Below are 144,179 nucleotides of genomic sequence, written 5' to 3' on the forward strand. Positions count from 1 at the left end.
ACTATTCCCAGTGAATCCTGTATTAGTTACTTTTCTATTGTGATAAATCACTATGACCAACAGCAACTTGGGAAAGAAAGGGTTTATTTCAGTTTACGCATCAGGCAACAGTTCCTCACTAAGGGAAGTCAGGACAGGAGCTCAAGTAGGGCAGGAGCCTGGAGGCAGAAACTGATGCAGAGGCTATGGAGGGGTGTTGCTTACTACTGGCTTGCTCCTCTGGCTTACTTAGCCTGCTTTTTCATCTCAGGACCATCTGCCCATGGATGACATCACCCTACAAAGTCTGGGCTTTCTCCCACCGATCAGTAATTAAGGAAATGCACTACAAATTTTCCTAGAGACATATCTTATAAAGTCATTTGTCAATTGAGGGTCTCTCGTCTCAAAATGGCTGGTCAAGTTGTCATAAAAATAGCTGGCATAACTACTGTTCTTGAAACCATTTCTTCTTCCTACCATCCCTCCTCAAAGATTGTCAGTTTTAATATCAGAGTTTTGTCTTTAAAATTCTGGCTCTTTTAACAACTATATTAAGTCAGTTAAGTTTTGTTTTGTTTTATTGTGTTTGTGAGTAACGGGGTCTTAATGTAGCTGAGGCTGACCTAGAACTCACTGTGTCACACAAGCTAGCCTTGAATTTAAGCAATCCTCCTGCCTCAGCTTTTCAAGCAGTGGGATTACAGGCACGAGTCCCTCACTAGTGTAGGCTCAGGTTATTCCCTCTCATTTCACACATGCAGTGTGAGCATCCTTACAGGACTGTCCTCAGAGAAGTGAGCATCCTTATACTTCTCTACTTCAGAGAAGTGAGCATCCTTACAGGACTGTACTGAAAGGTAATCTGAGAATGATAGAGGCAAAGTTCTTTGAGCAATGCTGTGCACAAAACAATGTCCAATGAAATAACATGTTTTTGTGTACTGCTGTTAGAGCAATGCTGTACACAAATCCAACGAAACAGCATGTGTTTTCATGCAATGCTGTTAGGGGCGATTAGATTGTCTTTTTTTTCTCCATTGTTTGTTTTTTGTTAGCAGCTAAAAATTCTCAACTAGAGTTAATTTACTTGCAGTCACTTACTTCAAAAAGTAGTGCACAGTGTGACTACCAGTACTTGCTATTTACAGGTACATGGTGGTGCACCAAGTGTTTGTTCTTTTTGGGGGGTGTTAATTATATTATTAAAATTTGTTCAATACTTTTGTTAAAATGTATTTTTAAGTAGGGGGATACTGTCCAATTTATTATTTTTTCTCTTACAACTTTATTTTTTTTTTAAAAAAGAGAGAGAATTGTACAGATTTTTAAAGGCATTTTGGCATAGCACTATACGAATATATTTTATCAGTACTTAATTCTTTTAGAGGTTTGACAGTATGTATTGAAATCTTACTAGTTACTATAATCATAAAGTACATGTAGAACAGAACGTAACATGGAAACAGTTTTCTTGGTGTGTATAGATTAAACAATGATTTTTGAATACCAAAAATTGCCACAAGGCTATATTCTTAACTCTTGGATTATTAATGATTTAAGGTCCAGGTGTAGCACACTCTGAGAGGGTGCTGTACACTTATTTTTTTCTAAGAAGGGCTGAGGCTTTCACTTTTTGGCCTTTGTTTTTCTTGAGCTTCATATGGCCTGTGAGTTGTTTCTGGGGTATTCAGAACATTCTGGGGCTAGTGTCCAATTATCAGTGACTGCATATTTTGTATGTTCTTTTGTGACTGGGTTACCTCACTTAGGATGATATTCTCTAGATGCATTCATTTTCCTAGGAATTTTATAAAGTCATTGTTTCTAAGCTGAGTAGTACTCCATTGTGCAAATATATTATAATTTTTGTATCCATTCATCTACTGAAGGACATCTGAGTTCTTTCCACCTTCTGGCTATTATAAATAGGGCTGCTATGAACATTGTAGTGCATGTGTCCTTATTGTATGTTGGAGCATCTCTGGGGTATATGCCCAGAAGTGGAATAACTGGGTCTTCAGGTAGGACTATGCCCAATTTTCTGGGGAACCGCCAGACTCATTTCCAGAGTGGATGTACCAGCTTACAACCCCACCAACAGTGGAGGAGTGTTTCTCTTTCTCCACATCCTCGCCAATATCTGCTGTCATCTGAGTTTTTGATTTTAGCCATTCTGACTGGTGGGAGGTGGAATGCATTTCCCTGATGACTAGGGATGTCGAGCACTTCCTTAGATGCTTATCAACCATTCAGTATTCCTCAATTGAGAATTTTTTGTTTAGCTCTGTACCCCATTTTAAAATAGGATTGTTTGATTCTCTGGCGTTTAAATTCTTGAGTTCTTTGTATATATTGGATATTAGACCTCTATCAGATGTGGGGTTGGTAAAGATCTTTTCCCAATCTATTGTCTGCCGTTTTGTTTTCTTGACAGTGTCCTTAGCCTTACAGAAACTTTGCAATCTCATTAAGTCCCATTTCTCAATCCTTGGTCTTAGAGCACAAGCCATTGGTGTTCTGTTCAGGAAAATTTCCCCTGTGCCTATGTGTTCTAAGGTTTTCCCTACTTTCTCTTCTAATAGTTTCAGTGTATCTGACTCTATTTTGTGGAATAGTTTGGAGAGTATTGGTATTAGGTTGTCAATAAATGTATGATAGAATTCTGCACTGAACCCATCTGGTCCTGGGCTTTTTTTGGTTGGGAGGCTTTTGATGACTGCTTCTGTTTCTTTAGGGGTTATGGGATTATTTAGGTGGTTTACCTGGTCCTGGTTTAACTTTAGTATCTGGTATCTGTCTAGGAATTCATCCATTTTCTCCAGATTTTCCAGTTTTGTTGAGTATAGGCTTTTGTAGTAGGATTTGATGATTTCTTGAATTTCCTCAGTTTCAGTTGTTAAGTCTCCACTTTCATTTCTGATTGTGTTAATTTGGATACTCTCTCTTTGCCCTCTAGTTAGTCTGGTTAAGGGCTTATCAATCTTGTTAATTTTCTCAAAGAACCAGCTCTTGGTTTTGTTGATTCTTTGAATGGTTCTTTTTGTTTCTATTTGGTCAATTTCTGCTCTGAGTTTGATTATTTCTTGCCCTCTACTCCCCTAGCGTGTATCTGCTTCCTTTTGTTTAGAGCTTTCAATTGTGCTGTCAAGTTGCTAGTGTATGCTCTCTCCAGTTTATTTTTGGAGGCACTCAGAGCTATGAGTTTTTCTCTTAGTACTGCTTTCATTGCATCCTATAGGTTTGGGTATGTTGTGCTTTTATTTTTATTATATTCTAGAAAGTCCTTAATTTCTTTCTTTATTTCTTCTTTGACCATGCTATCGTTTAATAGCACATTGTCCAGCTTCCATGTGTATATGGGCTTTTTGTTGTCTTTGTTGTTAGTAAGACCAGCCTTAGTCCAAGGTGATCTGATAGGATGCATGGGAGTATTTCAATCTTCTTATATCTATTGAGGCCTGTTTTGTGACTGACTATATGGTCAGTTTTGGAGAAGGTGCTTTGAGGTGTTGAGAAGAAGGTGTATTCTTTTGTTTTAGGGTAAATTGTTCTGTAGATGTCTATTAATTCCAATTGGTTCATAACCTCTGCTAGTTTCACTGTGTCCTTATTCAGTTTCTGCTTCCATAATCTGTCCATTGATGAAAGTGAGGTGTTCAAGTCTCCCACTATTATTGTGTATGGTGCAATGTATTTTTTAAGCTTTATTAGGGTTTCTTTTATGATTATGGGTGCTCTTGTATTTGGAGCATATGTGTTAAGGATTGAGAGTTCCTCCTGATAAATTTTCCCTGTAATGAGTAAAAAGTGTCCTTCCTTATCTTTTTAAATAACTTTTGGTTGAAAATGTACTTTATTCGCTATTAGAATGGCTACTCCAGCTTGTTTCTTGGGGCCGTTTGCTCGGAAGGTTTTTTTCCCAAACTTTTACTCTGAGATAGTGTCTGTCTTTGTCTCTGAGATGAGTTTCCTGTATGCAGCAAAATTCTGTTTAGGTATCCAGTCTGATAGCCTATGTCTCTTTATTGGGGAATTGAGTCCATTTATGTTAACAGATATTAAGGAATAGTGGTTGCTGTTTGCTGCTCTTTTAGCTTTTAGAGGTAGAATTATGTCTGTGTGTCTTTCTTCTTTTGGTTTTCTTGCTTAGTTATTTTCTTGTTTTTTCTAGGATATAGTTTCCCTCCTTGTGTTTGGTTTTCCATCTATTATTCTTTGTAGGTCTGGATTTGTAGTCAGATATTGTATAAATTTAGTTTTGTCCTTGAATATCTTGGTCTCTCCATCTATGGTGATTGAGAGTTTTGCTGGGTGTAGTAGCCTGGGCTGACAATTGTGTTCTCTTAGGGTCTGTATGATGTCTGTCTAGGATCTAGCTTTTATAGTCTCTGTTGAAAAGTCGGGTATAATCCTAATTGGTCTGCCTTTATATGTTACATGACCTTTTTCCCTTACTGCTTTTAGCATTCTTTCTTTGCTTTGGGCACTTGGCGTTTTGACTATTATGTGTCAGGAACAATTTCTTTTCTGGTCCACTCTATTTGGAGTTCTGTAGGCTTCTTTTATGCTCATGGTCATCTCATTCTTAAGGGTAGGGAAGTTTTCTTCTATAATTTTGTTGAAGATATTTACTGTGCCTGTTAGTTGATTTTCTTCGCCCTCTTCTATTCCTATTATCCTTAGGTTTGGTCTTCTCATTGTGTCCTGGATCTCCTGGACATTTTGAGTTAGGAGCTTTTTGGTTTTTGCATCTTCCTTGAATGTTTTGTCGATGTTTTCAATGTTGTCTTCAGCCCCTGAGATTCTCTCTTCCATTGGAGATGCTTGCATCCGTGACTCCTGATTTCTTTTTTAGGTTTTCCATCTCCAGGGTTGTCTCTTTTTGTGTTTTCTTTATTGTTTCTATTTTCATTTTCAATTCCTTCATCTTTTTGGTTGTGTTTTCCTGTAGTTCTTTGAGTGACTTTTGTGTTTTCTCTTTAAAAGCTTCTATTTGTTTATGGTGATCCTCCCATACTTCTTTAAGGGAGATATTCATGCTTTTCTCGCAGATCTCCATCATCATCTTGAGGTATGATTTCAGGTCTGAGTCTTCTTTATCTGGAGTGTTTGGCAATCCACTGCTTGCCGTGGTGGGAGAGCTGGGTTCTGATGTTGCCAGATTGTCTTGGTTTCCATTGCTTAAGTTCTTTAATTTTCCTCTTGCCATCTTGTTGTCTGTGGTTATATGTGGTCTTGTTGTCAGTGACTGGCACCTGTCTCTCCTGTGGATCTGAGGGCCAGTGGACTCAGGAAGAAAACTGCTTCTGAGTGATTGGCTTTTTGTGGGTGAGCAGTGAGTTCTGGTGGTAGGTATTCAGTTGTCTTTGTGGGCTCAGATGGGAGAGCTCTTGTGAGACTGCTCTGGAAGCCAGGCCCTTTGCCTACTGCTCCTGAATACTAGTGGTGGGGATATGGCTCTCTCTCCAGGCCAAAATGGACCCTTTTCCAGTGGGTACAGCACTCTCTGCTCCCTGAGAACTCACGGTGTGCCCTCCCTGGGCCTTTGTGTCAGGTTCACCTCTGGTTCAGGTCTAAAAGTGCCCGTGGAGCTGATATTCCACATCAAGATTCTCTCTGACACAGTCCCAGGCACCGCCTTCAAGCACTCTCTGTGCTCTGGGTACTCACTGCACAACGTCACTAGGTCTATACCCCAGGTTACCTGCTGGCCTAGGTGGAAGAGCTCCTTGGAGTCAGGTCTGGTAGCAAAGCCTTTCTGGATTGGTGGTTCTGGATCCTCCCTTACTGTGGGCCAGAAAGGAACTTTTGCCACAAAGCACCGCCTCCAAGCACTGTCTGTGTTCTGGGTGCTCAAGCCACAGCCTCCCCCAGGTTATCTGCTGGCCCAAGTTGCAGGGTGCCTGGGTGTCTGGTCCGGGAGCACAGCCTTTCCCAGCAGATCTGGGTACTCCCTTACTGTGGGCCTGAAAGGAACCTTTGCCACAAGCACCACCACCAAGCACTCCCTGTGTTCTGGGTACTCAGCGCACAGTGTTCTAGTACTCACTAGGTCTGTGCCCCAGGTTACCTGCTGGTCTGGTGGCAGAGCACCTGTAAAATGTATTTTTAATTATTTGAGAATATCACATCATATACTCCAGTTGTGCTTACCTCCCAGTCTTCCCATGCCTGCCCTCTCTCCTTTGACTCCTGCTCCCCCTCACCCAGGAAGGAAAAACAAGTCTATTTGTGTTGTCCATATACTCAATCGTCAGATTCCTAGTGGCCAGCTATAGGAATGAGTCTTTCTCAGTCTACTCCAGAAACCAAAAACCGAGAACTTTGTGGTGATCTGGGAGGGGCGGGGCCATCTCTCCCACATCCACCAACATTAATATGGCTTCAGGCAGCAGCCATCTTCGTGGGCTTTGCTAGTAACGTGGGATTGAGATGTCAACAATGGCTCCTAGCTGTATCAGACCCACTGACCTACAGGCCAAAGGCCTCAACATTGCCTTCAGTGGGTAAACTCGCCACTCACATCAGGATGTGAAAGGTCTCCCTGAAAACGTGACCAAGTCACCAGAGAGTGGCAGCAGTGGTCCTTTGAGGAGGCCCAGTCCAGAAAGTGAAGCTTTCCTCATCCCTGGTTCCTTTGTTGCCCAGAGCCCAGGGGACTGGGTGGCTAGGCAGCAGGTTGGGGGACTGTGTCTGCACAAGCTCCAGGCTGATGCACACTGCACGACTGCACTTGGTAGTGACAGCATATGCACCAGCCCTCTTGCCTGTCACTGCCATCAAGGCTCCAGGGCTGTGTCCTTGCTCATGCACAGCTCTTCTTCTATCATTCCCACCTCTCTGTTGCTTGTTTGTGTATGACGCCAGCCCGCCCTAGCCTCAGGGTGGCACTGGGGCGTCCTCTTGTCCTGGTGGTTTGAGTGTTTTATTGGTACTAACTCTTTGGGTCTTTATAACTTGGTGTGAAGTATTGTTAGCTTTATTGCAGAAGTTGAGGCACAGGATGAGGAATCAACTTGCATGTAAATGGCACTGTGCTAAATGTTTTTATTAGTTTTAGCAGAATAAGTGTATGGAATTTTGTTACATGAATGAAAAAGACATACTGCCGGATATTTGATGGAGATTTTGGGCCTTCCTACCGAGTGCTCACAGCAGCCTTATTTATAATAGCTCCACATGCTCATGTGTACATAGATGAAGGAATAAACTGGTAACTGTGAACTCTCATGGGTGAGACGGCAGAAGAGCATGAACAGAGGGAGAGCAGCAGGGCTGTTTAGAGCAGCACTTACCAGACTCCCTTCCTAACGCCATGGCCCCTTCACATAGTTCCTCATGCTGTGGTGACCCCATCATAAATTTTGTTGTCACTTCATAACTGTAACTTTGCTACTGTTATGAATTGTAAATACCTGTTTTCTAATGTGAAGGGGTAGTTTGACCTCCAGTTGAGAACCTCTGCAAGTCGAAGAACCTAGGCTAAGTATAAGAAGTCAGACATTTGGGGGTGACTGAGCACCCTAGGCTAAGTATAAGAAACCAGACATTTGGGGGTGACTGAGCGCGTTCACTGTTTTCATGGTAGAGGTGGGGGGTTGTCATGTATATTACCTGTGTGTAATGTCTCAAAATCTATCCTTTCTTCCTGTGGGTTTTTGAGACCTGTGCAAAAGACCCTTTGTAGCCACCCAGCCCTGGATCTCACTATGTGATCAGCATAGTCTTGAACTCACAGCAGTCCCGCCATAGCCTCAGGAATATTGGGATTACAGGCATGAACCGTCATCATTCCTGCAAATATAGCGAGTTTTTAAAAAGTTTAAGAAATGATACAATAAAGCTACCTCTGTGACTGTGAGATGGTATACAATGGATAAAATTATTGTACCTTTCATGTAATTATTTTAAATATATACAGAGTAGGAAAACTTGAAATTGTGTTCTTAGAAGAAAGAGTCTGGTGTGAAGGTGCACATTCGTACTGGTGCTACCAGCTCTCAGGTGGCTGAGGTGAAGGAAGCAGAAGTTCGAAGCCTGCCTCTGTGTAAACCCTGTTTGCTGTTGGAGTCCTCTGTCTCCTGGAGACATTTGGCTTTTATAGTTATCATTGGCATCTAGTGGAGAGAGGCATTATGTACTGCCAAACAGCCTACACTGCACAGCAGAGTTCTCAGCAAAGAATTAACCAGTTCTACTTGCTAGAGCTGCGAGGTGAGAAACCCCGAGGAGGTCAGCTGGCTGCTGCTCATCTGACTCCTGCCCTTCCTAATTCCTGTGCAAAATGTGTTAATTGGCAGAACAAGTCATAAAGCAAAGCCTTTGAGAGATTGTGTCTTAGGTCTGTGGGGGTGGGGTGGGGAGGTGTATAAATCATGTATTTCTGAAACTTGGATTCATAAAATGACCAATGTCAGGTAGCTCTTCTGTGTTGCTGTGTTTCCCTATCCTGTGAGAAGTCACCCCTCATGGATATAGTTCCGCAACCTTGTCCAACAGAGGCCTGTCAGTACAGCCTCATTTTAGACTATGGCTGAGGTGTAATTCTTGTTTTTGAGATAATTAGTGACTGTTTAAAGCATGAAATTTGCATTTAAGACTGAAGAGTCAAAAAGGCCTCTTTGGTCAGGTCTTTGCTTGTAATTTCATAACTAGGCTGAGACCTGGGCTCTCATAGAAGACACTTCATTAATTTTACACGGTAATACTTGAAGCTTAGTTTTTCCTTTTTCATTTGAAAGCTACAACATTTACTTTTAGCTGATCTTTAAAAACAGAAACTTTTGCCTGTTTGTTGAGGTATCCTGGTATTTCAGTAATGTACACATTGTGTAAATCTAGTTATATCTGTCATTTCTTTATGGTAAAAATACCCAAACTCCTTTGCTCTAGCTGTTTGAAATAATATACAGCACACTATCATCTTTTATCAATTGAAAAGAGTAAGGTAAATGTGAGAGAAAGATTAGGCTTGTTTGAGGTTGAGGCTCTGAGTCCCAAGGCTTTGCTTATGGGGATGGTCACTCCCAGGAGTTTGTGAATTCAGTTTGATTGGAATCTTGAGTGGAGCTTGCTGCTCCCGCAGACTCACCTGCAGACACCTGCTCCAGGAGCTTTCGGTTGCTTGGTGTACGTGTAGAATAGTGTTTGGCTTGCCTGTTCTTTCCTTCCGTCACAGCCGTGCTTATTCCTAGACCTTTTTAGACCACGAGTGGCAGACTGTGGAAAGGTGCAGTGCTGTGTGGACCTCCAAGACTACTCAGTGGCCTGCGGAGTGACAGCACAAAGGGCCACATGGGGACTGTTCCACTGAGGCTTCCATGCAAAACTTGGACCAACTTAGACCTGTCAGTGCTGGTATTTGGGGCTGGTTCCCCTGAGGTAGATGATTGCAAATGGAAGAAAATAGTTTCTTTCACTGTGCTCATTCTTATTGATGGTGATGTGGACGTGACACAGTAGATGATAAAACATTTCACACGGCCTACATGCAGATAGTAAATCTGGCGTGTTTACCTTTGAAAACAGCCTTGGGATTAGGCTTTCCCTTCCACATTTGGATCAAGGCAGTGAGCTGTCTGCTTTCTCTGCTTTTAAGGTTTCTTCTCTTAAATCATCAGCCATAGATGTTGCTTCTAAAATAAAATTATTCGTAACTGATTTTTATTAACTTACTCCCTTTAGAAAATCTTCTATAGCTGTGTCTCCTTGAACATAAAGATTTTAGAGTATGTATTCCGCACACTGTTTTTACATATTGGCTCATCTGCTGGCCTGGGGCTTCCCTCCTGATCTTTCAGTTCGGACTTCTCATAGCAGGAGTCTCGCAGCAGTCTAAGGTCTGCTGAGTGTATTTTATGTACATATATGCATCCTTCTTTTCCTCTCTCCAAATAATTATATATGCCATTTTATCCATTCTTAAGGCTTTGTAAAAGTATTTCCACTGGTGGGTGATGAAAAAGGAAAAGGAGGCCATTACCTACACTCCTAGGTCTGGTGGAGGAGAAAGTTTGTTGTAGATGGTGAGGGAGAGCTCAGCCAGAGGCAGGGACATCTGAGTCCTGAGTTAGCGTGACCCTGAGCTGAGCCATGAGGAGAGGAGAGTCAGGAGACCAAGAGACTGGAAGGGAAAGTGTTATCTAAGGAAGTGGAGCTGGGAAGGGCATCCCAGCCCCAGGCTGGATTAGTTTAGGGTAGGGGGCAGGGAATGCCAGCCTGAGGACCCTGTCACAGGAGGTGACTGAGGGATACTAGGAGAACCTGGCAGCCAGTGTCTGCTTTGATATGCTAATAGGCACTTAAGTTAGCCTTCTGTGCCAGGTTTGAGACCTAACCCTGGGGTGGCCCTTAAGCATGAATTTATATTCTGCATGTCTCTGCATGGACTTGCTAAAACTCATCTAAGATTCAAGATCTTTCTGTGAAACCCTGACATTTTCTCTTTGGCAGACAAATCTGAAGGAGTTCTAGCAAATGAAATGTGACAGAAAAGCCTTCCGTTGGTGGGAGGTGAAGAAGATAAGAAGAGGGAACTTTCTAGAGACTGTTGAGAAATCCCCCCCCCATCCCTGCAACCCCACTTTACCATTTGTATGTTAGTATTTACCTTAGGGGGCCATTAGAACCAATAGAAGATAGTATTCCAGTGTCCAAAACACCTCTTTGTTTTTGCAGTAAACTATCTTTTCTTGTTCATGACATGACCAGGAGTTGTTCAGCGAGCTGGTTCTCAGTTCTCAATAAAGACAGTCTAGCAGGAAGCAGACTACAACGTCATCTCAAAAATCATAGCCATCTTATGTGTTTATACTAGTATTAATTGAGGTTTAATTTACATTTTCCTAATGACTAACTGATACACACTTCAAGTGTGTGTGTTTGTGTGTGTGTGTGTGTGTGTGTGTGTGTGTGTGTGTGTGTGTGTGTGTGTGTGTAGTGCAGTGTGTGTGGAGGCCAGGTGTTTTCCTCAATTTCCTGCCAGGTTTTTAAAGACAGGATCTCTCACTGACCTGGGGACTCATTGACTGGCTGATGAACTCCAGAAATCTGCCTGTGTCTGCCCTTCCAGTGCTTGTGTTAGGAGCATGCCTGAAGGCTTTTGTATGGATGTCAGAGATCAGAACTTATGTCCTCATACTTGTCTGACAAGCACTTTACCCAATAAGCCAAGTGCTAAGCTCTAGGAGGAACCCCTCAGCTGAGATTAATTTGTATGTGTGTGTGTGTGTGTGTGTGTGTGTGTGTTCGTGTGCGTGCGTGTGTGCACTCTCGATATAAATTATATAAACAATTCCTTCCTTTAGTATTATTAGTTACCAAAATCCACAGATCTTCAGGTACCCTCTTTTAAATGGTGCAGTAGCTGGATATGATGGTGTAGGCAGGACTATAATCTCAGGTTATACATGAGAAGATTTAAATTCAGGGTCAGGGAAAGGCTATCAGAAATAAAATAAAATGTTAACAGTATTTTTATATAGCCTGTGCACAGCTTCCTAAGCCTTAGATTATTTACCCTCTCTGCTATAGTGACAATGCTTTATTTTAGGGAATGATAAAACATACATGTCCTGTGCAGTTTTCCTCATATTTTATAGCTGGTTGAATCTGAACCATAGAAGTCACATTTATTTTGCAAAACAGTCTCTTCTCTCCTTCCCTTCTTTTTAGAGACAGGGTTTCATACAGATTTATTATACAGCCAAGACTAGCTCTGTCTCCTGCCCTGTCTCTCACATACTCGGATTAACTCGGATTATAGGCGTGTGCCAGCACACCCAGTTTGATAATTTCAAATTAGTGGAAGGCTTTAGCTGTGGCTCAGTGGTGGAGTCCTTGCCTTGCATCCCCGATGCTACAGGTTCACTTCTCATACTACCAAGAAACACACACCCACCCTTAGGTAATGGGGTATTTAACCCTGGAGAGTGTAGTGTTCATTTGGCTAGTTAGATGCTGGTGGGGTAGACATCTAGCTTTCACACATTATGGCTGTGGCTTTCCCCATTCTCTGAATGACTGGGAGAGTTTAGCACGTGATCATTTATACTTAGTGATGAGCAGAGACTTAAACCCAGTCTATCACCCTGTAAGGCACATTCCAGTATAACTTATTAATATATTATGCTGTGTACTACTAACCTTTGTTGGGGATAATTGATAGTGGCTGGAAAGAAATCTAGAAGTAAATATGTATCATTTCAGACTTCTAGAACCATTAACCTTTGGTAAAATTAAATTAATTATATCTTAATGTTATGTGTGCCATTATAGTATTTTCAAAGGTGGGGATCTGTCAGGGTGTTTGGGACAGATCCCTCATAGTGTCGAGGGTTTATTGTACGTGAAGTCAGCATAAAGGGATCCATTTGTTGGAAGGACTGACTGTCCTCTGTCTCTTTATCTGTGTATTTTAACTTTCTAAGTTAAGTTTTTGAGCTTGTCAGTTAGTAGTGTATTTATAAGAACTCATCCTTACTGGGGGGCAGGATAAAGTCCCCTCCTCTGTGACAAGCCGTGATCACCTTCTATACCGATTTTTCCACATTCTCCTCATACTTGAAATTTTTCTTAAATTTTGTTCTCTGTTACACTCAAACTGTTGTCAGTCTTTACTAGAAAGAGGATTTTGTTTCTCTTAGCCTTTGCGTACACTGTTAACTGTATTGTTTGTTCCTGTAATGAACTGCCATCAAAAGAGTGAGCGAGAGACAAGACAGACAGACAGACTAGTCTGCCATTTTCACAGCAGTTAAGCATATTAGAAAGGATTGGTAAGGAAAGATGGTCTGGCTCTGCAGAGGTGCCAAGGATTAGCAAACAGATGTACCATAAAGTCCGTCTCTGTTGTTAACCGGTTAGATTGGTGCACATGATCTCTCACAAAATCTGAGAAACGGAATGAAGCAGTGGGTTAGGAAATACAGTTTACTCTTTTAATGGTTTTCTCTTCCTTTCATTCTGACACATTTGAAGGCTATGATATTCTTTTCATCATGTTACAGCGAGTTTCTGTAGCTGTGATTCTCCATAGGGAACAGAAGGGTTGGGGAGCCTGCCTAGGAATGAGGTGGTATCAAAATATGAAAAGATCTGGAATTTGAAATACATCCAGAGTTGAGATCTTTAAAATACATCTATATTTTTAGTAATATTCATCTTTGCTAGTCTTTCTTTTAGCATCAGGTAAGAATACTTGTATATATGTAGCTCAGTCCAAAAAAGCCATTCATGAGCACATTCTGGCTGGCTGTTCATGTTCCTGAACAAGTGATCTCTATTGCCATCTGTTGGTAAGAGCTGTGCTTTTTGTTAGACATGTAGCTTGCTTAGATAACTGAAAATTTCAAGGTGAAGAGTTCTGTGATTCAGGAGAATTTAATTTCTTTTCATATTATGTATTTGGAAATAGTGTAAAACTAGATGTGAAATTATAAGAATAGCATACCAGGATTCTCCACAGAAACAACCATGAAGATAGATACATATATACATACATGCACATATGTGTATATATGTATATATATCTTTAAAATTATCAGGTATATATTTTAATAAAGACTTCTTATAGATATGAAAAGCTATTTTAATACATTTTACACATATATGCACAACATGTATACATGGGCACACATTAAAGAATTACCTGTAGTCAGAGAGACTCAGAAATCTTAGACACATTGAGAGTGAGCAAGCTGGAGACCTAGGAGAACTGGTGACAGTTCAGCTTTCCTCTCACGCCATTATTTTCTCATATTCCACAGCTGCACACTTTTGCCAGACATCTACATCTACTTAGGATTCAGTGGGTTGTTTTCATGCGTGGATTGCTACTATTACATAAGCATGCTTAAAAAACACTCACATACATCATATTCTGAGTTAAGTGGACTTCTAAGAGCCATTCTTGAGTACAGAAACTGACCAGAATGTATAAACTCCCAGCAAAACTACATAGTAAAACAATGTATAGAGCATTTATTTATAGTTAGCCTATGTGCATGTTTTGGTATAGTAGAGGTAAGAGTAAGAGAACTTTTTAAAAATTTATTTATTTTTCTTATTTGAGATTATAATATAATTGTATTATTTTCCCTTCCCTCCCTCCTATATAACCCTTCTTATTCTTTCATATTTATGGCCTCTTTTTCTACTAATAGCTGATATTACATATAAATTATATAATTACATGATATTACATATAAATTATATAAACACACAAATGCAAACTGCTCAGTCTGTACTTTTAAAATAATTCTTTTGTTATCTTAAATTACAAGTGTGTAGGGGGTATTTATGGTCATGTGCTGGTGGTGGACCAGTGTTCTAGTGCTTTACCTTTAATACCATGTGCTTTACTTCAGCTCAGGTACTGTATGACTACAGGGTAAAAAAAAAAAGCACTTTGCTGCTGTCTTTATTTCCTTCCTTCTAATTTAATGTGCTGACTTAGTTTTGAAAACCTCCTTTCTCACTCTTCTTAAGTGTATGCTTTAAGCATTTAGAAACAAATATAAGGTATAAATAGACATTTTAGCTTAATCATTTAGTGAGTGAGTGAAACTTTCTGGGAAGTGGTTTATTTAGTTGTTTCAATATGATACTGTAAACGTGAAGTAGATTGACTCACTTAGCATTATCAGTATTTCCCCTTTGGCTTCTTGGGTGGTGTGTAACCCTGTCATTATGGTTGGCTTCAAGCAATGGGAATCTGTCCAGAACTCACTTTCTCACACTTCCAAGGTGTGTTTATACACATGTAAACTATTACCATTGTTTGAAATTCTTGCTACTCTTAGACTTAAGTACAGTTTATATTTTTACGTTTCATACCAAGAATAAGTGAACTGAGGATACATTTTATATATTTGAATACACAGATAACATGATTAGTTTATAGACTAAAGTATCTTTAAGAAATTTGAAACACTTCACAGTAGGAAACTATTAAAGTTATTCAACTGGTATCATCTGTATCAGTATTCCAAAATTTGAAAAACTCTGAAGTTTGAACCATTTCTAGTCCTCAAGTGTTAGAACTCAGGAGGTTCAGCTGGTTCTTAGAAGTCATTGTCAACATTAGAGGTTAGCACTCTTAAGGCAGCGTCACCAAAGCCAGCAGTTTAGAATTGCGTAGATATACTACATACTGAAGACTTAGTGTTCTTATTAAATATGTAAGTTCATCTCCTTTTGCCCTAAGGAAATAAATTGCCCAGTAAAACATACTTGGTTAGATCTATAGTTGAGGCTCCATTTCCCCTGTTTTTACACTGTACCATTTTATTTGACCCTTAAGCAAGGAGGGCAGTATGAATTATTCATGGATTCAGGTAAATTACATTTTTAAAAAAATTTTTGATATCTGTTAGAGACTGTTTTTTTGTGTGACCAAGAATTCTGAGTTAGGTGATAGTGTATGAGGAAGACTGAAGTTAAAAGACTAGAGTGTGAACATGCATGGTGAAGTGTAAACATGCATGGTGGAGTGTGAACATGCATGCATGGTGGAGTGTGAACATGCATGCATGGTGGAGTGTGAACATGCATGCATGGTGGAGTGTGAACATGCATGCATGGTGGAGTGTGAACATGCATGCATGGTGGAGTGTGAACATGCATGCATGGTGGAGTGTGAACATGCATGGTGGAGTGTGAACATGCATGGTGGAGTGTGAACATGCATGGATGGTAGAAAAAGCTTCTAAAGGAGGGTCCTGAAGAGAAGGGATTGCAGAACATTGATGGGAAAGGACTGCATGTCAGTTTTGTCTTAAAGACAGTAATAGTTTCCTAAAATCGCTTCCTTAGAGACACTGCTAATGATCCCCAGTACCTGTCCCTGCCAGTCCACGTTCCTCTGCTTGACTGTTGACACTTGTACAGTCCTGCTGCTTTGGCTCTGCCCAGAGCTCATCAGTTTCCTCCTGTGTGGCAGGCCAGTGTTCTGTGTCACATCCCTTCTTCATAATGCCTTTCTTTTAAATTTGTGTGTTTGTATTGTTTCTACTTTTTCAGCATGGTTTTGATTTCCTCTTACTCTTCAGCTTGCCTTCCTTCGTTTTATAGAAACATCTGATTCTTGAGACTGAATCATAACACAGCAATTTCTGGAACTTTGATTTTCTTGCTCTTTTCATAGCCATATTTTAAGTTTGATCAGAGTAGGAACAGCCTTTTAGGTTCCCTTCATCTGCCCCTTTTTCTCCCTCTCCAGGCTGCCCATCTCAACACTGTAAACTTGTTAGCCCTCTGTAAAATGGTACTGGGGAACCATTTGGTGTATTCTTGCCTGGGGAAGCCAGTTTTTCCCTCCTTCTTATTCCTTAGTTGCCTTTGGCAGTTTGTGTAGAGCTGAGGCCTCATGTGTTTCCCCTCTCCCCTTCACGTCAGCATGTCTATTGTGTCCTTGTTTGTATTGGTGAGACTTGGAGTGTAGCTTCTGACATTTCCTAGGAGACACCGTCTCAGGCAAACTCCCTGATCCTCTGGGTCTTTCTGCCCCATCTTCCACAGTTCTTTGAGCCTGAGGTGCTGGAGTTGTGTTGTAGATGTATCCAATGGGACTGGGTTACAAAGCTCTGCATTTTGATTGGTTGTCATATTCTGTAATGGTCTCCATTTGTTGCAAAGAGAAGTTTACTTGATGCAAGGTGAGGACTAAACTTCTGTGTAGGTATAGGGACAAATTGGCTATCCAATACCAAGTGCTTAGCCCAGGAAACATACATGCAAGCTATATTAAACAGATGGAACAGGTTGTATTTATGTATTTATGTATTTATATCTATGTAGTAAAAATAATGAAGAACGGCCGTAAATTTGAATGCGAGTAAGGCATGTGGAGGGTTTGAGGAGAGGAAAGGGGAGTGTGCATTTATACTCTCACAATAATTAAAAAATAGACTACCTTGGAGGTTGATTGAGTATATTAAGGATAAGATACTTAGTGCATGGTCTCCTGGTAGGAAGTAAATAAATGTTAGCCTCATTATTGTACATTATATTGTTGTATCCAATGTAGGAACAACAGCAAAATCCTGAAGATTTTGTATGCATGTATGTATGTATGTATGTATGACCAGACTGTATGAAAACAGTTGCTTAGTTCTTCTTTATACAAGCAGAATGTTTATGGAAAGGCTAGTATTATGAGATAATTGTGAATTTCTAAAACTCTTCGGCAAAGCTCCAAAAATATTAGTAGTCTTAATCATGGTTAAAATAGTTATTTCTATTCCAAAGTTTTCTCTCAGTTGGTGTGAACTAAAACAGGAAATAGTTTTTCATGTTTTCTTACTATCCGAACGTTTTTGTGATACACTAATCTTTTGAAAATGTTTTTGTCATTCCCCCACCTCTACCACTGCCTCAGCTGAGAACCAAACTCAAGGCCTTGGCTTGGTAGGCAAGAGCTCTACCACTGATCCCCAACCCTTGTTCTCCCTCTCTTAAAAATTTTTGTTTGTAGTTGTGCCTGTGCATGTGTGTGCAGTGGGGAGCGTGTGTGGGTGTGCATGTGCGTGCAGATAACTGATGTTGGAGGCTGCTGTAAGTGGAGGTGTGGGCACCGTTGATGGAGGGTGCTGGGCACCAGTCCTCTGCAAGAGCAGCATGGACCCCTGACGGCTGAGCCAGCTCCTTAGCTGGACTAGGTTTCTAAGTTGATGGCTGTTTTCTCTGAGCACTTAGAAGCCCTTACTTTCTTACTGGTGGTGATGTGAAATCTTCAGGGTTTTGTTGTTGTTCCTACACAAGTAATTTGCCTTTTAATTCACTTGCTTTTAAAAGAATTACTTGACAGTTTAAAGTAGTACATGAAGAATATTGTTCTTTGTGTTTGTCCTGCTTAAGGGTGTTCCTGAGTAAGAGTCCCATCTTCTGAGTTCTGGAAATTCTTCAGCCTTGCCTTCTTTCATCATCTCCTTTGCATCTGCTCTCGGGGCGCTTAGGGTTTACTGTGTCCCGTCTGGGCAGTGCTTGTGTGCTACTTTCCTGTTTATTTACCTTGTGAACCCCCTCTTGAGTAGAGTTTGGTATGATGCTTCTGTGGTGAACATTAATTTTGTTGGAAACTCTTACTTCTCTTTATGCCTTCCCTCTTTGAAGGCCAGTGATTTCAGTCCTTTGTTTGACTGTTACAGATTACATGTTCTTTGCTCAGACTTTGTTTCTACTGTCTGTCTGTGTTGAAGAATTACAACTGTTGTAAACCTTATTTTTAAGGCAGGGTCTTACTATGTAGTCTTGCTGGCCTAGAGCTCTCTATGTAGGCCTGGGTGACCTCAAGGTCATGTCTGGCCATGTGAACATATTTCTATGTGGATTTCTTATGTTAAAGATCTTGGGCCATGGTGGTAATGTAAATTCAGATTCTGTGTCTGTGCGATATGGTACCTGGAAAGAGGAAAGTAGGGGGTAGATACTGCCTTCTGATCTCAGTATTAAACCCAGGCCAATACAGATTAGTTTATACATCTTCCTAGACACATTTTTCTCCAGAGCAACTTGCCACTGATGGGCCTGGCTTTCACTTCTCTGGCTCTGCTTCAAATGGAGATATGTAGGGATGAGTTTGGAAGGAGAGAGTATATGTTTCAGTTCTATTTTTATTTTTTAGTGGCCTTGTCTTTTCTCTTCAACTGGGAATTAGAATTCAGACTCTTACTCTAAATTTCTCATGAAGCACGTGTATATTTAGATTATTTTGTCAATTATGTTGCTAGAAATGCTTATCATCCATTATAATGAAACGACTAAATCTTACCTGTTTTCTTGTGAGCTTGTATGTAAAATTTGAATACTATTTCCAGTACCTTTACTGCTTGTCTGGCTTGTATATAATCTTACCCTATGCGTGGTTGCTTTGTTCAGACATTCAGTCATTCTTTCAACAGATATGTAGTAAGTAGATGTTTAGGTGACATATATTATATGTACATGAATGCAAAGTTTAAGGACAAGTTTTTTAATTTTCTTTTTTAAAACATCATTTTCTAATATCAAGAAACTAAAAGATGGTTAAGGAAAGATAAAATAAACTGTGTGAAAATGTCACTTTGTGAGATGTTAGTCAGGGAACTTTTTAATAACACAGATCTTTATCAGAACCCATTCTTTTGAAATTTCTTTCATGATAAATTGAACCTTGTGACCCATAAAAGGCAAAGATGATGATGTTGTGTACTGTACCAGAAATGGCTACAGCTGCATTTCTTACTAAACTTCTGTCCTGAGCAGTTCAGTGTCAGTTACACTCAGCATTTTCATGACAAATTATAAAGACAAAGCATTAGAATCCGGCTCGCTTCTGTATGTGCACAGCCTGTGCACACCTTTGGGATGCCCATGAGTGGCAGAAAGTGTAGCTTTACTTGTTATTTAAAATAAATATCAAAGGAAAACAAGCTGTCTGTCATAACTTAAACACAGAAGAGTGCTATCCTGTGTTTGCTTTCTCTTGCTGACCTGACTTCACTGATGTTTTGTGGCCTTTTGTTATTAGTGTGTGCCACAGTGTGTGTGGAGGCTAAAGAATGATTTTGAGGGGTTGGTTGGTTCCTGGGCTTGAACTTCTCTCTCCAGGTTTGAGTGACTAGTGCCTTTCCATGCTGAGCTATCTCACCTGCGTCAGGTTTTGTATTTCTTACTTGTAATAATCCATTTGAATATTTACAATGTAAGGTTTCTTTTTTCTAAAGTAAACACAGTATTTTTGAATTGTGGGATATCATGTTGAACCAATTCCATTGAGTCAACCTAGAAATCATGGGGTTTGCAGACGTTCATGAAGATACGCAAGTGCTCCTGCTGCAGAGCAGTCACCGTGATGGCAGCTCATTCTGTGAAAAGAGCCACCCAGATTTTGATCTGATTCATAGATACTCGACATTTCAGTTGCTTACTGAGTAGTATACATTTATTATCCTATACGTGAAGCAGGGCTGAGGGTGACAGTTAATGGTGTTAAAGAATGAAAACCAACAGTACAAACGGAACATTTTCTGTCTAAACTTCAACCAGAATAGACTGTATAGCTGCAGCTGGTGTAGAGATGGAAGGTAGCGGAAACCTTGCTGTTAGAGTCAAGTCTAGAGGCTTCCCTAGTCAGTGAGTAAGTAACGGCATAGTGGGTCTGGCACGCACGCAGCAGTGACAGCTGACCCTGGCAGGAAGTCTCTGTATGTCCTGTTCTCTAGTGGAAGTATTACAGCATAGTGTATACGTAGACACAGGTGCTGAAGAAAATAGTTTTGTTACATGCAACGACCATAAGAGCGTAAGAGGTAGCTGTGCACTCCGATCAATTGATAGGGAATTTTTTTCGTAACTTTTATCCCTGTTTGCTTATTAAGGGTAAAAAGAAAAACACTTTGTTTGGTATTGGAAGAACCCTCGGAAAGATGGTCACTTTGGTGGCTAAATGGTTGATTGTGTGCAGTTTGACGACCTAGTTTGTGAACTGAAGCAAGATAAGACTACATGTTTCAAGGTTTTCTGTCTAAGGGCTAATATTGTTTGTTTGAAAGAAACCAGAAGGCAGCCAAAATAAATGTCTTCAGAAGTAGAAAAAAGAGTAAGTTGAAATCAGTGACCTTAACTAAGAAAATAGTTATTGTGATATTTGTAGTCATAAATGAGAGCGCTGCTTTATATTCCTAGGAAAATTAACTAAACTACATTTATTTGTCTCATTTGATTTGTTTTGTGTTTTTTTTAGTTTCCCACATAATATATTTTAATATAACTCATTCTCATGAAATATCTTAATGACAAAACTGGCAAAACCAGGCATGAGGCAAGAGGATTACCAGAGAGAGAGAGAGAGAGAGAGATATTGAAAGCAAGCAAAGAAAACCTGATTTAAGTGTACTGATGCTCATTCTTAGTGTATTAATCACATTTATTGGGTAAATAGCAATAAAATTTATATATTTAACATATAGGTTAAAGATTTTTACAATTTAATCAAAATCTTTTTCTTAACACTAGGTGGCTCTCTAGATTTATGGATTCTTGTTATATGTCACACAGAATAGGAAATCATTTGAAAATATTTCATTACAAAGTGAGTGTTATTGCCAGAAAATATGAGAGATCAGCTTGGGCTCTATAGTGAGTTCTAGACCCGTCTGGTTTGCAGAGTAAGGTGCAGTTTCAAAACTACTCCCTCTACTCTAGGAGTAAAATTGAAAACAGGCCAAGAAACCCTGATTGAATTATATTAATATATAATTCATTATAAAGCTGGATTTAAAATACTTGTTTAAGAGTGGGTCTCACTCTGTAGCCCAGGCTGGCCTGGGACTATGTAGCTCAGGCTGTCTTGGGCTTGCCTCCCAGGGTCAGGGTTACAGGCATGGCTCATTGTACCCAGCACAAACAGTTGTTTTAGATAGCAGGGCAAGTGCCAGCCTCATTCTAGACGTGGTTTGTGAGGATTCCGAAGCCTGGGTGGTGAGATCGTGAGCTAGAAGGAAGTTTCACGCTCTTCACTTCCTTACTGAGTCTGCAAATGGATCCTGTTAATTCAAATGCATTTATTTCATTCACTTATTTATTCCTCAGAAGTACTAAAGTTAATTTGAAGAAATGAAGAGAATTAAACATGTGCTTGAAAGCTGCTGTCTGCAGTTATAATTTTGAAGCTTTTTAAACTCCGGGAGCATGTTTTGGTCTATCTGAGGGAACATTCTTATTCCTTCTGTGTTAGGATTTTCATGGTACTCACCAGATATACTCTGATTGCCAGCAGTGCATTTAAACAGTTTTTGTCTTTTTTTCTTTATTTAGAAGACTATTACATTTAAACTTTATATGATTAAGTAGATAATGAAAAAATTGGCATCCTAATCGAATTGTTAGAGGAACTTATTTACCATATGTAAGTGTGTCTTAGCCCAGTTTTCTTCACCACAGCACTGTGAAGTACACACTCATTGTTGCCCGTTTTATACATGAGGAAACAGTACAGAAAAGTTGACTTGTTATGTTCGTAGACCATAAGCTGTCTTGTCTCAGAGCTCATGATTTCTTTGGGAGTTGGGGAGGGTGTCTGTACTAGGAATTGAACCTAGATCCTTAGACCTACACATTCTATTACCGAGCTGAGCTGTATCCCAGCCTCCTCCTCCCCTCTGCCCTTTAGTTTATGGCCCTGCCTCAGACTGCTGCTGAGCTGGGGTTGCAGGCTTGCCTCCCTAGTCCAGCAGAACCTGAGCTTTGTAGGGAAGGGCATGACAGACTGGAGAATGTCTTGGGCTTCAGACACAGTTTGTATGGTGAATAGTGTAGAATACCCAACTTACAGTTTCTTTTATGAAAAAATAGGTATTTAAATTCGGAAGTGGACTTAAAGTCTGTTTACCCTGTTATTTTACAGAAAAGAAATTGTGCTGTTACTTAGGAAAGACAGTAAAATCGCAAGTGCACACTCTGACTTCAGTAAGGTGGGAAGAAGTTTGGTGGTAATGGAAAGAATGGCTGGCTGACATTTAGATGTCTTGAGTCATGGTCCTCCATCCTCACCTGCCTGCTATTGTCCCACAGGCTGTCATCTTGCTCTAGGGGATAGTGAAGGCATTTTCTTAACCCGTGTTTTCAGTGAGATAACGGATTGAGGGTACTCAACAAACCTCAGTCCCTCACACAAATGAACATATCATGTATTGTTCTTTTGTGGTATTTTTAAATGTTAGTGGTATCTCAGTAGAGGGATGATGACAAGTCTGTTCTCTATTGTTAATTCAGAGGTTGCATCTAAATTTTGGAAACTGAACTGGGGGATGTGTTACTTTGCCACGTTTTAAATATGTGTTATTTAGTTTAAGCTAAAAGCACTGTGTGGTCTGATTCTTTTCCCTCATGGTATCACTCAGTGAGTGAGGTGATGATTTTATTTCACGTATGCAGACTATGATAGTAGTGAGCACAGTGGCTTGGTTAAAATAACAACCTGAGCAGAGTCGCAGCCTTTCCACACTGCCTCAGTGGCATGGATGCTTCTTGAATTTAGAGAAAGACACACATTTTAATTTCTTCTTTTTTTATTCCTAACAGGAATGATGTATTTGTGGCCTTGGACATGAAGTAATCAGACCTCTGTTGCTGTAAACACAGGCTCAGGGGCTGATGAGGAAAGCATGGACCTAATGAACGGGCAGGCAAGCAGTGTTAATGTCGGGGCTACTGTTTCTGAGGTGAGACTTAGCACCCTCCTTATAAAGTCTCTTACCCTGTTCTCTAAACTTTTAAACGAAGGGCTACTACACTACTACAGCTGGTCTTCAAGTACTCTTAGTCATCAGACAGAATAACAGATTTTACTGTTACGTCTTTGCACCTTGGTCATAATTATTTCCCTTACTCTTCTCCTGCTTGCTAAGTTTCCTTCCCCTCACAAATAGTATTCTTCAGCTTCGAACACACACACACACACACACACACACACACACACACACACACACACAACATACACACACACACACACACACACACACACACACACACCCTAGGTTTTCTGTATATGAGAAAGACATGCAATGGGTTGTCTTTCTCCCTCCCATTACCCCTTCCTTTTGTTGAGGCAGGGTTCTCTGTGTAGCCCTTGGCTGTCCTGGAACTTGATCTAAAGACCACGTTGGTCTTAAATTCCAAGATCTGCCTGCCTCTGCCTCCTAAGCTGCGATTAAAGGTGTACACACCACTGTCCAGGCCCCCTCCCTTCTCTATAGATGACTTAGTCTCAGTTCATAGTCCCCATTCTCTGTTTATGTTGTGTATACATACATTGTATTTATATTCCAATATAGATTCTTCATAATCCAAGAATATAGTATCTGTTTCTCTGAGAACTATTATTTGTCTTTGTGTGTGGGGTATGCATATGAGTGTACAAGCTCACATGCCTGAGTGTGTGCATGTGGAGTCTGGAGCGGGACATTGGATTTCTTTTCTACCACCTTTTGCCTTACTGCCATGAGACAATGGTAGTCCCTGGGCAGTTTAACTCAGGACCTCATTCTTAGAGAGCATGCTCTCTTACCCACAGAGCCATTTCTGTGGGTTTGTGTTTGTTTATTAATTTGTTTTCAAACAGAGAGAGTCTCACTCTGTATAACCTTGGCTGGCCTAGAAGTCACTTTGTAGACTGGGCTGACCTCAAACTCACAGCAACCTCCCAAGTGTTAAGACTAAAAGGACATGAGCTGGCTTCCCTTTTTTAAAAAAATTAAATTTTGTCATTCAAATGTTAATTGCATCATACAAGTATTTTATCTACTTAAGATACCTGAAAATAATAATTAATGATTGCTTAAAATTCTTGGTTGGGATTAGTATTAAAAGAAACTTTCTGGGGATAATCTGCTATACAGGTACTTTCGAGATCTTGACTTTAAAATTTCAGAACAGAACTACTTACTTTGCTTTTGTAATTTAGAGTTGAAATGGATGTTAAGACCCAAGTAGGAAGTTAGTAACTGTGCTCATGTGTTGCGGTTTTATTTTTCCTCATCATTTTCTTTTATTGCTTTGCATATAGACCTCAAGTACTTTCCTTAAAAATTTTAGTATTTCCTACTGTTTTAATTTTTCTTACAGTGGTAGAAGAGAATGCTGTTTAATTTCTCAATCCCCTGACTGTATTGATCTTTAGTAGCTTTAACCAACAATCCCGATAACCCCTTTTCTTATGTCTGAATAGCAGGACAGTTTCATAGCTTCCTGTGTAAAGGTAGATTTTTTGCTGCTTTGTCTACTTGAGTGGCTTTGGGCACCACACTCTTTTGTCACAACAGAGTCTCAGCAAGTTCAGAGTGATAATCTGTGTGCTATAATCACAGAAGCCATACTCTCCCTTTTTGCATATTCTCTTCATTAGAAGCAAGTCACATATCTTGCCCACACTGAAGGGGTGAAATTTATTCAGGAATGTTTTCTTTTACTTAAAAACAACACATTTTATGGAGCCCAGCCTCACTTCAAGCCCAATATATAGTCAAGGATCTTCCTGCCTCTTCCAGATGCTTAGATTATGGCCATGTGCTGTCATGCCTGCCTTGAGTTTTCTGTTTGTTTTTTCCTGATTCGTTTAACTAACATTTAATAGTAATTAGTATTCTTTCATTTTAGGAGCTATTATGTAGCGCGTGCATGCATGTGTATATTCCATATGAATGCAGATACCCTTGGAGGAAAGAGGGTGTCGGGTCATCTGGAGCTGGGGTTGCAGGTGATGGGATCTGAACTCTGTTCACCTGAAGAACAAGAAGCATTTTTAATTACTTATGAATCTCTATAGCCCCTAATTAATATTCTTTAAAATACAGCTTTTAATTTTTCCATGAATTTTTGGTGGTTCTTTGTTGTCTATTATATTAGTTGGGGTTCTCTAGAGTCACAGAATGTATAGAAGGTCTATATTAAGGGACATTTTTGAATGACTCAGTGTCTGAAGTCCAGCTAACCCAACAGTGAGCAGCTCTGAATGGGAAATCTAAGAATCTAGCTGCTTGGTCCCAGGAGGCTAGGTGTTTCAACTGGTCTTCTCTGTAAGCTAGAATCCTGAAGAAGTAGGTTTCAACAGTTGTGCTGACAAAAGTAAGTGCAAGTAGGTGAAGGACAAGCCCTTTGTTCTTCCTTTGTTCATGTGTAAGCCTGAGGAGAAGGTATGGCCCAGATTAAAGGTGTATCCCACCATGCCTGGACTTCCACTTGTCTTTACTGGGAACTTGTTCTGTACCAGGCTGACCTTGAACTCAGAACTGCTTGCCTCTGTCTCCTAGGATTAAAGGCCTGGGCCTAACCTTTTCATGGTTTCTATGCCTCAAGATCTGAGTCAGAAGTGTGTGTCATCCCATGCCAAAATCCAGGTCAAAAGCCTGTGTCTTCCAGCCTCAGGATGTGGATCACAGGTGTGCCCTCCATTTCTGGTTTGTAGTTCATTCCAGATATAGTCAAGTTGACAGTCAGGAATAACCATTATCCCTACTAATTAACTTTAGATGCTTCCACAGCCGGTCTTTTATCCAGGACTAGCCTCAGTCCCCTCCTTGGCACATTGTTAACCTTTGTGTGTGCACTGGTATTCTTGTGTGTAGGCCAGAGGCAGTGGTTGCTGTTAACCTCTGTCATTCTCTGCTTGTTTATATTTTCAAGTAGCCTGTCCTAGTTTGTTTTCTTTTGCTATGATAAACTACTTACTGAGACTGACTTGGATGAAAAGAGTATGTTTGCTATACAGTCCATCACTAAGAGAAGAAAAGATAGGAACTTGAAGCAGAAACTATGAACAAATGCTGCTTACTGCCTTGCTTCCCTTGGCCTTGCTCAGTTTGCTTTTCTAGACAGCCCAGACCCACATGTCTAGGGATGGTGCCAATCTCAGTGTGCTGGGCCCTCTCTCCATAAATCATCAGTCAAGACAATTCTTCACTGACAGGACCACATCCAGTATTGCACTTCCTTAATCCCACTTCGTAGATGATTCTCATTTTTGTCAAGTGGACAGTAAAAGCTGACCAGTATAGGGTCTTCACTGAATCCTGAGATGACCACCATTTGCCTTGGGTCCTAGGTCCTCATGCTAGTACGCTTACTTTAACCTACTGAGCATCTTCCCAGCACTCTAGATTTTCTTTCTAGTGGATTTAATTCCTGTTAGTACTGTTTGAAATGTAATATTCTGTTCGGAGAATATCACTTCTGTAGTGTTTCATAAGCAGCTGGTGTTTCCCCTTCCTTACAACTTGCCTGAGTCAGGGGGTTTTCTTTCTTCTAGTGCTGCCTTTTCTTCCAAATAGGAAAAAAAATTCTGTCTTTTAAGATATATTTTAAATACTGTATTTTTAACAAATCCTTTTCCTATAAACAGATGGGAGTTATTTTTGATATTGTAACTTAAAAAAACAACTTGCATTTTCTTGTATAAATTTGTTCATAGTTTTTTTTTCTTTAGACAGATTGTGTGTTTACTTGTTATATTATAACCATATTTCTTAAATATCTCGTGTGTCTTTGGTTAGCGTATTTGTAACTATCCAGAGACACCTGCTGTAATTCACTGAAAGCAGTGTACAAATATTTATCAGATAAAACAGATCCTTTCACTTGCATAAAAAACTGTTTCTTCTAAAAGTAAGTGAATTATGTTAGGTTTCAGGCTCATATAATTTCTCTATGACAAGTGAGGTCAACAAAGTCTATGCTTTAAATAGTTCTACTGTGGCAAGACAAGACTATGAGAGACATGTTTTCTCTGGCTAAGATAAAAAACTCAGGTGACAGCAGATGCTAGTGAGGATGTGGAGAAAGAGGAAGACTCCTCCATTATTAGTGGGATTGTAAGCTGGTACAACCACTCTGGAAATCATTCTGGTGGCTCCTCAGAAAATTTGACATAGTACTACCTGAGGACTCAGCTATACCACTCCTGGGCATATATTCATATAAGCTCCAACATATAACAAGGACAGATGTTCCACTATGTTCATAGCAGCCTTATTTATAAAGCTGGAAAGAACCCAGATGTCCTTCAACAGAGGAATGGATACAGAAATTGTGGTACATACACAGTGGAGTACTACTCAGCTATTAAAAACAATGACTTCATGAAACCCCTAGGCAAATGGATAGAACTAGAAACTATCATCCTGAGTGAGGTAACCCAGTCACAAAACAACACTCATGGTATGCACTCACTGATAAGCAGACACTAACCCAAAAAGCTCTTTGGAATACCCATGAAACAATTCACAGACCTTACGGGAGGAACTAAGGAACAGATAGAGCCACAGGGATTGAAGAAGAGAACATCCAGAGACTCCTCACCTGGGGATCCATCCCATATGCAGCCACCAAACCCAGTCACTATTGCTGGTGCCAAGAAGTGCTTATTGGCAGGAGCCTGATATGGATGCCTCAGAGGCTCTGCCAGAGCCATACTGATACAGAAGAGGATGCTTGCAGCTAACCAGTGGACTGAACATGAATCTCAATGAAGGAGCTAGAGAAAGGACTGAAGGAGCCGAAAGAGTTTGCAACCCCATGGGAAGAACAGCATTATTAACCAGCCAAGCCTTCCATAGCTTCTAGGGAGCAACCAGTGAGCACACATGGAGAGGCCCATGACTCCAGCTGCATATGTAGCAGAGGACAGCATTGTCTGGCATCAGTGGGAGGAGAGGCCTTTGGTCCAGTGAAGTCTCTTTTTCCCAGTGTAGAGGAATGCTAAGGCACTGGGGTAGGAGAGGGTGCTTGGGAGAGGGAGCACCTTTATTGAGGCAATGGGGGGAGGGATAGGATTTCGGGAAAGGGATAACATCTGAAATGTAAATACAGAGAATTTCCAATAAATTTTTTTTTTACAGTAGAAAAAAAGATGTTCTTATGTTACTGAGTTTTGTGTTAGTGTTGCATTTGAGTTCACCTGATATTCTAGAGCTTTAAACAAAACAAACAAAAATCCATGTATTCTCTACTTCATTTCAAGTTTTAGATTTGTTAGCATATCAATGCAGATTTCCTTAAAAGTGCCACATTTTTGGATAAAATACTTAACCTGAACCAATTGACTTCTTTCTTAATGCCATCTGTGGCTTTTGGGCCACTGATTGTCAAACAAATCCATTTTCTTTAAGTTGAGCTTAAGTTGTCAGGACAGACAGAATGCAGTCATACTCATTGCCCAATGCCCTGCATCCCCCGTGGCTGGTGTCCAGTGAGCCCGTGGTCTGAGCCTCCACTCGCTTTGCTCCTCTCAGAGTTCTTCTCTAATTAGCATCCTCTAGAACAGCCCACTTAGTTCTGGTGAACAGTTAGAAAGTCCCAAAAACCACAGTCAACTTATCACAGCATCAAACCCACTCTGGTCCTGTTTTCTCTCTTAACCTCATTTCCGGTTGCTGTGACAGAATACCTGTATAGAAGCTATTTTAAGGAGAAAGGACTCATTTGGCTCCCAATTCCAGATTACAGTCTGTCACCGTGGGGAAGTCAAGGCTGTAGAAACTTGAGCAGCCTGTCTCACTAGATCCTTAGTCAGGAGCGGAGAGCAATGAGTCCCTACACCCAATTGTGGGATTCCCTCTCCAGTGGTCTTTTGGACTCACTTTAGAGGCTTCAGCCCTTCTCTTTGTGCCAAGTTCTCTCCCAGACCCTTTGGTCCTGGTAACTGAGGCTGTACCTTTCCTAATGGCTACTCCTGGACTCTGCAGGAACAACACCCTATCTTGTGGTGCAAAGCTTCAGCTACTCTCCATAACCTCTCCCTTCCACCTCAGGACCTGTGGGGCACTCCTACACATTGTCCCACGTCTAGCTTGAGATTCAGCCTTACCCTGCTGTGTGATGGCCTTAAGGAAATATTCCCCCAGAAGATTTTGCTTCAGTGATGGACTCATAGTAACCCCAGCTTCTTCTTCAGCACAGGTTTATCCTGTAGGTCCTTAATCCAGAATATTACATGAACAGCCCTGATAGTCTATGCTTTGTTCAAACTTCACAAGCCAGACTGCCATTGTTTGCATTTTTAAAATAGAACAGCCCTTTAAGTTCTGAGCATTCCGTGGCTTTTCTAGCTCAAAGATTCAGAATTCTTCCATAAATCAACTCAGTCAGGTCTGTCACAGCAACAGCCCTACTCTAATGATACCAGTTTTGTGGCAGTTGCTTTCTGTTGGGGGCAATACATAAATACTGTGACCAAATGCAGCTTGTGGAGGAAAAAGTTTATTTCCGTTTACAGGCTGAGTGAAGTTGGTCAGGAACTCGAGGAAACCTGGAGGCAGGAACTGAAGTAGATGCCTTGGAGGAAAGCTGCTTATTGGCTTGTTCTCAGGCAGTCTACCAGCTTTCTTGTACAGCCAGATCCATCTGCCAAGGGCCTCCCTCAGTGACTGGGCCCTCCCATATCAACTAGCAGTCAAGAAAATGCTTCCCTGACATGGCCACAGGCCAGTCTGAAGTAGGCAGTTCTTCAACTGTTCACTATATTAAATTGATAACCAGGACCAACCATTAACATAGATTAACAAATACAATGGCTTATGCCATTATTTAATAAATGGCATGCTCTATGTTCTGATATAAGAGTATTTTCTATTTCTCCTTGTTTTAAAAGTTACAGAGTCATGCTAGCATGATGACATTTTGGTCAAAGCAACTCCGTGTATAATGATGGTGCCGTGATCATGTTTTAGCCATTGTAGATTATGTGCATAAACTGTGATGCTGATAATTGACAAGATTATTTAACAATACTTTGACATTATCTGAATTGCTAATGTCAACTACTAATGTACACTGTTTTCTTTACCTCATGTTAGAATTACATAAAATCAGACTGTTTGAAGAGACATGCAAAAAGAGTGGCTTACATAGAAATCCCAAAAATACAAACTCAACATTGGCTTTTCAAATATCTGGCTTTATATAGCATTTCTCCAACTAAGCAGCATGTTCTACTAAGCTTTTCTACATATTTTATTACTTAGTGTTCTTAGTTCCTCGTGTGTGTGTGTGTGTGTGTGTGTGTGTGTGTGTGTTTACGTACACAAGTATGCAAGTGTGTACATGTGCATATGTGTATTCATGCATGTTCAGATGGTGTGCCCATGTGCATGTGGACACCAGCAGTTGATACAGATGTGTCTTTATTCACTTTCCAGCTTATTTTTGAGAGATCCAACCACTGAACCTGGGGTCGATTAAAATTTAGCTGCTCGGATTGGCCAGCAAACTCCATGGATCCTCTTATCTCTGTGTGCTACCAGCCCTGGGGTTGAAGGAGTGTAGATTTTACATGGATGTTGAGACTCCAAGTTAGATCTGCATGCTTCTGTAGTGGACTTTTTACCAGTCCACTGTCCTTGCAGCCCCAGAGCCTCTCAGTTTTTAAAGGCTATCTGCTTTCTGTGGCATGGGCTGTGAGACAGTATTTAACGTCTGTGTTTCCTTCTGTCTTGTCAGAAAAGTAGCAGCTCTGAGTCATTGAGTGAGAAGGGCTCAGAACTGAAGAAAAGCTTCGATGCTGTGGTCTTTGACGTTCTCAAGGTTACGCCCGAAGAATATGCGGTAAGCTTCCTGTCTCTTGATTTTCAGTTTTACATGTAATTTACATACATCATCATCATTAGTATTGAATTAGAGTTTGTGGCTTTACAGATCTTGGAGGAGGAGATGGGTTTTTTAAAACTGGATCTAGGAATTGCTGGAGAATTGCACAAGAATGGAGCAAGAGGGCTGAGAGGCAACAACAGGTTGCTCTCTGAAGGACAGCTGCTTGTTACCCCTCGTTGTGGAACAGAGAGATAAGGACTTGATCGCTGCTGTGCTGACTCACCAGGCAACTGTTAACACCTTCACAGTATTTTTTTTTTTTACTGATTTGAAATTTAAAAATTGAGAACTGTGATTCCTCAACCATTGAAATATGAGTACTAGATAATAAGAATTATCTAGAAAATCTTTTTAACTGACATAAGTGTTCATTTATTTAGGTTTTTTGATCTCTTATTAACTGAATACATTGTCTTTTGGTCTTGAACCACTCTTACATTCTAAGAGTAAAGTATTCTTGTTTGGAGCCTGTGTTTCCTTCCCCTGATTTCTCCTACTAATACTTTTTCATGCATTAGTTTGTTTGTGTGGAAAGGGGGTTCATACACCATGGTGCATAGGTACAGGCCAGAGGGCAACGTTAGAGTTGGTTCTGTGCCTCTGCCATGTGGAGACCAGAGATTAAATTCAGGTTGTCGAGTCTTTTGCTGAGAGACCCGTTGAGCCATCTCATGGATAACAGTGCCAAAGTATTTCCCCCTTTCTGCCTTACCTTCCTAGGAGTTACATTTAATGGCACAAGGACTACATTTTCTATTTTCTTAAGTCCTTAAAGGCTATGGATTCAGTAATTTATTATGAAGTAGAAATTTTATTTTATTTCATTTTGAATAAATTCTGTTTCTTTGTATTTATTGGTCTATTGCTATTCAACCAAACCAAACCAACTCCCTTTGTCTTTCAGGGTCAGATAACACTAATGGATGTTCCAGTGTTTAAAGCTATTCAGCCAGATGTAAGTAGTTTTAAGAATATTCCTTGAATATAAAAAGCAATAAACCATAGAATCTTAAGATGTTGAAGAAATTCAAATCATATTTTGCATTAATTATTAAATGTCTATAAAGTGTGTAATGTCATTCACCTCTTCAGTTTTTAGAGACTCAGATGCCATCTGTCACAGTGCACCCTCCAGTCATAAGCAGGGTGTTTGAATCTGGGGTTACTGGGAGGAAGTAAAAGTTACGGAAGTGTTTATATATGCTGATGAGACTTTTGAATGGGAAGGTGAAAAGTAGATACAATAGTAATCTACCTTGATTTTGTAACATGGCTGTTATTTTAGCTTATTTAACTTCTGAAAATTATTGTGGGTGCTCCTGTGTTGTAAGTGGTGTGCATGCATGTGTAGAGGCTGGAGAACAACTTGTATGAGGTCAGTTCTCTCCATCTTCATGGGTCACTTGAACTCAGGGCTAGGCTAGGTGGTCCCTCTGTTGGCACTTTGGAGGAGGACCACAGAACACATTTTTCTCCCAATAAAAATAAAGAGACTTAATATTACATATCTACCTACTTGCTGTAAGTACATGTGTGTGTTTAGTTTATCATTTTTAAGGTCTGTATATAATAATAATTTTGCTTTATTAGTGAGGGAATAGTGACAGTTATCCTTTATACACAGCTGCCTTAGTGTATTGTGTATTGCTATAACAAAATGCCTGATGCTGGGTACCTTATATAGAGGAGGATTATTTAGATAATAGTTTTCTGAGGCTGAAAGTTCAGAACCAGGGGCAATTATTTGTTGGGCCTTGAGTGAAGGCCTCTGACTGCCTCACAGTGTGACAGAAAAGTAGAAAGAGAAACTGTGCAGCAGAGCCAAGCATGGTGTCTTTATGACACCCACTCCTAGAGAGCCACCTCACGCCTACAGCTCCCCTGTGCTATAAGATTTTCTATGAGACTCAGAAAGCCTCCCCCATCTTCCTATATTGGAGACTCAGCACAGCACATGTACCTTCAGAGATACATTCAGGTCATGTCTAAACTATAACAATAGCTCAGTATTGACAGGCTTAGATTCAGAAAAGACAGTTTTTGTTCTTAGTGAGTAAGAATATAAACTTGATTTTTGTCTCCCAAACAAAGCCATTTGATAATTCATGATTGGTTCTTTGGGAATAGTGTGCAGTATTTGATGTGTTATATGCAGTCTGTAGTGACCCTGAACAATGTAATAGTGTGAAAGTTATGCTTGTGATTTTTTCCCCCCCATGTAGGCTGCTGTCTATCAAGTGAAGGGAGAGCTGGCTGCAGGACCTCTGGGCCCTGCCATTTCTAGAAGTCCATGTTGATCTTCTCTAACAATGCAGAGAGGTTAAAAATAGAGTTACTGGATTAGTAGGAGACAGAGAAGAACTGTGTACTCTATAAATTAGGGTAGACAGAGAATGATTGTTGTATTTAAATGATCAAAACAAAAAACAATGGAGTATTCGTTTCTGTTTTTCTTGAGAAGCCCTCATCCACCCCAACCCCCTGCCATCCTTTTTTTTAACATTTTTATAAAAATAATTTTTTCTTTTGAATAAAATATATTTATTACTGCTCTTTCACCTGACTCATGGTAACCAATGGAAATCTGGTGTCATTTCTTTAACTGCATATTATGTAGTAGCCATATTATACAGTAAAAAAGAACAGGTGGAATGAATTGGTCATTTATTTAACCTCCAGCAGCCAAAATATTTCAGCTTGTAGTTAGGATAACATTTTTATTGAGATATTTTATACTTTTCCTCCATTCTAAGTTTTGTGAATTTCAGGTTTCCCATTAGATGACTGTATTCTTTTACCTGGAGTAGCTCTCTTTCAGGTGCTCTGAAATGTATGGTGGGGAGCTTGGACACTGGATATCACATTGTTATTTTGAAGACATAGACTTCCATTTTAAGAGGATTTTTAAAAAATTTCCCTTGGAACATTGAATAATGCTTTGAACCTTCAAGTTGATTCCTGCTCCCCCCCCCCCGCCCTTTTGAGACAGCCATAGTGCAGAGAAAGGAACATGCTGGCACTTAGCCCACGGCATGGTGTTCCCCACACTCATGGTGGATCTTCCTTTTAGTTAATTGTCTTTGGAAAACCTTCACAGACACACCTGGACACATGTATTCATTCCCTTTGACAATGCCAGTAAACCATTACAGGGAACTTCTGCTTTGACCCCTGAGGTCTGTTTTGTTGTAGCAACATTGAAATGTGCTCATGTCGCCTCATTCAAACCACCTCTGTGGTTTCACTTGCTTTGAAGATAAACAGGATTTGAATCTCTTCATTGTTTTACCCTCTTCTTGCTTCTAAGCACATTTTCTGCACTTTGGTCTAGCAGAAAGACCTCCTTTCAGTCCTTTGTCACCGAGCCGGTGCCTGTCATGCTTAAGTCCCTCTCCTCCTTGAGTTATCTGGTGACGTTAGACTTCTTTGCTCTTCTACAGACTCCTGACAGAACTCTTTGTGTTGTGATGCAGTCAGTATATCAAGTATGTATTGTGTATTAGGCACTGCTTTAGTTGCTGGAGACACAGGAGTTAAACATGCACTGAAATTTGCTCCCCAGGTTGCATGTTCCAGTGAAGTGAGTTCAACAATGTTATGTGAGAAATAGAGAGAGAGTACAGGAGGTGTAGTGGGTTTCAGTGTTAGACGGGATCATCAAGAAGACTTTATTAAGAAGCAGTCTGCAAGGAGGTGAGGCTGTGCACTGTTAGTGTGTTTGGGGAAATGTGTTCTGGTGAGCAAAGGCTAGTGGATTACAACCCTGTAAACTGGAGTGAGGACTGGGTGAGTGCGTTTCCCTGGAGACCATTTCTCTGATGAAGGTGGTAAACCTTCCCGGCCATTGTTGGTTTTCAATGATGTGTATGTTTGATCATGTACCCTCTTGCACTAACAGGTCCTCTGCATCCACAGTTGCTGTTTTGTTTCTCTTCTTCCTTAACACTTTGCACTGTCAATTGCTGTGTGCTTTGCTGCTGCCTTAAGATCTGTGTCTAGCACACAGCTCTAAATAAATTCTCTCATTTGCTTATCTTTATGTTTAAAATAGTGCCGGGGAACAAACTCAGGCACACACTGAGGTACTTCATCTTCATGCTAAGTACGTTCCCTCTCCTCTCCCTCCCTGCCCCTTCTCCCATTCTCTGCCCCCCCCCCCCCATCCTATGTTTTAAAGTAAAGGGGTTTGGGTTGTTGTTGTTGTTGTTGTGTTCAGTTTCTAGGCATTTAGTGCATCATGGCAGGGGAGGCATGGCAAAGTGGAGACATTTTGTCAGAGTTGTCCAGAAAGTAGAGGAAGGGACGTGCCAGAGCCATGTGGGTTTCTCTCATTTAATTTTTTTAAAGATTTATTTATTTTTATTTTATGTGTGTTTTGCCTGCATATGTGTATCTGCAGCATGTGATATGCAGTGCCCATGGAGACCAGAGGATAATGCTGGGTCTCCTGGTGCTGTGGACCATGTGGGTGTTGGTATCCCAGCCATGGCCTCTGCAAGAGCAGTAATGCTCTTAACCACTTGCCCGGCTCTCCAGCCCATCTCAGTGTTTGAGCTTTCATTTCACATACACTTAAGAATGACGAGTCAGAAGAGTTGCAAGTTTTTTTTGTTTTCAGTTTTGCTGTTCATGAATTGTGCCACTAATGTATTATTCAAAAGTAGCTTAACCTGGTTGGGGGTTGGGGGTGGTGATGGTGGTGGTTACTTGGAACTGCCAAGTCTTTGAGTAAATCTCAGAAGTGGATGGTTTCAGAACCAAAGCTCCAGTTATGTGTAGACACAGCAGTTAGGACAGCTGGCAAAGCTACAGCCATCTTCAGAAGAGGGCCTATTACAAGTCATGTGCTTATGGATTATAGCTCTGTCACCCATACAATGGCAGGAAACTTTATCTGGCTTAGTGGCAAGAAACTTTGTTTCACTTAGTGGTGAATTGAAATAGTAACTATTAATCATTTCCAGCTTCTTAAAACATTTGTAGCTATTTTAACAGTCTATTCTTAGTGTTATGTGATTTCTAAAAGTGACATTCTTTCTGTGAACAGAGGCTTTTGTTTTGTTTCCTTCTACTAATGTAGAATATTTTCAGGTTTCTTCTCTAACTCTAAATCTTCCAATACTAAGGATAAAAAGTTAGCTGGGAGGCTTTATACGGTCATTAATCTCTAATACGTCTGGCACTAAGGTCTTATGTTTTCCTCATACATAGATCTAGTAGGTCTGACTTCTCTTTGGATCATGAAGGAAACTCTTACACACTCATAGGGCCTCTCTCTCCGTGCATTATTTCATGCTAAAGCCTTGGCTATATTCTAAAATAATTCATTGGATTAATTACTTTTCTGTTTCTGTGATAATATTTCATGACTGAGGCAATTTACAGAAGGAGTTTGTCTGGAACGTATGGTTGCAGAGGGCTCAGAGCGTCACAGAGAGGAGAGCGTGGTAGCAGGCAAGGTGTGTCTGTTGGAGTGAGAAACTGGGGTCTCCTTATCTTGAACTGCAGGCACAAAGCAGAGAGAACAGACTAGCTTTTACTCTCAGAGTGCCCTATACTCTACTCCAGCAAAACCATACTACCTAATCACCCCCCAAAACAATTCCACCAACTAGGAACCAAGTATTCAAGTGCCCGAGGCTGTGGAAGACATTTATTACTGAAACTACCATATTCATCCTACTATATTCATAGGATTGGGGTAGTTTTGTCTGTTGTGAATTCTTTGATGTTTGTTCTGCAAAGCCTGTATCCTTCTGAAGTCGTTGCTTCATTTATTGTAATAGTGGAGTTTGTCTTCAGGGTGAGTTTTGTGTTACTCAGTATAGAATAAGTTATGCTAGAAAGCTGGCTTAGAATGCAGTAATGACTGTCTAGTATTTCCATAAGCCTTAATTAAGGGTTGAATTGTATTTGAAATATGTATTATAGTCATTACTCTGCCTCTAACAAAGTTTCTGTTGCTGAAGATAGCAGTGTCTGACATCAATGTGAGAAGAGGCTTTTGGCCCAGGGAGGGCATGTTTTTCCAATGAAGGGGAATACCAAGGCAATGGGGTGGAGAGGAGGGAGTGCACCTTTGTGAAGGCAAATGGAGCGGGAGGGGAGATGGGAGAGGGTGGGGAAAAGGGATAACATCTCAAATGTAAATACAGAGTATCTAATAAAAAAAAAAAAAATGGAAAACTCCAAATGGAAAACACTTCTTGCCTAAGCCTTTCATATAAGTCATATAATTAACCTATATAAACCTATAATTAACCTATATAAAATAAGACCTGAGCCATTGGAGACACTTCATTGTAAGTGCCTGTGTAAATTTATTTAAACCTTTTATAGTAGATTTAATAATATTTTATCATCCAAAGTACTTGATTACAAAACAGTTGTGTATAAACCTGCAGGCGCATTGTGTTAAGTGTTACATGTAAGCTAAGGTGTGATAAAGTACAATGAATGCAGGGCTGGAGGGATGGTAAAGTGGATAAGTTCAATTCTCAACAACCACATGGTGGCTCACAACCTTCTATAATGTGATCTGATGCCCTCTTTTATCATGCAAGCATACGTGCAAATAGAGTACTCGTACAAAAAATAAATCTTTATAGTGGAGGACATGCATAGGTCATATACAAATTAATCATTTTTATGATTTTTTAATTATCTGGAGGTCCTAGAACTAGTCTTCTGTTAGATACTCAACTGTCTCAGTTTTATTATTTACTAGGAATGAGAAAGGCTCATCTGTGTGATTGAGACACTTTAGAGGTTTCAGGGAAATGCTAGCTAAATTAGGGAAATCTTATTAGTTAAGAATCTTATTAAAATATTTCTGAAAAATTTGTCCTTTGAGACATTTCTTGTAGGATGTGTAAAGCCTTTCTCTGCAAATATTTTTATATCTGCCAAATGACTATAATGATAGCAACATACAAAATTTTAACAAATACTCTGTTTTAGTAAAAATCATTGCATTAAAATGTAAGCAGGTCATGGACTTAGTGAGAAAGTGGGGGCTGGGAGTCTTGTTGGAGTAACAAGGAGCTCTGAGCTCAAGGCAGCTGTCGTGCAGTCAGTGTGTGGTCAGTGTACGTCTGCTGTTCTCCCCTTGAGCTTCTTAGGATATAGTATGGTCAGGTTTCCATCAGGACCAGGAAGGCAAAGGAGAAAGTTGTTTTCAGAAACTAGCCTCTGTCTTTATCCTAATCTCATTAGAGGGGCAGCACAGACATCCTGGGAAGAGGGCTAAGAGGGCGGGAAGGCCTGAGTTTGTTAGAAAAGAGGGCCTGACCTATTCGGGGTCTCCTTTTTGTTTTTATTAAAGCTGCAAACGTGATGAGTGGAGACTTCTGCATAGCCATATAACTGGATACAAGTGGGTGTCCTGTCTCTTTAAAGCTTTCCCTCTGAGAGCAGAGCTACCTCAGCAGCAGCTAACCTTCTCATGAACACCCTCTGCCTGGTCACTTCCCACCCCCCAGTCTTTGGGATCCCACTGTTTTCTTTCCTCCTTTGAGCTCTGTCTACATGCTGGTCTATATTGGCCTTTTCTCTTCTTCTGTCTATAGGTAACCCTACATCATCACCCTTAGAACAGTCCTTTTAAGAGTGTTGGAACCTACAGGACGTAAGAGAAGCCGTGACCCCTGTGCATTGAGTCATTCTCTCATAGGGTAGGTGGTCATCAGCTGTGGGGCTTTGCCCTCCATATGCTTCTGAAATAAATGCAACTAAAAATTGATCTTGATAGGTAATGATTCACAGTGAGTCCATGCCTGTTCTAAAATTCATTTTAGCAATTATTACGATTGTTATGTATATTTGAAGATTCTCTTTCCTGACTATGCTTAAAATGGCAAGTGGAGCACATTAAAGCAAATATTAATGTTTCCGGGCGGATGGGGGTGCAGGGATACTTACATAACACACCCACACAAGTCTGCCTGTTCTTACACTAGACCCTTACAAAGTGTTGTTTGAGTTGCTGACTAACTTCAGTTTTGGGGTGTTCATGGGAGATGTGTTAGTACAGAGCAAAGTGCATTTCTTGTTTGATACTATAGTGTTATTTGTAGGAAGATCCTAGAGTCTGAAATAAAAAGAGTAAAGAGTCCATAAAGAAGTTTTAAATTTTCTGTTTGTAAAATGAAATGACAGTATCTAGATTAAACAAGAACAGCCCAGTGAACTGTTGCATGCAGAGTAACCAACCCTTGCTTTTCTGACTGAGCTTCCCTCAACCACCAAGGAGCCCTTGGAACATTTCAGGTTGTTTATTCAGAGTAACTGCAGCTGTATGAGTCATGAGAATGGTTCTGAAAGGTGTTCTTTTGGAAGGAAGGGAGAAAAGAAAGAAAACATTTGCAGGTTATTATGGTGCCTATAATCCTAGCACTTGGAAAGCTGAAGCAGGGGGATTGCAGTGAGTTTAAGGTCAGCCTGGGCTATATATATATATATAGTAAGCCTTCATCTCACAAACATTTTTCTTTTTAAATTGATCTGCATTAATGTAGTAAGTTAGGAGATGCTGTTGGAGGCTCCCTATCTGGAATCCCAGTACTGCTTCTGTGTGTGTGTGTGTGTGTGTGTGTGTGTGTGAGAGAGAGAGAGAGAGAGAGAGAGAGAGAGAGAGAGAGAGAGAGAGAGAGAGGAGAGAGAGAGAGAGAGAAAGGGGGGGAGAGGGAGAGAGTGTGTGTGTGTGTGTGAGAGAGAGGGAGAGAGTGTGTGAGAGAGAAAGAGTGTGAGTGTGTGTGAGAGAGAGTGTGTGTGTGTGAGAGAGAGGGAGAGAGAGTGTGTGTGTGAGAGAGGGAGAGAGTGTGTATGTGTGTGAGAGAGGGAGAGAGTGTGTGTATGTGTGTGAGAGAGAGTGTGTGTGTGTGTGAGAGAGAGAGTGTATGTGTGTGTGTGTGAGAGAGAGAGAGTGTGTGTGTGTGTGAGGGAGAGGGAGTGTGTGTGTGTGTGTGAGAGAGAGAGAGTGTGTGTGTGTGAGAGTGTGTGAGAGAGAGTGTGTGTGGGGGGGAGTGTGTGTGTGTGTGTGTGTGTGTGTGTGTGTGCCAGTGGTAGATGCCCTTCTCTTGGTTCTGCACTTTGTGTTTTTAATGTGTATGGGTCTTTTGTATGTGCACCATGTACGTGCAATGCCTATAAAGGCCAGAAGAGGGTGTCCCTGGAACTGTAGTTTCCGAAGGTTGTTACACAGGATGTGGGTGCTGGAAACTGAATTCGGGTCCTCTGCAAGATCAACGAGTACTATTTTCTGCTGAGCCATCTCTAGCCCCTGCACTTTATTATTATTTTTTAAGTAGGTGCCTCCTGTAGTGCCTGCCCGGGAACTGGGCATTGGACTTGGGTCCTCAGGATGGCATGGCAAGTAGTTTACACTGGCCGTCCCCAGTCAGGTGCCCATTAGTATGTTCCTCAGACAAGGGAGGTAAGGTAGACAGGGCAAAACCCACCTTTCAGTCTAGGCAACTGTGAATGCAGGTCAGCCCTTAAGAAGAAAGCGGTGAGTCCTGATACAATTCTAGCTTTGTAATCCACCTTTTAAATACAGTGTTTTTTAACTACAGTAACTACACAACATAGGAAGTTGTAGAAAATAGTACAAATATTAAAGATTTGTAGAAAATTGCAAAACAGAAATCTTTTATCCCTTTACCTGGTTTTTCCTGCAGTTGCACTGTGACTGTAGAGAAGTGGTATTGGTGCCATGCGTGTCCGTGTGATGCTTTAATGTGCAGGTCTGTACTGCCTTATATACAGGAAACAACTCTTCCTTGGGGCTTCCCCCTGCTACTCCCTTTTAAGTCACAACTATCTCCCTACCTCCCCCCCCACCCCGCCATCCCGACTTTCTTGACCCCTTTCTCCCTCCTCCAAGAATTTCTGACTTCTTCTCTTGACTCTTCCTAAGATCCCAGGATTACTTTTTACTTTTAATCAGTGGTTTCCAATTACGATTTTCCCCTATGGCAGTTTGCTCAGTTTGAAGATTTTATATCTTCTGTTTTTCTTTATTGGTTTTGAGAAATGAACCCAGGGCTTCACTCATTGGGCATACGCTCGGCCACCAAGCTACATCCCCCAGCTGTTCTCTTCCTCTTTGTGTGTGTGTGTGTGTGTTTGTTGCACACCCACACACATGTAGGAGTGTGAATGCTATGTGTACTTGTGGAGGTCAGAGAACAGCTTTTAGGCTCTTTGACCTGTGAGACTGAATTCGGGTCAGGCAGCAGCAGATTTACTCAGGGAGCCACCCCCTCCCTCCGTAGGTTGCCAGTCTGTTTTGAGCTCGTATCTGCCACTCTCTTGAGAGTGAGCACACTCATGGCAACGTCTCTGAGGATCTGTCCTGCCTGGGAAGGATCTCCAGTCTTCCTTACTGCGGTTTTATTGTGCTGATTGTACAGGCCTAGACCTTTGAAGGTGTTGCTTTCAGTTGCCTAATAGCATCCTCTGAAGATAATTTGTACTTTAAAAAAACGGACATGAGATTTTTGTTGTTGTTTTTAATCTCTTTGTCTTCAGGGTCCTGCTTTTTTTAATTTTAAAAAATTTTTGAGGCTATGCTTTGGCTCTCCTTCCTCATAATTCATCTGTGTACTAAGCCATAGGAAAGCCAGTCGTTACCTTTACACTCTTGGCCATTTTTTTCCATCTCAGGGTTCTTGTTATTTAGATGTTAACACATAAATTCTTTCTTGGCATTAAGTTAGTCGCTTGGTGGGTTTTGTCAAGTGGGTGTTGTGTTAGTCAGGATTCTAGAGGAACAAAACTGATAGAAAGCATCTGTCTGTCTATCCATCCATCAATCCATCTATATAGAAAAGACATTTGTCAGAATGACTTACAAGCAGTGGTCCAGCTAGCCCAACACTGGTTGTCTACCAACAGAAATTCCAAGAATCCAGTAGTTGTTCAGCCCATAAGGCTGGATGTCTCAGCTGCTCTTCAGTACACACTAGAATCCTCAAGAGGTCGACTCTAATGCCAGCGAGAGTGAGAGCAAGCAGGCACAGAGCAGAAGCTTCCTCTCCGAGTCCTTTCTAGAGGCTGCCACCAGGTGTGGCCTAGGTTAAAGGTGGATCTACCATAACAAATGATTTAATTGGGAAAATGCCTCCTGGGTATACTTAGTTCCTTAGGTTTTAGTTGATTCCAGATGTTATCGAGTTGACAACCAAGAATATACATCATAGATCCTCCTCTTGTCTGTTTGACTCACCATCTTATTTTGTGCTTAATTTTCAAATAAAAATAATAACCATGTAATAATTATGCCTAACACAATATAACTATCCTACCTACAACTGCAAATTCTTCATAAATTTTAGAAATAGGTGGTAATGTCTTTTAAGGGACATTCTTTTAGTATCTCAAAAATTAATACACTAACCACCGATACTTTCCTAATGTTTACACTACATGATAAATCAAAGAAAATACACAGTTACCTGCACAAACACATTTTGAACAAAAATGACATGTATAATAAATTTTCTCATTTATTAAAATATGATGGCATGTTTTTCTTTCTTATTTCTTTTGTTGCCTACCCAGAGGGTTTTTTTTTTTTTTTTTTTTTTTTGTTGTTGTTGTTGTTGTTGTTATGGGCCCTTTCTCTGATGGTTTTTGCTATATTATAGAACCTTTCTGATAGACCTAAAATTTATAGACAGAAACTCTCCTTTAAAAATCAAATGCATTCAGTTCTACATGCATCAGAACAGTTTGAATGCAGTGTATGCTAATCACATGCATGTGCTTCTGCATGCAGTATGATATGGAGTTAGTCATAATTTTGAAGCAGCAAGGCAGAAGTGACAGTTTTGGACTCTGTACCATTTGTAAGTGTAATTTCTGTTGTATCAAAAAAAGTATATACATTGTACTGTACTCTGCAGCCTACATTTATAGTTATAAAAGATTCCATTTTTTTTTTTTAATGTGGATGGGTGTTTTGCCTGAAACCTGTGTAACATTTGAGTGTGTGGTGCCCACAGAAGCCATAGGAGGGCATTGGATCCCATGGAATTGAATTTTCAGACAGCTGTGATCCACCATGAGGTGTGGTTAATCAAACCCTGGCCTTCTGTAAGATCAGCAAATGTTCTTAACTGCTGAGCCATCTCTCCAGCCCAGAGTGGTTCATTTCAAGTAAAGGGGATTAGTGTACACTCTTTAAAACCATTTGAATTCTATTCATAAACCATTGGGTGATCAAGAACTTCTTTATTAAACAGGTTGCTTCAAATATCTGAAATCAACAACTGTCAGGCCAAAGAATGAGATGTTTTAAAACAATTAATTGTGGGGCTAAGAGTTGGCTCAGTGGGACCAGACTTTGAATCCCTAGCACTCATGTGAAAGACCAGACGAGAATGTCTGTAAACCTGAGCACTCGGTGGAGGATAGGTAAAGGAGCAGGTGGAGCCTGGGGTGGCTGGGGATGGGTGGCTATGGCCAAGCCAGACTAGCTGAAATGGGAGCTCCAGGTTCAGTGAGAGACCTTCTCAAAAACCAAGGTGAAGAATGACGGAGAAAAGCACCCGATGTTGGCCTCCACCCTATCCACCCACATATCCATGGAGGCCCCAAGCACATGCACACATTAAGTCACACCACACACCTATACAGAGGAAGAAAAAACAAGCTGCTTGGGATGGCCCGAGTGATGGAATAGGTGTGACGGACAACAGTGCTTATTATGTGCTTTGGGATATTCAACCAGAGGACACTGCATCATACTCTGTGAAATACAAATTTGTCTATATTCTTTTAGATAATAATTTTATGCATATAATCTAATAAATTTGTTTTAGCTTTTACAGAATAATTAGTACTAGGTATTCCTATTGGCTGTTCCAGAAAAGAATATATACAATCTTTACTGTTTAAATTCCCTAATGTTAGAAAACTGAGGTGTTCCTTACATTTAATTTATACTTAATTTTTGTTTTAATCTTCTAGGAACTTTCAAGTTGTGGATGGAATAAAAAAGAAAAATACAGTTCTGCACCAAATGCAGTTGCTTTCACAAGAAGATTTAATCACGTGAGTTGTGCTGATTGGTGAGGGTGGGCGTGACTGCCCTTGGTTGTGTGTGCACATGTGGAAGCCAGAGAGTATGGTCTAGTGTCTCCTTGTATTCTCTTCATCACCACCACCCCATCTTTTAAGTCGGAGCATATGGATTGACTACACTTGCTGATTAATAAGTGCCCAGAATTCTGTCTCTGCAGACTTTCCCACCCCAATCCCAACATTGTCTTCCCAGATTTTTACAAACATGTTTGTGCACTGTACACAGAGTCATCTTCCTGCCCCTTTCCTTTTTCATCAAGGCAGGACCTTGTGTTGTCTCACCCTGAACACGCTCTGTCACTGAAGAAGACCTTGAACTCCTGCTCCTCCTCTTCCTCCTGCTCCTCCTGTTTCTCCTCTTCCTCCTGCTGCTCCTCCTCTTCCTCTTCTTCCTCCTCCTGCTCCTCCTCTTCCTCTTCTTCCTCCTGCTGCTCCTCCTCTTCCTCCTGCTCCTCCTGTTTCTCCTCTTCCCCCTGCTGCTCCTCCTCTTCCTCCTGCTGCTCCTCCTCTTCCTCTTCTTCCTCCTCTTCCTCCTCCTGTTCCTCCTGCTCCTCCTCTTCCTCCTCCTGCTGCTTCTCCTGCTCCTCCTCTTTCTCCTCTTCCTCCTCCTGTTCCTCCTGCTCCTCCTCTTTCTCCTCTTTCTTCTCTTCCTCCTCCTGTTCCTCCTGCTCCTCCTCTTTCGCCTCTTCCTCCTCTTCTTCCTGCTGCTCCTACTTACATATGAATGAACCCAAACATATTGACTGTTAGGTATAAACTAGCAGCTGGTTTCAAAGGTTTGGTCAGTTTTGGTCCCCTGCGGACAATTATAGGCTGTGTTCTGTTGCGTTCATCCATCAGGAGGCTCTTAGTGTCTGGTTGTCTTTTTATGTTAGAAGTTGTTTGTTAGTGTGTCTGAGGTTATCGGAGGGTGTGCTGTCATTTCATTCTTTGGAATGCTTGGTGTGGTGCTTTGAGTGAGGGTGGCCCTCAGGTTTGTGTTTGAATGTTTGGTCCCTCTCTAAAGGGTCAGTTTGGGAAGGATTCGGAACTGTGGCTGGCTAATAACCACGGTAGAAGTCAGAACCAGCTGTGCTAATAACCTTTTCATGAAAGCAAGCCACGTGCTGTCCAGACTCATCAAGGGGTTGATAGACCTCACATCTTTTGATGAAAATAACAAAAGATTTGGAATTTTAAAATTATATTTATCTTAAGTGTGACTAACATGAAATTTAATTAAGGCATTGATTATGCAGTTTAAATTTGAATTAATTGCTTATATTTGCTAAAATTCCTACTTAAATATTTGTAGTATAACTTTTGCTAGTTCATAAAATCTTGTTAGAACCAGGGAGCATTATTGGCAGCATTAGTATAACAGGTATTATAATGACTTTGTAAAATGCATAATTTTATATTAACATAAATTCACAGAATACATGTAATTACACACATGGCTCTTTACAGTTAAAAATTCCAAGAAAAATCTAAAATATTTCTCCTTTTGAAGTGAAGAAATACAGGTTATGACATCTTTTTCTAAAACTCAATTGAGTCCTTTTTAGATTTAAATTTAAACCAACTTAACATCATGTTTATAACATGCTTAGATCCTGTCTTTGCAGAACATGAATTAATATATACGATATACACATATCATTTGATAAGCACCTACTTTGACCAAATTTAATAATGCTATAGACCTAATGTGCCTTCAGTGCACATGCGCGCACACACACTCAAACAGACATGTTCATTCATATATAGTTGCACACATGCAGTCAAGCATACCTGGAGGTCAGAGGACATCTTAGAAGTCGATTCTCCACTTCCACCATAACTTTTAGGGATCAAACTCAAGTTGCTAGCCTTGAAGCTTTGCTGGCTTTTTTACCTGGTCATTTACCTGCTGAGCCATCTTGTCAGCCAGCCTATGATAAATAGTTTTAAGTTTGTTTTGTTTTGTTTGTTTACATTAGAGCTTCTTTGAATTCAGAAACATCAGAAAACTTTTTACAGTTTATGTATTTATGTATATAACTGTTTGTCTACATGTATGTCAGCTCCCATTACAGATGGTTGTGAGCCACCAGGTGGTTGCTGGGAATTGAACTCAGGATCTCTGGAAGAGCAGCCAGTGCTCTTAACCTCTGAGCCATCTCTCCAACCCATCACAAAACTTTTAAAATGAAGTTTTTATTTTGTATTTCATGATATTTTCTTTCAGTTGTAAGGAAACTAAGTTTCAAAAATAACTTTAGCAAATATATCAAGAAAAATGTAATGTTAATTTTAGTTTTGGAATTTCTTGCCCTTTGGTTATTTTTTAATTTTTATTTTCAGGTAAGCTTTTGGGTTGTAAGAGAGATTCTCCATGCTCAGACACTGAAAATAAGAGCAGAAGTTTTGAGCCACTACATTAAAACTGCTAAGGTAAGTATGACTTGTCCTTTAGTTACCCATTCAGAAATGTGTGAAGTGACTCTGTTGATTGGTCTTGGGAAATAAGACCCAATGAGTACATTGAAATGTGCACTTACTTTCTCTGCCTTATTCTTGTTTTTGGTCATCCCCCTTTCCCCATTTATGTAGGCAGGGGTTAGATTATGATACATTTCAGTAACTGTCAAATATTAGACTTTGTTGATTGAGGGGTCATGTAGTATTCACTTGGAGAATACATAATGCTTTTTGTTACTGGGTTGTTAGTGGTCTGTTGTTATTTACTTACTTACTTAAATTGTGCAATAAACCACACAGCTATTTAGAAAATAGGGCTTTGCAGGCCAGAGAGATGGCTTGGTGCTGCCGAGTACTTACTGCTCTTGCAGAGGACCCAGGTTCACTTCCCAGCACTGTGACATGATGCCTCCTTCCGACTTGCACAGGCTCCAGGCGCCCAAGTGGCACATGGGCGCATATGTACATAAAATAAAACACATAAATCTTAAGAAAATACTCTAAGACCTTGAACTTGTGTTCCCTCAACCCTGACTCCCCACCAGGCCCTCCTAGCCTCTAGTTTAAAAGAAAAGTACATCCGATGCTAACAGGTGCACTGAGGAGGTGTTAGAGGCTAGATGATAAATAGAGTTGGAGAAGCAGCGAGAGGAACAGAACATACCACAGGAAGGCACTAAGATCAACTTGTAATGACTCAGAATTCATGAGTGTCGATGGGTCCAGTCTCCATCATCATTGTGTAGCTTGGCAGAGTCAGATTACCTCACCTGCGAAGTGAAAGGTTGTGGGGTAAAGCAGAGATGTTGGAGTTTATTTTTTCTGTGGCACTAGGTGGCAGGACTAGCCTTCTTCATGTGTAAGATTTTACAGAAATGTTAGAGGAATTTTTAAAAGCATTCTTTGTGAGAAGTTAGGTAAGTATTAATTTTTAACTAAAGGAAGTAATGGTTTTCCCCGTAGATTCTGAGGTTTATTTTTTCATTTATTTGTATGTTTTTGTCTATACAGCCTACAAATTTTCTTACCAAATAATTTCTCTCTAGACTCGTTGACTTATATTTGACAGCTTTTGCCTTTATTGCCAACCACAATGCCCTTATTACTATTAAATCATATTCTGACACTCTTGTCTTTTGAGTTCAGCTTGTAATAAAAGCTCATATAGGTCTTTCCCTTTAATATCTATTTTAGTCAGTGTTCTCCAGTGAGACAGAACAAGCAGCACTCTATACAAACTTGTACAGTGAGTCAAATACAAAATGCAGGACAAGATTGATTTAGGAAACTGGCCCACATTATTGGGGGCTGGAAAGTCTGAAAACATTAGGGCATGTCAGCAAGCTGCAGCCTCAGGCAGGAACATGGGCAAAGTGTCAAGGTGTGATTCCTTTTCCCACTAGGTCTTGCACGTTTAGGCATCCATCAAGTCTAATGTGAAACTTAGATTCCAGGAAGTGTTTAATGTACATTCTTTTAGTGAGTAGTTCCTCAGCTAGATTATGGAATCTTCTATGAAGGTTTATATCGTGTTTTAGATACCACTTCGAGGGTACACGTATTAAGTGGTATGACAAAAAATTTGAGAAACTAATAGCAAATGTAAAGGGGTTTCTTGGGAAATAGTAGAACTTCCTGTTGGATGTTTGCATGTGTAAGAACAACATCACGTAATGTCAAGGGTCTTGAGCATGAGGAGGCAGGAAGTGGGGGGGGCACTAAAGACAGCAAGTTGGAGCTCTAGTCCTGGGATATTAGGACTGGGCAAGAAAACAACCTGAGTAGACCCACAAAGTAGATGGCCAGTCATATTTCATTGCAAGGGATGCTCACCAGAACCAAGTGCATGGCTGTTAGTCATGCCGGTTAACCTTGGCACTAAGCCATAGCGTTAGCTTTGAAAATATATTATCCATTTAGAGTTGGGCTTATTCCCAGAACTTGGGTGAAAATGTCAAAGTAGAACATGGACATTATATTATAGGCCAAAAATAATTTACTGGGTACCCTAGAAGACAGGGCTCAACAGTGACAGTCACAATAATAAATAGTTAGACTATTCACTGCCTAAATTGTGTTGATCTGTGCATTCGTTTTCTTAAAAAACAATCTCTCTCCCCCTTTCATTTAAATCTTCAGAAACTATATGAACTTAACAACCTTCATGCTCTCATGGCTGTGGTTTCTGGCTTACAGAGTGCACCAATTTTCAGGCTGACTAAGACATGGGCGGTGAGTAAGCTGCGTGGTTTAATGAAACAGACGTCTGCGTGAAGTAAAGATTCTGTTTGTTTGTTTTGTAAGTCTCAGTAAGATGAATATAACAGAAGAATTCTTACATTGTCTTGCACTTTGTTCTTGAGGTAATCTGAGGGAATATTGAGGCCGATGCTTATTTTGCACTTTAAAGAATCATTTTGAATACCTTGCTGATGACATCACATGTAATATTTGCATGACACTTAGCATTTAATTGTGGACAGATTATACTTTTGGTAAATTTGAAAATCTAAGTTATAACCTTTAAATATCTTTTATTAATTTTGACTCACCACAAATCCTGAGTATAGAATAATCTCACGGTAGACATAGAATTATATGACATGCTACTTTCTGTTACAGCAGCCAACATATTAAGTTCTATTACTTTGACAAAAGCAAAGTATGATTTTTGGCACTTTTCAGTGTTTCTATCTCCGAGTGGTGTGATTCCATACTCAGTCTCTCTAGATTGTCTCCTTTTTGTCCTTATTTTGGAACCAAGGCCTCATTTAAGGTGTCTTGCTAAGTCACACAAAGTTGCCTTGAAGTTGAGGACTTCCTTTCCTTTCTTGGCCTGTCAAGTAGCTGGAGTTATAAACCTAATATATCAGCCTGTGTGAAGGGGTGTGTACACACGCACACACACACAGAGTCTTCTTTATAGCCCAAGTTAGCTTTAAAGTCATCATTCTGCCTCAGCATCATAAGTACTAGGATTACAGGTAGGCTATATAGCATGCTGAAATATATTACTATATCTATATTTTTAATTAATGTCTTTTTGTTGTTGTTGTTGTTTCAAGACAGGGTGTCCTCGAACTCAAAAATTCATTTGTCTCTGCCTCCTGAATGTTAGGATTAAAGTTGTGCACCAACTTGCCAGGCAGATTAATAGGTCTTAATGGTCTTGTGCTAAATACACTATTTAATCTACAAAATCAATTATTCATTTTTGCTTTCACAATAGTGTCTTCCTATATAGCCCAGACTGGCCTTGAATGTGTGATCCGCTGTCTTAGCTCTTTTGAGCACTAGGATTCTAGGCAAATATTACTACATCCAGAAAAAAAAAATTTGTACTATCATTGTATGTGTGCATATACGGGTTTTGTACATGTTTATGTGTTAATGTGTGTGCCTTAGAAACAGGACAACCTCTGAGTGTCATTCAGAAGCTGTCTACCTTCTTTTTCTGAGACAGGAATGCCCATTGGCCTGAAACTCACCAGTTAATCTATGTAGGCTGGCCCTTGAGCTCTGTGAGCACTTTTGTTTTCACCCCTACCTCCCCAACTCCCTACCTCCCCACCTTCCCACCTCCCCACCTTCCTACCTCCCCACCTTCCCACCTCCCCACCTCCCCACCTCCCCATCTTCCCACCTCCCCACCTCCCCACCTTCCCACCTCCCCACCTCCTCACCTTCCCATCTCCCCATCTCCCCACCTCCCCACCTCCCTACCTCCCCATCTCCCCATCTCCCCACCTTCCCACCTCCCCACCTTCTCATCTCCCCACCTTCCCACCTCCCCACCTCCCCACCTTCCCACCTCCCCACCTCTCCACCTTCTCATCTCCCCACCTTCCCACCTCCCCACCTCCCCACCTTCTCATCTCCCCACCTTCCCACCTCCCCACCTCCCCACCTTCCCACCTCCCCACCTCCCCACCTTCTCATCTCCCCACCTTCCCACCTCCCCACCTCCCCATCTCCCCACCTCCCACCTCCCCACCTTCCCATCTCTCCATCTCCCCACCTCCCCACCTCCCCACCTCCCTACCTCCCCATCTCCCCACCTCCCCACCTCCCCACCTTCCCACCTCCCCACCTTCTCATCTCCCCACCTCCCCACCTCCCCACCTTCCCATCTCCCCACCTCCCCACCTTCCCACCTCCCCATCTCCCCACCTCCCCACCTCCCCACCTCCTACCTCCCCATCTTTCCATCTTTCCACCTTCCCAACTCCCCACCTTCCCACCTCCCCACCTTCTCATCTCCCCACCTCCCTACCTTCCCATCTTTCTACCTTCCCACCTCCCCACCTTCCCATCTTCCCACCTCCCCACCTTCCCATCTCCCCATCTTCCCACCTCCCCACCTTTCCATCTTCCCACCTCCCCACCTCCCCACCTTCCCATCTTCCCACCTCCCCACCTCCCCATCTCCCCATCTTCCCACCTCCTACCTCCCCACCTCCCAGGACTGGGATTACTCAACTCAGGGCCTTGTGCATTCTGTGCAAGTACTTTACTTGGTGTCTAAAGGTAGGTTTTATATAAAAGATAGCTGGAGAGAAATAGAAAACTAAAGGTTTCTGCACAGTGGTTTTTGATTTTGGAGATGGGATCCATGACCTTCAAGTTTTGTGCTGGTCCAAGTACTGAAGTGGAGTTGGGGAGATGGTGAAGTAAAGATGATTAACTTCAGGTGTAGCCTAGTTAGATGGCCAGGAAGTAGTCCAGCACTGCAGTGTTTCAGGAGTATTTTTCCACGCTAAGTGGCAGCAAGGGGGCGTGTCTGTACTGATGCAGGCGAATTGGTGGGTTGGGTGCTAGAAGTCTATAGAAGTTCCTCTGGCTACTTTGATTCTTTGGAACCAAAGTCTTAAGTTGAAAGAAAGCTTTTGGAAGTTTGAAGAAAGGAGGAAGGCCATGCCACCCACCAGGGTACGAAAGCACTGTGTTAAGGGAGGTATGGAAGACTGCTGGGCTTTATAAAGATTTTGGGTCATGAATTTAAAGTCAAAACTGTGAGGTGCTTTTTAGATTCAGGCTCACTGTAAGTGTGGTATATTAGTGAGAATTGTATTTAACTAAACTTGAGGTTTTTAAGTCGTGTTTGGAAGATCTACAGATGTGAAGGAGAATATCAGAGTTGGCTTACTGAAAGAGTAGGAAACTAAGCCAAACAAAAAAGCAGAAAATGATAAACTGGGGGAAGGAAGTGAAGCATGACAGGGACCACAGAAGTCCCAAAAAAGCTTATGCTGTGTCTTAGATGACAGGGTGGCACAGGAAAATGGCAGAAGGTGGGATAATGGGAAGAGAAGTAAAGAGTTATCACACATGAAGAATATGATCAGTAAGACAATGATAAAAGAAGATGGTCCCTACCCCCCACACCCGTTTCCCTCAGCTTCTAAGTTTCTGAAGACCTAAGGGAAAGTTACTTGTAAGTCTTAAATAACAGTAACATAAAGTATTACTTCTCAGTGTTCTTTTGTCTAACATAGTAGCCATGGGTGGCTATTAATTTTAAATCATTAAAACTAACTTCTCTTCCTCAGCAATGCTAACCACATTGCAAGTGCTCAGGAATATTGGCTAGCAGCCATTGTATGGACACACACATACACACATACACAGACACACACCTACTGGACAGTGAATCGGTGCTAGAATGTCAGAGGTGCTGAGGACGTAGGAAGGATGATGCGCTTGGAGAGATGTGAAGCTCAAGAAAGCAGAGCTCTATCCACGCCTGTCTTGGGCTTGGATCGAAAGATTTATAAGAACGGAAAGGATACTTGCTCACGTGGATTGGGGAGGCTTGGGAAGGATAGATGGATGGCAGGTTTGGGTAGAGTAGGCTATTCCATCTGAAGTTAGAGACATAATGTAAGATGGTGATGTTTTATATCCATTTAGATTACACATGTTAATGAAAGAAATCTTGAGTGGTTTTGTCTGTTAGGAGTTTTTTAATTGATTAAAGGAACATGTCAAAAAGCTAATAATATCCTATTACTAAGTAAAATATTCATAGCATTGTCTCTGAGTTAATATTAAATTAATATTAAAGAAAAGGATGCCCATTTTCACTGCTCTTGTTTAACATGGGGCACTTAGCTGCCATAAGGCAATAAGAAAAAGATAAACATTTTTTAAGGAATAGAAGAGGATAATTATTTAGGTTAATTTGCCTGTCTGTATAGGAAGCTTTAAATTATTTATTTAAAAAAGAAGTTATTAAAAACAATGAAAACTCCCCTAAAAAATTAACAAAATTTTCATGCAATCCAGTACTGCTTCTAGGCATATGCTCAGAAGAATTGAAAGCAAACACATAGACATATTTCTTTGACAAATGTTTGCAGCAGCCATGTGTATGTAGATGAGTGGTAGGAAAATGGTGCACAGAGCACAGTCTCATCACCCCTCGGATGGACACTGCACATGTGGTAGCACGGATGAGCCTTACAGATGCAGGACAAGTAGGACTCCATTCATTTGAGCTACCTGGAGTGGTCAGATTCTTAGAGATATTAGAACAGTGGTGGCTAGAACCTGGGACAGATGAGGGGGGAGTTACTTGGTAGTGGTATAGTTGTCACATGTAATAGTTACCTTTTCCTGTTCCTCTGATAATACCTAATTTTGAAGTAGCTCACAGTCACAGATGGGGAGTATCTATGGTACAGAATAGTTCCCTGATTGCAGAAGTACACAGCTGAAACTCCTGTATCAAGGCTCCCCTATGCAGTGGAAGCCAAGTCAGTACCAGAAGCATGAATAACTTTTAAGACTTCCTCCCAGCAGCTCATTTCTTCTGGCCAAGACATATGTTCCAAAGAGTCCACTGCCTCTCCACATAGTACCACTAGCTGGAGACCAGGTGTTCAAACGAATTAGCCCATGAAAGGGACATCTCAGGTTTAACTTAAAACATTAAATGTCTCCTAAAGGATCATGCCATCCTCAAGGGTCACATGGTAAAGTCTTTTAGGAAGTAGTGGCACCTTCTAGTAGAAGGAAGTTACCATCATTGAAGGAAGTCTCGTGTATATACGTTTCTAGGTTACCATGAGGTAAGCAGCTTGTCTCTTCTATGTGGTCTCTGTCATAATGTTCTACCTCCTCACAACCCAGAGCAGTGGGCCATAGGTAATTATTTTCTCCTCGTGAGCAGGTTTACCTCACGTGTTTGCCACAGGTACAGAGAACTGATCCCTAAGAGTCCCGTCTCGAGTCAGGACTGTCGCTGTGACGGTCTGTGCCCGCTGGTGTGGAGCGTAGAAACAATCCAGAGGAAAGTTTTAAATCCTGACAGTGGAGCTTAATGAGGCAGTTCTGAGATGAGCTTATGAGGTCAGAGGCTGCTCACTTTACACTAAAGAGCAGGCTGTGTTATGTTCATGCCTTGAGACTTCACAGGAGGCTGAGTTTGCTGCTAGTGCAGTAATCTAGCAGAGGAAATTTCATTATTTTTAGGCAATGACATAGGTACTCAGGAACAAAAGGCAGAACAGAAAAAAATTTAAGACTTGCAGTTTTGTTAAGGTAGAACTCAAAGAGGATGTAATATTGCTAAAAAAGATTTAGCAGTATTAAAAACAAACCAAATACTGTGCACCTGTTGTAAAAGGGCCTTTGAGGATGTCTTAAAAACCAAGACCTCACTCATGATAAGTTCAGACTTTTTGTTTAAAAACTAGAACTCTAGGGGAATTACTTTTGATGGATTCTTCTGTCACTTCCCTAGGGCACTTTTTCATGCTCAGTCACACAGGCATGCAGAGGCTGTTGCAGCCGTGGGTCATGGAGTCCTAGTGCAGATCATACTAGTGGGAAACGTTGGTGGTGTCCATGAGCAGAAGGCAAGAGTGGTAGGGTCATGGAAGCTTCCACCAGCATTTCAAGCAAATCTTTAGTGTCCTGACAATATAACCAAATAACATTAGAATCTCTGCATATGTACCCTAAAATTGAAGTTCGTGGAGTTGTGAGAATGAACCTAAAGATGCAGTGGTGACCCCAGAAAATGAGATGATAGGAGTGTAGAGCACAGCTGAGAGCTTGCTCAGCAGAGTAGCATGTGGACTACTGTGAGCAAGGCCATATGGGTGAGCCTGTCCAAGCTATCTGAGACTGACCATAGCATCATTCCCCTGGACCTTGGATGGATAGCTGCAGGACTGAATGTTTGCCCTGCTGGGTTTGCCTCCCTTGGTCCATCCCTTCCTTACTGTTTCCCTTTCTTTGCTTTTAGACTGAATCTTTTACTCTGTGCTAGAGTGTTTTGGAAGTCTGTTGCTTTACCATCATCATTTTTAAAGACTCTCACAGTTAAGAATTCACCTTGAGGGCCCATGAGATGGCTCAGTGGTTGGGAATGCTGGCTGCTCTTCCAGAGGACCCAGGCTCAATTCCCAGTACCCATGTGCCAGCTCACACGTATGTAGAGTTGTGACTCCACTTCCAGAGAATCCAGCGCTCTGACACAGGCACACATGCAGGGAAAGCTTCAGTACACATGGAATAAAAATAAATAAAAAATTAAAAAGAAAAAAGAATTCACCTTGAGTTTCAGAGATATTTATCCTCACTGTTGAGACTTCCTTCTTCGTTATTTTAGAGTAGACACCAACCTTTGGGCAGACTGTTTCAGTGCGGATCCTAAACGTCTCCAAAGTCTGATAGGTTAAATGTTTACAACAGGTAGTGGTCGAACTTTTAGAGACTGCACCTCTCTGTGTAGTCCTGGCTGTCCTGGAGCTCATTATGTAGAATGTAGACCATGGTGGCCTTCAATTCATAGATATCCTCCTGCCCCTGCCTCCCAAGTGCTAGGATCACAGACATGTACCACCACACCCAGATTGGTGTGTGTGTATGTATGTAAATACTGTTTAAAATAGGTTTACTAAGTCAGCTGAACATATTAATTTACAAAAATTTATATTTGGGATAATTTCAAAGTATCATTTACAAATACCATTAGACCGCAAATATGGTTAGGAAGGTAAAGAAAGCCCTTCCCGGGCAAGCATAAGGCCAGATTTTGGATCACCATACCCACGTGTGTGTTGAGAAGATGGGAATACCTGTCTGTGTCCCAGCACATGAGGGGCTGAGATGGGGGATTCCTGGAGCAAAAAGGCTAGTCAGGGCAAGCAAGAGACCCCGTCTCAGTATATAATGTCAGTGGTGAAATTATAGTGAAATGAAAGAAGTATACATTTATACACACACACATTCACATACACACGCACATACATGAATAGAACAAACCAAGAGCCCAGAAATAAATTTGCAGCCATTTTGACAGTGTTTATTAACACATGTTAAGAAAGGATAGTATCTTCAAATGACTGAGAAAACTGGATATTAATTTTTTTTAATTATTTTATTTTATGTGCATTGGTGTTTGAGGGTTCAGAGTCTCTGAACTGAAGTTGCAGGCATGAGCTGCCATGTGGTTGCTGGGAATTAAACTCGGGACTCTGGGAGAGCAGCCAGTGCTCCTCACCATTGAGCCATCTCTCAAGCCCCTGCATATTACATTTAAAAGAATAAAATTGAACACTACAGCCACAGGACAAAAATGAATGCCAAAAGGATTAAAGAATTAATTGTAAGATTGAAAACTGTAAAACTACAAGAAGAAAATGTATTTCTAAACAGTTACATTTTGAATAGGATTCTCAAAGTGTAGCTAACAAAAGTGAAAGTGGACAAATGAAGTGATTCTGTCAAACCGGAAAGCCTGCCTGTACAACAAAGACAAGAGAAAGGACGTGCTCTGTGAGACGAGAAGATATTTGCCCAGATAATAAGGAATTCAGCCAGTGCAGTAGCAAGAAAATAAATCATTTAAAAATGATCAAAATATCTGTACAGATGATTTTGCAAAGAATGTACTCAAATAACCAGTAGGTATATGGGAGATGTTCAATCCCACTAATGATCAGGGTAGTGCAAGCCCAAACTACAGTGAGGAATCACCTCACCTGCTAGGATGCTTGCTACCTGAAAGATAAGAAGTCACAGTGGTGCACGAGTCAACCAGAAAAGGAATTGTGCACAGCAGTGCTGTGAAGGAAAGAGGTGCAGCCGTGGTAGAAACAGAAGGAGAACTGCACTGGTAGCAACAGAGGGAGCATTTGTCAGGTGGGGGAACTGGAAAATGTCTGTTGTCTTGTGGTAGATGCAGCATTTAGTTTTATAGAATATATTTGAGATCTAAAGTACAAGCCTAGTAACCGTAGGTAATAATTTTATATTATATACTAGAAGAAAATCTGAATAGAACCCAGAAAGATCGTGCTGTAGATCTCCAACATAGGACAAGGAATGTATTATAAATATGGTGTTAGGGTGTCTGCTGTTGTGATAATACACCAGGACCAGAATCCTGGGGAGGAAAGGGTTTTACTTCATTGTAGTTTTCAGGTCAGGCTCCGTCATTGAGGGAACCCCAAGTGGGAATCTGGAGACAGGCACCGAAGCAGAGGCCCTGGAGAAATGTTGCTTACCAGCTTGCTGGATGTAGTTTCTTGACAACTGAAGGCTTCCTGCCACATTCCACTCTACCCACATCAGTCATCAATCAAGAAAATGGACCACAGACTTGTACAGGCCACAGAATACTAATGGATTAAGTCTTAGAATGGTCTGTTATCAGAACCAGTCTCTGAGACCCCAGAAACAGAAACAGCATTTATTAATACATTCTTCTACATGCTAACCATGTGCCTGGCTGTTTCTGTCTACTCTAAATAAATACACAAACATTTGTTAACCTTAAAGAAGAATTAGATGAGAATTTTCTAAGTGAAGTGTTTGCTAGTGCACAGAGAGCTAATATTTTAAGATGTGATAAAAAGTCAAGTCTTACTGTGTTGAGACAAAATAGTATCTTCAGAGGTTTACAAAAAGAAAAATGTTGTCCACAGTCTTTGGTATGATTATAGAACAGAGCATAAGTAACCAGAAGCTTTCAGTTAGATTGTGGGTACTAAGGTTGCTTGTTTCTTATCTCCTTGGATCATTTGTAGTAATCTTTTGATGACTTCTGAGGAGGTAGTTAATAAAAATGTTTGGGCATTTGAGCTAAATGTATACACATAATTTTAAATTTGATAAAGACAACAAAATTGCTTAATTATATAAGTAGTAAAGATAAATAATGTGTTATAGCTCACTAGGTTCATTTATGTGCATATAAAGGTGAATTTATAGATACTTCGAGTTATAAATACATGTGTCTGAATCTTTTATGTTCTGTCACAGTGAAATTAAAGGAAGTATAATTTTGAAATTAAAGTCCAGATTTATAGTAAGTAAAACTTTTATTTAGATCTTTGTTACAGTGGGATGGAACTTGTAATAACTTAGGCTTGTTTCTGTTTGCTTTTTAGTTACTAAGTCGAAAAGACAAAACTACCTTTGAAAAATTGGAATACGTAATGAGCAAAGAAGACAATTACAAAAGACTCCGAGACTATATAAGCAGCTTAAAGATGACTCCCTGTATCCCCTACCTAGGTGAGTGAGGCTGCTGTGTCTTCATTGTTTGTGGTTGTTGCTTTTCCTCAACTAGTCATCTTGAGGAAATGCAAAGTAATTTTAAAAGTGCATGTGTCACATTTTTAAGCTGAGAATGATCAGGTAAAGAAGTATTTCCCTTGTTGCCTGAAATGTTTTTCATAATAACCTAGCCTTTTCTTCAGGTTTTCATAGAATGTAACAGTAACTCAGAAATGGGCCATGTGGTAGATGATAATGGTTTAACTATTTCAGTAATGCTTTTAAGGACTGAAACAAACAATGCCTTCTTGTGGAACTTAATATATGAAATGAAGATATTGATCTAAGCCGTTAGGCAGTGTGACTTCTGAGGAGTGATTTCAACTATTACTGGGATTGCTGTTTGCCTAATGAACCATTTAAGTGTGGAAATTTAGCATAGTTATATGGCAGATTTGTATTTATTATTTGGTTAAGAATTTGTCTTATAGAGCTTACAGTATTAATAGGTTCCAAAGACTATTTAAATGTCACAGTTTTTTTTTAACAAAATATGCATAATGTTTTGTTGAGCCCCAAATAAACTGTACTTTTAAATTTGTATGTAAATTAAAGATGGAAAATGCTGCAGATGATACCTACCTAAGATACATCAAAATAAGCTGGTTTGACTGAGCATTTGTTTCTTGTACTCTTCTCTACCGTTCATGTAGTTACCTACAGCAGACTTCAGGAGAGCAGTTCTGAGAATAATCATAGGCATGTCACTTGTTTTGGCTACTTCGTTGTCTCCTTTGAGTCTTTGTTAGTGACTAAAAGGCGGACTCAAAGGGTGGTACATACGCATCCATCCTTCAGAGAGCACCAGTCTTAGGATAGAGAAAACTTGACTAATTACAATATTGTGAGATGTCCTAGGACCCATGGATCTGCATTTCTCCTTGTCACTGGGGTGTCACGAAGCCTCTCAGGAAGGCAAAACACAGAGGCACTAGGCTATGTTTCTTTGGGCTTACAGGACACGTGGACACGCTGCACAAGGGAAGCGAAACATAGCCTAAGATAGAGGCCCCAGCTCATGTTTCTCTTAGTGAAAAATAGCACAGGCTGGGACTGAGGCTGGAGGTTCTCAAACTCCTGAGTACCTAGATGCCAGTGGGAACTGCAGAGTTGAGAACAGGGCCCTTGGGCCTAAGATGAGCCTGGGGTGAGGGGTATTGGGGTTATCTGGCTTAGCTGGGAGAGTGCCAGGAGATGAGGGGCCTTCTGCAGGAGACTTAGGCATAGCTTTGTATGATAAAGGCTTCCCCCAAGGTGGTCCTTGATAGAGGAGACAGTCTTCGCTTGTCCGAACTGTTTCTTCATGGTGGAAAAGAATGCATAGGACTTACTCAGGGTGGACCAGAGATTAAATACCTTTTGCTGGAGGGGATGCCCAGGAAGATATGCTTATTGACTAAACTCTGGGCACCAATCTATATACCTCATTAGCATAGAGAACTCTAGGTTCTGTGCTATGTGAACAGTTGTCATGGTCCTTGTAAACAGGTACTGTGGTCACATGCTCCAGGACAGGAACCAGGTCCAGAACAGATTCACGTGCTTACCATTCTCAATTATGAGATTTGCTGGGGCTCCTTAATCAGCTCAACCTTACCAATTTTTCTGTCTGGTGACAGAGTTCCACGTGCCCTACACTCTGGTGGCATAGAGATGTATTTCACACCCTACTGACGGCATAAGTAACCCAAAGCATTTTGTAGTTAGTGACTACCGCATTGTTGGTCTTTTGTTGTTGTTGTTGTTGTTACAATCATGACTTATCTCTGCCCATATTTAGGAATGTAATTTGGGGGAAAGAAAATAAAGGAGCTTTTAAAACCTTGTCTTTGTGATCTGTAAGGGCATTAAACCCTTTGTTATATGGGATCATTAGGCTGAGAATTGATGACCCTTGGTTCTAAGAAAGCTTTACTATACTTGATCTTCTGTGTTTAGATTTTAATCTATTCTTTTTGAGTCAGATAACGCCTTTAATCCACCTACTTCAAAATTGAGAACCAAGGGCCCTAGAGTGGAAGTGGGACTTAGAGTTCTAAAACTCATTTATGATACCCACAGTCTGATAGCTCTATCTAGTATGCTCCAGTTATACCTGCTAAGCCCACTAACTCAACAATGTACTCATTCCTCAGGGAATTTTTTTTTTTTTGGTATTGAATGTCATAATTAATTACCTTCTAGGAAGATTTTAATTAGGAATGAGAAAACTGACAAGTTGATCTTTATGCTATGCTTTCCAGCTCAAGGATCTTTGTTCTACATCGTTTCTTAGTGGAAACATAGTACAGAAGTTAAAGCTGTGTGTATACATATATGTTTGTGTGTGCACAATGGTGCATATCCACGAACCTCTATGTGCAAAGAGAAAAAGAAGGGACGTTGTTGAGCAGAATCTGAAAAGGTTTCTGTTAGAGACGACTCGTTTCTCCCTGTCTTAGGACCTGAAGCACTGTCATTCCTTTGGGTTAAAGCAGACAAGGCAAAACTCTCACAGTGAAGGTGTTAGTTTCTAGAACATATCAGAACTGTTATCTTTTCTATATGTTCCCTTTACTTTTCTCTGTCACCATTCTTTTGACTTTCCAAAGCAAAAGGACCCTCTGTTGCTCAGTATGACGTCGTCTCTCTTCTCACCCATGTTACAATGAACATCCTATAAGTTGTCTTCTGTGTACTTCTCAGACTTCATCTTAGTTTTGCGACTAAAATACTGGTTATTTTTGCTCTTGGAAATTCTCCACAGTTGCTCTTGGCCTACCTCGTAAACCTCTGGATTTTGTTTTGTTGATTGCGCTATCTGTGTCTCTGTCTCTGTCTCTCTCTCTCTCAAATATGTAGTCATATAAAGATACTTGTCTAATTTTTTTGAACTGTACTCTTGAGTACAATAGAGTGATCTCAGGATTTGTCATATTATTTAATAACTCCTCTCCAAGTTGGGCCTGTGTGTCTGTCTACTTAATTTTTAGAAACTAAAGTACCAACCTGAGATACGTATACTGACTCTTAGTTGAACATATGCTTACATGAACGCTTCCTCCTTCCTGCAGAGTGATCCCCATCTCATCTTCTGTGTTAGTTCCTTATTAATCTCATTCGTACACCATTCTGTGCTGCTGCCCATTACAAAAGGGAGCAGTTCAGTAGATAGTTTTGTTGAGAGCCTCACCCGGTAACTCTGGCTGGCCATGAGCCCACAGAGCTCTCCCTGCCTCTGCCTGGTACAGAAGGTGTGTCCCATCACACCCTGCCAGTGCATAGTTGTTTGTCCAACTAATGACATGGTGTCTTTCCAGCTTCCCCACTGTTCACCAGTGTTGTTTTACTCTGTTTTGGTTTGTGAATATTTAATCACTCAGCTCTACAGCCTGCGATTTTTGTTCAGTGCTTCAGCCGACACCAGCATTGACTCAGCCCTGTGCTCGCTGTTAGATGCATAACGAGAAATAAGGTAGACTTTGTCCCTCCCTTGTGAATTTAATAGGACTTAAATATAAACCTACATTGTTACATTTTGCCTCTTCCCCCTGTTCTGTCTCCTGTTTTCTGTAGGAAAGTGAGCTAGATATATCTAAGAACTAAAAACCAAAGGGACATTGAATCTTAAGGATGAATGCATGTCAGGACAAAAAGACAAGAGGATCATGAGTTTGAGGCCAGTCTGGGTTACAGAGCAAGGCCTGCGTTTAAAAAAAAAAAAAAAAAAGAGTAGTTGAGAATTGGCATGGTTCTGTTGAGACTGTATATTTAAGCACATACTGATTTTATGTGTTAGTAGACTTCTTATGGTTCAGCCCTGCTTTGTTCTGTGAGGAACACCCATTCTAGAATGAGAAGATATGGACCATTTGACATAAACACGTGGCAGACTTGACAAATGAAACTTGTCATAGAAGCAGTTACAACTCAGTTTACTTTCCATCTTGAAAATTGTTCTTTTCTGATAGGAACAGTTTTGTTCAGCTTAATCTATCAAAGCATACCTACTTTGCTTAGCTTTGTTTTGTTTTTAAGTTTGTTTGTGTGCCTGTGCTTGTGTGCACACTCTCCTTGAATATAGATGTACATTTGAGAATGGCAGGTTATCGGATCCCTTGGACTAAGTTAGGACATTTCCAGATGCCCAACTTGTCCCAGATGCTAGCATCCAAATTCCCATCCTTAACCACTGAGCCACCTCTCCAGCCCTTAGACTTGGTTCTCTTAAGAAAATATTGAAGTAAGCCTTATATGACTTACTGACTACTTAGTTTACATTATAGACAAATGGTTCAGTTTTGTTTGTTTGTTTTTATTTCAGATCTATGGTATTAACATGTGTTGAAGGAGTTGATTTATGTTCTATACTGGTGTTTCAGTATAGAATCTTACCCATGGGAAATAGACTTAGAACAGCTTCCAGAACAACAAGCTCTTAAAAGATTGTACAATTGATGGGACAGAATTCATTGAAGATGTCTGAAAGCAAATTCTCATTTCACTGACTTTTCATATTCAGTTTTCACAATGCTTCCCTTTCTCCTGTTTGTCTGTAGAGGTTCTTAGAGAAAGGATGTCATCAACCAAAAGGATCTGTAGTGCATAGAGAAAGGGTAATCACAGAACAGCTGTTTGCTAACAGAGGCATTAGAAAGCACTAGTGTGTTGGGGCTGTGTTGGCGGCTGTCAGTGTCAGCAAGCTTAGTCCTGCCACACAGTCCTGAACCCATATCAAGGTGGAAAAGAGAACCACGCCCTCACTTCTGTAGGAACACAGAACACACATGTCCACACACAACACACCAGGCACACACAAGCTAATAATGCATTTTTAATACTAGAAAACATTAAAAGTTGATAATTAAAACCAATCATTCATTGTAAGATTTTTCTAAAGGAGTGTTAGGGATTTATATATAATGAGATTCTTCCATATTGCCAAAAGTAATTGAACATGGACTACATTTCAGAAGTTTCTTGGCACTCTACTCCTCCCTTAAAAATGGACTCTTCTGTTGGTTTGCATTTAAGGTAAAAAAGTGGGAAAATGTTCAGTTGGACAATATAGTAAAAAAAAAAATCTTAAAACAAGGATGCAGTTTGTGTAGAGAGGGATCGTTTGGCAAATGTCAAGGAAACTTTTGTTTTATGTGAGAGTTGTTGCTTTAAATATGAAAACCATTAGCAGCATTCATTTGTCCTTGTCACTGGAGAGCAGTCTTAAGGGGCCTGGTAAGGAATTTGGCATGGAAATTCCACTTTGCTGTGGAGAGAAAACTAGAACATTGCTCAAAAATAAGTTAATTTTGTGAAACATGGTAAATACTTTTTCATGTGTATTTTCTAAACCTCATTTCTACTTAATTCATGCCACGGAAAAATGCAGAGCAGTGTAACCAAATTAGAATATGTTCTGAGGAAGGCATACTTCTAGCACTGAAAGTAAGTTAAGAAAGCACAGCACAGAAGCTTTTGTAAACTCTCCAGCTCCGTGGTAGACATCAAGTAAACTGTTTTGATGTAGAAAGATGTTCTCTCTGTCTTAAAGAGACATCTCTTTTCCATGTCCCCTCTAAATGTCAATGGAAATAATCAGGTTTTCACATGAGGACTCTGTTGGAAGAAATGTGCTTGTGACGGTCTTTTGCCCTGCAGTGTTGGGCTCCTCACTCCCTGCTCTGCAACTCACTGCTCCATTCAACCCACGCAGCAAGGCCTTCATTGTCTTTGGGTTGTTTTGTTGTTGTTTATCCAGTTGTTTGTCCCTTTCTGGCCTGTTTAGTTGTTTTGGAAACTTTGTATTAATCTCTGTTGCGGTTCAGAACTGTGTTCATGTGGCATGTTGTCAGTTCTTTAGGTGCGAGTGTGCATGTGCGTGCATGGGTGGGTGGGTGCCTCAGCTGGCAGCTGTACTTGCTTAGCACTGTATGTAGGGCTGTTGCTAGATGTGTGGCTGTGATTGCAGCAGCCCTGTTTCAGGCTGCATGGTACTGACCGTGGCTTTAGTAACAAGGAATCTGGCTATACCTCCTGAATGGCTGTTTCTTGGGCTAGAGGAGATGGGTATTGTTTCTCACAGTGAATTTTTAACCCATCATTAAAGTTAATGAAAAATTTAAGGCATTCCTACATTTAAAAGAACCCTCAAACTATGTGTGTGTGTGGTTTTTATAATTTTTGTTTTCCAGGAGTTGATTTCAGAATACAGCTTTTTAGTATAGTGTTGGTGTTAGAAAAGTCTGCTTTTTTATATATAATTCTTATGGTTGTAATTCTTAGTAATTTCTACTAAGGTATTTCAACAAAGTTCTTCTTGAAATTACTTTTGTTGTTTTGGCTTCTGGAAGGCCTTGAGTTCAGGATCTTCCTATCTGTTCATGCTGTCTGTCTGTGTCTGTCTGTCTATGTCTGATCTTTCCCATCTCCTGCCCCCATGCTGAGATTATAGGATTAACATGGATAACTTATTCCTCTCCTGGTGTTGGAGTTTGAACCCAGGTCTTTATACATGTTAGACAATCTACCCCTAAGCAGCCCACACTGCCAATTCCATCCTATAGCTCTTTCTGTAAGGAACTAAAGAGATGCTTTTGTCATTGCATAATGTGTATCAGGAAACTTTGGTATTAGCAAATCATGACTGTTAAGAAATTAACTTGTTTTTATGCATTTCCCATTTAAGTAATGAGGGTGTTATTTATGCGTGTGATACATTTTGTACTTTGTATATTAAATTACTAAAATCATTACAAGTGATTCAAGCATAAATTCAACTTAAATTTTTATTTTAAAGTTTTATTTAGTGGAGAAACATTTTCTAGTGGCAAAACTAAAGATTTTTCTCTAGTTTCCTGTCTGCATTTTCATAAATAAAATGCACTAATTGGCTGAAATCTTAAAATAATTTTTTTCAGTGGAAGTTAGAACCATCATATTTTTTAAATAAATCATTAAGTATCTTGAACATGTATTTGGATTTGATTCAAAATAAAGCTAAGATTGTTTTACATTGTGGCAAATATTTATATTACCAATATTCAGTCAATATAATTTTAAAATAACAAGGGTTTGAATAATCTGTAGCACATTGAGGGAAAATGGAACTGTACTCACAGATACATTGTTATAGCAGTACAATGGATTTTACACACTGTACCTATAAAAACAAGTTGTGCAAAGTAATGTGCAGTCTTTAGATTTGGGGAACTGAGCATGAAGTTGTGTCATTTGCTGGAGACTTCAATCAATAGGCTTGATCATCATCTGTACTGCCTTCAAGGAGTAGGACCCACCTCTGTATTCAGCCCAGAAAATTCCGTCTTGGTGCTTGCTTCTGTAATGACCACCTCGGTACCACACTCCGTTGAGGTTAGAGTGTGCACAGGCGTTGTACCACCAGCCTCCTTTGTGAAAGTGGGCGCAGTTTCCTGCAGAGAATACAGACAGTGTGGTAAAGTCCTGCATAGGGCACTTGCAAACTGTCAAGAGCAGGTGCATCCCTTGGAGCCGTTTGAGTGACTGACTCCAGCAGGGTTTTGTCTTGGCTTGTCACAAAGTAGAGTAAGTAAATGGCAGTATTTGTGTGTAAGAAATATATAGAGGAAGACCAGGGTGAAATGGACAGGATTGACTAAGGAGGATGGTAGAGCTAGAAAGAAAACTGAAGTCTAAAGGTAGCTCAACTAGTAATTAAATGAGTTTGTAAACAGAAGAGTACATTTCCAGCCCTGCCTTTCTCTCCTTCCTCTTTTCTTTTGCCAGTGGGAAATAAGTTAAGATACAGCCCAACATGCTACTTGGCGAGGTAATAGCTGAATACAAATTTAAGTCAGTATTCATGGGTATCTCTTTATCAGTACAGAAATGTGTTCTTGGAAAGACAGAAGTATATAGTAGATTAAGTTTAAAAGTATATAATGCTCTAATTATGTTAACTGAGGTAGGAAGATCTGCCTGCTGTGGAGGGAAACCCTAGGCAGAGGCTTGTCACCTGTATAAAAATGCAGAAAGCAGGCTGAGCCACTAGCATTATACTTTTATTGCTCCGTGTTCCTGATTGTGGGTGTGATGTCACCAAATCCCTCAAGCTCTCACTGCCATAACTTGCTTGCTCTGAGGAGCTGGAGCTTGGAGCTGTGAGCTGAAATGAACCCTTAGCCTCTCCTTACCCCTTATGTTGCTTTTCTCACCCTTTTATCACAGTAGCAGAAAAGGAGCTAAGAAATGTTACTTGGCTTCATTTTTCTAAGAATATTTATCACCACCTAAGAAAATATTTTGTTTCCTCTTGAAGGGAACCTCCAAAGGGCAAAAATTAGGTTCCCCACCAAGTCTCCAACATCTACGGTTTCTGACATGGTAGGTGTCTAGCTAGTGTATGAATGTTAGTCAGACTTTGATTTCCAAGTGGCTGTGTAGCTTGGTTTTGTTTTGGCTTTTTCCAGAACTTGTTCTTCTCAAAGAACATTGAGGTTGCCTTAGAAATCCTCAAAACCAGATTATATTAGATTCCCTTTGACTGTGTCCAAAATAACCATTTTGAGTTTTGAGGAGTATTTAATATACTTTAGTAATTTGGTTCTATTTAATGCATAGAGCGTGTTGGATGTACAGCCATGCTTGTTTTACCTGTATACATATCTTTATCTCTGTCCAGCGTGGTGAATTGTTTGCCATTATGCCACATCATAGAATCCCCAGCGTTCCCCTGGTACGTCCCCAGGCGCAGTCTGTAGTAGTCACTTTCCGGCTCCAGACGAAAGCTGCTGTATTCGGCGTAGACCTTCTTCTCACTCCAGTCTTCTAATTCAATCATCAGCTTGTAGTTGTCCTGATTACTAAGCTTATAGATATTGTCCAGTCCAAGCCAGTATTCTCCATCAATGTTTCCAAACCCTTTCTGTTAATAAACACAGAATCATGAACATAGCGGTAAGTTTAGATGGTAAATGTTGCTACAGCTAATAAATGAAGTTTAAACACTGAGCCAGGCATGAGTGAGGATGTCCACTCAAGATGCTGTGACTCCATGCCTTACATCTCTGTTTATGCGTTTGGTCCCACAGTGCCACTTCCTTTTCCTTTGCTTTATCATAATCCAACATTAGTTTTTGTAGCTCAAATGCTACAAAGAAGAGTAAAAGCAAAAGACAATAAAATATATTGATAGTTACTAAAAACATTGACTGAACTACTTCAGTCCTTCAGAAAGGTTCCTGATTATACCTTCATCTAAAGATGTGTGTTTTGAGAGCATGTGATATTATACCCATGTTAGGCAAACAGTGTATCTAAAATCATGACCATTGTTCAGTCAAAATGATACTGTTTGTGTTAGAATGGATAATTTTTAATTTTATTATAAGTAAAATAAGTATTATAGTAATATTTACAGCTCACCCTGTGAAAGCTGTAAATTACTGTCTGAAGGAAAGAAATGGACTGAATTATTGTAATAAGCATTTGAGATTGGACTTTGCAGCAGATAGATTTAGTAAACTTCATCTTAACACTGAAAGTTTGTCTTCAAAAAGATTTCAGGAGAGTCTCTCTCTCTCTCTCTCTCTCTCTCTCTCTCTCTCTCTCTCTCTCTCTCTCACACACACACACACACACACACAATTTGTGGCAGTTACTTGTTTAGAAATTTCTGGATATATTAACATTTTATCCTTAACATCCAGAAAATTTTCACCTAAAGAATGAGTGAGCACATGGTTACTTCACAGTTTTGAACACGGAAGTTACCCTAGAAAATCTGTCTTCCCGTCTGTGGTCCTTAACTGCTGATATACACATACAAGTCTCACTTACAGATTACCACATAAACATCAGAATCACCAGTAGACCAGTTGCTACTTCCTCAAACTGGTATCACATGATCTGGCTCTGTCTGGAGATCTGGTTGTGTTCACATTGCTACAGCACATGTCAGGACACAGACTTAAAGCTTGGCTACAAGAATAATTCGTTCAAGAGAAGGGATTGTTTTTAAAAGTTGTATACTTTGTTATTGCTTAAATATCTCACAAATTATAAACAAAAACACGAGTATTAAAAAGTGGAATTGGGGGTCTGGTCAGATGGCTCAGTGGAAGTGCATTTGCTGGGTTTGATCCCCCAGTACCCACATGGCAGCTCACAGTCACCTGTAAGTCCAATTCTAAGGGATCTGATGTCCTGTTCTGGCTTCCATGGTGTGCATTCATAAGTGCAGGGAAAACAGACTCATACAAATAAATAGATTTAAAATTTGGAAATGAAATTTAGTTGTCTTTGTGAAATATGCATATATGTATAAGTTATCCAGACTCAAAAGAAAAATTTTAAGGATATCTTTATTTTTTTTTTTTTTCACATTTTAGCTTTGGCTATTTAACTAGAGAAGAGAATAAACCTTTTGCTAGATGATTAAAACCAAATGGAAAGTTCTGCTTTTAACATGTCTCACTCATCCCTGGGATGGTCACTATTGTAACTGCTCACATCAACCATCCCTGGGTCTGACCTTGCTCATTTACCTTATAATTTTCCCAGTTTCTGAAGAAATTGACAGAGCCATCTCTTCTTTTCTGAATAACAGTCCAACCCCCAGGATCCAAACTGTTCTCACACCATAACTGCATCAGACCGTTGCTGTTTTCAGGTTTAATCATGTAAATCCCGCTGGCTGAGTGCCCGGCTTCTTTTGCTTGCTGACAGTCTTTGAATGGTCCTGTAATTTAAATATTGATTTTTGAGAAATGTAAAAGGTAAGTATTAAGTAGTTCTTAAACCAATATTCTTACCTTCATTTGTTCCTTTACAGCTAACTACATTTTATCTGCTGTGTGCATAGAAGTTGAAGAAATTAATTAAAATAATACTAAAGCCAAACAAAAGGGTGACATCAGGCCCACAACTCAGTGCAAAGCATTAGCTTGATTCATCTCCCTCTCTCCTGCTTTGTCTACTGTAAACGTGCACTCCTAAACAAATGTCTCCTCAGGCTCTGGTCATTATTCTAGCAGTGGTTTAGCCCTCGGTGCTTCATTCTTCTCTGTGAGAGCCTCTTCTGATCTTTGCTATAGTGTATACTGAGCTGAATGAATTCATTCTTACCAGCTTTACTTTTTTCATACATTTTTGCAAAATGCTGTGGGACTGACCTGCTGGTATTTGCATACTTCTTTTCCTAATCTTTTATTTCGAGGAAACACAAAGTTTGTGTGTTCAGTGGAAGTGGAGAAGCAGCCTAGTAAGTTCTAACAGTATTAAGCATTGTGTTCCCTTCTGAGAACTCAGTCCTATTCATGTACTTGCTCAAGAATTCCTAAGAAGCTCTGAAATAAAGAAAGTAGAATCCCCTAAATTTAAATAATTTTAACTTTTCCTCATATCCATAAAGAATACATGTCAGGCCAGGTGTTACCCACATACTTTTAATCCCAGCACTCAGGGGCTAAGGACAGATGATTACTGCATGTGGAAGATCCGCTTGGGCTCATAGTGAGCTCCAGGCCAGCCTGGCTTCAGTGGAGACTCTGTCTTAATGCTAGAAAAATCTAAATGTCTTCCTAAGATACTGAATGAGTTATGGCTGAGAGTGATTTTCTTATCAGAGTGACCCAGTGACCATGATCACTTTTGCTGTTGCACAGGTTAAGGTAGTAGTTAGTTAAGGTCATGTGAGGTGGTGGTCAGCCAAGGTTAGTAGTTAGTTAAGGTCATGTGAGGTGGTGGTCGGCCAAGGTTAGTAGTTAGTTAAGGTCATGTGAGGTGGTGGTCAGCCCTTCTCTGCTCAGTTCTGAACTGCTGCACACTGTTTGCCCTTTTATTCCATAGTATTTTCCAGGCTATATTTTTAAATTCAAAATGTCCAAAAATGTCAGAAGACAACCTGCAAAAGCAGGTTTTCTCCTTCTATCAGGTCAGTCCTGGGTATTGATCTTAGGTGTTTTGGGTAGTAAAATTGTACCTCCTGTATATTCTATTTTTAGCCAGCTAAGATTTCTCAACTTCTTAAAAATGACAAAAACATGATGTTAAATCATTTGTAGGGTCTGATTTGTACATTGTGGGATCTAGAGAAAATACTGTCTAGTTCTCCTGAACATCCTTGAGTTTCATACTACACCAGTGTTTCAAGATTTTTATTTTTAAAGCACACAAAACTATGACTAAGGAAAAAAGAGTTATGCTAAATATAGCTATATTCAGACAAGAGAGTTTCAAAGCCATTCGTCAAAATTTTTTCCTGAATATCTTAAAATTCTGATGTATAATTTTTAAGTATCTGAAAATAGTTTACTATTCTTAAAAGAATTTCTTCTGTTCTATAATTTTTATAGGATCGGTGAAGTTTGGAGAAGCGTTTCATACACTGTACTAATAACATAGTGTTGTCCCCATTGGATCTTACTAAAATAAATTAATTTCATTATGTAAATACAATTGTGTCTGTCATTGGAGGAGACCCTTAGGGAATGTGAGCTCTTCCTTGTGGATTGACCCTTACATTCTACTGTGCTACATGCAACACGAAACATTATGGGAAAACCCCATGGATACTGATGTCACCCCTTTTCTTTCCCTTAATCACATAAGAACAGTTTTATGTTATAGGGCATGTGTCATAGTTAGGCAGAGAAGAATCCTTACATTTCAGATAGGATGAAAGCTGTAATGTCACATGTGAGGGAGCAGTGGAGACAAAGGTGAAGTGGCTCCCTGCCCCACCCTCAGGTTTCTCTGCATGTCATATGATGCATGACTAAGTAACCCAAATTTACAGGCAGAACTTTTTCTTTGTTGGACATGCACAGTTTGAGCATTTGGGGACTCTGAGATACTACATGATTTTTGACAGTGGTCATTTTCAGAATGTCTTTTTTTATATTGTCACTTAAGAACCTTCTCTGAGTGGAGAGGAGGCTCAGACTGACTTTCCTTCTGTACAAGTGTGAAGACTGAGTCTGCATCCAAGTGTTCATGTAAAAGCTGGACAGTGTCTGTAATTTCAAAACTGGGTTAGGGGTCAGAGACAGGAAATCCCAGACAATTTATCCAAATCAGCAAACTTCAAATATAATGAAAAATCCTCCTATCTCAAAAAAGAGGTCACCCAGTGTTGATCTCTGGCCAAACACAAATGAAAGACTTTCTTTTTTAATTTAAAGGAATTACCTTTTCTGAATCTAGTACAGGCTAGACTATTTTCCAAGTCCAGAGATAGATAAAGAACCTTGAGGTTAAGTAGGGGGTCAGAGAAGTGATAGGAAAGGTTAGTTCCAACACAGCATGGCTCAGCATTCTAATGAGGTTTCAAGTAGAACACATGGTAAGACTGTGAATTAACAGCGGAGATTGAGTCGGAGTTTGCTGTCTTCCTGTCTTAAGTATAGTGAGTCAAAGTTAGGCCATTGGGAGTTGAAGGGCCTCATCTAAGCCACATGTGGGCTACATGCTGAAGTGTGTTTAGTCTTACACAGCTGTTGTATGTTTCCTATGTCTGAAATATAAACAACAAGATGATGTTTATAGCCTATCAGGTGAGCCAGAGACTGCCTCAATCATGTGCATGATGGTTTATATTAAAAACAGTCATGGTGGAACTTCTAAAGTTAGCCACATTTTCTTCCTGAGTTGCTACTTTTAGGGAAGTTATGGTGTCTAAGGACTATATTTTATTTTATTGTAAATTCTTATTTTAAGGCCTGGTACTCCTTAATGGCACCTGAGGTGCTTTGTGGGCGGTGCACATAAATGCTGCTCCTGTCTAGTAGTTTCCATGTTCTGTGATTTGGGACTCTACAGCCCAATAGCTTTTTATACAGATTTATATGTTCAACTCTCAATTCACAAACCCTCTACACAACAAGATTGCATCAAATAGACAAAGATAACAAACTGCCCTTCATATAAGATGCTAGACCTATAAAATCCTTAATGTTCATAGCTGTTTAATGCCAAGTAATATCACCCTGGGTCTAGCTGGTCCTTTGGAAACTCCATGTTGCCAGAACAACCTCCACCCTTTGTCCTCTCACCTCCTCAGGCTCTCTGACCTCTCTACTTCCCTCTCCCTGCCCAGTCACTCACTGGCTTTCCTTTATTTTACTAATTAAAATGGGAGGATTCAGTTGGAGTCACACAACTAGGCAGCCCTTCTTGGGGAAGTGGAATTAACATTAAAATACAACAGCTTCAGGATAGTCTACACAGAGACTCTAGAATGACTATCTACGTGTATAACACTGCAGTGAGTCACTTGGTGCTAGAACATGTGTGAGCGTAGTAGCCACCTATGTCATAGCATGTGTGAACACAGTAGCCACCTATGTTAGAGTGTGTAAACACAGTAGCCATCTTCATCACATACATGTAAGCACAGTGCCCATTTATGTTACTCTTCCTGTGAAAGTCTCCAAACATTATGAGACACTTTCCCTGGAGTAAAATAGTTTTATGCTATTATATAAAGAGATAAAGTGGTAGGGTTTATTAATCGTTTTGTGTAATGATCAGAGTGTTAGAACTGGGAAGAAGGTTATGGGCATCTGGTCCATTTAGTTCTGTTGTTACTCCAGACACGTAAAACAGGCAAAGTAGCCGAGTTTCTGTAAGAGTACTGCTTGTCATGATACAGATGATCATGTAAAATAGTATTGAAAAGTTATCTCTTCCTTAATTTTTACATTAAAGATTAATTTCTTAGGACTACTGTGTGCACCATTGTAAGAATTAGCCAATCCCTGGCGTGTATTTAATTGTATGTTTTCTTGTACTGATGCTCCGTGTATGAAAAAACTAGAACTAATTTTTATTCTGTAAAGCATTTTCTTGATTTGTTATAAATAAATACATGTGTCTTCATTTCTGCTAAAATGATACTGCCAATGACTTAAATTTTAGGTCTACTTAGAACTCAACAGAGTTGTTTCTACACTTCTATAATTGTATCTACCATAACTTAATAAATACACCTGAGTTACCCTTATCTATAAATGCTATGTCAACTGCTGTACTGATAAATCATATCATTTATTAAATCTTAATAAAATATACACTTGAAAAGAATAGGAAAGATATTTTTTCTTTCTACGTCCAATGGACAATTTTGAACATATCTTTGAAAATTGAAGGGCTTGGGTTGCTAATTTACCTAATTTTATGGTACTCTTGCTGCTCTTAACACTTGTTTCCATGAAGGTCTGTAGATTGACCATGTTAAGAGGTTCTGTGTTATCAAATCATCTAATGTTTCAGCACCTACAGTTGAAATACGGGTTCCTTCTGCCAGAAGGGGCTTATGTTTTAGAATGCATTTCGCTCAGATGGGCTGTGGGTACTTGTAAAGGTGAGATAGTTTAATAAATGTTTGTGTTACACGCAGAAGTATTTGTGGACATAAACAACTACTTCAGGCCTGTGAGGTCAGCAAGGGCTTACGGAGGATCTTCCATTTACGTCATGTACTCACTCATTTGATCTCCTCCTATCATTTGAGTGGACGGAGGTGCAGAAATATTAGAAGGGAGGAAGTGTATTTGCTTTGTTGGAACAAGTTTTTATGAAGGAGGCACATGAAAGGAAAATGAGACTTTCTTGTAGTGAGAATTCTGGAATTTTGTTTTTTAAAAAAAAACACAGAACTGTTATGAGAATGTTTTTGTTTAATCCCAGGTGTGGGGATACGGAGCTGCTCTACCAGAATCACAGTTTTGCCGGCTGCAGATAGGTTCTGCGATTGTGTGACATTGGAGCTCTGAGAGGGTATATAAATGCTAGGACCCCAAGAGATGGGGGCATCTGTTTAGTTGTCGATTGTTGTTGGTCTCAGTTTAAGTACTCATGCACAAAGAAGAAACAAGAAGAAATTAATATCCTAACGGCTAAGATCAAACTTGCCCCAAGCAACTTGACACTTCTAATCAGCAGGAAATAGTCTAACGATAACATGGCCCCCTTTCTGATCCCTGGCTTTATTTAGGGATCCCCCTTTTTTCCCTCTTTATCCCCTTTTCTCTCTTATCTAGTGTTTGGGGGCTAAAGGGGTGGAAGAAAAGGGGTGGAGAAGGGTGGAAGAAAAAAGAACCTACAAAGTAGCAAAAGACAGCTATACTTTGTTTTTTTGCAGAAAATTGATAAGCAGAAGTGTGCTCTAATGCGTACTTCACAAAGGAGGCTCCTCTCCCGTGTACTGTGAAGGAATAATTGTTGGAGGCAGTTAACAAGCAGTTATACAGTCTCAGTAGGAACCAGCATTTGAAGTCAGGCACTGCTGTGAACACTTTGAACACTAGGCTCTGAGCCAAGTACTAACACTGTTACTCCCATTGTAGATGAGGAAAGTGAGGGCACAGCACAGAGCGTGTAACACTTGCTCTCCTCCAGCTACTCTTGTGAGTTATCTGGATCTAAATGACCTGTTTGGCTCTGAATGGTAAAATGGGGGGATTTGAATAGAATTCAGGTGACTCTGTTTATGGGATAGGTGAGAATCAAATAGCTAAGTCTGTCAATTTTACTTAGAGAAATTTATCTTAAAAATATAATCTTCAGAAAACAATGTGGTTTTTAAACGTTAAATTCTGCTTCTTGGGCTATTGAACATTTTTTAAAAGATGGTTGGTATTTCTAGATTTTGTTAAATAAATAGGTATTGTTTTGAGACAATTTCTTTTGGTAGCCCAAATGACCTTGGTGTTGGGAACTCTGTACTGCCCTCTCAGCCCATGCTCTAGTTAAAGGAATGCGCCACCAAAACCTGCGTTCATTTTGACACACTTCTATAAGGAAAACGTTGGTGAGAAAATGATTGTTTGAGGGCTTACTTACTTATTCTTCAAATATGATGAGCACAGTATGTAGGCGGGAAAACAGATCTCAGTAACTCCAGTATAGTATGGTATAGAAAACAGATAAGAAGAGAAAGAAAGAGATAGCCTGGGGTTTGAAGAAAGCCATTCAGTACTGTCCATTTGATTCTTGGAAGTCTTAGCATTAGCCTCGAAAGTCTTGAGGTGAGCCTACATCACTCATTTCAGTAGAGGAACCCTTGACACAGTCACGAATCTCTTACATCAGGAGGCAGGTCACCCTTGACATCCTGAGATGTGGGGAGCTCTAAAATGCAGTCTGGAAGACAGCTTGTTCACAGTTTGAAACAAAACCGCTGACAATAGTGGTAAGAAGACTAGAGTGTGGCTGTGTGAAGCCAGGTGCAGGGTCACACTCAGTGGATGCCACTGCTGAAGACAGCCTGTGCTGTTCCTCATGCTGTTTTTGTGTCCTGCCCTTTCATTATGTAAATGGTTTTATTTTCCCTCTGGGCATCTGAGCCCCCTCCCCCATTTAAGGAAGCAATGATGTAAAGAATTCAGGAGAGTGGCTTGTGTGCCAATGGGTGCATGTGGGACAGTTCTAAGTGAAGCTAGGACTATTGTTCACTGCTTGGTCACCCCAGAGTCAAGGCCCAGAGCAAAGCAGGGAGAGGAAGGCAGGACACTCAGCATCATTTAGCCTTAGAAAATAGAATCCCCTTTCTCCTGAGGTAACAAAAGTAGGGGCTGTATCCACCTTTTGAAATTGGAAAGAATAGGGACCTGATGAGCCGCAGAGCAGTGTGGGACGACACACCAATGGAGATAAGGACACACCATTGCAGGCTGGAGACAAGGAGAGCAAAGTGTTAAACACTCCTGAAAAGACACAAGAAGGCAAGGAAGCAGAAAGGGTTCTGAAGGGCAGGGAGGAGGTGGAGCTGGCAGAGCCCCTACAGGGTGAGTTCCTTCAGTCGTCAGTGGTCATTCGCATAGCGGCCTCCATTGTAAGAACTTGGGTGGCAAAGTGCTTTTTTTCACATGGGGGGGGATAGATAAGCACCTTGAAACTTACAGCAGGGAGAAAAGAGGTATTTTATATCAAATCCTAGTATTACTTTAAAAAATGAAATTTTTGATTGAACATGTACAATGGCATCAGCACATAAGAACTAGGACTCACTAAGGCAGGAGCATTGCTGCATGGATGTTAGGGCCTGTCAGCTTCATTCTTCCCTTGAGCAGGAAGCAGTTACTCACCTTCACTGATGAAAGTTACTGCTGGAATCTTGAAAGGGCTTTTTGTGGGAACTGTTGCCAGATCGGGTGGTGGCATTAAGTTTCTGGGATAACCTGGGTCCCTCTGTATCTCATTGCCTCCCAGCAGACCAGGGGTGTACTGATGGCTATTGGGGTTGTGCTGGGGTACCACCTGGACAAGAGGGGGAGAAACGTGGGGGTCTTGTCGGGAAAATATCCTCAAGCACTGCTCTTCCAATGCAGTGATCATCACAGACTGGTTGTTGACAAGGTCAGTCAGGGAAGCGTATTTCACCTCCAGCTCCCTGTACCTCGTAGCCATCCTCAGCATCTCTGTGGTGACATTGAGGACTTTGTTCTCCAGCTGGGACAGCTCCAGTGAGTTATCTCTTTTGCGGATGATCTCATGGAGCAGCTGCATGTAGAGCTGAGTGACTCTGGAGTTCATGTTCCGGCTTTCCTTTCTCAGCAGCTTCACCTCATTGACAATGTTCCCATCCACGTCTACCACCAGCTGCAGGACATCTATCTCTCGTCTCTGCCTAGAAAGCACATCCTTCAGGTTCTCAAGGTCCATCCTGGTGACCATGTCTTTAATAGTGCCTGCGTCTTGACCTTTGGTGTTGACACAGATTGGCCCTGTTATTTTTTGTTCTGGTACCAAGAATGTATATGAACACTTCTTTGCTTCCTCTTTACCATCTGCAGCACGGGGATATCGCCTTTGGGTTATTTTCTTTATTTTGAATTGTCCTCCTTTGCAATGACCAATGCCCAGTAAGAAGAGTAGCACACTTAGGGTCCAAACAAAAGTCTTCATTTTTGAAATGAAATTCTACCACAGTGTCTTTTGGAAAGCAGTGAGTAAAGAGAAAACAAAAAGAATTAATATGAGTTTACATACAAACACATTACATTGAGATTTTTTCTTATCCCTATTAGAATAACTATTATTAAAAATATAGCAAATGCTGGCATGGGTGAGCTGGAGACACCTTTCATACACAGGTAGCAGTGTTATAGACTAGAGCAGCCACTGTGGGAATCCATATAGGGTCCTCAAACAAGAAATAGAGCCGGCATATGGTTGAACTGTTCCCATTTGTCTATCTAAAAGGCTCTAGTCAACACACTGCAGAGACACTGGCTTACATGTGTTTATTGCAGCATTATTCACAGCAGCCAAGTTATGGCCTGGTGTCCATCAAGAGAAGAATGAAAAAAATGTTGTGTGTGCATGTGTATTTATACATTTTATATATTATATACATGTATATAGAATAATTAAATTATATATAATTATATATGTACACAGTGCCTCAACCATAAACAACAGAGTTAAGTCTTTTTCAGAATAGTAGAATTGAAGTCATCTTACTAAGGTAATAGACCAGACCCAAAAAGGCAAATTTCTTGTATCTCTTATATATGGAACCTAGGTTTTCTGTAGACATACATGATACATGACCTAAAAACATGGAATTATGAAAATAGATTATTTTGGGAAAAGACTATAGAAAATGAAGCATGAATGTGGTTAAAATATATAATATACTTGAACAAAAATACCATGAAACACAGTGAATATAAAGCTAATTATATTTAGAGCAGTAATATTTAAAACAAACAAAAAAGCCTCAGTTAGTTACTTTCCTGTTCCTATAGTAACACAGCCAGAAGCTACTCACAGGAGAAAGAGTATGTCTTGGTTTATGCGTCCAGAGGGATAAGAATCTATCCTGGCGGGGAAGAGTGTCAGCAGGAACAGGAATTGAAAAGTCAGACCAGCAAAGGCATCAACTAGATGTGGGATGGAGCTCTGAAATCTCAAGCCCAGTAAAGCACCAGTGAGTCCTCCTCCAGTGAGGCCACCAGCAGTGCCACCAGCTGGGGGCACTTGTCTAAATATATGCCTGTAGAGGACATTTCTCATTGAGACTGCCACAGCATTTAAGGGAAAACAGAGTGGTTTGTATTAAGTAGATTTAACTTGAAGTCATGAGTTCACTATTAAGTTTGTATCTTGACATTTGTTTAAAGATTAGATCCTTCTCTTGACACTCTTGCAGCTGCCTCCTGACATCTTATGTAGCTTTTGTTTGTTCCCAGACTCCCTGAGGAGATTTCTTTCTCTTTACTTTTACTGCCCAATGAGTAGTGGTGCAGTTGAAGACTGGGGAAGAAATGGGCAAAGTGTGTTCCTGTGCTCAGTTCATGGGCAAGCTTCCCCTATAGCAGCTCAATGCTATCTGCTGTTTGTAAGGCTAGCAGAGGGTACCGAGGACCTTTTCTTAGCACCCCTTTTACCTCAGCCCTTGTTTGTTGATCTAAAAGGTCAACCCCAAATTGTTTATGTGTACTTCCGACAGCACAGCACTAACACTACTGAATGCCTAGTGAATGCTCTCAGGAGACATGGCTGTCTTCAGTTCCTTATACATGGACGTATTAAATTATTCTCAGCACAGCCTGGTGAGGCAGGTGGCTCAGGTACACTTCTGCACAGGAAGTGGCTCTCTAAAGTACCATATCCATAGCCACACAGCTGTTAAAAGGTAGAGCCAGAATTTGAACCCAGGTCATCTTCTGGCTGGGTTCATGTTTTTAATGAACTGTTTCATTGTATGGCTCCACTTTCTAAACAACTTTCTGTCATTCTTTATAGCAGTATGAAGAAAAGACGCTGTATCACTTTAAAAGGAGTAATCCCAGAGGACCAAAAGCACTCATGTGGGATTCAAATACTACATCTGGTACTTGTGTGTTACAGTGTCTGTAAAACAGAAGGCATCTTGGCATGTGCTGCTTGTAGCTTTCCCTGGCCTGTGCCTTTGTTATGCACAGGTATGCAGGTCATTCTTAGGAAGTCTGGCCCCTTGTTGCTGTCGATCCTGTCTGCCGATGTGCATTCTGTCAGGTAGTGTTTATGTAATCTGTCTTACAACACCCCACACATACATGCATGTGCACACACACTTTTCTTAGTGGAACATGGGCTTTCAGCAACTATGCAGATGGCTGCCACCTACACTGGAAAGCAGGGCTCTCAACTGGTGTTTCCAGGATAGTGTTCCAGGACGAGCAGTGACGAAAACAGCAAAGAATGGGAAGAGCTGGGGAGTGATTTGGTGGAATGGAGTCGTTTGCACAGAGCTTTCTGTTGCTGGCTGGAGGCAAAGGCACACACGTGATAATGCTAACTCCTGTTCCGTGCTGTGCCTTCTGACACTAGCAAACACAACCTGAGGAGTCATTGTCACAGAACATCTTTTACTCCCAAGAGTTACCTGTACTAAAGCTGGTGACATATTTGTAGTTATATTTACAGAAAATTTAGCTGTAGTTTTATTAAAATAAACAGAACAGTAAAATAAAATTAAAGCTATTAGCCTCTGGGCAAATAGATATCATTTTTCCTAACTCTCTCTGTATTATTTTAATAATAGGACAAAAAGGAAGTATTAGGGTCACCAGGATTATCAATATGAACTCAGAAAATGTCAGTACTGAAGACCTGACTCATAAAATTACTTAAATACTTTCTAGAATGAAATAAGCTACCACGACAAAGGAGCTTTTAAATTAAAAACATGAGGAATATTTGGGGTTTTGGTCTGTTCTGCCTTGCATCACTGTGGTTCATAAAATCAGTCCTAAGCTTTAAGGTGATCTAAAAGCTCCTTATGGCTATGGTGTCTGTTCTATGATGCCTTCTTACGTCAGTGATGATCTCATTGTCTCTTACATTGGAGTTAGGAAGCACAGCTTTAAGTGGTAGACTGGATGGACCTCAAGTGAAGAATTGATTTTTAAAATTTGTTTACTATCACATTGTCTAAAAATATTCTTATTTAATGTTTCCCACATGTGTTCAGTTTTAAAAGTGGAAGATCCATAAATCTGTGTTACCTCATAAAACCTTTCTATTTATGTTAAGTTTTTCCCAGGTCTCAAGAGAATGTTAAAAATTAGTTACAGTACACTAAAGTCTGAACTGTGCCTGCGCCTGGTGGTTTTCAGAAAAGGAAAAACAGTCTGTGTAGTTATATTCATATTCCTAGTAGTCTTTCTCCTCACTGTATAGGGAGAGTGAAAGCCTGCCTTTCCTCCCTTTGTCTGTGCCCCACACTGAGAATAGCCAGGGCAGGAAAGTTAGCTGAGGAGCACTGACTGGCCACGTGGAAGACCTTCCTGGTTGTCTCTGTGTTTGAGGAACTGACCCGAGAATAGTCCTGGAAATGTCCCCAAAATGGACACAAACACACACACACACACACACACACACACACACACACACACACACACACACAAATGCCTGTATAAGGCATTGGAAGAGCTGGGGATGAATGAGATCTTGTTTTTATCATGGCAGCAGCAGAGATGATGGTGTTTCAAATGGAATATGACTTGGAAATTTTATCAGACTCTACTGAAAAATATGTATTTAACAGAGCTCAGAATTGAGAGTTTTAATGTTTAAGCAAAGTTAAAAAACAAAATCTGAACATTACTGTTGTTTGTTGAAAATTCTTGCCACTAAAGATTAAAGTCAGGGAATCCTCCCACCATAACAAACTTGCTGTCTTTGGTGTTAAAGCTGACTGTTGGTGAGTACTAATTTCATGATTCTCATGATTAACAGAGCCCCCAGTAAGATGCCCAGCCTCTTAAGAGCAGTTACGAAGGTTATTTTAAAACAGGCTTCTGGCCATGCTAGTTTTTCTTCAGTACTGACATCTGAATTCATACCGTTAATCGTGGTGACCCTAATACTAATCAATCCTGACTTTGAAGGAGGTTTTAATTATTGTTTGTATCAATATTACCTTTCCAAGTAATTTCTAGTTTTAATCTTTTGCCAAAATGAAATTTCTGTTGTAGGAAACTCTTTAAAATGATTAATTGTAACAAAGAATACTGTAGATTAACTTAAAGTCTCAGAAGAGTTTTATTCGGTTGTAACTGAGATTCTGTTGCAAGCATCCAGCTAACCAGCTTTTAGCTTTGTTCTGTAGGCATACTTTGAAAATCGCCGTACTTGGTGTGCGTCTTTACACACATACCATCATTCAAAAGAGAAACTCACCAAGCTCAGTTGCTTCTTTGTCCTATATCATTCGCTGTATAAGTCTTAGGCATTTAATGAGTTACTTGTAAAACTTTGTAATGTCACTACAGCATTTGTTTTTAGAACCCAGCATGTATTTCTCAATCTATAGCCACATACTAACTTGAACCTCAAATAACACATTAACCATCAGGAAGCATTTCATGACTATTTTTACAGAAAGATGCAAAACAAAAACTTCAGATAGAAATGAGCAGCATCTTCTAAAGTTCCCTGGAAAATCTCATACTTTCTAGTACTAAGGACAATGATGCATTTCATATAGACTTTCGAATAAATCTAGGGGAAATATTAAAATACCTGGTGTCTGTTGAAAAAAGCGAATCCGTGAACTTGTGTCCTTGCCCGTGCTCTCTGAGGTCAGTGTAGAAGTTTGTTCGTCTCTGACTTCAGTGGTAATTGCATTTTTGTTCTGACCGGTGAATCCAAGCAGTAAGGAGCTCCTTTTCACAGCACTGATGGAGTGAGTGTGCTGGGCCAACTGTGTAACCTGGGGCTGTCTGTGGACTTTGTTTAATGCAGCACAGAAGGCATTGTGTCTGCGCTGTCTGCCGCATGGAGGAGGGCAGCCACCAGCCGCAGCCAGACTGTCCACACAGTCCAGAGTGATTCCCTCTCGTTCTCAGTAGACTCAAGTTCAGCCCACATATTACGTCATTAGAAAAGTGCTGGAGCCAGGAGAGGGGGTGGGAACCTCCTCCTTAGGATTTCCTCTCCGTAGCCCTAAGTGGGATTGGGGGAGCTGGATCAGCAGGAGGTTGAATAGCTCTGAACAAGGAGAGATTGTGTGCAGGTTGAAGGAAGGGCACCATCTGGAAACAGACTATCATAGTTCAACAGGCAATTATAAAATAAACATTTTAGCCTGCCTGCCACAGAGCCTTTGGAAAAAAAAAGAATTCCACTTTAGAAGTAGCTGTAGTCTGTAAGGAGATAGACTTCCCTGGAAGCAGCCACCTAACAGTGCTAGTCTGACAGCCTCCAAGAATGCTTAAAAGGAATTGTGTGATGTAAGGAATTGTGTAATGTTTCTTAAGAGAAATATGCTTTTGTAGATTGGCCTTTAATCCCAGCACTCTGGAGGCAGAGGCAGTCGAATTCCTTTGAATTTGAGGCCAGCCTGGAATACACAGTGAGCTCCAGGCCAGCCATGGAAGTGAGAACCTGACTCAAGAAACACATACACACACACAACTTGTTTTTATGTGTAGTCACCTAAAACAAGTGAAACTGGTAAATTTGGTGGAAAAAAATCTTAAATTTTGTGTTACGTAATTAATACTTCTTCTGATCTTAAGTTCTGTGATAAGTAATATACTTGCCTATAAAATTATGCCTGTTCTAGCTAGGGTCACTGTTACTGTGAAGAAATAACCATGACTAAAGACAACTTAGAAAGGAAAGGTTTTTTTTTTTTTTCTTGGCTTACACTTCTACATCACAGTTCATCATCAAAGGAAGTCTGGATAGTAACTCAAACAGGGCAGGAAGCTGGAGGCAGGAGCTGAGGCAAAGGTCATGGAGGAGTGCTGCTCACTGACTTGATCAGCCTGCTTTCATAGCACCCAGAACCCAGCCCATGGGTGACTGGGCTCTCACATCAATCACTAATTAAGAAAATGTCCTATAGGCTTGCCCTCAGCTGGATCTCATAGAGGCTTTTTCTCAACTAAGGCTTCCTCCTCTAACTTGTGTCAAGTTGACTTAAAACTAGCAAATACAGTGTCAATTGTCAAAATAAGGTTGTTGTTATTAGCTGATTGTCATTTAAAACAAATACAACCCTGAATTAATGAAAAAAATTAAAGGATCGTTGACTGTGAACTTAAGATGGATCACCACCTCTTCTGGCCCAGCATTTTCTGCTGTAGGTTCCGAAGAGCAAAAGAGTAAGTGTTGAATAGCTATTATTATTTTTCATGAAACGGAGAAATATTTAGTAATTCAGTAGCTAAGGAAACCCAAATTTCAACATTTTCAATAGCTTGGCTTAGTGCTCAATAAGAAGTGTCTGAGTTCTAACCCTTACCCTGAAGCATCATGGCACTTTCTTGACTGAACCATCGCTGCCTCTGAGTGAGGCCTTGGAGCTCCACACATGCTCTCACCTCATTCTGCTTTAACTAGCCCAGTTGTCCCGTAGGACCTGTAGCCTAGTAGCCACATCGTTTACTTACAAAGGTGTTACCTCTTTCCTACAGGTATTTCTTAGAGCTCCTCTGTCACATTTAAATATGTAACGGGCTGCAAACTATATTATTTATATATAAATAATAAGTAAAGTAGAGTCTAACAGAAAATACCGATGACCGTTGGTTACTATGTCAGCAGCACCTCACTGTGACCATGAGGGACTGTGAGGCTATACGGTTGCCATCTATTCTGATTTTTGTTCTGTTTTAGAGAAAGCAAATGATTAGAGTTTTCCAGTACCCTTTTCAGATTTCCCTGGGGACAGATAAGATAGTAGTTTCTAACCTCTGGTTTGTGTTCAGTTACTGAGTGGTGTTTTCATTCACTATTGCTGCACGGATTGGGTGAGATGGGAGATGGCTCCTCTGAGCCTTGTAGTTTGAGAATTATTTAACTTTCTAACTCAAACTATTTCTACTACTCATCAACATTTTTAAAAGATGGGAGTAACAGAATTTAGAAACACACAACACTGGTTTGGCTTGTTTCCTGCGTGGAGATTAGTTCTGTGCAAAATCCTGAAAAGTGGATCTCAGGAAATACACGGAGTGTGCTGTAGCATGAGGGGCAGTGACCAGCCATGGAGAACAGTGAAAGGATGAGAAGCTAGGAACCGTCAAGGAGAGTGGCATAATTACACTACTGCAAAGAGCGTGGAGACTTAGCTGGGTCCACCCCAGCACTGCAGAATCAGTACTGTAAGAAACAAGCTGCTGCAGAGTGAGGGGGGAGTAGGTGAAGACCAGTGGGTATTTAAAGTGTTCTGAGGAGGAGGTCATGAATTGTGACCCTGGCTAAAAGTAGTTTTCAGTGCCATGAAGTAGGTCCTTTGTTTTGCTAATTTTAAGACATCTGAGTTTAATGGTAAATATACCTCAGAACATATCTCGATTTTACTTTATTTAGCAGTGTTTTTAACCTTTTGTGTATTGGTATGTAAAAGTACACATCATGATCCAAATGCAAGTCAGAGCAATGAACTCTGGGCACTTGAAACTCTGCACTATTTTATACAGTTAAGAGTGAGAAAGAATCAAGGATAGCTTACTAAGGCTTAGCATAATTGAGAAAGTAGCATCAAAAGACTCCTGATGTCCAGAAGCTGTAGGGTGCACGGGTGATGCCCTAGCTTGAGAACGTACAGCTGCTGTCCATCGGGCTGGTCCTGCACCTTGTAGGCCACCAGGAGCTGGTGGCAGAGGAAACAAGAATGTTTGCCCACAGTGAGGTAAACCCCAGTGCCCTGTAATGAACAGCCATTGCTTTGTGGCTGACATGTGCTTTGGGAGTTGGAGTGCCTATCACTCAGCATCCCCATCTTCAGTGCTCCTGCTGCTTGGACCTTAACAAAGAATGTATAATCTGGAGATGTATTTTTTTGCATGCAGTGAAAGGAATGCCTTTTGAAACCCGATCCAGGTAGATCCCACTGGGAAGACAGTTTATATCTACTCAGGAGTTTTTCACAATTTCTCCAGTAATTCTCTAGGTGTGACCTGCTGTTACCAGAGTTTTGGATAAAGAAACAGATTCAAGCCAGCTGGGGTGGCAAATCCTTAATCTCAGTATTATGGAGACATGAGTTTGAAGACAGCCTGGTTCGCATAGCAAGCTCTAGGCCAGCTAGAGATACTTAAATCTCATCTCAAATGAGAGAAAAAAGAAACAAACTCAAAACTGCATTGGTAAAGATCTGGCTTTTTTGAATGAAGAGCCTGGATTAAACTGAATTTCTGCCTCTATTGAAGGTCTCTTTCAGATACACACTTTAGCAAATAGACTCATGATATAGATATGCTCTTAGAAATAAACACTTTGCTCTTTACAAATTTTACCTTTTTATGGTTAATACCAGTAACATAGTTCTTAAATAAATCTTTTAAATTTTGTATTTAAAATATTTTTAGCATTCCTAAGTTACTTGTTTTTCAAACAACACCATTATTACCATTTTAAATTGCACAGATACAGCGTCATGAACTTACAATCAGCAGCACAAACCACATACATGCAAGATAATGTACCAGTTGCAGTGTTAGGTGAGGAATTAGAGTACAGTATTGTGTAGGACCTACTGTGTATAAAAGGTAGGCTGTCAGTCATCCTGTTAGAGAAAGATACAGAAGACTGTGTGGACCCTGTTTTATCAGTGACAGCACTGGGAAGCATGTCTCATGAACCTTACAGGAAGTGGAAAAGCTAGGGTGCCTTTAGGCAGTGATGTGACTGGCCCTTGTGTTACAGGTGTTTTGGTAATTCCAAGAATGCTGAAGCTTTTTTGGCCACTTAATGATCATAAATGTTGTCTGTCTCCTTTTGCTTTTTTTTTTTTTTTTTTTTTAATCTCTGAATAGGGAAATACAAATTTCTAATTTCAAGGGCCTAAGAAAGAAAGAAGAGCATCTCTAGCATTCTGAGCAGAAATTGTCATGTCGGTAGTTGTCTGTCGTCACTTTTGGTGGGAGTGCTGGGTGATGCATATAAAGATTCGACTGCTATTTCTAGTTCCTGGTACATTTGACACAATACTGTAAGTGGCTCCTCCCAGAGGAGCCTCAGGAGTGCTCTCCCTACTGTGTCCATGTGTGAGCCCCCACTTTCTCTCCACTGACTATCTGGGGAGAGACTGCTGGGAACTGTCAGGGTGCAGGTATCATGGTGCAGGCTGGGAACGGGCTGTTCCGGCCTTCATCTGTGCCCAGAGACAGAGCAAGCCTACCGCCATCAGGAGTTACAGCCTGTCCTTAGAGAGCTGAGCACCCGGAGGAGACTCAGGAGCACTCTCCATCCTGATCCCATGGGTGAGCCCCCACTTTCTCTCTATTGACTATCTGGGGAAAGACCACCTGGAACTCGGGCGCAGATATCACAGAACTTCTTGGGTCTGGACCCTTCCTGATTCCATTTGCACTAGAACAGGTTCCATCTCCATTGGAACTCACAGCCTGCCCCTAGAGAGCTGGCCGATCTCCCTCCAGAGCCCACAGCCTGGCAGATGAATAGGAGAGGCTAGAGGCAAGCTCCATTCAGAGGCAAGATCAACTAACATTAAAAAAAAAAAAAAAAACAAGATGGCAAGAGGCAAGCACAAGAACCTGAGCAACAGAAACCAAGACAACCTGGCAACATCAGAACCCAGCTCTCCTACCTTAGCAAGTAGTGAATATCCCAACACACCAGAAAAACAAGATTTGGGTTTAAAATTACACCTTATGTTGATGATGGGGGGGGGCTCAAGAAGTGCATGAATAAGTCCCTTAAAGAAATACAGTAGAACACAGGTAAACAAAGAGAAGCCCTTAGAGAAACACAGGAAAACATAAGCAAACAGGTGAAGGAATTGAACAAAACCATCAATGATCTGAAAATGGAAATAGAAACAATAAAGAAAACACAAAGGGAGACAACCCTGAAGATAGAAAACCTAGGAAAGAGGTAAAGAGTCATAGACACAAGCATCACCAACAGAATACAAGAGAAGAAAGAGAGAATCTCAGGGGCAGAAGATTCCATAGAAATCATTGATACAACAGAGAAAATGCAAAAAAATAAAAAAGCTTCTAACCCAAAACATCCAGAAATCCAGGACATAATGATAGACCAAACCTAAGGATAATAAGTGTAGAAGAAAGTGAAGACCCTCAACTAAAAGGCCCAGTAAATATCATCAACAAAAGTCTAGAAGAAAACTTCTCTAACCTAAAGAAAGAGATGGCCATGAATATACAAGAAGCCTATAGAACTCCAAATAGACTGGACCAGAAAAGAAATTACTCCTGACACATAATACTCAAAACACCAAATGTTCAAAACAAAGAATCTTAAAAGCAGTAAGGGAAAAAGGACAAGTAACATACAAAGGCAGACCAGTCAGAATTACACCAGACTTCTCAACAGAGACTATGAAAGCTAGAAGATCCTGGACGTCATACAGACCCTAAGAGAGCACAAATGCCAGCCCAGGCTACTGTAGTCAGCAAAACTCTCAATTACTATAGATGGAGAAACCAAAATGTTCCAGAACAAAACCAAATTTACACAATATCTGTCCACAAAGCCAGCCCTACAAGGATAATAGATGGAAAACTCTAACACAATACCCTAGGAAAGTAGTCTTCTTGCAGCAAACTCAAAAGAAGAAAAGCACACAAACATAATTCCACCTTTAACAACAAAATTAACAGGAAACAACAATCTCTATTTCTTAATACCCCTTAACATCAGTGGACTCAATTCACCAGTAAAAAGATACAGGCGATCAGACTGGATACCTAAATAGAATCTAGCACTTTGCTGCATACAGGAAACTCCTCTCAGCAACAAGAACAGGCACTACCTCAGAGTAAAGCGCTGGGGAAAAAAATCAAAAAACTGTCCAAGCAAATGGTCCCAAGAAATAAGCCATTCTCATATGGAAAAATAAAATAGATTTTCAACAAAAAAAATTATCAAAAAAGATAAGGAAGGACACTTTTTACTCATCACAGGAAAAAATCTATCAAGATAAACTCTCAAACCCGAACATCTATGCTCCAAATACAAGGGCCCCCACATTCATAAAAGAAACTCTACTAAACCTCAAAGCATATATTGCACCACACACAATAATAGTGAGAGACTTCAACACCCCACTCTCATCAGTGGACACAGAAACTGAACAGAGAAACAGTGAAACTGACAGAAGTTATGAACCAAATGGATTTAACAGACATCTATAGAACATTTCATCCTAAAAGAAAAGAATATACATTCTTCTCAACACTTCATGGTACCTTCTCCAAAATTGACCATATAGTTGGTCACAAAACAGGCCTCAACAGATACAAGAAGATCAAAATAATCCCATGCATCCTATCAGATCACTATGGACTAAGGCTGGTCTTCAATAACAACAAAACAACAGAAAGCCCACATGCACATGGAAGCTGAACAATGCTCTACTCAATGATAACTTGGTCAAGGAAGAAATAAATATAAGACTTTTTAGAATTTAATGAAAGTGAAAGCACAACATACCCAAACTCATGGGAGAAAATGAAAGCAGAGCTAGGAGGAAAACTGATAGCTCTGAGAAACTATACACTAACAGCTTGACAGCACACCTGAAAGCTATAGAACAAAAAGAAGCAGATACACCCAAGAGAAGTAGACGGCAGGAAATCAAACTCAGAGCAGAAATTGAACAAATAGAGACTAAAAGAACTATAAAAAGAATAAACAAAACCAAGAGCTGGTTCTTTGAGAAAATCAACAAGATCGATAAACCCTTAGCCAGACTAACTAGAGGGCAAAGAGAGAGTATCCAAATTAACAAAATCAGAAATGAAAGGGGAGACATAATAGTAGAAACTGAGGAAATTCAAAAAAATCATAAGATCCTACTACAAAAACCTATACTCAACAAAACTGGAAAGTCTAGTGGAAATGGATAAAAACAGGACCAGATGGGTTTTGTGCAGAATTCTAATTAGACTTTCATAGCAAACCTAATACCAATACTCTAAAAACTATTCCACAAAATATAAACAAAGGGGACACTATCCAACTCATTCTTTGAAGCCACAATTATACTCATACCTAAACCACACAAATACCCTACAAAGAAAGAGAACTCTAGACCAATTTCCCTTATGAATATTGATGCAAAAATACTCAATAAAATTCTTGCGAACTGAATCCAAGAACACATCAAAATGATCGTTCACCATGATAAGTAGGCTTCATCCCAGGGATGCAGGGATGGTTCAATATACGGAAATCCATCAATGTAATCCACTCTATAACAAACTCAAAGAAAAAAAAACACATGATCATCTCTTTAGATGTTGAGAAAGCATTTGACAAATTGAACACTTCTTCATGTTAAAGGTCTTGGAAAGATCAGGAATCCAAGGCCCTTCTCTAGACATAGTAAAAGCAATATACAGCAAACCATTAGCCAACATCAAACCAAATGGTGAGAAGCTTGAAGCAATCCCACTAAAATCAGGGACTAGACAAGGCCTATCCAATATAGTACTGGATGTCCTAGCCAGAGCAATCAGACAGCAAAAGGAAGTCAGAGGGATACAAATTGGAAAGGAGGAAGTCAAACTATCACTATTTGCAGATGATATTATAGTATACTTAAGTGACCCCAAAAACTTCACCAGGGAACTTCTACAGCTGATAAAAAAACTTCAGCAAAGTGACTGGATATAAAATTAACTCGAACAAATCAGTAGCCTTCCTCTACTCAAAGGATAAACAGTCTGAGAAAGAAATTAGGGAATCAGCACCCTTCACAGTAGTCAAAAATATTATAAAATAACTTGGGGTAACCCTAAACAGGCAAGTGATGGATTCCAGTGACAAGAACTTCAAATCTCTGAAGAAGGAAATTGAAGATCTCAGAAGGTGGAAAGATCTGTCATTCTCATGGAGAAGGATCAACATAGTAAAAATGGCCATCTTGCCAAAAGCAGTTTACAGATTTAATGCAATCCCCATCAAAATTCCAACTCAATTCTTTATAGAGTTAGAGCAATTTGCAAATTCATTTGGAAGAACAAAAAAACCCAGGATACTGAAAACTATTGTCTGTAGTAAAAGAACTTCTGGGGAAATCACCATTCCTGACCTCAAGCTGTTTTACAGATCAATCATGATTTTAAAAAACAGCATGGTATTGGTACAAAGAAAGGCGAAAGGTGGGTATATCAATGGAATAGAATTGAAGCCCCAGCAATGAACCCACACACCTATGGTCACTTGATCTTTGACAGAGGAGCTAAAAACATTCAATAGAAAAAGGAGGACAGCATCTTCAACAAATGACACTGGTTCAACTGGCAGTCAGCATGCAGAAGAATGCAAATTGACCCATTCTTACCTCCTTGTACAAAGCTCAAGTCTAAGTGGATGAAAGATCTCCACATAAAACCAGATACACTGAAACTAATAGACAAGAAAGTGGGGAAAAGCTTAGAACACATAGGGGAAATTTTCCTGAACAGAACACCAATGGCCCATGCTTTAAAATCAAGAATCAACAAATGGAACCTCATGAAATTGCAAAGCTTCTGTAAGGCAAAGGACACAGTCAAAAGGACAAAACTGAAACCAACAGATTGGAAAAAGATCTTTATCAATCCTACATCTGATAGAGGGATAATATCCAATATATACAAAAAACTCAAGAAGTTAAACACCAAAGAATCAAATAATCCTATTTTAAAATGGGGTACAGAGCTAAACAAAGAATTATCAGTGGAGGAATACCAAATGGCTGAGAAGCACCTGAAGAAATGTTCCACATCCCTAGTCATCAGGGAAATGCAAATCAAAACAACCCTGAGATTCCACCTCACACTAGTCAGAATGGCTAAAATCAAAAACTCAGATGACAGCAGATACTTGCAAGGATGTGGAGAAAGAGGAATACTCCTCTTTTGTTGGTGGGATTGCAAGCTGTTACAACCACTCTGGAAATCAGTCTGGAGGTTTCTTAGAAAATTGGACATAGTACTACCTGAAGACCCAGCTATATGACTCGTGGGCATATACCCAAAAGAAGCTCCAACATCATAACAAGGGTACATGCTCCACTATGTTCATAACAGCCTTATTTATAATAGCCAGAAGCTGGAAAGAACCCAGATATCCTCCAACAAAGGAATGGATACAGAAATTGTGATGCATTTACACAATGAAATAGTACTCAGCTATTAAAAACAATGACTTCATGAAACCCCTAGGCAAATGGATGGAACTAGAGGCTATCATCCTGAGTGAGGTAACCCAGTCACAAAACAACACTCATGGTATGCACTCACTGATAAGCAGACCCTAACCCAAAAAGCTCTTTGGAATACCCATGAAACAATTCACAGACCTTACGGGAGGAACTAAGGAACAGATAGAGCCACAGGGATTGAAGAAGAGAACATCCAGAGACTGCCTTACCTAGGGATCCATCCCATATGCAGCCACCAAACCCAGTCACTATTGCTGGTGCCAAGAAGTGCTTATTGGCAGGAGCCTGATATGGATGCCTCAGGGGCTCTGCCAGAGCCATACTGATACAGAAGAGGATGCTTGCAGCTAACCAATAGACTGAACATGAATCTCAAAGAAGGAGCTAGAGAAAGGACTGAAGGAGCCGAAAGAGTTTGCAACCCCATGGGAAGAACAGCATTATTAACCAACCAAACCTTCCATAGCTCTCAGCACGTAAACTCCAACCAATGAGTTCGCCTGGAGAGACCCATGGGTCTAGTTGCATATGTAGCAGAGGATAGCATTGTCTGGCATTAATGGGAGGAAAGACCTTTGGTCCAGTGAAGGCTTTTTTTCCCAGTGTAGGGGAATGCCACGACACTAAGGTGGAGAGGGTGGTTGGGAGAGGGAGCATCTTCATAGAGAGAAGGGTGATGGGGTGTGGGGTGGGGAAATGGGGATAACATTTGAAATATAAATACAGAGAAGATCCAATAAAAAAGGGAAAAATGTTTCTTTCATGAGCATTCACAGGCTAATTGAAGACAGTAAGAGAAAGGCAGATCATACCAAAAAAACAATTTCTCCCAGTGACCTGAAAGTAGCTCTGACTTTGGTTGGGATGGCAGAGTGAATCCTCTGGTTCCAGGTGCTTCGGTTCTGTTGAGGTGAAGTATTTGTTTCAGGCATTTGCATTCTTATGTATGTCTCCTGTTTTTTGTTTTTTCATGTTTCTAATAATGTTGAGAACTTAGAAAGTAGGTGCTTTCTTACAGCAGAGCCAGGGCCTTTTTGTATGTCCTCACTCCTGCTACCAAAGCAATAACCACACAAACCCAGCAATACCGTTGGCAGATACTGTGAAATGTATTTCATCTTTATTTGTTCTTACAAGTTTGTGTTTTAGTTTGAGGTCTATTCATAAACACTGACCACTGTTCATACATCTTCACATTAGAAAGCCTTTGGAATATCACTTCAAAGAGAAAAACATCTTTGCAGTTTTCAGATGTCAGCTGTTGGAAATGTAGACTGAATGTAAAGATTTGTTTATAGAAAAATGTCATTTCAGTAGTATGGAGTCCTTTTTTTGTTTTTTATTAAGAAAGAGAGGTACAGATATAATAGGGAAAAGCTGATGTCATTACCTAATTCTGAACTGACTTACAAACTTACATATTGGAACTTTAGCTAGTTTATAACTGCCACATTTAGAGAGAAACTTCTGGTTAAAAGCATACTGGCTCTGTGTTATGAATAGCATTCATGTGTGATATTTGGGAAGAGCTGTCAAACTTAGGGAAAACATTAACTTCCTCATAGAAGACGTGGTCTGTAGACTCAGGGAAGTTTCTTAGGTAAGTGTATAATGCTTGACTACATGTAAATACTGAGTTTCAGAGATGAAAATTACCTCTGCCAGTTCAAAAACTCGGCCTCTTTGCCTGCTGGTGTGGACTTTAATTGCAGCCCCAGTCACCTGTCTGATTTCCATTGCAGGCATCTATCTGTCTGACTTGACCTACATTGACTCGGCGTACCCATCCACCGGCAGCATTCTAGAAAATGAGCAAAGATCAAATTTGATGAATAACATTCTTCGAATAATTTCTGACTTACAGCAGTCCTGTGAATATGGTGAGTTAAAAGAATGGCTTTTAGACTTAATTTCAGTTTTGATACCATATGGTCTTAGCTACCTTCAGTTATATTTCTCTTCTTAAGTTTTCAGCTGCTATGTACTTTACTTGAATAATCGTTTATCATTTTTTGCCTAGATATTCCCATGTTGCCTCATGTCCAAAAATATCTGAACTCTGTTCAATATATAGAAGAACTACAAAAGTTTGTGGAAGACGATAATTACAAGTAGGTTCATTTTCAAATCTCAATACTTTATCTAGTTCTCCACTTTGAATATTAATCCTTTCATCTGTTGCTTAATTGACTAAATATGGCGTCTGCTCTAGTGCCTAGCAGTGAGCCATTAACAGTGAAGCAGTGATTGCCTATGTTTCTTTTAATCACTTGGTACAATTGAACCAGTATACGGATGTTCCAGCTGGTTTGTTCCTTTTTCTTTTTTTATAATTTACAAATAGTGTGTCTTTTGAGCCAGCAAGTGCTCAGCAGGTAAACTGGCACTTGGAAGGCAAGCCTGACAGTCTACAGTTGATTCCAAGTCCCACAAGGTGAAAGATCAGAATCAGCCTGCACAAGTTACCCTCCCTCAAAAAATAAATAACCTTTAAAATACATTTTAACATTCTTAAGCAGTAGAGAACAGACATTAAATGGGGGGGGGGGGGTTGTTTTTTCTTCTATAATGAGATTCTTTTCCAAAGGAAATTTATGTTTTTCTAAGCAGAAAAAAAATTATGCCATTCACAAAATACAAAAAATATATTTTCTTAGAGGGTTATCTTTATGCACATCTTTAAAAGTGTTCCCATGGCTTGAGGGGCTGCTAAGACTTCCCCATCTCTGAGTTGGTAAGGTACCACTGTAGGACCACATTCCAACTATAGCACACTGTCCTTGAGTAAGAATTCTTGGGCTGGCAACCATTTCTGGTTCTCAGCAGCCTCGCGTCACATCACAGCTGCGGGTAGAGAGGGTGATGCCTCTTGTTTTTCTTTTCGTTTTATTTATTGATTTTTCCCCCTTTGCTTTCTTCTTCTGTGTGTTGTTTTCTGGAAAGTTATAATTTGTTTTCTTCTGATATTAAATAGATGAAGCTCTTAAAACATTTTTAATTCATCTAAAATTGTGTTGCTTGAAACCTTTATTACCATTTTCTTCCCCATATCATATCATTAACACCTTAAATTTCTCTCTTAACTTTTGCACAAAATGTTTATATATAGTGACTCACTTGAGCATAATATGAGGTTAGGTTATCTTTTTAACGCTAAAGGTTCACAGACCCCCTGCCCTTTGTTGTAACTGTCTTGAGTTTGATGGGCTGGGTCTTACTACTTACCTGTTTTTCCTGTGCCTCTGGTTAGTTATGTTGAATTTGTATTTGATAAACACATTTTGTCTAGGAAAGTAAGATTAGTTCTCTTGATGTCCTAAAAACTCAAGATACAAGTATTTATGAGTATCTGTCTTCTAGCCAAAGAAACTTACTGATTTACAAAGTGTTAAAGTATGATGTAAAAGAATGAGCTAAGCAAGACCTATACAGTTACAAAGAGTGCTAACTTTTACTGACCATAGCAAGATCATGATAGTTTTGTTTTGTTTTAATTAAAGCTAATTGTTTTGTTTTTGAGACAGGGTCCCTCTACATAGTTCTGGCTGTCATGGAACTCACTGTGTAGATCAGGCTGGCCTCAAACTCAGAGGTCCACCTGCCTTTGCCTTCTGAATGCTGGGATCAAAGGCAACACCACCATGCCTGGCATAAAGCTAATTTCATTTTCCTGAAGGTCATAGGCTTAGACTAAAGAAAGTTCCAAAATGACATCTAACAACACTTCATTTTATCGGCAGGCTGGTGCATCATAGTAATTTTTGTTTTCCTTCATGGTCAGAAACAGAGCAGTCTTAGCAGGTGTTGAGTAAGCCTTTGCCAGTTACTCTGCTTATTGCTTAGATTAAAGAAGCAAATAGATAGTATACTTGTGCCCAAAGAACTCAGTGTGGCACATGGGTGTGTGTGTCTATGTGAGTACAGGAACTCTAACCTGGGTCCTCTGGAAGTCACCCAATCCTTTCAACCACTGAGCCGTCTCTGCAGCCACTTAGCATGGTTTTCTATAGTGGGTGAAAAGAAAATAAACTTAACTAATAGAAATGACATTTATCCAAAGGCCTGTTAGGCAGCATAAGTGTTACAGACAGCATATGTGTCTTCTAGCCAGGTTGAAAATAGTCTTTATTTAGTACATAGTTTTAATACAGAACAGGGTTTCTTTTCTTCTTTGTAACTTGACTTCACTCTTGCAGATGGAGTTTGGCACTATTGATATTTCAGGTAGCAGCTGGTCCCTGCTGTGCTTTCATGCTGACTGGAATGGAGGCAGCCAGCTCTTGTTCTGTTCCATCCTGAAAGGGTGACGTGCTGGGAAAGGCAGGCTGTGGGACAACAGAATGGGTGTGCTGGGCATGCAGCCTACGAAGCCATTTCCTGGGATGTCAACCCCCGAGCCATCTCTCCAGCTACCTAATGAGGTTTTTGTAAGGAAATGTGACTTTACTATTTTGCCAATAATTATTGTTTCTTACGTTTTGCTCTTTTGAAATTTAGGCTCTCCTTGAAGATAGAACCAGGAGCGAGCACACCACGCTCAGCTGCCTCCAGGGAAGATCTGGCAGGTTAGTGCATAGCTGTTGGTTGGTGTACAGTTGTTTGGTGAGGGTGTTTCAAAAGTGGGGTTCATTATTAAACAGTAGACCAGGGAGCCTGATCTCAGAGGAGAGAACTACACTGTAGACTAAGTGAAGACTTCACATGGCTTACACTGCTACAGAAAAAGTACCTTTTTAAAATTGTCAGTATAAACCTTCAACCAAGCTTCTTAGCACACACCCTAAGCCATCTTTCCAGCCCCACATCGTTGTTTCTTATGACAGGCTCTTGCTGTATGGTGTGTGCTGGCCTCTAGCTCACCATCTTCCTGCCTCAGCCTCCCCATTTTGGGATTATAGGTGTACACTTTCATGCCCAACTTTTTTGGACATGCTGTTACTCACTGTGTAGCTGGCCTGGAACTCCCAAAACTCCACCTACCGCTGTCTCCTTAGTGCTGAGACTACGGGTGTGTGTGTGTGCCCAGCAGCTTTTTATTAAGGAGGAATTTTGAAAGCCATACACTGTGAGGTGTTTTGTATTCACATAAATCAGTGCCAGTGTCAGGCAATGTAGATAATTTCTAACTTGAGCACTTGACCTAATCTACGCATTTCTTTAAGTGAAATTCATAGCTGTATTTAAAAAAGCAGGGTATCAAATTGAAACCACTGAGTCTAGGACTCAGAAGATCTAGGTATTTAGTCCAGATTTTGTTTTTGAATTAAGAGTCCAAACCTATCACTTTTTCTCATATATAAAGTAGGAAATTATTTATACTGCCTTTGTTTAATGTGCATAAGAGAAATAAAGTTTTTGTATAGTTGAAGATTCGTTTTAGAATTTGGAAAATAAATATTTCAAGTCACTCAAACAGCACTAACGGGATCTAAACCTAGAGCATAGTTTTACATGAGAGAGTTTTTGTTTTTGTTTTTAGGAATCCTTAGAAAGCTTGACAATTTCCCTCTGTCTTCGCCCCTTGAACGCTTAGGTCCTGACGTAGGAGCGTCGCCACAGGGTGTGAGGAAGAGCAGTGCTGCTGAGGGGGCCCTACTGCCACAGACGCCCCCGTCCCCTCGGAACCTCATTCCTCATGGACACAGGAAGTGCCATAGCTTGGGTTACAAGTCAGCAGTTTTTAAAATTTGTTTGTAGATGGATTTATCTTACTACTATTAAAACATGCTTCTATATTTTGTTTACTTAAGTATAAATTAGGAGCTTATGTGATTGCTTTTATTAATGGCATCAGTCTTCCATTTCGGTAAAAAACTACCTTGTTTTCCTAACAAGATTTAGTTTTTCTTATACCTGGTTTTGGAATTGAGTGTTCTCAGCAATGTCCATATTTGAGGGAGATAAATTAGGACTTTAGAGAGTTGTAGTAATACACTGAAAGTTTCTTGTTAAAACTGTAACCTTGTTAACAAGAGCTATTATTTATCATAACAAATACAAATAATAAATTAAGCTCTAAAAAATCTACTGTTTGTATTTCTAAATACAAAAAAAAAGAAAGAAATGCAATTTTTACTTAGTATCATTAAGTTTGCGCTATTGAGTCCTCTAGAAGGGATGCATATTCAGTGGGCATGGTTCTGTTCCAAACAGGTGGGGAAACAGTTTTGATTGTCTTTTATATCTTGATCTAGAAACACAGGAAGTTATAAAGAATGTTTCTCTTTGTTTCTAGTTTCATTCATAAGATGAACACAGCTGAGTTTAAGAGTGCAACCTTCCCAAATGCAGGGCCACGGCACCTGCTGGATGACAGTGTCATGGAGCCACATGCACCGTCTCGAGGCCAAGCTGAGAGCTCTACACTTTCCAGTGGGATATCCATAGGTAAGAGAGGCTCACTGGGGTTTCCAGCTGCTGCAAAACAAAAGGCGTGAACAAGAAAAAATAAAACCAAAGAACCTCAGCTGCAAAAACATTGATTAACCCTAGCGTGGTGGTTCTGAACCTTCCTAATAATGTGACCCTTTACTCTAGTTCCTCATGTCCTGGTAATCCTCTACTACAAAATTATTTTTGTTGCTACTTCCTAACTGTAATTTTTGCTACTATTATGAGTCTTAATGTAGATATCTGATATGTGATCCCTGCAAAAGGGGTGTTAGACAACATCACCAAGAGGTTAAGATCCACAAGTTGAGAACCACTGCCCTAGTATAAATACACACACACAAAATAGTTTAAAACAAAGTTACAATTAAATATAGGGTGATAGTAAATAGGTGATAATTATTTTAAAACTGTTAATAGTTTTGACTCCAAATGAGAAGACTTTTGAGGACTTTAAGAAGAGATCATAGACTCCTGTAATTGGTTGGTTAACTGTATCCAATTTGGATATGGAAATGGAGAATGGGGAAGAAAGGAAGGAGTCAAGTGGGATTCCAAGTCATTTGAGTTAACCTGCCAGTTGGCTGGTTTGACCTTAGAAAGAACCGATGCTGGCTGCTGACATACATATGAAAGGGTGGGTGAATTTTGCAAGTTGAGAATTTTATTTTAAGATTGTTTGGTCCTTAATAGAGATATTAAGTGTCTTAGTTAGGGTTTTATTGCTGTGAACAGACACCATGATCAATGCAAGTTTTATAAAGGACAACATTTAATTGGGGCTGGCTTACAGGTTCAGAGGTTCAGTCCATTATCGTCAAGGTGAGAGCATGACAGTGACCAGGCAGGCATGGTGCAGGAGGAGCTGAGAGTTCTACATCTTCATCCAAAGGAAGCCAGGAACAGACTGAGCATCCTCAGGCAGCTAGGAGGGGGGTCTCTAAGCCCACCCCCAGAGTGACACACTTCCTCCAACAAGGCCACACCTTCTAATAGTGCCACTCCTTGGTCCAAGCATATGCAAACCATCACATCAGGTCACCGGATGTATGAATCTGGAGCTCACTTTGGGTAGTGTCAAGTATGCAGCTGTATGAAAATTACCAATACCTCAGACTTTAAGACTTGCTTAGATCACTCAGATACAATATAAATAAGAATGTCCTAGTGTATAGAAATTTAAAAGTTATTTTTAATAGACAATAGACTAACAAAGGAAGCTATGAAGGGGAGAAACCAGATGTGCTATTACAGAAGCCCATTGTCTTGAAGAGGAAAGTAATTTAGTGTATATGTGTGTGTATACCACATGTGTGTATCTGAGGTTGTCCTGGGATGTCCTCCTCTACCTCTCTATCTTATTTTTGAGATAGACTCTTTCACTGAACCTGGAACACACTGCCAACAAACCCTCAGGATCCCCTGCCTCTTCCTGCTGGTTCTGGGATTACAGACATAGGCTGCTGTGCTGACGTGAGTCCTAGGGCTCCAAACATGGATTTTCATGCTTGGACAGCAAGTACGTTCCCACTGAGCCATTTGCCCAGTGTAGAAGAGGGAGATTCTAAAAATATCTGTGTGGTGTGAAGCAGAACTAAGCTGTTCTGTTTGTGTCCGTAGACGGCTGAGGTACGCCTTCAGCTGTGATTGATCGCCCTGTGGCTTGTTGAGCCTGCAATAAGGGAGCCTGTCATGGTGGAAATATGCAGCCGAGCAAAGCCATTCACCTTGAGTTGGAAACTAAAAACAATGAACTGGGGGGCTCAGGCCTTCTCTAGGACAGTCCCCTCAGTGTCCCACCACCTCCCAGCAGGGCCGAGCCTGGGGACCATCCCTTTAAAACATGGACTCTCTGGGATATCCTAGTGTAGAAATTGGTGCAACAGTAATCCAAGCCCTTTGGAAGCTGAGGCAGGGGGAGCTTAGTTTGGAGGATAATCTAAGGTATGCAGCCAGACTCTTCTCTTGAGAGAGAAGGAGACAGAAGCAGTAACAGATGAAAATGAAAAACTAACTAAGGATTTGTAGAGATAAAGTTCATGTGCAACATTAGTAACCTTAAATGAGCAGAACCGGAGGTGCAGACCTGAATTAGAGTAAATAATCCGAAGTCTTTTGTTGGTGGTGGTGGTTTATTCCTGTTGTTTTTAATAATTTAAACTTTATTGTAAAGAATTTGTATAAAAAACAAAAAAAAAAAAAAAAAAAAGAAAGAAACTTGGAGCAGAATTAGCCAGACCCAGAATCTGTGTACCCCAGTGAGATAGCTGTTCTCAGGGCTGCAAAGCCTCATGCTGGAGTTGACATTTTTACTGTCACTGTTTTTATTCACTTATCCACCACTGAAAAAGAGGAGAAGAAAAACCCATGATAGCGTTAAATGTCTTTATTCTTGTTAAACTGCACACACATGTATATTTTAAACATATATATTATAGGCTAGGATCCACATATGAGGGAGAACATACAGAGTTGTTGGGTTTTTTTCCCCTTTGTGAGATTGTATGGCCTCAGTATTGTACATTCTAGGCCCAGCCATGCTCCTGAAAACTTGGGGGTTAATTGTATATATGTGCTAGACTTTCATTATATGTTCATCTGTTGATTAATAGGTTGGTTCCATGTCCTTGTTATCATGAATAAAGCATCAGTAAATGGGGGTACAGATCCCTCTGTGATAGGGTATGGCATTCTCTGGGTATATGCCAGGAGTTAAGTGGTTGGGTCATATCCACACTGATGTCCATGGCTGTAATGTGTAACCCCACCAGCAATGAATACAGGTTTGCTACGTCCTCTCCAGCATTTGCTGTCAGAGTTCCTAGTGACTGCCGTTCTTGTGGGTGAGGGAGATCTCCAAGTTTTAATCTGAAGGGAGGCTTTTGATTATAGCTTCAGTCTCCTTGCTTGTAATAGGTATATGAGTTGTTTATAACCCCTGAGTTTAGTTTTGGTACATTACAGGCATCTAGAAATTCCTGGGGGTTTCTCTGCTTTTTATGGAGTATAAATCTTAATAGTAATCTCTAATAATACTGTTATAAGTCTGTTGTAATGAAACCTTTGACATCTAATTTTTTTAATTTATGTTTCTTTCTTTCAAATTGTCTTAAGTGTTTGTCAGTCTTGCTGTTCTCAGAGAACCAATTGATTTTGTTTATTGCTCCTTAACCTATTTCATTAATTTCTTCTTTATTCTTTATTGCCATTTACTGTGTTTGGTGTCGACTGCTTGTCTTTTGAGAGCCTTGAAGCTTTTTGTTAACTCTCAGGTTTTTTTAAGCAAACATTCCTAATGCTTATTTTTTCTTTTATTTTTTTATGTGCGTCAGTATTTTGCTTACATGTATGTCTGCAAGGATGTCAGATCCTCTGGAACTAGAGTTACAGATAGTTTTTAACTGCCATGTGGATGCTGGGAATTAAACCTGGGTCCTTTGAAAGAATGGTCAGTGCTATTAACTGTTGGGCCGTCTCTTCAGCCCTAACTCTTAGACATTTTAATACGAGCACTTAATAGTTATCAGCTTTCCTTTTGGAACTCTCTTGGCTGCATCCCAGAAGTTCTGATAGGTTGTGTTTTCATTGCTGTTTGTCTTTGGGGTTTTTCTATTTCAACTGTTCATTTAAAACTGTTTGATGGTTTTACTTCTTTGTTTTACGTTTTTTATAAATCATGTATGTGCATGTGTATGTGTCTTGCATGAGTCTGTGCCTTTGTGAGTGCATGAAGCCAGATATTCTGCAGAAAAAGTGCCCCTGAACATGAGTGCTGAAAACCAAACTCTGGTCCTCTGAAAGAGCAGTTCAGTCTTAATTTTAACCTTAGAGACATCTTTCCAGCCTGTTTTTACTTTTTCTTTAACTGTGTTTGTATGTGTGTCAATTTATGAGTACATGATGCACGTGCAGACAAATGCCCCAGAAAGCCAGAGGCAGACGCCTCAGATAGCCCTGGAGCTGGAATCACAGGCATCAGTGAGCTGCCCAGCACACACAAGTCAGGACCTCTGCAGCACAGTATAAGCTTATAATTGCTGAGCCATTTCTCCAGCCCCAGGTTTTCTTCAACTGTGTTTTATTACCTGGTCACTATGTTTTTAATAATTAAAAAGTATGCCCATTGTTCAGTCATGGTTTAGATTGTCACATTGCTCAAGGACTGAGCTGTGTGGATAGAACCCTTTGGTGTCAGTAGAGATTTATTATCTGAGCTACTGACTCCCTTACCTGAGACTTCTAAACCCTAAACACAGAACTGCTTCTGAGCCCTCCAGCACCACCTAGCTTGTTGATGCTGGTGTTCTCCTTTTATAGAAATGCTGCAAATTAAATGACAAGACAGATTGTTGCCTGAAATAATACCTCTCTATTAATATTCTAAGTAGCTATGTGTACAACATCAACCTTAGTATGTATTTATGTAAAAAAGAACCTGTTTTCAGTTAAAAGTTTGTTGTTCAAATGGAATCTAGTGTGCTACTTAAGAAAAAAAGATGTTTACATATTTAGCTTTTCTCTGTGTATTAGAATCATGCTCTAGTTTAGCTGTGACTTTTACTTTTGTTGTGTGTCTTGTCATAAATATAATGAAACATTTATGAATCTCCATGGAGTCTGGATTTACTGAACATTGGTTTCACTGGTACTGCAATTTCATGGCAGCAATCGGCCAGATATTGGTACTTTATGCACTTAGCCATGACACAGGTTCTCTTATTCCTGTCTTAATTGATATTAGCTCCACATCAGATGTTACATGTGACATGGGCTGGTTGTGGAAAGGCTACAGAGGATCAAGGAGGCAAGGAGTCTCAGCTAGAAGTGATGTGACAGATGGCAGGGGGTCTGTGGTGAGGGGCTGCAGGATCAGAATTAAGACTTAAGCTATAGAGTCCAGGGACAAAGGATAAGCAGGGGACAGGCCATCTCAACAGTAAGAGTAGAGGTGAGTTAACACTGAAAGTCAGGGATTCTCTTTCTGTCTGTACCCCGAGGCACACACCAGTGATCAGGTGGTTGGTTGGAGTTGGCACCATCAGAGGGGCTGTAACCTCTGTGTGAAATCAGGATGAGGGAGCTGCCCCCTCCTTGATCTACTGTCTCCATTAAGTTCTTGGGCCTGGTTTTTCTCATGAGGTCTGAATATGCTCATAGTCCCAATTCACACTGGTAAGTTTATAGGGTGGCACCATTTCTACTCCATTACACTTGTCTAAAATGCCCAAGACTCTGGGTTTGAATCCCAGCACTGAGAAAGAAGAGTCCTGAGATGAAAATGACTTAAGTGTGATATTCTCAATCTGAAGTAAAGACTCAATATTCTTTTACTATGTGCCCATGTTACAGCCTGAGGAGAAGTAAGAAAATAAATAACTGATCACCAGCTGGAGCACTTAGTCTAATTTTAGTAACCAGGTAACACTTTGTACTTAGGAGAAGAACACCTGTGGGAAGTCCTTGCAATCAAACTCTGTCCTGCTTGTTACTCTGTGTTGTAACACAGTGGTGTTCCAGGCTGGAGAGATGGCTCAGTGGTTAGGAGCACTGACTGCTCTTCCAGAGGTCCTGAGTTCAATTCCCAGCAACCACAACCATCTGTAATGAAATCTGATGCTCTCTTCTGGTAACTGAAGACAGCTACAGTGTACTTATATATAATAAATAAATAAATCTTAAAAAAAAATACAGTGGTGTTTCACATCGCATGCCCTGGGGAACTGGTATTGAGTGTCTGATTCAGAGGTAGGCAGCTCTCTTCACTAACCTACATCTCCAGCCCTTGTGTCTTGTTGCTGTTTGTTTTTATTCTCAGACAGTTTTTTAATTTAAAACCCTCATATCTCCGCCTTCTAAGTACTAGGGTTATTAGTATTATTAACATATTATTGTGTACCACCAGAAATTTTATTTTTGAAATATAAATTTTATGGAAAAATCACTTATACAATGATTAATAATAGAACAACTTTTGGTTTTAGGGAGCAGTGATGGTTCTGAACTAAGTGAAGAAACCTCATGGCCGGCTTTTGAAAGGTAGTGATCCACTAAAATTGCTTCGAACTTACTTGAACTATCTTTAATATTTGAATTTGAATTTGAAGAGGTACATGTTACATATCACTAAGCAACCAAATTTTTTACTGGTCAGAAAAATTGACAAGTAGACATTTAAGTCTGGAATTGTACATAAGGGTGGCTATTGGTGATCTTTATATATGTTTATTTAGTGTTTTACATGTGGTTTTGAATATTTGAAGTTGTAGATCTTTAATAATTTTCAACAAAAATGTTTATATAACCATAATTCACTTCTATATTGCAAAATGAGGTATTTTCTGAGGTCTGGGTAATTTAATGGTAAGACATTTATCACTTTGTTGCTTTCCTAAGGACAGAATGACAGCTAACTTAAAATTACAAGTAAAGACTGATGTTTGACAAAGGTTTGTGTGTGCAGTGGAAGGCCGTGCTGCCTTTTCCTTCCCTAAGATGTAAACTGTGTCATCTGTGTGGGGACGGTACTCTCCACTGCTCATCAGTAGAGATCTCCTGAGACGGATGAGAAGTTATTCAGTGTTTGCATTCAGAGTCTTGTCATTTCTTCAGTGTCCTCAGGCTCGAGACAAAGAATTGTTCCATTTTTATGTAAACCAAGATCTGAACTTGTAAGCAGCAAGTGTAGTGGGGAGATGGGGGGAGTTGGTGTCTGTTATGCAACACTAAGGATTAGACCTGGGGCCTTCTACTGGGCCCCGACATTGTTTAGATTAAATATTTATGTTCTATGAAAACTCCTTATCACTCTTTTTTAAAAGGAACATTAAAAATTATATTTGAGTTGTCTTAATTTCAGACTGCTTATTGGAGACTTGTTCTTTAAAGATTTCTCACAAGTACGTTATGAAGATTTCACTTAAATTTTACTTTTTGATCTTTTATATATTGAGGGTCCCATTTCATTGTCTCTTGGGGAATTTGTAACAACTTGGTTTTATGTGTTCTCTTCTGAAGTTTTACTTTCATTCTTTTTTACTTATTTTTAAGATTTATTTCTTTCCTGTGTATATCTGTATCATTTTCATACCTGGTACCTTTAGGGATCAAGAGAGAGTGTCAGATCACCTAGAAGTGGAATTGCAGATGGTTGTGAGCCACCATGTAGATTCTGGGAACTGAACCCAGGTCCTCTGCAAGAGCAGTCAGTACTCTTAATGCTGAGACATCTCTCCAGCTCCCACTTTCTTTCTCTTAATTTGAGTTTACCTGAAACAGAGAAAACATAAATGTTGCATTGGGCTTGTTCTCTGAATCTGTAAAAGGTGTCTTTCCCTCAGGAAAAAGCATAACATCAGTCTTGGTTAAGGAGTATACTGTAGTTTTTAGTTATCAGTATTGGTTAGCACTTGTTTCTTAGGCTGCTAAACCGTAAATATATCACCCAGGACAGTGCTGCAGTAGTGTGTTCTCATCCCAGCAGCTCACCTCTGAAGGCAGTTTATAAGGTCTTAACTTTAATACCTCAAAAACTGATTTTCTGTATAATAGTTTATTTTATATACCTTTGCTGCTACCATGTCTGTACTTGTGCCAAATATAAAGTGACTCTTCAAACATTTTGAAAACAGCTTAAAAATGCAGCCCAGAAAGATTTAGACTTGAAAGAGTACTGACCCCCCCCCCCCCACACACACACACACACACCACCTGCCCTGCATCAAGCAAATGCTGCTCTATCATGAGCTCTATCTTCAGTCTCTGAGTCTGACTCAGTCAGGGCTTCTATTCCTGCACAAACATCATGACCAAGAAGCAAGTTGTGGAGGAAAGGGTTTATTCAGCTTATACTTCCACATTGCTGTTCATCACCAAAGGAAGTCAGGACTGGAACTCAAGCAGGTCAGGAAGCAGGAGCTGGTGCAGAGGCCATGGAGGGAAGTTACTTACTGACTTGCTTCCCTTAGCTTGCTCAGCCTGCTTTCTTATAGAACCCAGGTCCACCAGCCCAGGGATGGCACCACCCACAATAGGCTGGGTCCCCTCCCACCTTGATCACTAGTTGAGAAAATGCCTTACAGCTGGATCTCATGGAGGCTTTTTCTCAACTGAGACTTCTTTCTCTGTGGTAACTCTAGCTTGTGTCAAGTTGACACAAAACCAGCCAGTACAATTGACCTGTTGTCAACTTGACACACAAACACATCACTATTAAGCCTCAACCCTGACTTTCTTATTCATCCCCAAGATCTAAATAATCTTAGGAGTCCCACAGTCTACAAAATCTTACATATTAAATTTTCAATCACTTTAAAATATCCAACCGCTTTTAAAATTTTAAAGTCTTTTTTTTTTTAATCCAAAGTCTCTTAACTGTGGGCTTTACTAAAATACTTTCTTCCTTCAAAAGGCAAAATATCAGGTCACAGTCAAAAGCAAAATTATCCAATGCCTGGGATCCACTTACAAACTTCTGGGCTCCTCCAAGGGATTGAGTCACTTCTCCAGCTCTGCTCTTTGTAGCACACACCTTGTCTTCTAGGCTCCAGCTGCCGGTTCTCCACTGCCTCTGCTGTTCTTGGCAGTCATCTCATGGTACTGAGATCTCCAAAATACTGAGGTCTTCTACTGCAACTAGGCTTCACCGTAAGCCTCTCATAGGCTCTCTTCGTGGTGCCAAAGCTCAGTTCCTTTGCATGACCCCTTCAGTCCTGGGGCATTAGTTGCAACTGTACCCTCACCAATGGCCTTCCATGGCCTCTCACAGTGCCAAGCCTCAGCTACTCTCCATGACCTCTTCATGCCTTCAAAAACCGGTACCACCTGAGTGACTCTAACACATTACCAAGTCCAACCACAGCATGAGGTTCAATCTTGGCTATCTCAGGAACACAGCCTGTTTGTGCTCTCAGAAAACACTTCCCAGAAGATTTCACCTCAGTGATTCTTAATCACCACTAATTTCTTAGCTCCAGCTGACCAGTATCAATAGTCCCAGTACTGCAAAGGTTTTTCCTTAGTAGTTCTGGCATCTTGTTAATCACAGCTTATTCTTTAGCCCCAGCTAACCAATACCACAGAAACTTCACAATCAAAAAAGCAACAGCCGTGATAAGAGTCTTTAATCTTCCCACTGAAATTTCACAAGCCAGGCCTTCATCTTCTGTACTGTTCCCAACATTATCTTCCAAGCTCCTAGAGAACATCCCACAGAGCTCTTAATATGCCAGTGGCTCTTCTAGCTCAAAAGTTCCAAAGTCCTTCCACAGTTCTCCCCAAAACATGGTCAGGTTGTCACAGGAGTACCCCACTCCTGGTACCAATTTGTCTTAGTCAGGATTTCTATTCCTGCACAAAACATCATGACCAAGAAGCAAGCTGGGGGAGGAAAGGGTTTATTCAGCTTACACTTCCACATTGCTGTTCATCACCAAAGGAAGTCAGGACTGGAACTCAAGTAGGTCAGGAAGCAGGAGCTGATGCAGAGGCCATGGAGGGATGCTGCTTACTGGCTTGTTTCCCCTGGCTTTCTTATAGAACCCAGGTCTACCAGCACCACTCACAATGGACTGGGTCCTACCCGCTTAATCACTAGTTGAGAAAATGCCTTACAGCTGGATCTCATGGAGGCCTTTCCTCAACTGAGGCTCCTTTCTCTGTGGTAACTCCAGCCAGTTTGACACAAAACCAGCCAGTACAGAGTCTTCCTCTGTATTTTAACCACAACTTTCTCCTCATATTTCCTAGAGACACATCAATACACAGTCAGTAGCCATTTTGACTTCACACATTACACACTTTTGACTTCAACTATCACATTATTATTCCCTTTTGACTTTTCCAACTTTACCAAGCAAAGAAATGCCTTTGTCTCTGGGGTATTTCCTGTATCAGCTACGACAGGGCCTGAGCTGGATACTGGTTCTTACCATTTGTCAGTTGATATGAAATTTAAAATGGCTCTTATTTTGTACTCCTTATTTTGTCTCTACTAGTTTACTTTGAGTTATAATAAGAGATTTTTCTCATTTATATTAAGTTTATAAGCAACACTATTAGGTGTCTTCAGAGGGACATACAATAAAATGAATTCTTTACATATGCCTATATATCATATTTTTAAACTGAATCCAAGAAGAGTAAAGGGGTTTTCCATATTATTTGGCCATAAGTAGTTCTTATCCTTAGGACAGATATATGAAAATTAGTGCATGTGTAGCATGTCCTTTATACCTGTGTTTCTAGAGTCAATAGAAAAAATTTAAATGTGTTGCATGTTTTAAGAGAGTCATATCTTGCTCTTTTTAAGGATTAACATAGAAAGCTAGATTACATAGGAAACTAGAATACTATTCTAGCTATTGATGATGATCCTATGAATAAAAATATGTGTAATATATACAATTTATAATGGAATCCAACAGGAACAGATTATACCATTCTCTCGGCCCGGTGACAAGAATGCCACGAAATGGCTATCGAAGCCACACGAAGGCCAGCAGGTACAATCCCCTGCATAAGGGGCCATAGAACTCCCTTCTGCTGTTGGTGGCTGGCTCATATGGGTGTGGTCTGACATTTTTTTCTCTTCTTCCTCAGCTAATTGGTTTTAAAACTAAACAAATTGCCCATGGCAATTGCCAAGATTTAATGCAGTTTAAATTTGAAGTATTCTTTCTCAGTCACAGGGCTAATTATTAAAAACTACATCTTTATGTAACATTTTTTAAAATGCTGCAAAGTTGTTAGTAGTCCTTTAATGACACTCTTTCTAATGCTGCTAATTATGGCTGAGCTACGTAAAAATCAATTTATTTTTCTTATGTTGCAATCAAAGCATTTATTTTGCTAGTAAGTTTATATTCAATTTGTCCTTTCTTTTCTTCGGATAAATCGTAGAGCCTGAATTTATAGAAGTCTATTTTATTAAATAATTTTTACTCTACTTAGCTGGGCCTCTCTGAACTATTCTAGCTGTGGGAGCACTTAAAGATGTTAGATGCATGGGGTGGGGACATTAGCAATAAGAAGTCACCTCAGAACAGCAGCACAGTAACTCTGAGAAGCAAGTCCTGTCAGCTTGATGGTGTCTCATCTCAAGTGTCCCCTCTTTATAAACAGCTGGAGCACGAAATTTCTAGGTTGTCACTTTGAAGACACCTAAGTAATCATAAAGAAAACTGAGAGTCTACATTCTTGGCTGTCTTAAGAATTGTACATCTCACAACACATCACCAGAGATTGGCATTTAAATCATAGGCTCTTAAATCAACTGGGGAAAGATGTAAAATGATTCCTAACGTTTATGAAAAGGGAATCTGAGTGTGAGGTTTTTCTCTGTTAGAGGTAGGCATAATCAAACACTGAGCATTGGTAGCTTCTGAATGTCACTAAAACTTACTGCTGAAAGCCAGTTTCCAAAAGCGGGTGATTGACACAGTCACTTTTACTTAAATGATGTAAAGGGAAGTGTGAGTTTTCTGGGATTGTTTTTTTGTAGGTGGGGGTTGGCTTTGGAGGGTTTTTTTGTTTTGTTTTTGTTTGTTTTAGCTTGTTATTTATTTTTTCTCTGTTTTGTATACTTAAATACTTGTAACAAAATCCTTGTCTCTCTTGCCAATAGTTTCTGATGGTTTACCACAGTGATGCACTGTGGCATGTTAAGAAGAAAAATACCTTAAAAGTTTAACTAATCTTAAATTGCTGCTTTCTCTCTAAATTGCATTTGTTGAAATATGTGAATGTGTGTTTAAACATCTGCTGATCTTAATAACTTCCTAATTAACCTTTACGACAGCTTAAAACTTTCAAATCAGTCTTTAAGATCCTCAGTATCTTACCAGCTTTCAATAAAGTCTCAGAATTTTAAACATAAGAATAATTGGATTATTTATGGACCCCTAACTGACCACTGAAGACACTCTGAGCCACTCTATGTTTTGTCTCATTGTTGCAGTTCTGCAGAGTCAGAAGACTTGGCGGTGCATCTGTACCCAGGAGCTGTTACTATTCAAGGTGTTCTCAGGAGGAAAACCTTGTTAAAAGAAGGCAAAAAACCCACAGTAAGATTCATTTAACCAATACATTTCCCTTATTATGTTCCTTCCTTCCTTCCTTCTTCTCCTCCTTCTCCATCTCCCTCTCTCCTTGTCTTCCTTTTTTTAATCCTGGACAAGGAAAAGTTTGTTCTTAATCAGGAGGGTGAGCACACAGACAGAAAGTGTACTTAGTTGTGGTTGGAAGTTTATTCATGCTTGGACATGCGTTTCAGCCAAAAGAAAGTTTCTGTTAGCTGGCTGGAAACTACACTAGGTGTTTGGGTTCCCAGTATATCCCTGAGCCATCATGGGGTAAGCTTTTAAGCATAAATACCTTCACTTGAAGCAGAACTACAGAAGCCAAAAGGCGAGTTTTGTAGTGCACGTAGAGACTTTTCCCGAACTATGTATGGACTTTGGATTGGCCTGTGCTTTAGCTTTGGCAGGTGGTGCTATGTACATGCTGATCTGCAGCCTGAGAGATAATCTGCCTTGGAGTCAGTTGTGCTAAGGTTTAGGGCCCTTTAAGGGTTTTATTCTGACTCAGGTGCTTACTGGTTTTTTTTTTTTGTTTTGTTTTGTTTTGTTTTTTTTTTTTCCTTGTTGACTTGCACCAACCTCAAATTGTTATTTAAACTATTAGCTCACAGGAAATGAAGACAGAAGGCAGAGGAGCCAGGGCTCCGAGCTACCAGATTCCCTTGCCCTTAAAGTACTAAATCTGCCATATAAATTGCAGCTAAATCACATTTTCAGCATGCTTAAACCAAATAATCCTTCACTTCTCTTAAACTTAGAAGGTAATTCTTATCCAAAATTAATTTTCAATAAACCCTGTTACTAAGAAATAGCAGTAATGAGCTAGATCTGGTGGTGCATGCCTTTAATCCCAGAGCCTGGTCTACACAGTGAGAGCTTGTCTCAAAAGAAAGTAATGTGTGTAGAAGAATTGAAAGAACCTGAGAAATGAAATTTGACCAATTTTGTTCTATCAGTTCATTTAAACTTTGTAATGTAGTATTTTTTCATGTAAAACAGAACCCAATACTAAATGTTCTCCAAACAATAATCATACTATAAACAAGAATTTTATAGGGTACAGCCTTTAATATAGAGTAAAAAAGTTTGGTTTTACCCAACACCATAGTAGTTTGAGTTCTAAGAAAAGTTTTTTTCTTTACCTCAAATGACTGGTAGATAAGAAGATGAGCTGAGGTGAAAACCAGAAACAGTTTCTACCTCAGCAATCCTTTTTGAGTAAAATATGGAGGACATTAGGTTTACTCCTTTAAAAAAAAAAAAAAAAAAAAAAAAAAAGTCTTTCAGATTGGGCAGTGGTGATGCATGCCCTTAATCCCAGTGCTTGGGAGGCAGAGGCAGGACGATCTTTGAGTTCAAGGCCAGCCTGGTCTGCAGAGTCGAGTTCTAGGACAGCCAGGGCTATGCACACACACACACACACACACACAGAGAGAGAGAGAGAGAGAGAGAGAGAGAGAGAGAGAGAGACAGACAGACAGACAGACAGACAGACAGACAGACAGACAAAGAGAGACAGAGACAGACAGAGAGAGAGAGAAGAAAAAGTTGAGTTTGTCTTCAAATAGATCAGGATTGAGGAGATTCTTGTAGCAAGCAAAAAGGTTGATTTTTGTGAGGCAGAGAATGTGTGCTGAAAACATGAGCTTTTTTTCTTTAAGCCATACTTTTATTTGTATAGGAATTATAGATTGACATTGTAGGAGAGTATAATAAAACTTTGAGGAGTGGGTATATAATAGTTGTCTATGGAGAAAGAATACAATGTCTTGATTGAGTAGAAGAGTAAAAAAGAAGAAAATATTAAGAGATTGGTAGACACTCTTTCTTACTCGTTGGTTTGACTGCTTCCTCCTATGATCCTCTGCTCCTGTATGTGATACCAAGTAACCAGGTACAATTAGAGGTCAGAATTTCATCTGGAGAAAGTGAGGGTGTGCAGTGAAAGTGAGAGGCTAGACAGAATGTTTGCCCGTGGGATGTAGACCAGGTGGGAAGTATGTGTGTGTGTGTGTGTGTGTGTGTGTGTGTGTGTGTGTGTGAATTCATGAGTTTGTGCTTACACATACTCATGTGCATAGGTGATACACAATTCTGCATGCAGGTGGCAAATGTTGGGCTCTTCCCCCATCACCCCCCCTTATTTTTTGAGACAGGGTCTCACTGAACCTCAAGATCACTGGCTAAACTGGATGGCCAGCAATCTGCTTGCCTGTGTCTGCCCCCAGATAAACTCAGCTACTACACCCAGCTTTTACATGCTGGGGCTCTGAACTCAGGTCCTCATGCGTGTGCACTAAGCAAGCACTTTACTATTTCTCTAAAAGTTACAGGATTCTTGAAGAATTACTGGCTCCACCACTAAAGTATGTTCACTGAAGTTGATGGGGGTATCTGAGGTGCAGACATTAGAAGTGCTGTAACCTGCCTCCAAACTAGCAACTCATTGGAGATGAGGTGAAAATAGAGTGCTGTCCCAAAGAAGGGGAAGTCAGACCCTGTCAGTGGTTACCCATGTGTCTATCCTTCCAGGTAGCATCGTGGACAAAGTATTGGGCAGCCTTGTGTGGAACACAGCTTTTTTACTATGCCGCCAAATCTCTGAAGGCTACAGAAAGAAAGCATGTGAGTATTCCTCCTCAAAATCCTGAGCTTTGTTCACAGCCTCTTCCTGCTTGTACAGAAAACACCTAATAGGACACAGGGCCACATTCTCACGTGCCAGCTCTCACGTTTCCTCCCGCCATGCAGTATTGGACTTGGAAGTGTGAGGAAGGGCCACTCTGTGATGTGTGCCTTAGGGTTTACTGCTGTCAACAGACGCCATGACCAAGGTAACTCTTAACAAGGACAATATTTAATTGGGACTGGCTTACAGGTTCAGAGGTTCAGTCCAGTATCATCAAGGCAGGATCATGGCAGTGTCCAGGCAGGCTTGATACAGAAGTCAAGAATTCTACATCTTGTTCCAAAAGCAAACAGGAGAAGACTTGCTTCCAGACAACTAGGATCAGGGTCTTAAAGCCCACAACTATTCCAACAAGGCCACACCTCCTAATAGTGGGCCAGGCATATACAAACCATCACATTCCACTCCCTGGCCCCCATAGGCTTTTTCAAACACATGAATCTATGGGGGCCATACCTAAACATAACACAATGCAAAAAAAAAAAAAAAAGTAATCCAACTTCAAAAATCCCCAAAGTCTAGAGCAGTCTCAACAATGTTGAAAGTCCAAAGTTCATGTCTTTTCTGAGAGTCGAGCAGTCTCTTAACTGTTGTCCTATATAAAGTCAAAAACACTGGACCAAAGCAAGACAGAAAACCAGCTGAGTAAACTCCACACTCAACGTCTTCATGTGTGATGTCAAAGTGCACTTCAGACCTCCAACTCCTTTTTCTTCTTTGTTGACTGCAACAAACTTCTTTCTGCTGAGCTGGTTTCACTCCCTGTTAGCAGCTTTCCTCAGCAGGTATCCCACACCTCTGGCATCTAGAACAACTTGGGGTCTGCAAGGCAGCTTCAATGTTACAGCTTCTCGTTTCAATGTCTGGGATCCGCACATAATCTTCTGGGCTCTTCCAAGGGCTGGTGTCACTTCTCCAGCTCTGCTCTGTGTAACACTCTAAGCTCAGGTTGATACACTCCAGTGCTGCTGTTGTTCTGGGTGATTATCCCATGGTACTGGCATCTCCAACACACTGGGGTCTTTTGCTGCAACTAGGCTTCACCAATAGCCTCTCACAGCCTCAATTCCTTTGCATGACCACTTCAGTCCTAGGCCATCAACTACAACTGAGGCTACACCTTCACCAGTGGCCTTCCATAGTTTCTCACAGTGCCAAACTTCAGCTGTTCTTCATGACACATCATGCCTTCAAAAGTCAGTATTACCTGGGTGACTCTTACACATTACCAAGTACAGCTGCAGCATGAGGTACAACCTTGGCTATCTCTGGAACACAGCTTCCTTGTGTTCTCAGAAAACACTTCCCAGAAGATTTCACCTCAGTGATTCTGGTTTCTTCTTAATCAGCACTAATGTCTTAGCTCCAGCTGACCAGCATCAACTGTCCCAGTAGTCTCTTCTATTCTGGACTCTAAAGCCAGAGCTATGTGGCTGCGTTCTGCTGCTTGCTGGGGCTGGAACATTAACCCCCCCTCCCTTATTTATTACCAGCTTGCTTCCCTCAGTACCACAAAATATTTCTAATGGTTACACTAGCAGAGCAAAAATAATTAACAGTAATTATCTTAGTAAGGGTTTTATTGCTGCTAAGAAACATCGTAATGACCATAGCAACTCTTATAAAGGAAAACATTTAATTGGGGCTCACTTAGAATGCAGAGATTTAGTTTGTTACCGCAATGACAGGAAGCAGGTTGACAGCCAAGGTGGGCATGGTACTGGAGGGGCAGCTGAGAGTTTTGCATCCGGATCCACAGGCAGCAGGAAGAGAAACACTAGGCCTGGCTCGAGCATCAAAGACCTCAAAGTCCACCCCCAATGACAAAATTTCTCCAACAGGGACCCACCTCTTAATAGTGCCAGTTCCTATGATCCTATGAGGGAAGTCATTTTTATTTAAACTACCACAGCAAAAAAGGTTATTGTTCGTTTTTTAAAAAAAAAAAAAAAAAAAAAAAAAAACCCATAGTACTGAAGGAGCTGAAGAGGTTTTCAACCCCATAGGAAGAACAACAATATCAACCAACCAGGCCCCCAATAGCTCCCAAGAACTAAACCAAAGAGTACACATGGCTCCAGCCACATATGTAGCAGAGGATGGCCCTTGGTCTAATGTAGGGGAATGCCAGGGCAGGGAGGTGGGAGGGAGTGAGTGGACGGGTAAGGAAACACTCATAGAAGTGGGGGAGGGGCATGGTATGGTATTGGGGGAACTCCAGAGGGGAAACTGGGAAAGGGGATAACATTTAAAATGTTAAGAAAATATTCAATTAAAAAATACACACATACACACACGCAGCACAAAACTGTCAAGAAAGGCTCCGTTTCTGAGCAAAAGGAGTTGGCAAGGCCTCACTCCACAAACATGACTGACTTCAGACCTGTGGGGTTCAGCATGTTGAGGAATATCATTGTTTATTGCTCATCCGTCTTTACTATGGGCTTACATTGCTTGCCAGTGCAGCAGAAGTTAGGAAGCTCCTATTAGTAAGTTATGCTGTTTATCGTGAAGTTATGAGCTGTCAAGTGTGCTGTCCTGTGGTATTTTCAATGTCAGTTTTATAGCTTCCTGGTTTTCTTTTTATTTTTTTTTTTTTTGTGCCATTAACATTGCTGTTGTATTATAGTAATTTTAGCTGTAAAAGATAGTAAGCAGACATGTTTATGCCCTCCCTGAATAAGAAATAGCACATTGCCTCACCTGTCAGGGCCCTAGGGCCATCCTGGGTCTGGCACATCTTACATTTCATTGTAGTCGGTGGTCTGCTTTCCTTAACACCAGGGGTTGCATGTACACATGTGCACGTAAGCACTCTCCCTTTTTTAAAGGCGGGGTCTCACTATGTCACCTTGGCTGACCTGAAACTCATAAACTAGGCAGAGACTAAAGGTGTGCAGCAGCTGTGTGTGTAAGAGCCAGTCCTTTGCTTTACAGCTGGAAGTCATCTGGTGCCTGAAGTTCTCTGTTCCTTTTCATAGTTGAATAGGCTTGTAGTCTATGGGCTTATCATAGTGCGTCCATACCATCGTGCTGTGGGTATTGTCACGTACACACTCTCTGGGGTATCCTGAGGAGTGTAAATACCAAGCTTTCCAGAAAGGACAAATTAAGTTTCCTGGTCACTGGGAATAACAAGGCTCCCTTTGGTGGTTGCTGCTCGTGTGCGTAAAACCTAGCTTTATTCTGTACTGTTGGTTATTTAGTGAGCTTCAGCCTCCTTGTGCTCGTTCTTCTACATAATACCTGTGTTGATCTGTTGCTTGATCTTACTAATTAATAAAAGTTCATTTCACCACGACACACTCCACTAGTAATTACATGGTAGACGTGTCATTCGTTGTTTTACTGAGTACTGTAACTTCTGGACATAAAAGTCATTGGTCACCTGTTTTCTCTGCTTATCTCTCATCTCAGTTCAAATCAACGTCAAATAAGAATGTGTCTGTGGTGGGCTGGATGGTGATGATGGCTGACAATCCAGAGCATCCAGACCTCTTTCTGCTGACTGACTCCGAGAAAGGTGAATGGTTAGACAGACTGCAGACACTAACTCGTGATCCTGATCCTGGTTCTGCTGTAGTATCAACAGAGAAGTAGTTGAGGAACTTTATCTATCAGGAGGACTTTTATTCCATGTTGTGTTTTAAGCTTTAATTAAAAGCCCAAGTAATGCAGATCATGGAGTCTGTACACTGTACTTTGGACAAAGATTCACCATGTGTAAGTGCAGACTGCCTCATCATCTGTACCGAGAGGTAACATCATTCTCAAGCTCTGACAGTTACTGTTGCCCTTACATAATTTTTATTGTTACTTAAATTGCTTGCTCAGCTCAAATTCTTTTCTAAAATAAAACATCTTGCATACAGTATGTAGAAATATTCGTTAGAACTGAGCATAGGAGTTTGGGGAGTGGGCTTGTCATCCTTATGCTGCCTGGCCTGCTGCACCCTTGGTGGCTGTCCTAGGGTCCATCTGAGGATCCTGAGCGGTTGCTCTCTTCCTTCACAACAACTACCAGCTGCTGTTGACAGCCACCACATAGGAGTCTATCTGGAAAATTCTTGAACATCTGCTTCAAATCATCCACCTAGTAACTCTTACTGAAATAGATTACCTTTTATTAACTTCACAACTAAATGTTTACATCTGTTCAGGTGTGGGTTTTGTATCAACAAATAGCTTTTTATGTATTATAATTTTAAATTAAAATTAAATTTATATGTTAGATGCAAGAAAAACAAATCACCTCAAATTTCTCAGTGGTTGTAAATAGACTTACAGAGTAAGAACGCCTTACTCTCAGCTTTCTAAATGCCACAGTCCCTTAGTATCTCATGGGTATTTATTATAAAATTGCATTTTTTAAATGGGATCACTTTTTTTTTTAATGGGATCACTTTTATTGAGTTTTGCTAACAGATTCTTTGGTTTCCTCCAAACTTAGCATACTTCATAAAAATATTTCAGAATACATAGGTTTTTATGGTCTATACTAGCAACAGTATTTACTAGTATAAATTGCAGACTTGAAGACTTTTTTGTTCAGATTAAATACTAATACTTCATCTGAATTCAGCAAACAAAACAGGACTAATACAGTCTATGAGCATTCCATGAAGACAAGACAACAGCTTCTGAAGGTGAACAGTTCTTCATTAGTATCTCAGGACACACTGACTACTGCTGGGTGTAGGCTCTGTCTCCCTAGAGGATTGGAGAGGGGGCTTCAGCAAGAACATAGATCTATGACAAAGAAGAGACAGCTGGGCTCAGCATCCTGCAGTTCACACATCAGCCCTCCACTCACTCCTTACTCGTTTAATCTATGGAGCTGTGCAGAATGCCTCATCACGTTCCAGGCTTGTCATTGGATGAATGAGATTACACACAGGACCTTCCAGGTTCACATAGGGTAACTTCCCAAAAGAGAGACATTTCCTGCCTTCCCAGGGCTGCAGATTTGAAGCTTGATGGCAGAGCACTTTAGCAAGTCGGAAGCCCTGGCTTCCAGTTTCCAAGAGAAACGCCCCCCCAGAAGATCAGAAAATCTGTAATTAAAGTCTTAACAATTTTGATGTTATATAACTGGCTGTTTAATGTAATTATGAATGAATATTTAAGTTATAGATGTATAGAATCATTAACAGTGAAAACTCCATACAACTTTAGAGGAAACATTGGTTGTGACTATTAAGAACCGGGGTTGAGGTCTGAAGATGTACTGCTTGCCTGGCATGAGCAGTCATAGATTTAGTACACAGAGAGCTGTCAGGGGAGGGTATTTTGCAGACATAGAGAAAAGCACACAGTTCTTTTAATGAAGATTTAGGGAGCCACAATCACCTTTACTGTATGCACAGTAGAAAGGTGACTTTCTAAATGTTGGGCTCTATGAGCAGACAGCATAAAGAGTTCTCCATTGGGAAATTGTGCAACTGAGCTCTGTAGTCATACTTCATTCAGGTAGGAATATTATGTGTGAAGTCTTTAAATGTATCACTTTCTACTTGTTTCTGGTAATTACAGGAAATTCCTACAAGTTTCAAGCTGGCAGCAGGATGAATGCGATGCTGTGGTTTAAACACTTGAGCGCAGCCTGCCAGAGTAACAAGCAACAGGTGAGCATTCTTCCTCCTCGGCTGTAACCTTTAAACTTTCATTCATGTATTTAAGAGACAGATTCATAACATGCTAGCCCAAGCTGGCCTGGAACTCTAGCCCAGGCTGGCCTCTGACTTGTGATACTCCTGCCTTAGCACTAGTGTAGTTGAGTAATGTTCTTAATATTTTTTTATTGTTCATAGCACTCAGTAAGACATGAGGTCTGTGATTTAAATAGATATAAGTAAACAGAACTGTGTAATACAGACTAAAGGGAGAGAGGTAGGTAAAGGCAACATATATAACTGAGCCTTCCCAGAGACATTGATGCTTGTGTCGGTGGTAGGAAGGGGCAGGCTTCGTAAAAACAGGATGAGAAGAGGGCCCGTTTGGGGAAAGCTAGAGGTTTTTAGAATGTCTATGAACAACTTGAATTGGGTTCCTTTGGTTGCACTGGGACCATTGCAACTTTATTGTTTTGTTTTGCTTATTTTTTTTTATTTTACTGAAACCATAGTGATCTAATGGAAAGGCTTGTCTCAAAGGAGCACCTGTCTAATGTGCTATCTACCCAGTGCCCTCTTTCAGAGATGCCCTAGACCACAGGTTGACAGACAGAAAACCCAACCACAGTTGTAGATACCACTCTAAGCTTTTTTGGTTATGTGTATTTGGAAATCACAAACTTAGCATTTACTGTATACCCTTGTATCACCATTGCCTATCAGCAAATAATTGGAAATAACATTTTGCACTATAATTTTAGAAGGCTTAATATCTCTTTGATTTTTATCCTGTTATATCAGGTTATCTGTCATGACTCTTGATAAATAAGGAAACATGCTCAAAGATACTGAATGGCTTCCCATTTCCACAGGTCAACAGGCATGGATACTGGGCCTTTAGCCCAGATGACATTTGCTTTTTCTTTGTGTCATTGGATTGGGCCTTTCAATTACAATTATTTCAATGCCATATAGAGGAAAGTTTGGTATAGCCTTTAACAACCTCCTTGTAGGACTTAAGATGCAAAGGGTTTTGCCCATATGAGTTAGTATCTGGGACAAATAAGCCTTTCACATTCTCTTCTATGCTTCCTTTTTAAAAAATATAGTCAGGGGTATTAATTCATTTATAAGAACATCAGGTTCTAAGATTTAATCTAGAAGTGCATGCATATCGACATAGAGAAAGGCTCAGATTTTTTTACTCTATTAGTAAATCTTCCTAATATCACACAGATGTGCAAAATGATTTTGTTTCTGAGTGTTAGCAAATTTATAAATAGAACCTGTGAAGTTTAAAAATGGTTTGAAGACCCTAACTCAAAGGCTAAAATACTTTAAGACACATTTTGGGTGATTTATACATGAGGGCTCACTTCATTAAAATAAAGAATTTTTACCACCAGGTCTGGAAGCTTAAACACATGAGCATTTGAATTATAATTCAGTTATGATATTGTCTAGTAGAATTCTTCATTCTCTTCAGAGGCTAGCATGTAGGGCTGGACAGATGGCTCAGTGGCTATGACTGCTTGCTGCACTTGCAGAGAACCAGAGTTCAAGTCTCGTCACCCATATCTAGTGACCCAACTGCCTATGACTCTAGCTTCAGAGGGTGACAGGTTTCAGAGAAAGTCTGCTGGCCCATGAGAGCCACTGGGCCACTTTAAGGCTGAGGAGAGGACCGCAGACCTAGCAGCCTGGGCTGACTGCATGGGACTCTCAGTAGCCCTTAGGTAGAGAGTCCTTGGGTTTGGGAGACTGGAATTATGCCCCATGGTAAGACACTTGACCAGCGTGTTCAAGCCTCTGAGATTCGTCCCTGACACAATAATTCTTTTAATTCAGACATAGAAGAAATGAAATTAAATACAGTGTAATCTCAAAGTGCTAAACTGTTACGTAAATAACCTCCTTGTTTTTAAATCAGAAAGTGTCATAATTTTTCTTGATAGATTTGACTGTTTAGTATTTCTCAGGTCCTTCATGATCGCTATAAAACTGTCAATGTAGGTTTTTTTTAATGTATGCAGAGAAATTGATGATAATGTCTGAAATTCTGTTCTACAAGATTTGCCGTATTTCTTTGATTCATTCATTTATTTTGGTAAACACCCATTAAGCCCCTGTAAGGCACAAAGACTTTGTGTTCTTCCTCCTGTCCAGGCTCATCAATTTGGAAAACTGTATTAACTATGATTTTCTAATGATGAGGCGTGCTAGACTCACAGTTACAAACCCCCACACAAAGCATCTTCTATCCGATTCCCTTTAAAGGATTTAAACTGTGTGGTGGCTCATGCTTACATGCCCAGCACTCCCAAATTCAAGGCTGGCCTGGGCTAAAAGTTGAGACTGTCTCAAGAAAGAGACGCAGGTCAGAGTGAGTTGGGCTTGGCTAAATAACAAGACAAATAAAATGCTGAATTTGGTTTATTAGATTTTATATAAATTGTTAAGTACAGATTGTTTAACAGGAAACACTGTATTTTATGTATAATATTGTGTATTGCATAATAATACAATTTTATGTGTTACATTTCAAGGTACAGAACCCTCAGCCCAGAGTGAATTAGGGGGTAAGAGTCACTTTAGGACTTTGTGACAGATGCATTCAGTGACTAGTAGCAGCAGCTCAGCAGTCAGTTTGGAGTGGTAGCGTCAGTGTGAGCTGCTTGTATTTTTTAGGTTCCTACAAATTTGATGACTTTTGAGTAAACGCCTGAGGAAGAAGAGGAGTGCTGTTCCGTGTGGAGCCAGGACCTGTGAGAGCCCCGCTGCACCATCCCGAGCCAGGAAGAGCCCCCAGGCTCCAGCCCAGCCTCCGGAGCTCAGAACCAAAAGCACTAATTTCAGGGAATGAAGTAAGATGTTCCCAGAGAAAAACAATGGAGTTGCAAAACAAACTGCCATGAACTACGCTTCTCATCTCGGAACTGACCTGTGGAAACCACTGCCTTAACAGAGTGCGAGGAGAGCCTACACCAAATAGTGTGTGTGCGTCTTCTGGCGGTGCTGTGCTTGGAATAAATTGTAGCTAATTTGCATTTCTTTTAACTTTGTACTAATTCTAGAGGGGAAACCATCTTTTATAGATACACCTTAAAATGGAAAAACATTTCTTTACGGACCCCATTGGGAGCTGTCTAGGATACAGTGTGAAGCCCCACAGCCCACCTGCAGGGTCTGCTCAGCCTCGGAGAGTGGCTTCCTCACACTCACACAGCGAGACCGAGGAGTGGTGTGACGTGGGAGCTGTGGGTGCTGTTCGGGATAGGGCAAGCTTTACTTTGGAGGAGGGATCCATTTAAACACTGCAGTTCGGAATTCAGGAGGTGCAGAGGCTGAGTGTTGAGGTGCCAGCAGGCTCCAGTAAACACGGTGGTTCAGTAGGGGTTAAAGTTTAACGTTCTGTAGGAATTCATTGTTGGGCCCAAATTCACATAGGCACACAGTGACTCCGCCCTCGGTGTCTGTAGCCTTTTCTCCAGTCAAGTGGGTCCTCCTGCCACAGCTGCCATGGTCTCGGGGAAGATCCTGGTGTTTCCCGGGCGGTTGCCCTTTGCAGTGTTTAATGTGCAGTATGCCAGACTTATATTTTATTGAATTTGGTTTTGTTCAGTATGAGGTTCAAAAGCATACTTGTTTAAAAGATTCTTCATGTATATGTATGTATTTTATTGTAAGACAAAACAATTTTAAGAAGAATAAAGGCACAGTTTGCAGTTCTAGGAATTAAAAATATAAACCTTTTCTTGTATGACTTCATAGGATATACCAGGACATTTTTTCAGGAAGTTACTGTTGTGCCCCAATCTGAAAACCATGTTTTGTTAGTAACGACCAAGCAGTTAGAGTCCTCCTAGGCAGTGACACATTTCACTTTGGCATAGCTTAGAATTTTAACCAAAACTAGCACTGTGTAGCGGCTCCATTTGGAAAGGCCCTGACTGACAGACGCCTCCTAGAAAACTGTTCTTTCTTCCGGTCTCACAGTTTTGCGTCCTTCATGAATTGTATACTTCACCAGAAGTATTTTATCACACAGCCCATTGAGCTTAATCAGCAAATACTGTCTGTATAGTAATTAGCTTAAAAAAAAAAAAAAAAAATTAGTCCAAGAGAAAGTGAAGAGCCTTTTCTGAGTGTTTCTAACGAGTAATTTAACTATGTTTGTCATATGACAAAAATACCTTATTTGGTGTGTCATTGACAAGCAGGGGAAGGCAAATATTGCCTGTACAGAATGATTTTTTAGATAATGGTCTAAGGTAACCCAGTTAGGTATTTGCAGACAGATCCTGAGGGGGGGCGGGCGGGGCTACAGTGCAGGCCCTGAACGACTTCCGTTTTGCTCCTCCTCTTCCTCCTCCTCCTATTCCTCTTATTTTTCTTATGCTTTGTTTTTTAGCAATCCCTTGGTTTGTTTTTAGCAGTCCCTTGGTTTATTTTGATCCAGAATAATGTTTTGAACAGTGTGCAGTGACTACTGTGAGTGAGGCCGTGTCTGCTGTATACTACTTTGTCAAGGATAAGCTAAAGCCGTTACACTGTAGGTGAGTCACGTCTGTAGAGATGGGCGGCTAGCAGAGGCCAGCCTCACAGTATTGCCAAAGAGAAAGAGCAGAGATGGGTACTGTTTCGTACGCCCAGCTCTGGACACTTATGGATGTGTAGAGGAAGAACCGTATTCAGATGGGATTAGCTAGGCCCTTGGCCAAAACTAAAACTATTTTTCTACCTTCAAATTTGCTCTAAAGATCGGTCATTGATTTTTAGGATGATTTTAGAAACCATGAGAGATGAGCTAGGGTAGGTGAGGTTTTTTTTTTTGTTTTGTTTTGTTTTTTTTTTTATCTGTAATTCACCAAATGGTATCAGATTATAATTGAAGCAAAGAAAACATTGCCAAACTATAGTGAATATTTGAGTATTTTACTTATTGGAGAATGAATCCTATTAAACTTGCCCTGGGTCATAAATTAGTGACTCACCAGGTCATTTCCCATGAACTTTAAAGGCCGTTTATTTCCTTCGTGTCTAAGAACTCTTTGAGAAATTTGATTAAAATTTAAACTTTACTCACAGACTGAATGGAGCATTGTGTGGCCTGCTGCGGTGGAGTGTAGTACTGGCTGTGTCTCATCTAATGGCGTATTAAAGTGAAGCTGTGAAAATGACTGCATAATGCCCCAAGCATTGTTGTGGGCTTCCTGCGCTTGCTTTTCAGAGTATTTCAATATGCTGTCTAAACTGTAAGGATCAGAAGAATTGATGAAGTACATCTTTCAATTTGGGTTCATTCAGTGTGTATTTGTGTAAAGGCTCAGAAAGGTCCAGCTTGCATTATACCTCTCTCTTCGTTGCCATGTTTCCGTGGTAACAGTACCATTCCCCCATTGTGCTGCCTTTGCTCTTGACAATGTTCATAACTGCAGAATTATTTTCACCTGGAGATTTATATAAGCCCAACGAGCAACATTGCTCTCCAGAAGGAGTGGAGCCATGCTTAGAGCCCTCTGTGTCTGAAGCGTGGATGTGCTCAGCCTCATCGGTCTCTGGAGTTGCCTTTACCTATCCAAACAACCTCAGCGCAGTCTTCCTGAGGTTAAACCTGTAAATTACATATGTCTAAAACTGAGGTATTATATTGATTGGAACTCAATGCTAATAGACTTAACTCATTGGCTTTTAAGAGAACATACCTTTCCTGTTTATTGAGGCACATTCCTTTCTAGCTGGGTTTTAAGCCCTCCTATTTATTACCTTCCTAGAACGAATTACTGATATTGCTGGTAGGTTAATGGAGATATTAATGGAAGATTGGCTTTCATCAGAAGAAATCCTATGCCCCTGATACTTTTTAAAGAATTGGATCCTTTTGAAGTGGATGCTGAGCTGTACTGTGTTGGGCATCACTGTTCAGTGGGTGACAGCAGTGGGTGGGCTGCATCTGACTACACCTCCTTTTAGGGCTTGCATTCATTTATTTATTAGAAACGTATCTTCCTGGTTTTATAGCCAGGAGGATATTGCTTTTTCAAGCCTCTGAGGTACAAGAAGTGCTATTAAATAGTATTGATGAAAAATTGCATGTGAACCTGTTCCAAATGATTTAAGTACCTTTTGGATTTGCTTCTCTAAAAATGGCTCATGTCTAAACGATTTTTTAATTTGAGAATCTACTGAAGAGATATATACATGCCAGCTTCAGCCCAGGGAAAGCAATTGCACTTTGCCCATCTCCAGCCATAGTGTGGGGGAAACTGGGTCAGTGTCTTAGCAATTTGAAGACCAGTTTTAGGGTATTGAAGATCGCTAAAACCACCTGCCCTCTTAACCCTCTGACTTCAGGGGCGGGCTGGCCCTGTCTCCACCTGCTAAACTAAACCTGCTAAACCATCTAACACTCTAAAGTTATCTAAAAGACTCTGTAGGCATCTAGATACTTGCAGTCCTCTGATCTTAGATCTTAACTCTTTTTCAAATAAGCCTGCCTTCCTGTTGCACTCCTGTCCGGGTAGGTGAGAAATAGATCCACTCAAATCAACCTTTTGATGAGCACTCTTAGTGTTGGCTTCGAAGAACCTCCATCTAGCCGAGTATATCTTTATTTTGTGTTGTTTTGAGCTTAGGTTGGATGACAAGGCCTGTTGGGAAAATCCTAAAGGAATAAGATGCACATAGCAGGAGTTGTTGAGATTTTTCTAAAATACTGTGATGGCAGTCTGTTGAGCCGGAAGTGAGACTGATTTCAGTTTCCTATATAAGACAGAATGAGCAAGCAGTCCCCTCTCCTGCTTGTTAGTACCTACTTGAAAATATGCAGGAAAGGAGCCACACTAATAATAAATCAGAGGGAAGACTCAGCCAGGGCAGAGTTTGGAAACATCTTAAGACATTGGAAATCCAGGAGACACTGTCATAGAGTAGGAATGCTGTTTTCAGGGTCCCTACAGAATAGACACACACACATGGTCTCTGGACACAAGGAAAGGGCTAGCTGTTCCTTGGGAGTTGTTAGCAAAACTTAAAATCTGATTTCAGCCAGTTGGTCTGCAAAATAGAGTTAAAGGAGTCCATGAAGTGCTTGGGGATAGGAAGAAAGAAAATGCCAAATATTAGCAGAATATTTCAAATTTACATGCCAAGTAAAAAAATGTCATGTCCCTGAAGATGTCACCTGAACTACTCACAATAGGATTCCAAGAAGTACTAATTTAATGGGTGTGACTAAGGCAGCTGATGGGACTTGGAAGTCTCGAGCGTTTCTGTACCTTGGCTGTTAACGTTCATTCTGACAGCATCCTAAAGGGCCTGGGAGAAGGAACTCAGACATCTGTAGGATAATTACCCAAAGCTCACAGACACACACATGCACACACACATACACTGTCACAAGCCATTTTTACTCTTTGTTCCAGTTAACGAGGTACTTGATGATGAGGTATTCACTTGCACTGTGACCTCCTTGAGTGATGTGCGACTTGGTTCCTCTCTGGTTTTGTTTCTTTTTAATATGCAGAAGTGAGTGTGTGATCTTCAGTGTGTTTGCATAAGCTAACTTAAAATGAATTTAAGAACAGTTTTCTGAAATATTTCTATTGAAATAAATGACTTAAAAGTATAGATTGTGTGGTATTTTTTGTTGCCATATTTGCACTTAAAATGCAGTCAGCTTTGTGGGTTCAGTTTGGGTTTTTAACCTTTCAAGATAAATTAATAAGGATAGTTGCTACAGAGAAATGTCTGCTCAGAATTGAGATTGTGCTGTGATATGCAGTGTAGCCAGATCTTCTCTCCCCACTGCATGAGAGCAGTGCTCCCAAAGCCCTCTCTGCCTAAATTCTATCCTATAGGTTCTAAGGCACAGCATTCTGCCTCCAGTACTAATATTGAAGCTGGGACATTATGTATGCTTGGCAATATATAGTCCCCAACTCCTTAAGACAGAATTGCAGTTACTTAGGCTGGCTTTTTAGAGTGGGCCTTGAATTTGAGATCTTCCTGTCTGACCCTCTGGCCCTCCTTAGTAGCTGAGATTACAGGACCACCAAGACCATACCCCCATGCCAGGGAAGACTGTGTGTGTGTGTGTGTGTGTGTGTGTGTGTGTGTGTGTGTGTGTGTGTTACATGTGTGTAACAGACTCCATTGCCCCGCCTGTGGAGCTCTCAATTGATACAGGTAGATATAGATATATATACACACACACATATATATGTGTGTGTGTGTATGTGTATATGCCCTGTACAACTATGACTTTGCTCCTAATAATTTTCTCCCCTTTTTAGTGACCTTTGAAAACTCAGGCTTTTTTATGGGATCCAAAAGAGTACACCAGCTCTCTAGGGAGTCAACCTGTCCTGCAACCTTGGTCATGCATCAGTTTTTCCTTAAATGCATAGGTGGGTCTTCAGGTTTGGTTTACTATATAATTGGCTTCTCACTAAGCCAATTCCACATTGCTGTAAGTACTGTGTGACTATCTTTTTTTCATCTCAAAATCAGCTGTCTCTGAGTCCTGTCTCCAGGATCAGCTTGTCCAGTGTAATGAGATCGCCGCTGCCACTGTGATTGTAATTGCTTTGGTCTATAGAGGAGTTTGAGAATTGGCAGGTTTTTAAAGTTATCTGTTCATCTAAGACATGAAATATTTGTCTGTTTGTTTAAGGCTTTTACCATCCCTCCAGTATTATTTCAGTTTTCTTGTTCATAGTCTTGTATATCTTGTATTAGCTTAAATATAGGTAAATTTGTTTTTACTTTGACTTTTTTGTTCATTTTCTCTTACTTTCTCTCAGAGAATGTTATTATTAGGTGCTTATGTCCAGCAACTTTTTTGAAAGTCAATTCTAACAGCTTGTCCGTAGATGGTTTTTGTTGGAATCTAACTACAAACAGAACAGCTGTCTCTTATTTCCTGTGTGTGCCAGTCTGGCGGGCTGGCTTGCCACATTTGGCTTGGACTAGCATGCAGTGCTGGGTCAAATGCAGTGGTGACATTTCAAGAGTAAAATCACCCAGTCCTCGGTGTACCGCAAGAGTGGTACACTCTCTCAAGACAGAGACAGAGAGGGTGATATACTCAGGCAGAAAAATGAGTCGCTGTTTACACTGAGCTGCCGTTGGTCACTCATAGTAAGTAGAAGGCTGGGCCACAGGACATGACAGTCTGTGGAATCAACACACCATCTATACTACCGTTTCTGGATTGGAAGCTGTCTTGTTCCCCAGAAGAAACTTGCCACAGCTGGGAAAGGCTCTTTGGATACCAAGCAGGTGGAGAGGCTGCTGTGAACACGACAGGTGATCATCGGCGAAGTCAGTGGTGCCCAGACTCAGAACTCCGGGTCTGTGTGGTGTTAGGTCTCATAAACTCAGTATGTTGACCTTGCTTGTGGGAAAAGCTCAGCTTGTGTCCACTGTAACTTTCCCTTTTAGAAGTTGAGCCTACTGTATCCAGAAAGCAATCACTGGCATTACCACCACAAGAACCATATGCTCACACATAGCAGAGCCATATGTGGTAAGTTATTTGGTGAATGCCAGCAAGCAAAGACCTGGAGTTCTATCTGAGGCAGATAGAAGTCCAGGAAAGCAGGTAAGTCACCCTCTGTCACTCAGCTTTGTCAAGGTGTTTATTCTGTTCAACAGCAGCAACAAAACAAACCATGAGCTAAAAGCTAAATACATCAACCTAAAGCAAACTGAATGAGAGCCTTACAAATGAGCATGTCTGCAAACACTTCTATAGACTCTATAGTCTAGAAAGACCGCACTGCTTGCAGGACAGAATTGGCCATCAGTGTGTTAGACCAGCTTGTCTGTTAAACTAACCTGTCAGTCAAATCAGAGATTCTTTTTTCCTCCTGATGTTGTGCAAGTATTATAAAAACACATCTGCCTTGAAAAAACCCAAACAATAGAAAAAGTCAGAGGGTAGGAGTTGCCTGTCCCAGCTGCCAGACTTCCTCTCCATAGTTAATAAAAGCAGCATCCTCCTGTTGTTTCCTAGAATCATTTATTTCTGACTCAAGCTCTGGGAACATTCTCGGCCTCTCTCAATCGAATGTCTAACTTCAGACCCTCTCATGCATTCTAGCACACTAAAGCATTCAACAATGCCATCATCTGAAAGTCAAAAGGTGACACAGCTTCGCTGATTTGTTTTAATCATAGGAGATCAGAAACAGCTCCCTAAAGTGGTGTCAGAGTGCTTTCTTGCATGAAACAGGTTACATAAAGAGTTTTGGAAGCTGACTAAATGAACTGGCATTTTCCACTTTCCTATCACAGATAAATAGCTCCAGATGTTGGATTCCTCAGCCCACACATCTACGAGATGAGACATGAAATTGTCTGTATTAACCATTTGGGGCCTATAAAGTGGTAATTTCATGTGCCTTTTCCTGCCTTTTCCTAGTACTTTTCTTAAAAGCAAGTCGAACATCACAAATTATGTCAGGTCTTTGAAAAGAAGTCAGTATTGGGAAAGACTGATCAGGTAAACACAAGTGTGAAAAAAGTAAACATTTTTCTGGTGGGGATGAAAGTCTGACATTATTGGAAACTAAAAGTAGCCATGCATGGTGGAGCACACCTTTAATCCCAGGAGATGGAAGCAGGTGCATCTCTGTGAGTTCCAGGACAGCCAGGATTATACAGAGAAACCTGTCAAGAGAAAGAGGGGAGGGGAGGGAGGGAGGAAGAAAGAGGGAGAAGAAATTTAAAGTGGTCCGTCCTTTAAAGATATATTTATTTTCATTCATAAGTATGAGCCTGGATGAGCTTATGTGCATCACATGACTACAGTGTCCACAAAGGTCACAGGATCGTATCATAGTCCCTGAAGCTGGAGTTACAGATGTTTGTGATCCACTATGTGCTGAGAACGAAAACTGGGTTGCCTGCAAGAGCAGCAAGTGTTCCTTGTCCATTAAGTCATCCCTGTAGCCCCAGATGGTAGTAGCTCACTTCTATCCTTCAGTTTTATGTTTGAGATACTCCATTTTTCTCACCTGGCTTCCTTCCTACCTCATCACCATTCTGTTCTTTAAATTCATTCACATAAGTGGCATGTGTTCCATGGTGGTTCTGGTTTGAAGAGGAACCTGGGAAGAAGCAACAGGAAGCACCACCCATGTGTTGCCCTACTAAATAAATGTCTCGTTGGTGCAAACTTGGGATACATCTTATGGCTTCACAGTCAGACGTAGTTGGGAAACATTAAATGGAAAGGTTCATGCCAGCCTGAGTAAAATAATGAAGTCGGGCATAATCTCTCTCCATTCTGCTCAGAATGTTAATCGCCTTTTTGTGTAATGGGTCCATGCTGGGAACACTATTTGCCAAGTAGCCATTTAGTAACTGCCTTGGTTTTATATATATTATAGAATATATATATATATGATCCTCTCTCACCCCTTTGTTCGTGTAAAACCTGTTTAACTATAGGGGCCCTGAAGTGGGAAAGTAATGACACTAGCAGTTCAGATAAGCCAATGACGTAAAGGACAAAAAGAAACAAGATGGCAGTGTCACTGAGCGCCACAGTGAGAACCTGCTTTTGAAATCATGAAAAAATTGTGCAAACTCTGGTACCAAGCAAATCCTCAAGAGTCATGATCATTGTGCAAGATACCGGGAGCAATACCCATCTTCCCAGTAGTAACTGAATATTAATCCCAGCACTTGAGAGGCAGGTGGACCTCTGTAAGTTTGAGGCCAGCCTGATCTAACTAGTGAGTTCCAGGACAGCCAGGGCTACTACGTAAAGAAATCTTGGAGAGAGAGGGGGAGTTGGGGGATGAAGAGGGAGAGATGGAGAGACCAGCCTGATAGATTAGAAAACAGAATCCCTCTTTTCGCTGCCTTCAAAAAACAAAACAAAAACCCCTCACCAGCAAAGATAACTGTCTTGGGGTAAAAGGATAAATAAAAATATTCCAAGCCACTGGGACTAGGAAGCAAGCAGGCATATGTTACCTGCTTCTAATATTTGACAAAATAAACTTTAAAACTGATCAGAAATGAGACCACTTGATACTTATCAAGGTAACAATCCACCAAGAGAAGACTATAATTCTAAACACATGCATCAAATACAGGCACATCCAATTCCTTAAAAGCAAGAACTATTAAATCACAGATTAATCCCCAGATAGTGACTTCAATGTCTTCCTTTCATTCTTACACAGATCAGCTGGACACCCCTCCCCCCCCAAAAAAAAAAACGAATAAACATTGGACTTAAAGACACCATAGATCAAATGGACCTAACATTTATGGAACAGTCACCCAAATCCTTAAGAATATACATCACATCCTTAGCAGCCCATGAAACTTCACAATAGAGCACATTCAAGGGCATTAAATAAGTCTCAATAAATATGTGAAAACTGACATCATCCTGTATTCTATCTGACCACAGTGGGATAAAGCTGGAAATCAATAGCAAGAAAAACAGCAGAAAATAGACAAACTCTGAGAGGTTAGACAACACTTTTAAATGATGAAGAAAGACCCAAATTAGTAAATGAAAAGGGAGACATAACAGGCAGGTAGGACATTCCGAGTCATAAAGTCATCCTTTAAAATTGTATACTCCACCAAATGGGAAAATCTAAAAGAAATGCATGAATTTCTAGATGCATATGACCTCCAAAGTTCAACCAAGATGATTAAGTAATTTAGGCATACCTATTATAAGCATCAAGATAGAAGTACTTAAGAAAAAAAAAAAAGCCCAAGGACAGATGGAATAACACAGATTTCCACTTTAAAAGAACCCACATCAGGGCTTATCAGAGTAGTCAGAAGAGGGACATTTCCAAGTTATTTTTTAAAGCCGGTATGACTCTGATACCAAAACTAAAGCCTCAGCAAGACAAGAGAAGGAAAGGAAGAAAATTACAGACAAATCTCCATCATGAAAACAAACATAAAAATAACAAGATACAAACCAAATCTTTAAGAATGCAGGGATGATTTGACATCCCATAAATCAATAAAAGTAATGCCTACTTTAATGGACTCGGTGCAAAAATTACATTGTCACCTCAATGCAGAAAATATCTTTGATAAAATTCTGCATCAGAAATCCCAGAGACTAGATAAACATACTTGACATAATAAAGGCCTCCACTGTGTTGAGAGAGAAAAATGCAGTGTTCCAACTAAGATCAGAAGAGACAAAGGTGTCCACTCCATCTTTTCATTCTGTACCTGGAGCCCTAGTGGGACAATCAGGCAAGAGAAGGTAAAGGGGATACCATTCAGAAAGAAGTCAAAGCATCCCTAGTTTCAAATGATATGATGGCAACACTTTCCACAAAGCAACAAATCAGCAGGTTCAAGTTTAACATTCTCAGATCAATAGCCTTTCTGTATACAAAGATAAACAAACTGAGAAACCATTTACAATAGCAAAACAACAAAACTCACAACCTGTCCAAGGAAATGAATACAAAGAAAACACTGAAGAAAAAAATTAAGATGAAGTGACACCCCCCTCCCATGCTCATGGATTGGTAGAAAATGACAATCCTACCGAAAACAATCTACAGAGTCTATGCAACTCCCACCAAAATTCCAATGCAGGTTTTCACAGAAATTAAAAAATAATAATCATGAAAGCTTGAAAGATCCCACATAGCCAAAAATTTCTGAAAAATAAAAATGGTTTTCATGACGCCACAAGACCATGGTAAGCTAAAAACATCTATACCATATGACCAGCTGGATAATTCCTGAACATATATCCAAAGGACTCTACATCGTACCATAGACACATGATCAATGGAATAAAATAGAAATCCAGATAAAATTCCATGTACCTATACCTACCTGAAGTTTTACAAAGATGCCAAAAAAATATACAAATATACAAAATAAAAAAGAGCCTCTTTAACAAATGTTCTTAGAAACATGTATCCATGTTAGGATGATAAACATCTCTTACCCTGCACAAAAACAATTCCTCCTGGATCAGAGAGTTGAGTGCTGTGCCTAAAACTCTGAAACTTCTGAAGGGAACAATAGGGACTATCTGAGTAGGAACCCAGGAACTAGAACCAAAAGTTTAAACAGGCCAAGTGGTGGCCATGCCTTTAATGGTAATATTAGAGAGGCAGGCCTCTGTGAGTTCAAAGCCAGCCTGTCTACACAGTGCAGTCCATGCCAGGAAGAGTTACACAATAAGACTCTGTCTCAAAAACAAACAAACTAGATCTTCCAAATGACTAGCTGTCCATCTCTTGGGGGTGTGTATCATCAGGACTATCGTTCGGCAGAGAGGTTTGTGTGTCCGTGTTCCCTGCCTCTCTGTTGGAGGTGGCTGGGAAATAGAACAGCTAGGTTTCTATCAACTGACAAACAGGTCATGAAAATGTGCCACATACACTCATTGGATTTTATTCAGCTGTGAGAAATATGAAATGAACATTGCAGGTAAAGGATAATGCTAGGGAAAAAATTGTACTGAGTAGGGTGATCCAGAGTCAGGAACACAAATGCTACGAGTTCTTCTCATGCGGACCCTACCTAGTTCTGAATCTTCAGATTCACGGCAACTCTCAGTCCTCGTCAGAGTAGATTCTTCAGGCAGTGGATAGAGTGTAATTCAGACTCTCAATAGGTCAAATGCAGAGACTATGTGTCTGTGGAGTGTTCAGCCATAAAGAGATGTCTGTAACACACACACACACACACAAACACACACACACACACACACACACACACGGAATTTCCACCTAGATTAGAATGGGGGAAAGGCTGCTTAAGACTTGGAATGCCACCCTGTTCAGCTGAAGTGGGAGCTGGGGACAGCCTAATGTTCACAGAAAACACAGTGTCCCTGGATCTGCTCTCAGCTCATGTCAAGTGACCACCATGGCTGAATTATCTCTGACTCAGCCTGATCATCACAGGCTTTGAAACCAACATCTGCGTAAAGCCGTGCTGAAGAAACACAAGTCAGAAGTTATTTTTGGTGCCTGGAACCACTCTTGAGATGTTAATGTGAAAACAGGACCCTGTACCTTTGGATGTGGAAGAAATACTTGGATTGGCAAGTGGTCTTTGTAGGTCCCGTCAGTGGCCCTCTGCCAGCCACGTACTCTGGGGGCCACGTGTTACGACTTACATAACCTAAGTTGTGTTCAGCCACACAAACATGAGGTTATAATTTCCACCCATGTCCAAAGACAAATGACTGCACTTGTGTGATCATGTCTGCCTGGAACTTTCCGAGTTCAGAACCAGTCCATAGTGTAGCTGCTGTGATTGGAACTGAAGCCTGAGTCTAGCCTGATCTGCATTTCCGATAGGCTGCATCAGGGTGTATACCTTCTACACAGTTCCTTGAATGTGCACACACACACACACACACACACACACACACGTGCACATTTGGGGACTGTGCGTGCACGGGTGTCTTCATCACTTCCTCATATAATTTTTATTTATCTATTTATTTTATGGAGGGGTTGCATGTTCCATGGTACATGTGTGGAGGTCAGAGAACTACCTCTAGGAGTTGATTTCCTCACATAGGCCTTAGAGAACAAACTTACATAGTCAGGGTGGGTGGGAAGCACCTTCACCTGCTGAGATAACCTGCTGAGCCTGCATCTCACTTTCTGAGACAGGTCTCTCACTGAACCTGGAGCTCATTGATTGGCTAGACTGGCATGCCAGCCAGTACCAGGCATCTGGCTGTCTACATCTGCAGCTCTGAGATTATATGGGCATTGGGGCCTGAACTCGGGTCTTTATGCTTGCATGTCAAGCACTTTACTGACTGAACCTTTTCACCTGCCCCTCCTTGATTTTCCCTAAATTAAAATGGCTTCCTTTTTAATGTTTTTACTCTTATTATATATTTATTCCTTATTATGTTTTTCTTCTTTAAAACAAAAAAACAAAACAACAAAACAAACAGAAAACCCTAGGCTGAAATTCTATTTCTACTGTTAGCTAAAATGGCCCATGTGTCTCCATTTCTTTGGTCTGGTAGCCTCTGCATCCCAGAGACTTCCGTGGGACACATGCTGCTTCTGCCTCATGTGGTCTGAAGCCTGCGACAGCTCCAGCCTGAACTCCCAGGAGGGGAAAGGACAGTGAAGGACACACCAACAATGAAGGTGCTACATAATGTTCTAAAAGAGTGGGGGAGGGGTTCCAGGGCCAGCAACATCACACATTTAGATATCAGTTCCCCAGAGAGGTGAGCTTTTCCAGCTTTCTGTAAGTCATGGGAAGTAGATATTCCCAAGAGTATCTAACCCAAAGAGACCCCTGTTTCCTTTTTTCCCTTTTCTATTCTGTGTTAGTGTGTGCTCCTTGATACAATTCTCTCCTTGAGGATTCATTTATATCTGGTTCATTTGCAACTCCCTGGGGGAACTGGTCAAGCTTCCAGGTGCACAGTGGACCATGAACATCAGATGTTGGGAGCCAGGATGTTACCCAAGGATCGCTCAGTTTTGTAAGCTCACTGGGACACTCGGTATATCTGGGAGGAGAACCTCCATTGCTGGTCTCCTAGCATTCTAGTGCTTCAGGTGAGATATGGTGTAAGGTCCTCAAACTTCGGACAGAATTGGAAGCCCTGGAGGGTTTGCTGGGTCTCACACACAGGCTCTGATTTCATAGTAGGTTGGGGGTAAATCTACAGATTAATTTTCCTAACAAGTTGATGCCACTGAGGACACTTAGAGAACTGCTGGAGATCAGAAATGAGTTGACACGCTAGAGTAGTCAGTCACCCTGCAGAGTGAATGTTAGTGGAGGGCACCATGGGGAAAGCCCCCACCCCAACCTGCTCAACTAGGGACTTGATGTGGTGACAGAGGTGGAGGCTGAGCAGGGGCCTAACTGCCCAGTAATAAAAACCCAAGGGGAGACTGGGGCTGAGAAGCCCTATGAACCCTGTTGAACCTGTGTGGGTCATCTCATCTCTGATGTACCCTCCCTTCCACCTTGATCAATTGTTGAGAAATGCCTTATGTCTGGATCTCATAGAGGCATTTCCTCAACTGAGGCTTCTTTGTCTGTAATAACTCCAGCTTGTGTCAAGTTGACACAAAACTAGTCAGTACAATTGACCCCTTGTCAACTTGACACACAAACACATCACTATTAAGCCTTAACCCTTACTTTCTTATCATCCCCAAGATCTAAATAACCTTAAGAGTCCCACAGTCTTTACAAAATATTACATATTAAAATTGCAATCCCTTTAAAATATCCAGTCTTTTTTAAAAATCAAAGTCTTTTTACAATTTAAAGTCTCTTAACTGTGGGCTTCACTTCTTTAAGAGGGAAAAATATCAGGGCACAGTCACAATCAAAAGCAAAATCAAACTCTAACCATCCAATGTCTGGGATCCACTCACAAACTTCTGGGCTCCTCCAAGGGCTTGGGTCACTTCTCCCTTTGTATCACACACATTGTCCTCTAGGGTACAGTTGCCTGTCCTCTACTGCTGCTGCTATTCTTGGTGGTTATCTCACAACACTGGCATCTCCAAAACACTGCTGTCCTAAGGCATTAATTGCAACTGAAGCTGCACCAATGGCCTTCCATGGCCTCTCACAGTGCCGAGCCTCAGTTGCTCTCCATGACCCCTTTATTCCTTCAAAACCGGTACTACCTGGGTGACTCTTACATATTACCAAGTCCAGCTACAGTAAGAGGTACAACCTTAGCTATCTCTGGAACACAGCCTCTTTGTACTCTCAGAAAACACTTCCCAGAAGATTTCACCTCAGTCATGCTAGTCTCTTCTTAATTACCACTAATTTCTTAGCTCCAGCTGACCAGCATCAGTAGTTCCAGTAATGCAAAGGTGTTGCTTTAGTAGTTCTGGTATCTTGTTAATCACAGTTGATTCTTCAGTTCCAACTAACGAAAACCACAGAAACTTCACAATCAAAACAGCAACAGCCTTGATAAGAATCTTTAATCTGAAATTTCACAAGCCAGGCCTCCATCTTCTGCACTGTTCTCAACATTATCTTCCAAGCTCCTACAGAACATCCCACAGAGCTCTTAATATGCCAATGGCTTTTCTAGCTCAAAGATCCAAAGTCCTTCCACAGTCCTCCCCAAAACATGGTGAGGTTGCCACAAGAATACCCCACTTCTGGTACCAATTTGTCTTAGTCAGGATTTCTATTCCTGCACAAAACATCATGACCAAGAAGCAAGTTGGGGAGGAAAGGGTTTATTCAGCTCACACTTCCACATTGCTGTTCATCAACAAAGGAAGTCAGGACTGGAACTCAAGTAGGTCAGGAAGCAGGAGCTGATGCAGAGGCTGTAGAGGAATGTTACTTACTGGCTTGTTTCCCCTGGCTTTCTTATAGAACCCAGGTCTACCAGCCCAGGAATGGCACCACCCACAATGGGCTGGGCCCTCCCCTCCTACCTTAATCACTAGTTGAGAAAATGCCTTACAACTGGATTTCATGGAGGCATTTCTTCAACTGAGGGTCCTTTCTCTGTGATAACTTCAGCTTGTGTCAAGTTGACACAAAACCAGCCAGTATATTCAGTAAAGTATAAGGAGAGAGCTAAATCCTGAAAATTGTCCTCTTGCTGCCATACCTGTCATGACATATGTTTATCCATCCTCACTCACATATCCACACACAGTAACTTAAATATACTTTTAACTTAAAGATACTTTTATAAATACTGGTAAGAAATTATATGATTGCAAAAAAAAATATTTTGGAGCTGGGCAAGGAGAACTACTCATAATCCCAGCATTTGAGTGACTGGGGCCAGAGGGTGGGATCAGAAGTTCAAGACCAGCTTTGGTTATATAGGGAGCTTGAAGCCAGACAGCCTAGGCAACACAGCTCTCCCCTTCCCAAAATTTCTCATGCAATTTCTGCTTGTACAACCCAACTTATTAACTTTGGAAAATATAACAAAATAGTGTTGGTTATTGGACATACAATAGAGGAAAGAAATGTCTATTCCTTATTATCTCTTGTTGATATTATTTTTATGCCTACAGACAAGTGAAGTTTCTCACTATTCACCAAAGAAGCCTTCTTTCACAACCTATTGAGACTATTATAGAGACCTACAGCTGGCCACAGTGCAAATACTGGTCTGTGTAGAGTCTTGCCCCAAGTGATATATCTGCAATGCAACCCTCACACCTAAGACGTGGGAGAAACTGTAGAAGAGGGGTTGTAAAGACTGTAAGAGCCAGGGGACAGGGCTGCTGCTCACTATAGATAATGCCTTCTAGACCAAGAAGCTGTACTCATGAAATCCCAACAATATGTAATACAAACCAAGCCTGGATGGCAACAACACCAGGTGACATGCTAATGTCGGCAGGAAATTTCACAAGGTCTCATTTCTAGATGAAGAACTACTGTATCTGGTATACTTATATATAACCAGATACTGTATACTTAGCATCTGGTTAGAAGGGAGCATCAGTCTCCTCCAGGGACAAGGCTCCCTGATAGGTTATCTAACCCCAAGTGGTTAACACATAAACGTACAAGCAACACTAGATGGACTCATCAGATTTATATGTATGTGATGTGTATGCATATATGTGTGTATGCATGCGTATATTCATGCAACAATAATTAAGTCAAAAATTTGAGAGAACATTGGACATGACAGGAGTTGGAAAGGAGAGAAGAAATAGACATCATGTAAGTACATATATGTAATATTATAAAAAAGGGTTTTTCAATTGAAAAACATAATGAGGGCTGGAGAAGAGGCTCGGGGACTAAAAGCAATGACTGTTCTTTCAGTGGGATTGGATTAAATATCCAGCACCCACATGGTGACTAACAACCATTTGTAACTCCAGTCCCAGGATATCAGATGCACTATTCTGGTCTTTTTGGGTACTAGGCATTTACATGTGCACAGACATACATGGAGGAAAAAGACCTTTACATAATAAATAAATAAATAAATAAATAAATAAATAAATAAATAAATAAATAAAATAGATCGATAGAAGATAGATAACAGATACATAGATAGGTGACAGATAGATAGACAGACGGACAGATGGATGATGGATAGATGGATAGAGAGACAGATAGACAGACAGATACATGGATGGATGGATAAAAAGGCCGACAAACAGCTTTCATGGATGCTTACATGTTTTAATGCATAGATGGATAAATGAAAGGATTGGCAGAGTAGCTCAGCACAATGTGCTTGCTACTAAGCCTGACAACCTGAGACCCTCGCGGTAGAAGAAAACTGACTCCCATTAAGTTGTCTTCTGGCCCCTGCACATGTGCCATGGTGTGTGTGTACCACACATAAATTAAAACAGAAATATTTTAAAGAAGGAAAATGGGACATTTGCAGAACTTGAGATAGAATTTCCCAAACCAAACAGATACACTAGAAAAGAAATTGAACCCTGGCCAGGCTGTCTCCTTTTCCACCTGGAGGGGGGCTGGGGAGCCCTGATCTACCTTCTGCCCTAGGACTTTGGTGTTTACTTGTGGTAAGACAGACCAGGCTCTGCTGGTTTCTGAGTCACTCTGGAGATCTAAAGCTGCCTCTAGGGGTCGGTGAGGGGTCAGAGGTGCCCCAGGGCAGCAGCCAGCCCCTTTGTTCATTTGTTAACAGCTCAGTTTGTTCTTAAACTAGAGTCTCCCAAAAGGTTAAATCCAGATTGTTTCCCTCTTTGCTTTTGTTTTGAAGTGCCTTAAAATAATTTTGCTTTTACCAAAAGTATTTACATTCTCTGTTACAGGCTGAGCGGGCCCCTCTCCCTTAGCACAGACCAGGGCAAAGTGCTACCAGGGTACCCAGTAAATAGTTACCAAACAGAGCCAGTCTTGCATAAGTTAGCTCTCCTTTGTACTTGCCCTTCTGCCTATACTATGTGCTACACAATTGCTGTCAAATACTGTGAGCCCTGAGCATCCCTGCAGGGCTTAACAAAGCAGCCCCTCACCCCACTACCAAGGGTGTCTTTACAACATATTCATTAACCATCTAGATCAGCGGTTCTCACCTTCCTAACACTGTGACCCTTTAATACAGATCCTCATGCTGTGGGGACCCCAACCATAAGATTATTTCACTGCTACTTCGTGACTGTAATCTTGCTACTGTTATTGATTGTGATGTAAACATCTGATATGCAGGACATCTGGTATGTGGGTATCTGATATGTAACCCTCGTGAAAGGGTTGTTCAACCCCAAAGCAGTCTCAACCCACAGGTGGAGAACTACTGCTCTAAAAAGAAGCCTGCATCTTTCATTCTTAGAAAGCATACATTTAGAATGTCTAGTGTGGAGGCCGGAAATACAGCTCAGTGGGGAAAGTGCTTGCTGCACAAGCATAAGGACCTGAGTTCAAGTCCCCAGCACCCACTCAAAGAAAAAAGAAAGCAATTGACTGATGTTTGAGTCTGTAACTCCAGTGCTGGGAGCAGACAGAAACAAGAGCATGAAGACACGTGACCCTGACCTCTACACTCACACATGGGAATGCACACCCATGAAAACACACACACGCACACACAGAGTGTGCTGAATTCTGGCCTTATGGCAGATTCTGGGGAATTTGAAGTTAAGAGTCCCAACAGTTTTGGGGCTAAGAAGAAGCAACTAGAAAGTGGGAGTGGCCAATCCAGGAAGTGGGCGTGGCCAAACTCCCAGTAAATGCCTATGTGCTTGAGATAAGTGCATGTTTATTTAGCAACACAAAGCAAGCTCAGACAGAAGTTGGAGTGGGCTGTTGCACAGGATGGGACACTGTTCTTTGTTGTGGGTTTTAAAGAAACTTTGATGAATTTTAACAAGCTGGATATCATATTCATGGGGTAAGGTAACTTCTTTCCCTTCTAAATTGTGGTGGACTAGATTCACCTGTAGATAATCCCTTCCCATGATCCTCTAGAAAAGGCCACATATCATTAGTGTAGACATATGGCAAAATGCCCAGGCACTTTAGTTTTTGGCAGAACAGGAACGACTGATCTACAGATTCTTTAACCACAAAGAGGTGTCCTGGCTGTGAGGAAACACAGCTGGGGTTTTCTTGGTTAACTCATATCTAACTCCTGTAGAAACTGCTCAAGGCCCTGTGTTGATTTCATGGTTCTTAGGTGAGAAGCCTGAGACTGTCCTGAAAGCTAGAGCCCTGGTTTTACAACAGACTAGTGAGCTATACAAACAGATCAGGACTAGGCCATCTGCAGGACTACCATCTCCACAGCTCAGATCCCTCCTCTGCTCAAACTCACCACGGCAAAGGTGACAAAGCATCTGCTCTCCTGCACACTGGACCTCTAGGTCCCTCCAGGTGCCATTCAATGTTCCCAAGGCATTATGTGAAATGTAAGCAGTTTAACTCAGTATAGTCCCTGAGGCTGGCGCTGGCTCTAGTCTTATTCATCTTATACATGGTATATCCATTATTTCTTCCAATGACGTTCTGAAGGTATTGTCTCTTTTTGTGATTCAAGAATGGTTACTCTAAGGCTCAGAGACGTTTAGGAATTTACTTCTAGCCACCCAGCAGACAGGTAGAGCTAGGATACAAGCCCTAGTTTCACAGCCTCAGAGAACTGCACCTTTCCGAGTTGTCACTTGAGTAGGGCCTGTGCCTGGGCAGGCAGAGCAAGCCAGGGCCATCACTTGCAGTTTTAGCGCCAAGAACTAGTAGCTCAAAAGCTCTTACGATAAATTGCATAACACGAGGGATGACCCAGATGCTTCCTGCACTGGCTGCTTGGTAAGGATGCTTTCTCATGGAAAGACTATATGTATGCTGTCAACATGTCTGAGTAACTGTTTTTCTGTCTGTGCTGGGGTACTGCCTCCCTGTGGGCCTCAAACCATGCTGCAGCTGCTCCCTGGCATTTGACAAGTTCGCCGCCAACACAAAGCACAGAGTGCACAGCACAAACACTCCCAGACTGCCTGAGTGTGCTACTGCCCATGTTAGACAAGGAAGTTCCAAACATACTTATTCAGGCCAAATGCTATGGCCTAAAGAGTCTGGGGAAGCTAGAAGGAAGAGGGGAGATTTGCAGCTGGTGACCAGGGTTTAGGACCACGGGAGAACAGATGGCAGGAAGAAGGGTGGTGTAGTTGAAACTGGGAAGAGTTTATACTGATGTGCCAGGGCATGAAGTTAGGAAAAGAATTAGAGCCAAGTTGCTTAGGACTTCAACTGCCAGGATGCTGAAGACCAGGCTGAAAGTGGTTGTGGTCCAGTGGAGAGATGACCGGCCTGTCTGGACATGAGATTTAGACTAGAAGCTTCTCAAACATCTTTTCTCTCCCTTCAGCTGCTAGAAAGGAACTACAGGATCTCTACTGTGGCTATCCGTGAGTGTGTAACCCTCATGTCCTCAAAGGACCATTACTTAGCCCCTTAAGCAATTGAGGGTACCGGTGGGATAGTCCCTAATCTAGACACACATGAGCTGAATCCTCTCTTCCTGCTGCCCAGAATGCAGAGGCAACCTGATTGCCAACCTTTGATACGGGCCACTCATCAACGACATGGTCTGGACTACTCCAGCCTCTCTGGAACCTGAGAGAGGGGCTTCCTGCTTTGTTCTGGGGACCCAAAATCTTAAGAACCCCTGCTATGCATCTATGGCATCAAGATCTCCCCTAATAAATCTGTTACCCACAAGAACAATTTGCTCCAACATTCCTCTTGAGCCACTAAGCTTGAAAACTTACAAGCGGCATTTTGCAGGAAGAACCCGCATGCCCAGGCAGGACTGCTCCTGCTAATTAGCCCTTCTGTTGGCAGGATGCCCTGGTCCTCGCAGATTACACAATGCCAGTTTGGAGGAAGAGTGGGACAGTCCCACTCCCATAATCCCAGGAGTGCCACGTTTAGCCTCCATGTCACTAAATTCGTCACCTCCACTAGCCTGTTTCCTCATCTATAGAAAGTGAACCATGCAAGACAGTTCCTCCTTCCAGAGGTGACTGTGGGGCCGAAGGAGATAACAGACAGCTGCTCCAGGCCTAGTGAAGGAGTCCAGGCAGCAAATGGCAGACCCCAGCAGGAACTGACCCCACAGAGCCCTCAGCCTGTTTGTGAGGACCTACCACGATTAACTGTGGCTACTCTGCTCTAACAAACAGCTGAAGGAGAAATCCAGCAAGTGTGAAGTGGGGTCAGTCTCAGGGGAGAGAAGTCAGACTTGTTCCCAACAGAAGGCTCCACTGTGACAGCAAAGCAGGTGGGAAAGTGGGGCACCATTGGATCCCTTCAGTAAGAACTAATAACTGGGAAAACTAGAAGAACACTCCCACAAACGGTCCATCCTTCCACCCCCTGTGCCCTGGGCACAGAGCAGAAACGTTACCATTTCCACATGTGCCAGACAGCTGAGTATTTTGACATATGCGGTGATCTCCAACCCTCATGCCCATCCCATTAAAGAGTAATGGCTGTCCACATACTTACTATAACGAAAAAATAGAGTCTTGGTTTAAGGACCTTGCCCAAGCTTGTGCATTTAGCCAGCACTTGGACGGAAAGTGGCACTTGGCTGAAAGCCGTGTTTCCTACACACACCCCTGCAACAGCCTTGCGGGAAGCCCACTCACTGCTGCTCTTACACAGTCTTCCAAGATTGGCATTTTTTTTTTCCACAGTGTGATTAAAGGCGTGTAGCTCCATATGATGATTGGCTATAATACTTCCCTTTAACTATGTAACTGGGAATAAATTTAAGCACCGAAAGCTCTAACCAGCCTGGAATGGCATGTTTAGTGGCAAGTAGAGGACAGTTAGATATAAACAAAAGCTGTGGGTCAGTCATGGAAATGCACAGCGGCAGTATTTTGTGCTTGTTATTAAAGAAAGTATTATGGGATGGTGAGTTCAAAGTTACACAGCACAACAAATGGCTTCTGTTTTAATTGTTTACAGTTAGGAAGGTAAATCAGCTTTAGCAGCACTTCTCATCAATGTGGATGCCTTTGCTGACAGTGTTATTTCAGTCACCGAGTATCCCTGTGGTTGATATCTGATCGATTCATGTGTGGAGGGCGGGGGTGCCCTGCAGCAAACTCACCTTCTTGGGGCGGGCAGTGTATAGGAAAGGCTCAACATGTGCAAGTCGTTTCTCAGCAGTAGGAACCATGGTCACTGTGGGGACAGGATCACAGAGAGGATGTCCTCTGGCTAGGGTTGCAGATCAAGGGAGTTCAAAGGGCATCTATGCTGTGGTACAGGTCTGGAGCCATGCCTGGCTGTTAACAGGCAAGTTTCAGAAACCCCATGCAGTCAGTCCTTATAAGATTAACCAAGCTGCAAGTAACAGATTCTTGGCTGTTCAAACTCAAACAGTAGGATGCTGGGAGAACAAGAATGGACAGTGGAGACATAATCTTTCCAAAGCTGCTATCTCGGACTCTCTACTCAGTGTGTTCCAGAGAGAATAGATTCATATTTAAAAACGACTTGGGAAGCAGAAATCAGAGGAAAGGCATTGGAAGAGAGGCATTACCCTCAGATCAGCACCAGCTAGATCCTTCCTCTTTGCTGCTCTAGGGTCTCCACAGTCTTTTATGCCTCGCCACTTCAACTCTTACCAGGTCACGTGGTTTTTTCAACTCACACCTCATCTCTAGCTCTTAATCTCTGTCTCTTAGTCTCTGGGTAAACTTGCTGCCGTCTAATTTTGATGGAGCAACCCATCACTCTCTGTCACTGCATCCCCAAACCTCTGCAAAGGTGGCGTGTGTCTGCAGATGGCTGACCTCAATTCTACTGTGAGGACTCTTATATCCTCTCTTTCCAAAGACAGACACCCTTCCACCTTATCCCCAAATGCTAAAGGTGCTATCAACTGCCCATACAGGGAACAAATGCTATAGATTACTAGAAGAATCTGGAAGGAAAAAGAAATTCAATTCCTACTGGTGTGAAACAGGACGCACAGCTGAGCTTGGCCCATGAAATGGAGACCGAGTGCAGCTCAGCCACACAAATGTCTTGTTCTCTAGCACTTGTGGTGAAGAGGGCCCCCAGCCTACTTTCCTGTGGTCTTAATCAGCTGAGGGCACTAATACAAAATACCAGAGGCTAGTTGCTTAAACAACAAAGGAGGT

General features: G+C 40.7%; 2 protein-coding genes across 4 annotated transcripts; one reads left to right on the plus strand and one right to left on the minus strand.

The window, feature by feature from the left end:
- Window positions 1–23,083: 23,083 nt before the first annotated feature.
- Window positions 23,084–121,289, plus strand: RALGPS2 (Ral GEF with PH domain and SH3 binding motif 2; the record flags this gene model as incomplete). 3 transcript variants are annotated; one of them, XM_080909788.1, is made up of 19 exons in its annotated part: window positions 23,084–23,183; window positions 30,952–31,056; window positions 32,006–32,056; window positions 44,074–44,157; window positions 46,513–46,602; window positions 48,769–48,861; window positions 58,032–58,158; window positions 93,043–93,180; window positions 93,321–93,411; window positions 95,798–95,865; window positions 96,834–96,969; window positions 97,536–97,687; window positions 103,672–103,726; window positions 108,112–108,189; window positions 109,644–109,749; window positions 112,297–112,389; window positions 115,871–115,976; window positions 117,986–118,077; window positions 120,754–121,289. In XM_080909788.1, the coding sequence occupies 19 exons, from the start codon at window positions 23,127–23,129 to the stop codon at window positions 120,781–120,783; spliced, it is 1,752 nt and encodes a 583-aa protein (XP_080765914.1). In that variant the 3' UTR covers window positions 120,784–121,289. The 3 variants fall into 3 exon arrangements, with proteins under 3 accessions (XP_080765914.1, XP_080765915.1, XP_080765916.1); XM_080909789.1 differs by lacking the exon at window positions 108,112–108,189; XM_080909790.1 differs by lacking the exon at window positions 30,952–31,056 and having other exon boundaries at window positions 23,127–23,183.
- Window positions 65,001–81,938, minus strand: ANGPTL1 (angiopoietin like 1). The gene is made up of 5 exons (XM_080925969.1): window positions 81,673–81,938; window positions 76,245–77,091; window positions 68,703–68,896; window positions 66,811–67,081; window positions 65,001–65,609 (listed from the first exon to the last, which is right to left on the minus strand). The coding sequence occupies exons 2-5, from the start codon at window positions 77,062–77,064 to the stop codon at window positions 65,422–65,424; spliced, it is 1,473 nt and encodes a 490-aa protein (XP_080782095.1). The 5' UTR covers window positions 77,065–77,091; window positions 81,673–81,938; the 3' UTR covers window positions 65,001–65,421.
- Window positions 121,290–144,179: the final 22,890 nt, after the last annotated feature.

The sequence above is a fragment of the Micromys minutus genome (assembly GCF_963924665.1).
Source record: "Micromys minutus genome assembly, chromosome: 1".
NCBI classification, from domain to species: Eukaryota; Metazoa; Chordata; class Mammalia; order Rodentia; family Muridae; genus Micromys; species Micromys minutus.

What these genes read in the sequence shown, in the direction of transcription:
- ANGPTL1 (XM_080925969.1), bottom strand. Translation starts at nt 77,064, where the DNA reads ATGAAGACTTTTGTTTGGACCCTAAGTGTGCTACTCTTCTTACTGGGC. An exon ending in GAAACTGGGAAAATTATAAG is followed by an intron (nt 67,082 to 68,702) that starts GTAAATGAGCAA and finishes GTTTATTAACAG; the next exon opens with AAAGGGTTTGGAAACATTGA. An exon ending in AGATAAAGATATGTATACAG is followed by an intron (nt 65,610 to 66,810) that starts GTAAAACAAGCA and finishes TATTCTCTGCAG; the next exon opens with GAAACTGCGCCCACTTTCAC.